The 144179-nt window shown below is 41.9% G+C and overlaps 1 protein-coding gene across 2 annotated transcripts; it reads right to left on the reverse strand.

Moving 5' to 3' along the window:
- Window positions 1-9341: 9341 nt before the first annotated feature.
- On the reverse strand, window positions 9342-62154 carry DIPK2B (divergent protein kinase domain 2B). Of its 2 annotated transcripts, XM_003317439.5 has the most exons (5): window positions 61723-62154; window positions 52851-53115; window positions 18550-18723; window positions 14878-15166; window positions 9342-12959 (listed from the first exon to the last, which is right to left on the reverse strand). In XM_003317439.5, exons 1-5 carry the CDS (start codon window positions 61953-61955, stop codon window positions 12619-12621), a joined length of 1302 nt encoding a protein of 433 aa, XP_003317487.1. In that variant the 5' UTR covers window positions 61956-62154; the 3' UTR covers window positions 9342-12618. The 2 variants fall into 2 exon arrangements, with proteins under 2 accessions (XP_003317487.1, XP_009437254.1); XM_009438979.4 differs by lacking the exon at window positions 18550-18723.
- Between the last annotated feature and the right edge of the window lie 82025 nt (window positions 62155-144179).

Consider the following 144179-nt stretch of genomic DNA (forward strand, 5'->3'; position numbering starts at 1 on the left):
TCTTGGTCTACTGCACACTTTTTTTAAAAATTTTTTTTTATTTTGAGACAGAGTTTCACTCTTGTTGCCTATGCTGGGGTGTAATGGTGTGATCTCGGCTCACTGCAACCTCCCCCTCCCGAGTTCAAGTGATTGCCTTGCCTCAGCCTCCTGAGTAGGTGGGATTACAGGCATGCACCACCACGCCCAGCTAATTTTGTATTTTTCGTAGAGATGGGGTTTTCTCCATGTTGGTCAGGTTGGTGTCGAACTCCCAACCTCAAGTGATCCACCTGCCTCGGCCTCCCAAAGTGTTGGGATTACAGGCATAAGTCACCGCACCTGGCCTACTGCACTCTTTTGATAAAGCATATCTTCCAATATCCTTAGCAATCCTTCCTAAGACAGGAGGCTTGAAAACAAAAATACTTGTGAACTTAGATGTCTGAAATTGATAGTTAGCATAGATGTAAAATTGATTGATAGTTTGCTTGGAAAAGTAAATTCAAGGTTGAAAATAATTTTCCTTCAGAATTTTGAAGTCATTGTCTTCTGGCTTCTGCTGTTTTTGACACCCCTCCAGTCCCTGCCATATCTTTTGTGATGGGCATTCCAAAAGTCCTTCCAATGGAAACACTAATGGCCCTTAATTATGGGAAATCAAATTTTCTTGTTGATTATTTCCTTCTGTGTGTGTGTCTGTACGTTTGTATCTCTGTGTTTATGTGTGTCTGTGCGTGTCTTTGATGTTTATGTGTCTTTGTGTGTGTGCCTCTGTCACTTTGTGGTGTCTGTGTTCATGTACACATCTGTGTCTGTGTGCGTCATTGTGTTTGTGTTTGTCACTGTGCGAGTGTGTTTGGAGCTCCTACTATTTGGACTAATTCTGTAATTATTTTTTTTCCTCTTGCTTTTAGACTGACTTTTTGCTCTACTTTCTGGGAGTTTTCCCACTGGTCAAACATGGGAAAATTTGGAGCATCGAAATAAATGGTAAGAATATATTATAATCCATCAAGTAAAATAAGAATCCGCTACTCCATACTTATATAAACGTATTAATAAATAACTAAGTAGGGGAAAGGAAAAGTTTTTTTTTTAAAAAAGAATGTCGACTAATAAATGTAGAAGGAGTAATAGAATTAGAAAAGCACCATTTTGCAACATCATAGTAATAATTGATTCAGGCAAGAATCATCAATGATGTTAAAATGAATGGGTAGAAGTTTGATGAATACAGGATATTTACAGAGTCTCAAAGTATTTTCTCTTCAGTTATGTATTAACTTTAACTGGAGAAACCTAGCAGACCTCAGCTTAACCAAGTGAACATCACCAAAAATGGGACAAACTGACCTCAAATATCTTCTGTTAGGACTGAGAAACTATTCTAGATTAAAGAGAGAGAGACTAGAGAGACACAATAATTAAATGCAATATGTGATCCTGGATTGGATCCTGGGCCAGGAAAAAACAATTTCTATGAAGGACATTATTGGTGAAATTGCCAAAATTTAAATAAGGGCTTGTTAAATTAAGTTTAGTCTAAAGCTGCCTCCTTACATAGTTTATGTTTGCTCTGTCGCCCAGGCTGGAGTGCAGTGGCACAATCTCGGCTCACTGCAACTTCCACCTCTAGGGATGAAGCCATCCTCCTGCCTCAGCCTCCCAAGTAGCTGGGACTACAGGCATGTGCCACCACACCCGGCTAATTTTTGTATTTTTAGTAGAGATGGGGTTTTGCCCTGCTGGCCAAGCTGGTCTCGAACTCCTGGCCTCAAGTGATCTGCCTGCCTCGGCCTCCCAAAGTACTGGGATTACAGGCACGAGCCACCACACCTAGCAATTTAGGTTTTGCCTAAAGGTTTCTCTCTACACAGTGAACTGTAACCTAACTGGATGTGTAAACAGACTGTAAAGTACTCTTGTAACAAGTAGCCCGCGTTTCAACCAGTCACAGCAGCTGAGTTTCAGCCAATCACAGGTGGCCAACTGTTTAAGCCTATGCAAATAAGGAAAACACTGAGCTGTAACCAATCCAGTTGTTTCTGTATCTCACTTCCGTTTTCTCTACCACACTTTCCTTTTTCTGTCCATAAATGTTATCCAACCATATGGCCACCCTGGAGCTGCTCTGAACCTATTCTGGTTCTGGTGCTGCCTGATTCTCAAATTGTTGTTTGCTCAGTTAAACTCTATGAAATTTAATTTGTCTAAAATTTATCTTTCAACAGGCTGTAGTTAGATAATAGCATTGTATCGATATTCATCTCCTGATTCTGATAATCATACTGGTTAGGTAAGACTATATTTGGTTTTTAGGATATATACTCTGAAGTATTTAGGCGCACATCTGTCACTTCTCTAAAATGGCTCAGAAAAAAATGGGTGGGAGTTGGGCAGGGTGGTCGGGGGAGAGCATGAGGAGGAACATACATGGAGGGAGAGCGAGATGGAGGAGGGGAGGGAATGATAAAGCAAACACAAGAAAGAAGCAAACAATTGGGAATATGGATTTGTATTTTTCCTTCAACTTTTCTAAAGGCCTGAAATTATTTCGAAATAATGTTAGAGGGGGAAAAAAACCCCAGAAAATAAAAGGAGTGGGAAATTAAAAAGATGACTGGGTGCTCTGGACAGCCAGTGGGGTTTGCTAGCTGTGACCTTCCCCGTGAGGACCTGGCTGGGTAGGAGGGGTGGTTGAGGGGCTTCTGATGACAGGTCTTTTGCTCTTTACCCTGGGGGCTCTCTCTTCTGTTCTCCTGCCTGGAGGTGAAGGCCTGGCTGCCAGTGCAGGTGAAGATGGGGAGCCCACAGCCAATGTGCACACAAGTCCTTGATCCCCTAGTTTTCAGTGTGACTTGCCACCCCGATATCTCCTTATTATCCCTGAAGACCTTTGATTGACTCTCTCTAGGAAAGGAGCCTCCAATCTTTTGTTGGTCTTGGAGGACCATTACCTGGCTAGGGGGAGTAGGGAGATCGAACCGGATCCAACTGCTTAGAACAGCCTTTTGAATTTCATCCATATTTCAGCTACCTCTTCCCCCTCATTTCCTGAGGGATCTAGTGCCATTAATTCCTTAACCTTTTGAGGGATTTTGTGGTATAAATCAGGTTGGTTCTCAGCATTCTTTGCTGCCAGTTTAGGATTTAGTTTTTTTGGTCCTGCTAAGTTATTTGCTTTCCAGCTTTCAAAATTGTGTTTCTATTTTTCTCCTCTCTCATTTTCTCCTGTCTTGTAGTTTATGCCTATTAAAAATTCCACTTACTTTCATTTTAGTAGGGGTTACAAGTGTTCAATCCATGATTTTTAACAGCCAGTCTGTGCATAAATCTCTCTGCATTCTTGATGACTTCCTTTGGATAGCATCCCAGAAGTGGAATTACTGGGTAGAGTGTGCCATCCTTTTTGAGGCTCTTGATGAACTTTGCCAAGTTGCTTTTCAATAGGATTATATTCTCACCAAGTTTCCATGACTTGCCTCTTTTCCTGAATTTTTGCCTGCCTTGCATAGGATCCCTTACACAAATGAAATATTAAAATATTTGTTATTTTGACAAGAGGAATATGAACTCAGCTTGGCACAAGTCTCTTTAAAGGATGATTTTTTTAGAGAGAAGCTCCAGGTATGGGCAGGAGGCAGAAAGTCAGATTCTGCTAAATGGGCCGAGGTGGGGTGTGGGGTGAGTTTCAACTCATTCTCGGTGTCCTGTCTACAAGAGGCACTGTGGTCTGTGTGTAGAAGGGAAGGAATTGGAAGTGAGCATGTGGAAGGCCCAGGTCTCTGTTGCTTTCCAGGGTGGTAGGGGTAGTCCTGGTTCTAGCATGGGCATATTCACTTGGGCAAATTAAATAAAAGAAAGGGAGAGAAAGAGCAATAACAGTGAAAATGAGGCAGTGATGAATCTACTCAAGGAGCATTACCCTAGAATAAGACCTAAATGGGAGCCTGGAATCTTCCGTTTAATCCTACTCAATTTCTATGTGTTGTCGGGACCATCTTGTCACACAGGTAATGCTTTAGTGTTTTGAGATATGCATTTGGTTTTATACAGCATGGCCCAGATATACAAGTCAACCTCTTCCACTTCATACACTGATTTTTTTTTAATTTTTATTTTGGAATAATTTTAGACTTACAAAAAAGTTCCAGAATAGTATACAGAGTTCCTTTATACCCTTCACCCAACTTCTCCTCTTTTTTTTTTTTTTTTTTTTTTTGATTCAAATAGAGATGGGGTTTTGTTATGCTGTCCAGGCTGGTCTTGAATTTCTGGGCTCAGGGGATCCTCCTGCCTCGGCCTCTCAAAATGTTGGGATTACAGGCATGAGCCACTGCTCCCGGCCAACTTCCCTTCATCTTAACACCTTACATAATCATAGTACAATGATTGAAACTAAGAAATTAACACTGATAAAATGCTATTTACTAATCTATAGACTTTATTCAAATTTCACCAGTTGTCTCACTGAGAAAGAGAAAAGCAGCTCATGCCAGCTGGGAACTGACTTGGCATTATCAGTTAGGCCTTACCCTCGGTGTCACTCAGAGCTGGCTTGGCCCTTGTAGCTTGGCCTTTGTGGTGTCTTTGAACATAAACAATTTCTCAGAACGCCATCAAACAAAGCTGCTCTGTGACCAAGATAGATCAAGACAAAACAAGGCCACTCTGTACTCTTGTCTGAACACAAACAACAATGTGAACATTGTTCAAACAGAAATTACTGAAACATCCCCTTATCCTGGTTAGTATGAGAATAGGAGTGACTGCTGTGACTTTACTAATTAGAGCTTTAGCCATGCTTCATTTCCCCTGTCCTATAGATAAGATTTATTGATATATTCAAGCATAGAATTACCCGCACTCCCTGACAGCATCCAATCCAGAGCATTACAAATGAGCAGATATATAAATGATTTATTTATTTATTTATTTTTTGAGACGGGGTCTCACTGTCACCCAGGGTGGAGTGCAGTGGCATGATCTTGGCTCACTGCAACCTCTGCCTCCTGGGTTCAAACAATTCTCCTGCCTTAGCCTCCTGAGTAGCTGGGATTACAGGCTGGCGCCACCATGCCCGGGTACTTTTTGCATTTTCAGTAGAGATGGGGTTTCGTCTTATTGGGCAGCCTGGTCTTGAACTCCTAACCTCAAGTGATCCACCTGCCTCGGCCTCCCAAAGTGCTGGGATTACAGGTGTGAGCCACTGTACCTGGCCTAAATGATTTCTTATATCCCCTTCTTTTTTATATGAAAGGTAACATCCTGTAAATACGCTTTCGCGTTTTGCTTTTCTCCCCCTCACTTAGCACTGTATCCTGCAATTCATTCCCTATCAGGTCATAGAGCTTTTCCTCATTCATTTGTACAGCTGCACAGCCCTCCATTGTGTAGATGAACTGTAGTTTTTTCAACCACTCTCCTATGTACAGTCATATAGATTGGTCCCAATACTTTGCAGTTACAATGAATAACTTTGCTTATTCATTGCAAATATTTGCTAATTCATTACTCAATTGCAATGAACACCATGGTAATAAACAACTTTGAAGCACTGACTTTTGAAGAGGGACTGGTGCAGGATCTGAAGGCACACGTGTCTGCTTCCAGAGCCAATGCTCCCTCTGCAATGGCACACTCCCTCTAGAGTCATTGTCCAGGACTGACACTATTTCCTGGTCACTTGACTGGGACAGGAGTGTTCCTGTCTCCTTATTTGATTCTAAAAGAGCTGTAATGGGTGGGCCACTTGCACAGGCTGCCTAGCCTACCTTTGCTGGTCAATTACTTTGTTACCTTTTTTTCATTTTTTATTTTTAGAGACAAGGTCTTGTTCTGTCACCCAGGCTCCAGGCTGGAGTGCAGTGGTGCAGTCACAGCTCATTGCAGTGTCAGCCTCCCAGGCTCAAGGGATCCTCCTGCTTCAGCCTCCCTAGGAGCTGGAATTTCAGGCACATGCACCACCACGCCTTGCTAATTTTTTTTTTTTTTTTTTGGTAGAGCTAGGGTCTCACTATAGTACCCAGGCTGGTCTCGAACTCTGGGCTCAAGTGATTCCCCCGCCGTGGCCTCCCAAAGTGCTAGGATTATGGGTGTGAACCACCATGCCTGGCCTAAGCTGCCTTTTTTTTTTTTAAATTATACTTTAAGTTCTGGGATACATGTGCAGAATGTGCAGGTTTGTTACATAGGTATACATGTGCTGTGGTGGTTTGCTGCACCTAAGTTGCCTTTTTGAAGGGTCATTATATCTGCAAATGCCATGGCCCCTTCCTGTGTGTTGACCCTTCCACACAGCCCACGACCGTCTTTCAACAATGTCATAAAGAGAGGCAGACATGGGCAGGTGCTATGGCTCACGTCTGTAATTCCAATACTTAGGGAGGCCAAGGCAAGAAGATTGCTTCAGCCAAAGAATTTGAGACCAGTCTGGGCAATAGAGTGAGACCCTGTTGCCTCTACAAAAAAATTTTAAAAAATTAGCCAGGCATGGTGCCACCACTGCACTCCAGCCTGGACAAAGCCCTGTCTCAAAAAAAAAAAAAGAGTGTGGACAGAGCAGAGAGTATACTTGTGTGCATGTGAGCATGTGAGCTCATCTGTGCCAATATATGTGAGCAACAGGTCCCAAGGTGGGCAGAAAAGTCACATCATCATGAACTGGCAGTGAGGCTGTGGTTTTCAACGGGCCAAACTGCATTCCTCGTTTCTCTTCACGCACTGAGCATGGATGGACTTCTTCAGGCCCCCAACATTACCTGCTTAAAGAGGATCCCCTTCTGAGCCTGGCTGAGGGCTGGGCTGGGGAGCTAAGGTTAGTGGCTGCTCTGCTGCCATTCATGATCCACCCAGAATTTGGCTGAGGGAGGGAAGAAAAATGGCCCCAGTCAGACTGTCTAGCAGCCTGAGGCTTCCTGGTGGCTCCTCTGAGCGGAAGTAGAAGCTTGGGGTGGGGACCAGAGTCCCTCCCAAGATGCTGCTGCACTTGCCTTGGCTGGGCCAGGAACCCTTTCTGCCGCGGGAGACCCTCTGCTCTTTCCCTACATTTGCCTTCAAATATCGACCTCCCGTGTGTGCCGGGCTCTTGAGGGACATTATGTTATTTACACAGGATAATGACTCAGAAAGGATAAATCTTTTTCTCCACGTTTTATGGATGGGTAAATGGAGGCTCAGAAAGACTAAGTAACCTGCCCAAAATTACACAGTAACCAGCAAAGTCATGATTTGATACTAGGTCTGTCTGATTCCAGAGCTCTAGATCTTTCCAAAAAAGACCACACATCTAACGAAGTATTTATTTTAACTCCAGAAGAAATGTTCAGGCTCATGGAATCACTTATAGGCAGAAGTCAGATGCTACAGGGGAGGACTGGGAAAGCAGGAGACCTAAAAATTGTCATTTCGTGCAAATCACTGAAATCACTTTCCTTGTTTGAAAAGATCTTGCCTGCAGGGCTGTGGTTTGGCTCTCCTGATGGCTGCAGCTGGTGAAGTCTGTTTTCAAAGGTCAGTTCCTTTGCCCCATGGTGGTTGTTATTTTTATTTAATTTTAATTTTTTTTTTTTTTTTGAGAAGAAGTCTCACTCTGTCGCCCAGGCTGGAGTGCAGTGGCGCAATCTCACCATAGCCTCCGCCTCCCGGGTTCAAGCGATTCTCATGTCTCAGCCTCCTGAGTAGCTGGGATTACAGGCAGGTGCCACCACGCCTGGCTAATTTTTGTATTTTTAGTAGAGGCAGGGCTTCACCATGTTGGCCAGCCTGGTCATGAACTCCGGACCTCAGGTGATCCTCCTGCCTCAGCCTCCCAAAATGCTGGGATTACAGGCGTGAGCCACCATGCCCAGCCTAAATATTTTATATATTGCTGCTAGTCCCACACCTACTCCCCTGGGATGTGGAGGTCAAATGAGACCCCAGCAAATGCTGAGAACACTCTATGCCAAGAGTAGGGAGAATTAGTATTTACAGGCACCCAGGGTCAGCTTTGTGGACCTGCAACCAATGCAATCACAGGCGGCTTGAGCTTGGTTTAATGTTCTGCTGTCTTGTCTTGCGATTCTTAATAATTGTTGGACAAGGGACCTCACACTTTCATTTTGCACCAGGTGCCACAAATTACGTAGCCTGTCCTGCAGGCTTAAAGACAATGGCTGACATAATTCAGAAAAATACCCTAACGCCTTGAATCAAATTCCAGGGGACTGAGAATACACAACACATAATTTCGTTCTACCTGAAGTCACTGGAGTGTTGATTCTCCTGTCTCCTGGCTATTGAAGGGAAGGCACAGTTCCTGAGGAAGTGGTTCTATCCCATGTAAGGCCAGTATGGTGTATGAAGTACTCCAAGTGAAAATGGCTAAAGAACTCAGTCGTTATCCTCAGCAAGAAATTTCCCAGCATCTGCTCTGGTTGCTATGGGGAACACTTGAGGCCAGGAGTTTGAGACCAGCCTGGCCAACATGTTGAAACCCCATCTCTACTTAAAACAAAAAACAAAAAACACAAAAACAAAAATTAGCCAGGAGTGGTGGCACATACCTGTAACCCCAGCTACTCAGGAGGCTGAGGCATGAGAATCGCTTGAACCTAGGAGGCAGAGGCTACTATGAGCCGAGATCGTGCCACTGCACTCCAGCCTTAGCAACAGAGTGAGACCCTGTCTCACAAAAAAAAAAAAAAAAAAGAAAGAAAGAAAAAGAGAAAAGAAAGAAAGAAAGAAAGAAAAAAAGAATGCAGAGGAAGCAGGATGGGCAGAGGGACATTAAACTGTGAGGCAGGCTCATAAGTCTTGATCAGGTGGGTGGGGAGTTCTGGAAGGAGGATTGCCTATTAGAGTTGTTGCTCAATGGGCCAAAATTGCGGGGCCTTCACACCTCTCCATGCCTAGTCACTGGGTCTAGATATGCCCTAGGAAGGGTGTGACCTCGAGTGAAGGTGGCTGAGGCAGAGCCCGAAGGACCTGATGGTTTAATGCTGTGTGCCAACCACGCCACGCTGGGAAGAGCATTGTTTCTTGAAGGGAGAGCTGGGTGGCTCAGCTCTGTGTCCACCACAGGGTGGGTGGGGGAGGGTTAGCAGGTGGCTGGGGGGAGGCGGGAAAATGTTCCCTGAAGGCAGCTGAGTGGGGCCTGTGATCTTCAGGCATGTTGACAAGAGCATCTGCTCTGTCGTGAAGGTGTATGAGAAAAGGACTCTGTGATCTCCTGAACCTAGGAAAAGCCACTAGCTGGGGAACTATTTCTAGGCCACTCCTAAGCATATGTAGGGCCTGCCTGACATCTGCCTTGCTCCTTAGCACTCAGCTTGTATTAGCCCATTTTGTATTATTATAAAGAAATACTTGAGGCTGGGTAATTGATAAAGAAAAGAGCTTTATTTTGGTTTAGGGTTCTGCAGGCGGTACAGGAAGTGTGGGGCTGGCATCTGCTTCTGGTAAGGGCTTCAGGAAGCTTCCAATCATGGTGGAAGGTGAAGGGGGAGCAGGTGTGTCACATGGTGAGAGCGGGAGTGAGAGGGAGAGTTGGGGGAGGGACGTGCCACACTCTTTTAAACAACCACATCTTGAGTGAGCTCAGCGAGAACTCACTCATCACTTCCGGGAGGGCACCAAGTCATTCATGAGGCAACTTCCCCCATCACCCAATCACGTCCCACCAGGCCCCACCTCCAATGCTGGGGATCACATTTCAACATGAGATTTGGAGGGGACAAACATCCAAACCATATCACAGCTTACACTGTGGATGTGAACACAGCTGTACACATATACAAAATTTTATTGTAATTTATACTAAAAACCAATCTCCCTACAGCTCCTCGGGGGACAGCTCGCCGGTTTTCTCATTTGCTCCGTTCTGGGACTCGGACAAACGGGGCACAAGGCCTCTTTCTGCTGATACAGGTGGGTCCCAAGTCTGCATTTCCTGTCTGGACTCAGCATCACCAAGGGTTACATGATGGTTTTGAAGGAATGTTGCTCAGAATTTCAGGCGACTGGTCTGGAGGAGAGAAGGGGGCAAGTGCTCACCTTGAACCCGTGCAGGTGGACAGATGTGTGGTGGAGGCATTTGTGGGTTACCTCAGACCACATGCTGACCCACGCAGGGCCAAAGTCGTTCATTGTGTGGAGGCATTTTGCGGTGGAAACACACCTGGACGCAGGGAGAAGGGCTGGGGCCTGGCTCATGCATCAGAGGGTCTCTCTGGTAAGCCTTCTTCCTCCGTGGGACTCTGGAGGGTCTGGAGGCTGTGGCCTCTCTCCTGGTCTCTGGTCAGGTGGCCAGCTGGGAGGACAGCTGCAGTCAGGCCAGCAGGAGAGGGACTGTGACTGTGCAGGTGAGAAGGGTGGTCAGTCTTCACCCTCAAGACCAACTCAGAAGGCAGCCATTTCAAAGCGTCTCAGGCAGCCCAAGCTTGCTGGCCAGTCCACAAGCTTGGCCAGTCATCTTCACTGTCATGGTTGCCCTGGGGCAGTGCCCGTAGCAGTCAAGAGACAAACCCAAAAGGGAACCAGGTACTCCACAAAATAAGGCTTTTCTGGGGTCCATTTTTGAATGGGAGTGAAGGAACCAGAATTGGGTAGCACAGGTGAAAGTCAGAGGCTGAAGGGGAGGGCAATAGGAGCCTCCTAATAGCAATGGGGCTCCTCTGATGGCTGCCATTGCTTTGAGGTCACCCTGACAGTCTTGCTGAACCTTTCTTCGATTTTGAGCTTAGCAAGCTCCTACTGGACCTTCTCTCCTTCACTGGGGCTCAGCTTGCAGGGGTTCTGGAAATAGCTCCACAGATCGCTCTTCCTCCCTGGGCCTCAGTTTCCTTATCTGCACAGTGAGGCCTATTAAGCCAGGTGTTCTGACTTTATTTTTATTTATTTATTTTGAGATGGAGTCTTGCTGTGTCATCCAGGCTGGAGTACAGTGGCGTGATCTTGGCTGACTGCAAACTCTGCCTCCTGGGTTCAAGTGATTCTCCTGCCTCAGCCTCCCGAGTAGCTGGGATTACAGGTGCCCGCCACCACACCTGGCTAATTTTTGTATTTTTAGTAAGGATGGGGTTTCACCATGTTGGCCAGGCTGGTCTTGAACTACTGATGTCAAGTGATCCACCCACCTTAGCCTCCCAAAGTGCTGGGATTACAGGCGTGAGCCACCGGGCCTGGCCTGTTCTGACTTTAAAGGTAGGGATTCAGAGGTAGAAAAGAGGAGGTAGACTGAGAGGTTCCTGGGGTTAAAGGCTGGCAGGGAAGCTGGGCAAATGTACAGAAGAGCCCCCTGCTTATGTTTCAGGGGCCAGGGCAAGAGTGTACATGGAAGCCTACATACCATGTGGCTAAATATTTAAAAAGCAAACTAACAAACTGTTGAATAAAGTATGTTCTATTGGTTGACCTTGAAAAAAGTATTTTTCTGATGAGTGACCTGTAAGGCCAAGTTTGAATGAAAATTCCTAGACTCCTTAGAGTCCCAACTCGGAGCACGCGGTGTGGAGAGAGCTGGTCCAGGGCCTCAGCTGTGGCTACAAGAATGTTCTCCCACTCAAGATCTCCTGCTCTAGGGAGCGGGGCTGACCAGGGACCCCTGCTGCTGTGCTCTGAAATCTATCTTTGCTGTTTCCGCCAACCACTGAGTGCAGCAGGGATGCTAACGGGGTCTATTTGTGGGAGACACGGGGCTCTTCTGATGGCTGCCTTTGCCTTGAGGACACCCTGACAGCCTTGCTGAACCTTTCTTTAATTTTGAGCTTAGCAAGCTCCTGCCAGACATTCTCTCCTTCACCGGGGCTCAGCTTGCAGCTCGACTTACTGGTCCTCCCAATCTTCTCCGGCTCCCTCCTTCTTTCCTTACACACAAGCATTTCCCCTAACAAATCGTTGTTCCATTCACTCTATCTTGACACATATTCTTGGAGGACTTGGGCTAACACATTGGTCCCCCGCCGGCCCCCCTTTATCTTCTTACCCCTGGCTTCTTCCCACACCATGAGAAGCCCCATGCGCAGGTGTATGGAGCCTCAGGTACCAGGCTCTAGGTGGTGGTAGGCATGTCCCCTTGGCCTGCAGTCTCCTCATCCCGCGATGGTGTGGGGAGTGACGCAGGGCCATAGGGAGCAGGAAGGGGGCCCCTCTTGTCCGAGTCTAAAGTGGTAGTGGCAGGGAGCCTGTCCTTCCCCTGCCTTCCCTCCACTCCAGCCTCCTGACCTGAGTGGCTCTTTCTCATGCTCCCCGCCTCTGTGCTTTTCCAGAACACACTTTGTAACCACCTGGGATGGAGGTGGTGAGCATGTGTCCCCAAGACCCATGCTTGGGATATACGCTCAATGGTGGCTCCATCTGTGTCTTCTTTCACCCTCAGGAGAGTCTGGTGGAGAATAGAGGAAACTGAGGCTCAAAGACATTGAGTGAGCGTGCACACCCAGGTCTTCTGATGCCCACCGCGGGCTTTGCCAGGACGTCCCAGCCAGCAGAGACAGCCACGTGGTATCTCACAACTCCCCTCTCAGTCCCTAAGAAATGAGTGTGCCTTTCTTCTCATCTTTAAAAAAGAGCTGCTTCTTTCTACCTTGCAGCAACCCGACTGGGAGAATGGAGAGCCAAGCATGTTGTCCCCAAGGCCAGCTAGACACCAGCCCTTCAGAACTTATCGTTATATTTGCAATCTGGGTAACGATAGGCAAATCTGGAGTCACACGTTCTCAGGGGCCTCAAGATGTCTTTCAGCTGGCTGGCGGCCCCAAGGACTTCTGGGTCTGGGCGGATGCTGTCCCCACACTGAACAAGGATGGAGTCTATGTGGTCTTGCACTGGGGAGGGGAACCTCCCCTGGAGAAGTCGAGGCAGCAACTTCTGACACACCAGCACCAGGCTCTGCTTCTCAGAGATGCTTTCGCAGGAGGGCAGCTGGGCCTGGCAGCTGGAAACCAGGCAGCTAAAAATGTCTTTATTCTCTCCTGCCCTGTTGGCTTCTTGGCTGCCTAGAAAAGAAATGGGAACTATTACACACCTGCCACCTGTGCTCCTTGAGGGAGGGCACCACTAATTAGAATTCCTGGGTGGGGCCGGGCGCGGTGGCTCACGCCTGTAATCCCAGCACTTTGGGAGGCTGAGGCAGGCAGATCGCTTGAGGTCAGGAGTTCCAGACCAGCCTGGCCAATATGGTGAAACCATGTCTCTACTAAAAATACAAAAATTAGCCGGGTGTGGTGGCACGCATCTGTAGTCCCAGCTACTCAGGAGGCTGAGGCTGGAGAATCGCTTGAACCTGGGAGGCGGAGGTTGCAGGGAGCCAAGATTGCACCACTGCACTCCAGCCTGGGTGACAGAGCGAAACGCCGTCTAAAAAAAAAAAAATTACTGGGTGAACTAGTATAGTCTCCTAGCATTTCCCTGTCACCAGGAGATTTAGGACTCAGGGACACAGTGGCTCCTTTTGAGAACCACGTGGAAAGAATCCACTCTGCTACAATAGAGTGAGGCCTGGGCATGGAAAACCCACTTACCCCTACCAGAAGTTAGGCTGATAATTGTAGAGATCACATTCATATTGTTAGACTCTCATTATTACCAAATTAGGGAACTCAGGAAATTACTGGGACTGGTTTCATTTGCGCCTTTAAAATGCAAAGTGAGGGCCGGACACGGCAGCTCACACCTGTAATCCCAGCCCTTTGGGAGGCTGAGATGGGTGGATCACCTGAGGTCAGGAGTTCGAGACCAGCCTGGCCAACATGGCGAAACCCCGTCTCTACTAAAAATACAAAAATTAGCTGGGTGTGGTGACAGGCGTCTGTAATTCCAGCTACTCAGGGGGCTGAGGCAGGAGAATCGCTTGAACCCGGGAGGCAGAGGTTGCAGTGAGCCAAGAATGTACCACTGCACTCCAGCCTGGGCGACAGAGTGAGACTCTGTCTCAAAAAGAAAAACAAAAATGAAAAACAAAATAAAATGCAAAGTTAGGAGAAAAAACAAGTAATCCCAAATATGTATTCAATGAGTTGTAGTGTGACTGACGTTTCATGATTTACATCTCCGGAATATTCTGGAATCAGCCTCATTTCTTCTAATTTGATTCTTTTTAATAAAGGCAAATCAGGAAATAAATAAGTGTGGTTTAATTTGTCTATTTTTGTAGGCTTTTGCATACAAACAAAATCAGAAATTAGAAAATAAAATCCTTTGTCCTCTTATTGGGCTCAGAAAATTTGGTCAGCATTAGAGATTAGGGTGTTCAAAGGGTTCTAGATCACTGAATGAAACTTTACACATAGTGAGAAACACGATTCAGTCATCCACCTCATTCGGTTCCATGCTTTTTTACTTTGAAAACTTTATAAAGAGCAATTGTGCCAAAATGGATTGCAAAATATACCAGTGAATCAGCCTGATATTTAAGTTTTAGATAAAGGGTAAAAGCATCTGATGAGAAAGACTCTGAGTGGGAGATGGTCCCAAAAGTTGTGTGTGTGTGTGTGTGTGTGTGTGTGTGTGTGTGTGTGTGTGTCAGAGAGAGAGGGGAGAGAGAGAGAGAGAGAGTGAGAAAGAGAGAGAGAGAGAGAGAAAGAAGGGGCAAGGCAGGTCCCTGGGCCACATAGACCCAATTGCACAACAGCACTGCCCTGGGAGGGTGCGGCTGGGGCTGTGCCACTATGCACCATGCTTCTCATGGACAAGGCCAAATCCACTTCCCCTTTGGAGATGGAGTTAGAGTAGAAATTCAAATAGGAGTGAGGGACATTTTACATGAAATCTAACATTCTCCGAACTTGAGTGGCTCTCACTATGACATGCAGAGATGGGAAAGGCCCAATAGCGTGACCCCTGGCCACCCCTCCCTAGCTCCTGTCACCCTGACTTTCCCTCTGACAGCTGCTCAGCCAGGCCCATGCTGAGTACCTTCCTGCTTGTCGATGACGCCCACTGCACTGGCATCCCGGATGAACAGATGCCCGTTGTTAAAGACGCCGAACATGCCTGCATCAATGTGGGTGAAGTAGAAGAAATAGTTCAAATCGTTGCTTCTCAAAGACTCCAGGACACCCAGGAGCTGGTAGGCAAGGTCGGCTGCCTGATCTGGGGGTGCATCATAGAATTCCTGCAGCGGTCTGGTGCTGGTGCTGACGAGGAATCTGCCACAGGAGCCCAGGTACTTGGGCAGCGGCCATCCCTCAGCCCCAGGGAAGATCTGCCAAGCCAGAAGGAGGAGGATTAGAGAGAAAAATCTGGTGACAGCTCTCTATCTGTCTATTATCTCTATCTATCTCTCTATCTATCTGTCTATCTATCTATCTATCTATATCAATTATCTATATCTATCATCTATCTATCTCTATCATCTATGTATCTCTATCTCTATCTGTCTCTATCTACCTATATCTATCTATCATCTATCATCTCTCTATCTCTGTCCCTCACTGCAAGTACAGAAAGATCAGTATCTCAAAACACATCAGCGAAGTGTCTCTCAACCTTTTTTATACCTCTTGGAACATGGCAATGCCCCATCCCTCCCCTTCCCCATTTTTTAATTATATTACTGATGGGAAGATTCAGAAAAGGAGGCTGCTCTCATTTCTTTGTAGTAGAGTGCACTTCAACAGAGTTCCTCCAAGCAGGGTATGAGAATGTTAATTGACTTGCCACAATTTTAGATAGCATCGGGGATTCAGGGAAATATGTTTAAGAGTTGCATAGTTGAAACAAATAGGATTATTTGAGATTTCACAGATATCACTGCTTAGGAAGAGGCTATGGGAAAAATAATAGAGGATCAACTTAAGTCTGATTTAAAGCAAAACTTTTTTTTTTTTTAAGAGACAAGGTTTTGCTCTGCTGCCCAAGCTGGAGTGCAGTGGCATGATCATAGTTCACTGCAGCCTCAAACTCCTAGGCTCAAGCAATTCTCTCACCTCAGTCTCCTGAGTAGCTAGGACTTCAGGCACGTGCCACCATGCCTGGCTACTAAAGAAAAATATTTAAAAAAATAACAGTGGCTGGGTACAGTGGCTCACGCCTGTAATCCCAGCACTTTGGGAGGCCGACGCAGGTGGATCACTTGAGGACAGCAGTTTGAAGCCAGCCTGGCCAACATGGCATAACCTTGTCTCTACTAAAAGTGCAAAGATCAGCCAGGAGTGATGGCGCATGTCTGTAATCCCAGCTACTCTGGAGGCTGAGGCAGGAGAATCGCTTGAACCCAGGAGGTGGAGGCTGCAGTGAGCCGAGATCGTGCCACTGCATTCCAGCCTGGGCGACAGAGCGTGACTCTGTCTCAAAAAAAAAAAAAAAAATATATATATATATATATATATATATATATTTATATAAAAATAAAACAGTACAGGTACCTTGTTCTCGGACAGGGCAAAAATCATAAGGGTGGTCTGTGGGTGACTGAAGTTTTGGGAACTACTGTACTGGCTTTAAGCCCCTCTCCTGCCAGCCGTGGGTGAATCTGTCTGGCTGGGGTAGCTATATACATCATACAGATGTTCCCCAACTAACTGGAACCTTCCAGACAGCCTAAAACTGGCCTAGGGAAGCATGAAGCCCCGACCTGTCTCCTCTGCCTCCTTGTAAGAGGTCCAAACCTGTGGATTTGTAGATGAAAAGTGGGGAGGAATCCTGGCTAACCTTTTCTTGACTATTTCTTAAAGCAGCTATATCTAGAATGGTTATATCAGCACTTTATTCCTTGTTTTCCTTCTTTAAAAAATAAAGTCATCCCCATCTCTGATGGTTTTTTTCAGTCCTCTGCCCATTTTAACCCACATACTGCATTGTGAAGAACCCGCGCCCATTTGAGTTTCCCCTGCCTAAAGGGGACCTCTTTTTTTTTTTTTTTAGACAGCGTCTTGCTCTCTTGCCCAGGCTGGAGTGCAGTGGTGTGATCTTGGCTCACTGCAACCTCCACCTCCCGGGTTCAAGCGATTCTCCTGCCTCAGCCTCCTGAGTAGCTGAGATTACAGGTGCGTCCCACTGTGCCTGGCTAATTTTTTTTGTATTTTTTAGTAGAGACTGGGCTTCATCATGTTGGCCAGGCTGGTCTCGAACTCCTGACCTCAGGTGACCCGCCCACCTCAGCCTCCCAAAGTGTTGGGATTACAGGTGTGAGCCACAGCACCCGGCCCAGAGGGGACCTTTCTTACTGTGTACCGCGGAGGGAAGTCCTGGGCCTACTGTCGTTGTCTACAGGTGCGGCCACACAGCCATTCCCGGGTTCCATGCCTTGCCCTTCCTGGGCAGAGCCCAGGGCTGAGTCCCAGCCCCATGCTCTCATCCCACGCCTCTCAGGAGCCAGGCCTAAAAGTAGCCAAGGTCTTTTCTGGGAGAAAAGATCTGTGAGAGTGCAGGACAACCCGCAATTCCTTTTCCTCCTCTAGTATTTCAAAGGCCAATGTCGCCAGGCAGGTTTTAGTGGGAGGAGTGTGGCCTTTGAGGGCAGGCAGATGGCTCTGCATTTGGGTTCTATTGCTGACGTTGGCTAAAAGTGACTTGGGCCAAGTCACTTCACATCTCAGAACTCCACTGAATCTCATCTGGAAAAGGGGACAATAATAATATTCTCAGGGGGTGGCTGTGAGCATTAAATGAGGTAATATCAAACCTTCAGCCAAATGCCTGGCACATAGCAGGTGCTCAGTGAATAAGAGCTGTTATTATGTATTCAATCATCATGCCTTCGGCCGGTGTTTATTAACTGTCTTTGCTGTGGCTTCTTCCTCCTCTACCTGCACCTTTTCCCCCTCCTATTCCTTCTCTTCTCCTCCTTCCTTTCCCTCTCCTCCTCTCCCGCCTTCCTTCCTCTTCCTTTTCTTAGTCCTCTTCTTCTTCCTTCTCCTCCTCACCTTCCTCTTCTTCCCTCTTTCTCACTCTACTCCCCCTCCTTTTCCAGCTCCTCTCTCCCAATTTCTAGTTCCCTTTGTGTCCTTTATGTGACCCCTGTGTCCTTACCCTTGAGGTCAGGGGTCAGTCGGAGTGATTGGGCTCCACATATTTTATGGGTGTTTGTTTCCATGTTAAGTGTCTGTCTCTACCACTGGACTGGAAGCTGCATGAAGGCAGGAGACACCATACTTGTTGACCAGTGTATCTCCAGGCCCTTAATGCATCTTCATTTATTTGACCATTCCCCTGTGTATGGACATTTAGGAGTTACTTCCTTTGTTTTCCTCTCCTTTCCAAGCATAGATGCAAGGTACCTCTCTGGGTGGGTCATTCTTTGGCTATTTCTCCACTTCCTGAGCTCGGCCCCATCTGACTAATCTTTGAGGCACAGGTCAAAGTCGGCCTCCTTCACAAAGCCCTTCAGGGCTACTCAGGCAGTGAAGGTGGCTACTGTTCCCTCCTATCCCCATCCCCCTCCCAGCTCTGGGCTCCCACACCTGTTTCCTCTACAGCAGCCACAGCACTTTCACACTGCAGAAGCCAACACATGCCAGAAAGATCCTAACACGGGCTAGTGGCCCAAGACATGCAGTAAAAGGAGGGAGAGAGCTCAATCCAGGGCGGCTTCTGGGAGTCCAAGATTGACCCCCAACCTAGAGGGCTTGCCAGGTCGCTGCGTACCTGTAGGAGGATGGGGTGCGAGTTGACAGCCAGCGTGTAGAGCAGGCGCAGCTTGTCACGGTCGGTGAAGTGGTCCATGAAGATGCTGCCGGCGTCGGCCACCTCTGCATAGCGCCTGACCACGCGATCCAGCAGTCGCTGCGAAGGGCAGCGCAGGAGCGGGCTGGCCAGGCCCTACGCGCAGGTGGGAGAGAGGCGGGAGAAGACGGGGGGCGGGGCGCTAAGCTCTTGTGGGGGGTTAGCAGGAGGGGGAATGGGCAGATCCTGCTGTTGGGGGTGAGGGAGATCTTGAGGTTGGGGGGCCAGGTGGGGCGTGGGGAAAAGACCTGCAGGAGTGGGGATTGGGGGGTGGGAGGTGTTGGGTAGCTCTGCCCAGGCGGAGCAGGGGGCAGACCCCTGTGGCTGGGAAGAGGGGCCAGAGCACTTTTTGGGGGCGGGGTGGGAGGCCCCCTCCCCCACCACAGGCTACACTCGGGGCGGGGCCACAGAGACCCGGGAACAGAGAAGGGAATGAGCTCTCTTGGGCAGCACGGCAGGAGGGCACTGGGCAGGCTGAGGGCAGGGCAGGGGAGAGGAAGAAGGGGAGAGAAGGCGGACTCCACCTTTCTCCACCCCTCAGCTGGCCATCTGAGTTTTGCATTACCTGTGTCTCTACCCACCATTGCACCCCCACCCTGCCCTTGGAAAGAAGGCTGATCCCAGGCTGAATTCATTCCCTGCCATGGGCTCTTTCGATTCCTTCTGCCATCTGACTTGGATATCACAACTATGAGGCTACAATTGAGCGTGTTTATATGCACCACTGTGTTCTTGGGATAAGACTTGGAGATACGAACCTAGGCTTTTTTTTTTCTCTCGTGACTTTCTAGCCAGCCCCTACACCTTTTCCCCCATGCTGAACAAAGAAGAGAATGAACCTCCTGATAAAAAAAAAATAGAGTTAAGAACAAGGCCCTGAGGCCAGCCTGCCAGAATTTTACCCGCTTCCACAACTACCAATTGTGTGACCTTGGACAAGTTACTTAGTCTCTCTGTACCTCCGGTTCCAGTTTAAAGTGAGGAGGACACTAAGAGGTCATGAGGATCAAGTAAATTAATAGATGTTAATTCACATTTGGTACCTCATTGAATCCTCTCAGACCCTCCACGAAGTAGGTGCTATTATGAACCTCATTGTGCAGCCAAGGAATTGGAATGCAGAGTGTAGGTAATGGTTGGAAAAATTGGATTCAGGATTTGAACCCAGTGGGTTAGACTCTAATATCTGTGCCTTTTCCCCGTAATAGGCCCTGCCCTGCCCTCCTCTCCATAAACTACCCAGGTGGAGGCCATAGAAAATGATTGGAGGCTACGAGAAGGCCTCTGCTTCTGATCATCTTCTCCTACACAGCCTGAAATTCCACCATTAGAGATGATCACTGGGGAGCAGGGGGCGGGGGTGGGGATAAGTAATTTTTTCTCTTCTCCAAGAGCCAGTTCTTAAATGAAGGTATCTCTGGGAGAGATAGGACACTAATTGACCAGAGCAACAACAACAATAATACGTAATAATTATTGAGTGCTTACTACACAACAGGAGCTGCTCTAAGCCCTTCATAGGTAGTGTATTCTTTCATTTACTTCACAAGAACTTATTATTGCTCCACTTTTCAGATGGTAATACTGAGATGTAGAGAGATTAAGTCAGTTGCTCCAAGTCACATATACCTAGCATTAGAACCAAGACAGTACACCGGGTGAGAGGTAGGTAAGGATAGATAAAGGTAAATAAAGATAAGGGAGCCAGGCAGGACCTGCACCCTTATCTTTACTGGGAATGAGGGGATCACATCATATAACCCTGCAGTTAGCACCAGGCTGTATTCAGACTGTATTTGTGGACACAAAGGGAACAAAACAGGACCTGCCCTCCGGGGTGTCTCTCAGCTGGGAGAGACCATCAGGTGCCCAGCAGTTAGGATGTGGCGCAGGAAGGGCTACGACTGCAATGAGCTATTGGAGACAACAGGAGGAGGGCGACATTACAACTTTCATGGGCCCTTAGTACCCTTGCTTTCACAGGCCCCTTCCTCCATGAAAAATATTACAAATTATATTTTACAACTGCATTGATATGAAGACAAATATATTAAAATTATACATTCAAACATTTTCTTGGAATTAAAAGTTTGCTTTTTTCTTCTGATTTTGAAAGAAATCAAAACATTTTTGTGGGACCCTGATATGGTTTGGATCTGTGTCCCTGCCCAAATCTCATGTGGAATTATAATCCCCAGTGTTGGAGGCGGGGCCTGGTGGGAGGTGATTGGATCAAGGGAGCAGATTTCCCCCTTATTGTTCTTGTGATAAGCAGTGAGTTTTCATCCTTCCTCTTCGCCTTCTGCCATGATTGTAAGTTTCCTGAGGCCTCCCCAGCCATGCTTCCTGTACAACCTGAAGAACTGTGAGCCAATTAAACTTCTTTTCTTCATAAATTACCCAGTCTCAGGTAGATCTTTTTTTTTTTTTTTGAGACAAAGTTTCACTCTTGTCCCCCAGGCTGGAATGTAATGGTGCAATATCAGCTCACTGCAACCTCCGGCTCCCAGGTTCAAGCCATTCTCTTGGTTCAGCCTCTCAAGTAGCTGGGATTACAGGCATGCACCACCATGCCTGGCTAATTTTTTTATATTTTTAGTAGAGACTGGATTTCACCATCTTGGCCAGACTGGTTTTGAACTCCTGACCTCAGGTGAACCACCCACCTCAACCTCCCAAAGTGCTGGGATTACAGGCATGAGCCTCAGGTAGTTCTTTACAGCAGTGTGAGAATAGACTAATACAGACCCTAAAAGATTTCTTGAAAGATAGTGAGGTTTAAGCTGAAGCCTGAACCTGCAAAGAGGGTGGAAGAGTATTTTATGCAGAGGGAACAGTATATGCAAAAATCTTGAGAGGAGAGAGAATGTACTAGAAACTACAGGGGGTTAGGGCTTTTTGAAGCTAGAAGTGAGAGTGAACAAGAGGAATCCCAGAATTGAAGACAGATGAAGTCATTTTAAGGAATTTTGATTTTATCTAGAAGGGATAGGGGACAACAGAAGGCTTTAAGCAGATACGCGTTTTATGCTCAGCTATACATTTTAGAAAAGTGATTCTGGGTTGTTATGTGGACAATAGATTCAGAGGAGTGTGGCCAATACCGCTAGTTATCAGCCCCTGCGTTTTAGGTAGGCATATGGCCACCCCAAATAAAGATTTCATTCCCAGCTTCCTTTGCAGCTAGGTGTGATAATGTGACTAGGTACCAGTCAATGAGATATAAGTAAAAATTTCTGGGAAGAGTCCTTAAAGGGAGAGGATGTAGCTTTCTTCACTCTTTTCTTCCTGACTGGAATATGGATGTGATGGGTGGTGCTCAGGCAGCCATCTTGGACCAGGGCACACTAAGGGCTGTGAAGCAGCAGAATAAAAGTAGCCTGGATCCCTGACAATCATGGAGCCACTATATTGGCCTTCGACGGCTATGTGTCAGTTTCTTTTATGTTTTTTAAAAAGTGTATTTTGGCCAGGCACGGTTGCCCATGCCTGTTATCCCAGCACTTTAGGAGGTCGAGGTAGGCAGATCCCTTGAGTACAGGAATTCGAGACCAGCCTGGGTGACATGGCAAAAGCCCACCTCTACAGAAAATACAAAAACTAGCCAGACATGGTGGTGCATGCCTGTAGTCCCAGCTACTTAGGAGGTTGAGGTAGGAGGATCACTTGAGAACAGAAGGAGGTGGAGGTTGCAGTGAGCCATGATCGTGATACTGTACTGCAGCCTGGGCAACAGAGTGAGAAAGTGTTGCAAAGAATAAAAGTGTATTTTGATCTTGTTTAAGCCACTGTTACTTGGATTTGTTGTCACATGCAACTGAACTTAATCCTAAATATCACAGGAAGAAAGAGTGGAGGCAGGAAGGCCAGTTAGGAAGACGCAGTGATTGACTGTGAGATGAGAGAATGCAAAGATTTGAAGATATTTGTTGGTAGCAGAATATACAAGTCTTGGTGATAAGCTGAATGGTTGGGGGCTGTTGGTGAGAAAAAAGGAGGTGTCAGAGATAGTACTCAATGTGAGAGTGGACAACAGGAATATTGTTTGCTGAGGTGATTTTAAAACACGTTTGTAAACTCTTTGTCACTTCTCCCATCAAGGGATACAGTCTCATTTCCCTCCCATGGAATATGGACTGGCTTTGGTGACTCACTTTTGGTGGATAGGACGGTGCAGGAGTGAAGATGCAAAAACATTAAGCCTAGGTCTTAAAAGGTGATACAGCTTCTACTTAATTCTGTCTTTGGATGCTTGCTTTTGTACCTAACCACCATGCTGTAAGGAAGCCCAGGCCACATGGAGAGCCATACGTGGAGAAAAAAACCAAGATCCCCCACTCACCACAGCTGGGTTCCTGACAGCCAGCCCAAATTTGACAGCCATGTGATTGAGCCATCTCGGAAGTGGAACCTCTATGCCCTATAGAACCACCCCAGCTGATGCCATGTGGAGCTTGGTGAGCCTTTCCCACCAAGCCCTGCTCAAGTTGCATATTCATAAGCAAAATAAATGATTGTTGTTTTAAGCCACTATGTATTGAAATGGTTTAATACACAACAATAGATAACTGCTATATTTGCTGAGAAGGTTCTGAGCCACCTCTATAACTATAGCAGGAACAGGCTTAAGAGACCATTTGTACTAACCCCTCCCTTTATGATGGAGGCAGCTCCTCCCCAAGGTCCCACTTACAGAGTGAGACCTTTGTCTACTTCTGTTTGGCATGTGCTGGCCATGTGCAAACCCACAATTATATTGGCCAATGGCAAACAGAATTGGGAAACCAACCATTTCCGATAAAATAAGGTTTCATTTCAAACCAGATACACCCATTTTGGGGATTACCAATTACTTTGGAGTTTCTAAATCACTTCTCCCATCTGCATACATGGGCAACAGGGCTAACTTACCACCTCCCAGTGAAAAATAAAAAGATAACCAAACCCTGGACCTCTGTTGCCCCTCTCCCTCCCGTGCCTGGTTTCCTCATCCTTGCATTTCTTGTCTGGTGCTATCCCTTGGGAAGCCAGCCAACCAGTCAATGTCTCTATTGACTGGAATTTTGCTTGGCTATATTGTTACTTGATAGGGGCCTTTGGTTCAGGGTGATGCTGAGAGTGGCTGTCACAGTTCTCTACCACAATCCTTAACAGTCTGAAGACAGTCGATAAAATTTAGCAGACATGTTGCTGTGATGGTTAATTTTATGTGTCAACTTGGCTAGGCTGTATTCCCCAGTTATTCAATTGAATGCTAATCTAGGTGTTGCTGTGAAGGCATTTCATAGATGTGATTAGCACCTACAATCAGTTTACTTTAAGTAAAAGAGATTATCTAGGTAATCTGGGTGGGCCTGATCCAATCATTCAAAGCCCTTAAGAACAAAACAGATTTTTTTAAGGAACAAGGAATTCTATCTGCAAACTACAGCATCAGCTCCTGCCCAAAGGTTTACAGATTGCAGGCCTACCATATGGATTTTGGACTTGCCAATCCCTACAATCATGTAAATCAATTCTTTGAAATAAATCTGGACATGTATATGTATCTCCTACTGGTTCTGTTTCTCTGGTAGAACCCTGCCTGATACACTAGCTAAAGGAAAAACACTCGTTCATGACAAAAATGGACAGCAACGAAGACCGAAATCTAGATTTGCTTTCATCTTGGAAGATTTTAGTGAAATCTGAATAGAGGAGAAGTAACTTCCCCAAGGGGTCATTTGACCTGCGATTGGCTTTCATCCATACCCCCGAGTGTTTGCTCAAAAAACATCACCAGCAATCAGCAGTGTCCTCATTTAAAGGGTTCTTACCAGAATGGAAACATAAAAGATAAATAGTCTTGACAGGTGATTTCATGACTCTGATGGAGGTACTTAAAAAGTAAAAGAGGTATGCTTTTTTTTCCCTCTAGAAGCTAGAGATAAGAGAGTTCATCCATCACTAGGGCAAGAACAGGTTTTCCTTCAGACCAGACCAAAATTTAGAAGTTATGTGGACCTTTGGTAATGTTGTCAGAATTGCCCTAGCTCCTTATCAGGTTCTATCTCATGGGGAACACCTGTCCAGACTGAGAATCTTGCCAGAAGTAGATCACAGGGGGATCACATCTGGATTGGGGTGGGCTCAGCAACAGCCCCATCTAGGGGACCACAGTGTGGTGGAAAGAGCCGGGGCTTTGGAGTTGTCATCAGAGAATATTGTGCAAAGGTAGCCTGTTGCTGGTGGGCCTGTGTGTTGGTGAATTCTGGAGGGTGGCATGGGAGCTGCATGTGAAGGTTTGATGCAGAAGCCTCTTTAGTGATTACTATTTGAAAATGTGGTTGGTATAACACAGTTGGAGAAGGCTAACACTTTCTGAAAGTTCTCAGTGCTGGGCCCCATGCCAGGCTTTTTCACTGGTGTTATCTCAGCATACACAGGAACTTTAGTTCTCTCTGGCCCTGGTGACAGTCCTGAAAATTTAAAATGATTGATTAAAAAAAGGCTTCAAAAAATTTGTGGAAAATGTGACATTAATTTTCGCAGCTCTGGCTGGTAAATGCAAATGGCAGATAGCATTATCCAGTGATCTAGTAAAATTCTCCCATGTTCCAGATGGGAATAAGGACCAGGAAGGAAGTGGCTTGTTAAAGATCATGCTCCTGGCCAGGTGTGGTGGCTCACATGGATGAAGCTGGAAACCATAATTCTCAGCAAACTAACACAAGAACAAAAAACCAAACAACACATGTTCTCACTCATAAGTGGGAGTTGAACAATGAGAATACATGGACACAGGGAGGGGAACATCACGCACATGGGCCAGGGGCCTGTCGGGGGTTGGGAGGCTAGGGGAGGGATAGCATTAGGAGAAATACCTAATGTAGGTGACAGGTTGATGGGTGCAGCAAACCAACATGGCACGCGTATAACTATGTAACAAAACTGCACCTTCTGCACATGTACCTCAGAACTTAAAGTATAATAATAACAGAAAAAAAATTAAAAGTTAGCTGGGTGTAGTGGCACATGCCTGTAGTCCCAGCTACTCAGGAGACTGGGGCAGAAGGGTCACTTGAGCCCAGGAATTCAAGACTGCAGTGAGCCACGGTCATTCCAATGCTCCTTATTGGTGTCCAAGCTTGCTTTCATACCCAGATTCCAGTAGGGTATTACATTGATTTAATCGGGAGAAAGATGGGGGGACAAGCCCTTGATTTCAGAATCGCACAGTGTGTCCCAAACTTGGCTGACAATCCTGGCCTTCAGAATGCTATAAACATACAGATTCCTAGGTCCCCACCTAGAAATTCTGGAAAGGTAGGTCTGATGGAGGCTTAGAACTCTGGATTTAGACAGATATCATGGGCTGTTCTTGTTATCAGCCAAGCCTAGGGAACAGAAGGGGAGCAAGGGACATAAGAAACTGAGATGCAATTCAGCATTTCCATCTCAGGAGCTTTGGGAGAAGTCCCTGGGCAGACTTCTTTCTTTAGTTTAGACACAAATAAAAATGACTGTGCATTCTTGATGGTAAAGACAGTTGGTAATGGCTTCCCCATCACTCCTCAGATGGCTATCATCTTTCCCCAGAAGGGTTTGGCTGGTAAAAGCCCAAAGTTAACCTTTAAAAAGGGGATGTGCACACTGTAATAGGGGTGCTCCAGAAAACCAGACAATCTTCAAAACCACTCGAATGAATCTCTCAGGAGGAAATCATAGCTGCTTGAAGGAGAGATGGGGTTGCTGACTCCTCACATCACATCACATCTCGGAGCCCACTCCAAGGAGGGATTGAGCAGAAAGAAGAATCAGGAGTGGCAGGTGGCAGTTGGAAAGTAATTGACTGTCTAAGGGCCATGTACTGACTCCCACTGGCCACTAGCCCCATGCTGCAGCATGGGGTGACAAGAACCAAAGGAGAGCTGGCATCCTAGACACCTCCATTTTTAGACGTCCTATATTGGGTCAGTGAAGATACTGTCAAGCTATCCATTGTGTGACAATACATAGCTATTTACCATGCTAAAATAGTCCGTTTTAGCATGGTAAAAAGAACCAGAGACACTGCTGGAGTTCTCTACTGCTGCTTCTCCAGCTCTCTGTTTGGAATTTTGGCACAAACTCGGTTTACAAGCCTCACAGAACACGCATGCAAAAGCCTTGGCCTGGTGAGAGGCACGTCCTCTGCATTCAGTACATTAGTACGTATCATTGTCACTGCCATGTGCTAGACGTGCCTTCCATAAAGAGCCATGGTACTCTCCATGCCCTATGTCCCCTTATAGCTGAAGCTTCCCCTTCCATGGCCACTTGCTTAGGGCAGCAGGGCAAGGCCATCTTTGATGGATAGGGGGTACCTGGTGTGAAAGGCTCTACCTAATGAGCTGTTGGTAAAGAGTTAAGCCAATTATTCTGATTCCCTTTTGGGATTTTGACTTGGGATCTATCTGAGAAAGAGAGGATGGGGCAATGCTATGGAAAGAAGCAGAGATGCCATGAGTGAGGGTGACTGGGGGCCCATGAAACAGTGACCGAAGCACCAGATGCATGGTCGCTGGATGCCAGGGCTGCTTCAGGTCTTAAAAGCTTCCGTGCCAAATTCTGGGCCAGGGATGGCCTTACCACAAACACCTTTTCCAGAGAGTGGGCTCATGGAGTCTTTGCTCTTTGTCTCCAGGAGAGCCAGGCAGCCCACCAACCCAGAGAAATGGGGTTTTATTGAGGCATGAGGGAAGGGCAGCGGGTTAGGATTGGATGTCCTGGGCCTACTGAGACTCAATTTCCGCCTCTGTAAGAGGGGGGATGACAGTGTCTTTTCTGAAACCTCATGGGAATGGCATGGAAGATAATGTGCGCGAACCTTGTCATAGCATTCACCATCCTGTGCCCCGGTATAACCACATTATCCTCAAGCCCATCTTCCATCTTAATTGTCCAACTTGCTTCTGCCTGACTTCTGGCAGTTTCCAAAAGCAAATGTTTCTCAAAAGACAAAGATTTGCCACTACTGAACATATTCAAATATTTGCTCAGATGGAAACAAGTGTGTGAAAAAAAGAACATGAACTCCTCTTAGAAAGAAAATCTAAGACCAGAAATGTGGCTTTTCCAAGATTAAAAGTCAGCCCGTCTCAGTAAGAAGGTTTTCCTTGCCAGCTACATTTGGAAGGCTGAGGGAAATCTTGAACAAATGAATTTTTACTTTGAGTGGACTTATTGTTCTCAAGCTCACCCAGGGAGAAGAAGAGAACGTGCTAATGCTAATAAACCTATGAGTTTCCTTTCTGGTTACACACCTGAACACCTTTCACATGATTTAGTTGTTAAATATGCATGTGAAATGGGACTCAGGTTAATCATGCATCATAAGTTAATCAATGCTTTATAATTAAAACAATGTTGATTCAATAACTGTCTCAGCTGTGGATAATTAAACCAAAAGTTACTGAACATTTCTCCAAGCTGTATTGTATTCAAAATAATGAAAACTCTTTTTTGGTTTGTGTCATTAAGAGAAACATCTTGGCTGGGTGCGGTGGCTCATGCCTATATTCCCAGCACTTTGGGAGGCCGAGGTGGGAGGATTGCATGAGCCTAGGAGTTCCAGACAAGTCTGGGCAACATAGGGAGACCATGTGTCTACAAAAAAATGAAAAATTAGCTGGGCATCGTGGTGCCACACCTGTAGTCCCAGCTACTTGGGAGGCTGAGGTGAGAGGATCGCTTGAGCCTGGGAGGTTGAGGCTGCGCTGAGCTGTGATTATGCCATATGCATGGCACTCCAGCCTGGGCAACAAAACAAGACTGTTTCAAAAAAAAAAAAAAAAAAAAAAGAGGAGAAACATCTCACAATTGTTTTCCTACTACAGTACATGAATTTTTTTTCTTTTACTAAAGGTCTTTCCGATTATTTTTTCCACTGAAACCCAGACACAGCACAAAGCTTTTTGGTGTGTTAACTTTGGATTCTACAAGTGTCTGGCCACCAGAGTGATTCTTTTTTTTTTCTTTTTTTTGAGATGGAGTCTCACTCAGTCACCCAGGCTGGAGTGCAGTGGTGTGATCCCAGTTCACTGCAACCTCGGCCTCCTGGGTTCAAGTGATTCTCCTGCCTCAGCCTCCCGACTAGCTAGGATTACAGGCATGTGCCACCACGCCTGGCTAAGTTTTGTATTTTTAGTAGAGTCAGGGTTTTGCCACTTTGGCCAGGCTGGTCTTGAACTCCTGACCTCAGGTGATCCACCTGCCTTGGCCTCCCAAACTGCTGGGATTATAGGCGTGAGCCACTGTGCCCGGCCCAGAGTGATTATTTTTGAGAAACCACTTGGATGATTTAAAAAGTTGACACCTCATAACTCTCAGTCATGTTTATAAGGCAAAGCTTACCCTCTTAGCTCACTGTCCCAGGTACTGAAGGAGGGAGGAAAATCTCTTAAGTAGATAGCTCCCAAATCGTTTCAATGTTGCTTTGAAATCCCTAAGATATGGCAGGTTTATGATAGGTCACTTCCTCCTTTTAGGAAGTTTCTCTCTGTTACCGTTGGCTTAGGCTGATCAGTTCAGGTTCCCTGAAACTCAATCACTAAAGGAAGAAAGTCAGGTGCAAAGGGTAGAAGCAGAGACAGGAAAGAGCCAAGAGTGGGCATAGAATTTGGAGTTTTCCTTGGATCATCAAAGAGTGAATAACATATCCAGGAGGGTTGAACAGATGTTAAAACCGCATAAAACAGAGTTGGTGGGGTGGGGTCAGGGATATGAAATGTTTTCCTTGCAACAGAAAGCCTGTCTCGTAGGCCTACAGTTTCTATGGAAGACAGGTCTCCTAACTCCGGGTGACATCCTTTCCTTGGGCGGAGCTTCTTTTTGCTTAGATTCTTGGTATTCTGCAGAGGTTCTGGGTTGAGCCCTGATGGAATGTTCTCTCAGGAGCAGAGAAGGCTTGAGAGAAGTTCTGTTTCATTCCCTGGGGAGGGTTTTCAGGAGAGGAGTCCCATATGTGGCTTTATCCACTCTCCTGTTTCCCAGCGCCTCCCGCATGTCTTCTCCGTGTCTCCCCTCTTCAGGCCAACTGCCTGTGTCCCTTCATTCTATCTTGTATTCCCATCGGCCTGCGGAGCGGTCTCTGCTGGATGGATGGACAGCCTTCACCCCAAACTTCAAAGGTGAAAAATGAGATTCAACATCCCCTTTGGGAGGCAGTCCAATCAAGTAGTTAACAACCATGTCACTGAAAGTCAAGCTGCCTGGGTTCAAATCCCAGTTCTGTCACTTAACGATTGCATGACCTGAGGCAAGTTCTTTAATTTAGCTATGCCTCAGTTTCCTCACCTATAACTGACGGATAGGATTCATGTTCTGAGCCAGGGGACCCATTAAGGGGACCCATAGGACTCATGTTCTGAGCCAGGATATTTTTGAGAGTGAATGGGGCTGGTTTTAAGAATTAAATCAGGACAACAGGCATCCTGTGGGACTGTCTCAGGCAAACCCAAAAAGATGGTTATCCTCATAATTACGGCACCCACCTCATGAGGGCGTTGAGAGGGTCAAGGTTGTGAGAACAGTGTCTGGTACATGGGAAGGCTCTAGAAGCATTTTCTATTATCATTTGTCCCAAACGCAACACCCTTTTCTAATTTTTCCATTTCTGTAAGTGACCCCACCATTCTCCCAGTCTTCCAGGTTAGAATATCTGAAGCTATTTTTGACTTCCTTATCTTATTGGCTGATCTCTTGGATCTTTGGTCCCCCGTATCAGTTTGCAGCATCATCATTGTGACCTGTAACATATGCATTGTGTCATGTTCACTTGTGACCTTAGTCACCTCTCCTCCAGCTGGCCCAGGCTGGTTTCTTCCCTTCCTGAGCCCCTGTTCCCTCATCTCTCAGGTGGGGACGATGGTATTTGCCACCAAGGACACCCCAATTGCCAGGCTCTGGCATGGTCTCTGGACATCATAGACACTGTTACTTCCTTCCTGAATGCATGATAAACATGTCACTGTGCTTTACAGGCTGTGGAGTGCTTTGTAAACACAAAAGGTAGTGTGGAGGGCCAAACAAACAACATCCACACCATGACTATAACTGACACAGGACAGTCTTGAAATGTGTGAAAAATATTTGGGAAACCCTAGTCAGGAAATCATTTCAGGCAGAAGGGTTGGGGAGTGAGTGTTATCAACTTTTCAGCCATTTGAAGAGGCCAAATGCACACCACACAAAGCATTAATCAGACTGGACATTCAGACAGGAAAACCCAAGGGTCAGAAGTTGGCCTTGGGAGGCCGGCGCGGTGGCTCATGTCTGTAATCCCAGAATTTTGGGAGGCTGAGGCGGGCAGATCACTTGAGGTCAGGAGTTTGAAACCAGCCTGGTCAACATGGCGAAACCCTGTCTCTACTAAAAATACAAAAATCAGCCAGGTGTGGTGGCAGGCGCCTGTAATCCTAGCTACTCAGGAGGCTGAGGCAGGAGAATCACTTGAACCTGGGAGGCAGAGGTTGCAGTGAGCCAAGATTGCACTACTGCACTCCAGCCTGGGCAACAGAGCAAGACTCCATCTCAAAAAAAAGAAAAAAAAAGGAAATTGGCCTTGGGATCCGGAAAGAGGATGCCCCAGCCCATGGCCTCCAGCACTGTGGCCCAGGGACAGGTGGCCAGGCCACTGGCACTCACCCACCGACTCCTGTCTTAGATCAGCACCCACTCACCAGCCTTCTGACTACTCAGAAGCTTGCCTTCGTGCAGAGAGAGGTGCATTCCACTCTATGGGAGGGTTATGCTTTGTAAATACCATTTCAATTGCTGGTTCTGTGACTTGGCCAGTGTGAATTGGCTTCTTTTAGAGTGTGCTGGTAAGACCACCAAATGTGAACTCCAAGAGAGCAGGAACTTTGTCTGTCTTGCTCACCTCTGTGTCCCTAGCACCTTGTAGGAAGTTCATACTCAATACAGTGTTGTTAAATCAGAGGAGGAACTATTGAAACCGCAACTCTGGACTGTGGTGAATTTACCAGGGTAAATGCCAGCCTGAGACACTCTTTGGGAGCCAAAAGAAAGGATGGCTTTTCTAGTGACACACCCATGTGTTATTGCATAGTACAACCTTTGAAATGATGGCAATTGAAAACTAGTTGCTAACATTATTGCATGCTTGCCTGCTCTGTTTCAGGCCCAGTGCTCTGCGCCTTGCATGTGGTACCTTGCTTAGTTCTCACACTTCCATGAGAGCAGGCGCTGTGCTCGCCTGCAATGAGAATTCTCTGTGCCTGGAAGTTGAGCAACACATCCAGGTCTTTGTACATAGGGGTGGAGCCAGGATTTGAACCCAGGTCTGCTTGAGTCCCAGCCCAGGCCATACTGTCTTCTGGGGCGTTGAACCTGCAGCCTCCTTGTTGGGTCTTCTCTCTCTGGCACTGTCAGGTGGTCTGTGCCTCAAGTGCAGGAAGCAGATCTCATGTGCTGTCACCTTTCCAGGAACCCTGGACATGATCGGGCTTACGGCAGGTGTCACGAGTCTTGGATGTGCCCTTCCTTTCCCTCTTTCTCCGGTAGCCTGTGTGAGCGTGACCCTGCCCTACTTTTGCCATGAAGATTCAACACCATTTCCCTGACCCCACTCTGAACCCTTGCCGGTCCCTGCAAACCATGTTTAGACCCATTTCTGAAAAGATCCACTGTCTTCGAGTCATTTTTCTTTAGAAATGCAAATTCTCAGACTCTGCCCCAGACCTGCTGAATTAGAACCTCTAGGGCAAGTGTGCCAATAAGCCTTACTGGGGATTCTGGTGCCTGCTCAAGTTTGAGAACCACTGTCCTACAGAATGAAGTTTAGCTCCCCACCCCCAGCACTCGCCCTACCCACTGCTCTCTGACACTCTAATGGAGGGCCGTGACACTTGCTCTACTTCCCACAGTCACGCCTTATTCTCACTTCCACGTCTTTGCCCTGCCTGTGGAAAATCTGTCATTGACATTTCCCTGTCCCATCCTTCCTTTCCCAGTTTAGGCCACACCCCCTCCAGGCAGCTTTCCTGGCCCTTCCAGCTCCCATTTTCTTCCTTCTTTTGCATTCTGTGCTATATAGGCCTTGTGCTATGCACATCGGGTCTCTCCTTAGCTGTTCGGTGCACAGGAACTTTGAATAATCATGCCTTGGTAATCATACCTCTGCCTCGGCAAATAATAGTGGGTGGGTACCTAAGAGATCTTTAATAAGCAAATCTTGTCCACACACTGATTGGTGTGCTGCAGTGGACTTACTTGGGGTGTGTACCCCAACCCACAATTCCTGAGAGGCTGACTTAGGCAGCTGGTGGTCAGTCCAGGAACAGTACATGAGGTAATGTTGGAGGAGCAGGGACCATGACTAACAGAGAGATCCAGTCTGCTGAGAGATAATGGAGCAGACACCCAAAAGGGAGCAGAGATGAGAAGCAAGGCAGGACTGGAGCCAGATAGGAACTTACAATTTCTTTCTTACCAGGAGGGCTGGATGGATGTACTTCTGGCACAATAAACCCCTTTTTCACTTTAATTTCTGAGGAGGTTTCTGATCCTTGCAACTACTGCTCCCTGATTAAGATACAAGCAAATGGTTGCTTTGGGGGACTTGTGTTGTCTTGGTTAAGTAAGTGACCATCTTAGCTGAATACCACACAGTGTCATGCATGGTATCTACGTAGCAGTAGCCCTGGTCAAGGCTACTTCCCTTGCCTACCTGTGCCCCTTGCTGTCAAACCTTTGGCAGCCAGAGGCTCACTTAGTAGTGATTATGGCCTCCTCTTCCGCTGGGTAGCCCACACCTTGGATGGAGGTGGGCTTGGATGACCCCTCTGGTGGAGGTGGTAGCTAACTTTCCCTTCCTATTAAAGACTCTTTCTTTCCTCTCGCCTCCCACTTTGTCCACCATCTTCCTCCATTCCAGGGCCCCTGGAACCTTGTCACTGAAGCATTTGTGGGTTGCTCAAAGATTTTCACTGTGGCAGATGAAATAATCATTCTGGCAGGCGATTCAGCTAATAGTTGGGGCGAGCAGGGCAGCTGACGCAGAGTAAAACACATTATTTCATGGTCTGTCATTTCGATTCAGGTGTGCTAAAGCTCGTCATAATTCTCCACTGGGCCATTTCTTTTTATATGGGCTGTTGGTTTTCTTTTTTCTTCTTCTTTCTTAAATCAAAAGACAGGAAACCAAGTGCTTCTGACAACTCATTCGTGCATCCAAGCTTGCAGAAATATCCATAGGAGGTCAGTGGCTTCTGCTGTGCAAAGCTCCTGTTGGCCCAGGAGGCTCAGGCAGAATTCTGATTGTCAGGAAAACCCTCACACTTGCCTGAGAGCAGGCGCTGCCAGGCTTCTAGTTCCCCCTAGCCCTTCTGTTGAGATTGCATCACCTGTATGAGTCAGGGTTCAATCAGAGGCAGAAGCACCAGGAGATTGTTTCCGTTTTATAGGGTTTTGACTTTATACAGTCGTGGGAGCTGGCTAAGCAGTCTCTGTAGGGCTGCTTGACACATTACAAAGCTGTCACATCACCTTTGGCTTTCTTTGCATATCCCTTGGTGACTTTTTCTTCAACTAGACTGAGCTAGCTCACTGGAGCCTAACTGCCCTGAGTCTATATTTGGGGTATGGAGGTTTACTGTCCTGAGAAAAGGCTGGATAGAGGAGCAGGCTTGGGTAGGCAGCTTCTGGGCCAGGTATTGGGTGAGGAGCTCTCCAGCAGATGGACATAGTGCAGACAGAGTTCATGGAGGAGCCGGTGATGCATTCTCTGGGTACCTGAGAGAAGCTCCTGGTACACTGAACATCCTCTTTCTTTCTTTCTTTCTTTCTTTCTTTCTTTCTTTCTTTCTTTCTTTCTTTCTTTCTTCCTTCCTTCCTTCCTTTCTTTCTTCTTTCTTTTTTCTTTCTTCTTTCATTCTTTCTTTCTTTCTCTTTCTCTTTCTTTCTTTTTTTTTTGGTGGAGGGGAGACAGGGTCTCATCATCTTGTCACGTGGGCTGGAGTGCAGTGGTGTGGGCTCAAATGATCCTCTCCCTCAGCCCTCTCTAAGTAGCTGGGACTACAGGCATACACTACCACACCCAGCTAAATTTTTGAATTTTTGTAGAGACAGGGTCTTGCTATGTTGCCCAGGCTGGTCTCGAACTCCTGAGCTCAAGCGATCCTCCCGCCTTGGCCTCCCAAAGTGCTGGGATAACAGGTGTGAGCCACTGTGCTGGGCCTGAACCTCCTTTCTATCTCCCATCCCAACCCCTATTTCCCCCTCTTCACCGCCCTCATTCCTCTGCACCCTGGGTGCCTTCATGAGGTACTGTCTACCAGGTCCTTTCTGCGGTAGAAGGAAGGGTCTGGGGAGAAAGAAAAGCAGGCAACTTCCTAGAGGCTGGGTGTAAGAAAGTAGCCACAGAGGCCCTAGAGAGAGAGGCCGCAAAGCCCGAAAAGGCCTGAGCTGAGAAGGAGGTGCTGGCAGTTCCAACCCAGGTCTGTCACTAGGCTCAATGGTCCTTCGGGACTGCATTGCAGGGAGACACAAAAAGAATTTGGGGACTCTTCCGTCAAACCAAATATACTGCTGTAACCATGCGTGTGTGTTAGGAAACGTGTAACAGCTCCTGTCTGAGGTTGTTGTAAGTGATTTATTCAACAAAAGTTTATCAGTGCTCTACTTTGTATAAGGTGTTGGACCTTATATAAAGTAGGACCTACTGAGGTCAGAGAGATAAATAAGAGAAGGCCCCTACACCAAAGAAACTGGTACCCTTGTGGGGCACAGAGACATATATACCACAAAGTTCAATGCGGGGCAGAATATGACAAATGCTATAAGAGATGTAAACAAGGTGCTATGGGAATACAGAAGAGAAAGCAGTAGGGAAATCCAGGTAGGCTTCACAGAAGAGGTGGTATGAGCATGGCCTTGAAGAATGAGTAGGATTTTGGCAGGTGGAGATCTAGTATCAATGCATTTTAACTGAAGGATCAGAATTGAGCAAAGGCAAGGAGCAGAGTTAAAGGCCATGTCTGGTCTATGGGATACAGACATGGTTCCTCAGGGGAGAAGATTGGAAAAGTAGGTTGGGAGAAAACTGTGGGGCTCTTGAACACCACATGTAGGAATTTAGATTTTATTCTATAGATAATACGCATAATGTTGTAGGCAAAGATGATTGTTCATGAAGATGCCATGTGTATCCCCCCAAAAAACTCTTTGGAGGGAGTTAAATTCAATATGGCAATATGTATTCAAAAGTGTAAAAACATTTATACCCCTTGACCCAGTGGTTTCACTACAGGGAAGTAGAGAAGCCACAAAGCATAGTATTTAAGGGTGTGACTTCTGCATTCAGGAGACAGGCCTGTGTTCAAATCTCAATTCCAAAATTTACTAGCTGGGTAACCTTGGGCAACGTATATAAATCTCTCTAAGCCTCAGATTCCCCATCTGTAAAATGGGAACAAGAATATCTTAGAGGGTTTGAAGATTAACTGTGACAAATGTATGTGAAGCATGCCGGGTCCATAGAAAGTAGCAGGTATGTGGTAGTTTTTAAAAGGAAATTTGTCTCAAAGACCTAACATGAAATTCAGACAAAGACTCTACAAAAAGATGTTCATCAAAGCATTATTTATGATAATAAAAATAAAAAATGTAAACAGTCAACAATAGTGAATAAAACTATGGTCCATACATGTGAGGAAATGATGTATGTGAAGAGTTTTAATGATATGGAGGCTATTATGAGATATAATATAAAGCCATAGAAGAATATGCAATATTACATATACAATTTACTTTTAACCATGTTAAATATGACTAGAAAAAAGACTAGAAGAAAAAACACCAATGTGTTAACAGTGGTTGCCTCTGTGGCAACCCAGTGGTGAGTTATATGTGATTTTTCCCACCTATTTTTTGTGTTTAAATATATATACGTATATATGTGTTTAAATATATACATATACATTTAAATATATATATACATACATATATGTGTATATATGTGTGTATATATACACATATATGTGTGTATATATATGTGTGTGTATATATACACATATATGTGTGTATATATATATGTGTGTATATATACACATATGTACTTAAAGTGATATGGACTCATTGTAAAAATGTATAAAGTATACATACATATATGTGTGTATATGTACATATATGTATGTATACTTCTTTATACATTTTTACAATGAGTCCATATCACTTTAATAATAACAAATAAAAGTAAAAAAAATTGAAGAAAAGAAAGTTTTTTAACTGGAAAGGGAAACGATCCATTTTTTGGGAGGGTAGCAGGTGGCCAGGTTAAGCATGCATTTGAGAAATGAAAGGTGAGAAGCAAGGAAATGGGTCACATTGCTCTTTGAAGCAGGCCTGAAGTGGTGCTTTTCCACCTCACAATGAATGGGGTGATTCTGAGGGTGCTGTAGGGGAGGAGCACTTTGTTGGAAGAATTCTCTGTACGTAGCCAGGAGGTCTATGCAGAAGGAAGGGGGTCTGTAATGGGGACCTCTTGCAGGAAAATATGCTTAGATAATCTGACGGCCCCCTGAGCTGTGAGAGGTTGAAGTATTAAGGTAAAACAGACAACAAAAAGGTAGGGGGCATAATTTTTTCACCACTGGGCTATGGACAGGACCTCAGGAAGCCAGAGAGATCAGATGGATCAAAGAACAATGAACGTCAAGAATGAAGTGAGCCTCATGAGTTTCCACACATTACTGCAGCCCTCCTGGCCATATAGAGAATTCTTTAGATCCAGAACCCTGAGGAAAGGACTATAGTTTTAGGATGAAAAGAAAGCATCAATCTCAATATGCTATAAGGTAGTTATATTTGTTGGTTAATTAGAGAGCCATTTATATTCTACAGTCCCTTCCCCAACCCTGGCATACATAGTGTCCACTGTCTTGTCCCTAGAATTGGCAAGTGCCACAGGTAAATGACTACCTGCTGAATCTAAAAACATGATGGTATGAAGAAAGTCTCCACCACAGTTAGCACATGTTGGGGCTCTAGATGCAGGGTAAGCCTTCCGAGAAGGTTATTGGTGGGGAGACAGTTTTGATCCTAGAGAAACAATGTTGGAAGGGAAATCGGTATTTGCCCCTTGCCTTTCTTTTTGGTGTCTTACCTTGCGTTTGAAGCACAATCCTTAGAAGCACTTGGGCCAGCTTACTAGGCAACCCCCTGGAGAAATCACCCTTTGTTCTCCTGAGCAAGAGGCTCCCCATCAACTTCATCTCCTGCCCTTGGTCAAAATACCTCAGTTGTCTCTTCTCCAAGATAACTATGGAGAGATCAATCTCTGAAGAATGCTAATGGATCATTGTGCCACCAACCCTTCTTGCCCAAATTGGGTAGACATTTCTGGTATCAAGAGTCATATTCCACGGAGTATGAACTGTGGGACTGATATGGTTTGGATATCTGTCCCTCCAAATCTCATGTTGAAATGTGATCCCTGCCAGGTGCAGTAATTCCAGCATTTTGGGAGGCCGAGGTGGGAGGATTGCTTGATCTCAGGAGTTCGAGATGAGCCTGGGCAACATGGCGAGACCCTGTCTCTACAAAAAAGTACAAAAATTTGCCAGGCATGGTGATGCACACCTGTAGTCCCAGCTACTTGGGAGGCTGAGGTGCTGAGGTGGGAGTATCTCTTGAGTCTAGGAGGTCGAGGCTGCAGTGAGCTGTGATTATGCCACTGCACTTCATCTTGGGTGACAGAGCAAGACTCTGTCTCAAAAAAAAAAAGAAAAAAGGAAAAGAAATGCAGTTTCCCCTGTTGGAGGTGGGGCCTCATGGGAGGTGTTTGGGTCATGGAGGTGGATCCTTCATGAATAGATTAATGCTCTCCCTCAGCAGTGAGTGAATTCTCACTCTATTAGTTCCCACGAGAGCTGGTTATTAAAAAGAGCCTGCCACCTCCTCCCTCCCTCTCTCTTGCTCCCTCTCTCACCATGTGATCCCTGCTACTGCTTCCCCTTCCACCATGAGTGGAAGCTTCCTGAGGCCCCACCAGAAGCAGATGCTGGCACCATGCTTCTACAGCTTGCAGAACTGTGATCCAAAATAAACCTCTTTTCTTTATAAAGTACCCAGCCTCAGGCATTCCTTCGTAGCAATGCAAGATGGACTAATACAGGGGTTTTCTGCTTGTTAATGCCTAAGATAAGCCAGTAAAAATTCTCACTTGGGGAAAGACAAAAATTTCAGGGACTCTAAAATCAGAAGGTCTCCAGTGAAACTGTATAGAGTTGGCTCTATCAGGAGTTAGAACAGGTATGGATCAAGGGTCACCTTTAAGTTATGAATAGTGAATAGTGAATGATGTCATATCCATTCATTTATTCTTTTCTTTATTTCCCAAACATTTATGAAGTGTTTACTTTATGTCAGACATGTGTGAGAAAAGACACTGATAAAAGATCCAATCCCTACCCTCAAGGAGCTGCCTATATGATTGGAAAGGCAAAAACAGAAAGAAAGCCATCATGTACTCTATATAAAGTGCTTTTCTCATCTGCTGTAAGTGTGTTATTTAAGTCAGATTCTCCTCTGGATCCCATGCCCAGCTGGGTCCTGGCCAAAGCAAGGAAGGCCTCAGTTCCCTTGGTATATGCTGGGCTGAAAAACCACAGGAGTTCCTCACACATTCTTCAGCCTTGAAATAGTATCCAAAATGCCAAAGCATTTTAGAATAAAGCCGGATTCTCAAAATTAAGAAAGGTGGCTTTAATAGCTATATTTAGGATTTTGATATGTGCATGCAGTAGCATTTTTTTTTTCTTTCTTTCCTGGAGAGTAGATAATTCTGGGATTTTTGGTTCTGGCCGTGACAGAATATACCTGGTATCAGACTTACCCTTCTGCTGTAAATAGCTCTAAAATCTGGGCAAAATACAAAACAACTCTTTGCAGGTATTGAACCATAACCAACATAGCACAGTGATCCTTGTGAGAAAGGATACACACGAGGTAAGCCCCATATTCACATTATCTTTTTCCCTGAGAGCATTTTCCAAGCTGCAGTGCAGGTTTGTGCTAGGTAAAGGAAACACAGATCAGCATTTGGGGCTGCCAAAATGGCTGGGATTTGGGAGACATAGTCCTGTAAAAGGGAAATTCACAGAGAAGGAGCCCCCATAAATTTGTAAAAATTTCCCTCAGGTCCTTGACCAGCTCCTAAGCAGCATGTGAGTAGGGTAGGCCTCTAGAGACCTATCAGAGAACCACATTAAAAGAATGTATTGCTAAGCAGATATTTCAGAGGCTGCATGGTGCTGGAGAGATGAAGGCTGAAGTTTGGCTAGACATCTTAGTGAATATCCTGGGCTTTCAATCGGACCTCAGAAAGTCCACATTCTAGTAGTAAGGATCATGCCTTATCAGCAGGGACCATGTCTTAGGAGTAAGGGCGAGACCAAGAAAACTACACAAACAAAGCCTAAACTCCATTCTCAACAGAATTAAGGCAGTGGCTCTCAACTGGAAGAAATTTTTCTCCCCAGGGGATATTTTTGACAACACCTGGAAACATTTTTAGTTGTCACAACTGGGGGGTTGTGGGTAGAGGCCAGGGAGGCTGCTAAACATTCTACAAGGTATAAGCCAGCCTCCTTCCCCCAACAAAGAATGATCCAGCTCAAAATGTCAATAGTCTTGAGATTGCAAAATCCAGGCTTTAAGTGATTTGAGAGCAATTTAGTTGGTTACTAGAACAAAACTCAACAATTTTTACAGGAAGATGACATAATTCAGAAACTTTATAAGGCATTACAGTTAAAATTTGGCATACAATAAAAAATTACCCAATTAAAAATTACCCCTAAAGTGTGAAGAAGCAAAAAAACGGAAAGCTATCAACACAAACAGAAGCAGAAGCAGAGATAATCCAGATATTATAGTAGAAACAAGGAATTAAAAGTAAGTCTGGTTAAGATTTTAAGAAAATAGAGGAAAAGAGACAAAACGAATGAAAAAGGGAGAATTTCAAGAAAGTTGGAATCTATAAAACATTAAATAGACATTCTAGAAATGCAAAATGCAATATCTGAAATTAAGAACTTCTTTACTGGGTTTAACAGAAAACTGGGCACAGCAGAACATATTAGTGAGCTAAAACAAGGCAAAACAAAATAAATCTAACAACAGAGAATGTCCAAACTAAGAACATAGAGAAAAAAATAATTGAAAAAATACTAGAATTCAAGGTTGGTTTAATATTTGGAAATAAATCAATGCAATTTACCACATTAATAGAATAAAGGAGAGAAAATACATGATCATCTTAATACATGCAGAAAAAGCATTTTATAAAATTTACGAAAAAAATTCTCAATAAACTAGAGTAGAAGGAAACATCTTTAATCATACTGAAGGTATACTAAAAAACTTATAGCTAACATTCCTGTGATACCTGTGAATTTAATCACAATGCTTGTTCATTGCCCAGAGTGTGTGAGCAAGTCCCCCCACAGCTCATGTTTTTCCTTTAAATTATGGAATAACTCAGTGTTGGAACCACTGGAACATCACCTCATCAGCATTTGTGTTAAGGGGGTTGTTTTGAATGGGACGAAGAATAACCTATCAATTTCCAGGTCTTCATCATATTATAAGATTATTTAAAAAGGGGGGAACAACAAATCATTTGGTTTGTCTGCAAAAATAGATACCTAATTATAATTCATAGACCTCATTAATGAAAAGGATTCCAGAAAAGGCTCACCCAGCCTTGAAGCAGATAAGTTGAGAATAAAAGATGAAGGCAAAAGAGGACTAGGGGAATACTAGACATGAGATAGGTCACCAGTGGATTCTTTCTTGATGAGTCTCAAATACAGAATTCTTTTTCTCTAAAGTTTGGAACAAAATGATTATGCTACTATCACCACTCTTATTTGTCAATGTATTGGAAGCCCTAGCCAGTACAATAAGGCAAGAAATAGAACATATCTTAACGTGAGAAAAAAAGAAAACTACAATTATTTGAAGATGGAGTGATATAATGGTATACATGGAAAAATTCAAAAAAAATCTATAGCAAGCTATTAGAAATAATAGGTAAATTTAACAAGATTGTTGGATATAGGATAAATACACAAAATCATTTGTACAGTAGTTCCCTCTTATCCATGGGGCATACGTTGCAAGACCTCCAGTGGATGCCTGAAGCCACAGATAAGTACCAGGCCCTATATATACTATGTTTTTTTCCTATTCATACATACTTATGATAAAGTTTAATTTAAAAATTAAGCACAGTAGGTGATTAACAATAGTAACTAATAATGAAACAAAGCAATTATAACAATATACTGTAATAAAAGTTATGTGAATGTGAATGTGGTCTCTTTCTCTCAAAATGTCTTATTGTATTATACTCACCTGTTTTCAGACTACAGTTGACCATGGGTGACTGAAACTGTGGAAAGCAAAACCAGGGATAGAGGGACTACTATATTTCTATATGTTAGCAACAGAGACTAGGAGAATAAAATTTGAAGCCATGCAAATTATAGTAACAGCAAAAATATCAAATATCCAGTGTACCTAACAATATCATTTACAGTAACATCAAAAAACATCAAATATCCAAGATAGCTAGCAAAACGTGTGCAAAATAGCTATGCTGAAAACCATGAAACAGTGAGATAAATTAAAGAAGACCTAAGGAAATAAAGACCTAGTCCATGTTCATGGATTGGGAGTCTCAATAATGTTAAGGTGTCACTTTTCTTCAAATTGCTCTATATATTTAATGAATCAAAATTAAAGCAGGTTTTGTGGAAACTGACTAAATGGCACTAAAATTTATTTGGAAATGCTAGAATTCTAATGCAATATTGAAGAAGGATAAATCTGAGAGGCGTACACTACAGGACATCAAGGCTCACTATACATCTACAGTAATTAATACAGTTTCATATTGGCACAAAGCTAGATAATACACCAATGGAATACAACAGAGATTCCAGAAACAGATTCACTCATATATAGTCATCTGATTTCTCACAAACACTCTACTGAAATTCAGTGAGGAAAGAATGGTTTTTCTAAAATATGCTTGGTCAATTGGATATTCATATGGGGAAAAAACCCTTAACACCTACTGTACATCACTCATAAAAAATAATTTGGGATGTATTATAGATCTCTATATGAGAGATAAAATATTAAAGCTTCTAGAAGTAAACGAGAGAATATCTTCATGACCACACGATAAACAGAACATTAAAAGTGCTAACCATAAAATAAAATATTTAAAAACTGGGCTTCATTAAAATAAAGAATTCCAATTCATCAAAAGAAACAATTATGGCAGCCTGGACAATACAGTGAGACCCTGTCTCTACAAAAAGATAAAAGTAGCTGAGCACGGTGTACACCTGTAGTCCCAGCTACTTGGGAGGCTGAAGGCAGGAGGACTGCTTGACCCCAGGAGTCTGAGGTTATAGTGAGCTATGATCATGCCACTGCACTCCAGCTTGGTGACAGAGACACCCTGTCTCAAAAAAAAAAAAAAATACCATTAAGAGGGTGAAAAGGCAAGCCCCAGCCTGGATGAAGATATTTGTAATACACAGCTCACAAAGAGCTTGTATCCAGAATATAAATATAACTTGTATAACTTGTACTAATTAATAAGAAAGACAATCCAGTAAAAATGGACAAACTAAACCCAGTACTTTACCAAAGATGAGATCAAAAAAGCCAGTAAATATATGAAAAAGAGTTCTATATCATTAGTTATTAGAAAAATGCAAATTCAAACCATACAATGATATACTGCCAAACTCCCACCAAAATGACTAAAATTAAAAACTAACAATAGTAAGTGTTGATGAAGATATGAAACAATGGAACTCTTTCTCCCATTGCTAATAGGAGGAAATCAGCACAACTACTTTGGAAAACTACTTAGCAGAATCAACTAAATCTTTCCATATGTACATGCTATGACTCAACAATTCCACTTTTGTGTGCTTATGTTCACCAATAGATATGTACAATAATGTCTGTAGCAACTTTAATTCACAATAGTGCAAACTAAATACAGCCCAAATGTTCATCAACAGCAGAATGCATACAGTGTGAAACCATCACAGAGCGGTGTTATTTCACACACTGCAGTGAAAAAGAACACCAACCACGGATTCACGCAACAACATGGATAAATAGCATGATGTGTTGTGTACATATTGTACGATTCCATTTAAATGAAGTTCAAAAACAGGTAAAACTAATCCATGGTGAGTTAAGTCAGAATAGCGGCTACCTTTGGGAAGGGTCAGGGTAACCAACTGTTCAGGTTGTCCTGCAACTGAGAGGTTTCAGTGTGAAAGCTGGGATAGTCCTAAGCAAACTGGGATGGTTGGTCACCCTAGAATGTGGTCTTTTTTGGGAAGGCACATGAAGGAGCCTTTTGAGGGGCCAGAAATGTTCAGTATCTTGATATGGATGGTGGCCACGAGTAAATACACGAGTGAAAATTTATCCAGCTATGCACTTAAGATATATGTGTTTATGTATGCAGTTTATACTTTAATTGAAAATCTTTAAAAATAGCTATATGTTACAAAGCACAGAGTATGAAGAAAGCAAAGACAATAGGGCCATTAGAATTTTGGTGGATAACAAAATGAAGGCCCGATTTTCATTTCTAATGTTTGCTTGTTTTCTCTTTCAGGTGTTGGGACTTTGATGGGAAAAAGGTGAAGCAAAATGTGGTAAACAGGAATGAAAAGCCAGAATGAATAAAGGAAGCCTTCACTGTTCTGAGTGAGTTCCCCAGCCTGAGAGATTCACAGAGACCTGGCAAATGATATTGTTGAACCATGGGCAGTGAATGCAGAGAACAGAAAAGGCATGAAAATCCATTTCTGATATTTAAAAAGAGCAAGAGGGTAGATTTCACAAATTAGTGATTAGTGGGCTGATCCTGGATCACAGGAAATATTCTAAAACAGGTTATTCATAGGATAATTTGTGAGCCTCCAGATGGGGAAATGATGATCTTAAGGAGTCACTGAGGATTCTTTTAATCAAATCATTCCAGACTAACAACTTTTTTTTTCTTTGACCTGGTAGTTTGATTTTTAATCAGAGAAATTCAATAGACAGAATATATGAACTTTAGTGAAGCATTCAACAGTGATTCTCATGAGACCCCTATAAAAGAAAAGGGGAAACAAGATTTGGGCTGCATAGAAAAATTAAGATGATTAGTAATTGGTTAACTGAGTTTACCTAACAACTAACGGATTAACCCCTATAGAGAAAGAAAGCTTTTTATTTGGCCCTGTTCTGGTTAACATTTTTATAGAGGACTAAGACATAGATAAAAATTGTGTTCATCAAAACTGAGAATAATATGTACTTGGGGTGATACGGGGTATGATAAGTATCAGAAACAAATTGACAGGCTAGAATAATGGATTTAATATAAGAAGATCATATATAACAGGATAAACAAAAGGTTCTGTCCTTGTGAACTAAAATCTAGCTACAGAAGGGGTTTCAGTTGACATAACATTTAAGAAGCTTCAATATGAGAGGAATGCCGAGATGAAAAAGAGAACTGGGGATGTTTACAATGGGGAAGCCAGGATTTAGGAGCTGCGTGTATGGGAGGGCATATGTCATGTATAATCTGTATGATTCCAGGGCGTAGAAATACTTTACACAAGTGAGAGCTACAAGAAGACAGATTTGAGATGAACTTTCCAAGTATCTGTTCTGTCCAAAGAAGGCATAAGCTGAAGGTAGTGAGTTTCCTGTCACTGTATGATACGGTAGATGACCCTTTGCCTTACAGAAAGGATGCAAATATGTTAGAGTTCAAATTGCTCAGCTTTCAAATTTATTTCAACCCCAAGAATCTATGACATATGTGTAATTCAGTAAGTAGAAATAGATTTTGATCTTTAACAAATTGATATATTGCTCTGTGGTTTGCTCTCATATATAAACCAGGAATAAATATATTTATTCCCTGCTTAACCCACACAAAAGGTTTATAAATTATGCCTTCCACAGACCTCTTGATAATCCTAAGAGAGAAGCGCTAACACAATTGTAAAAATTATTACTGCCATAAGTGGCCTTGAGTTAGGAACAAATTAATATGCGTTTTTAATATCTTTTTGTATTATTTCTCCACATTAATGACCGAACTTGTGTCGACAGCAGCCTAACAGAACCCTGGATTGATTTTCAATTTTCCTCTGAGCAGTGATTTGGCAAAGGCTAAATCATAGTTTGGGGAAATATAGAGTTTTCATCATTGTTATTATCCTGATATTATTACAATTTCAATTATTTGCTCTGTGGCTCAAAAGATAATGTTTTTACATTTCTGCTTTGGTATTTTTTTTTCCTATTATAGTTAATGTCTGATGTGATTCTCTTTTGATTAGATAAAATGATCTTTAATATTTCTACTTTTAAAAATGTATTGAGGGGTTTTGTGGCTTAATACACAGAACACAATCACGGTAGCACAATCAATTGATATAGTGATTAAGTTCTGCTTATTAGGCCACAAATATTGTGTTAGAACACAATCACTATATTAACTGATGTCTTCCAAGTGACTTTCTTTATAGATAAATACTATATATTATATAGTTTAACCTTTGATTACTTCATAGCATGTGGACATGCATAGAGGGACAGCCAATCCAGAGGCCTCTGGGCCAAGTCACACTTAACGGCAAAAGCATTTTTTTCTGAGTACATCAGAATAGAGGTAATGAGATATCAAAGGAAGAATTGCATAGAACAAAGGATGCCTTGATTTTTTAAAAAAGGGGCTTGATTGGTAACATCTAAGTTTAGGGAAAGCTTAAAGCCCTGTAAAAGCAAAGCTTGCTTTGTATTGTCTGTTCTGATGATTATTCAGCCTTCGGTTACGTTTTGGCTAGGGGCTGCCTGTATTCTGTATTTGAGCACATCTGGAAGGAGCCACTGGTGACTTGTCTCATGTCTATCTTTCCCCTAGTCTTCTCTTGCCTCCTTTTTCTTTCTCAACTTGTCTGTGTCAGGACTGGGGAAGCCTTTCACTGTCTCATTTTCTTTCTTTTCTTTTCTTTTCTTTTTTTTTTTTTTTGAGATGGAGTCTCGCTCTGTTGCCCAGGCTGGAGTGCAGTGGCGCAGTCTCGGCTCACTGCAACCTCCGCCCCCTGGGTTCACACCATTCTCCTGCCTCAGCCTCCCGAGTAGCTGAGACTACAGGTGCCTGCCACCACGCCTGGCTAATTTTTTGTATTTTTAGTAGAGACAGAGTTTCACCATGTTAGCCAGGATGGTCTCGATCTCCTGACCTCGTGATCCGCCCGCCTCGGCCTCCCAAAGTGCTGGGATTACAGGCGTGAGCCACCGCGCCCGGCCGACTGTCTCATTTTCATTCGTGAGCTCCATCAAGAATAATTTAGGGGTAATTTGAGTGGGCACAGTGGGTGATTATTAGTCCCTTTTCTATGAGACTGTGACACAATGGAATTTGGAAATGAGCAGGTTAGTCTCTGACCCATTCCAAATAACCTCTTTGCCACAAATGTTGAGATAGCAAAGTTTTCATGGTTGTAATCTTAAATAAATTAGATGATTCAAAATCTTAGTTGTTTCAACTCTGAACATTTCCAATTCCATGACTGGAAGGAGAAAATGGGCTGAGAGGGGACTTATCTATTCCATAATGTCTGTCCAGTTGGTTCCCCAAACTCCCACGGGCAACAAACACAGCACTCTGAATACCTCCCAAGGGTCACAGGAACGGGGTCTCATGATTTCAGTGTTGATGTACCTCTGAAGGGGCTCTGTTCCTCCAAGACCATTCAGCCAGAGGATGTGCGCTGATATCCAGGGAATATTGCCTTGTGTGATACTGTGGAGGCATTCTTAGCTGCTTAAATTTCCTTTTCCACTAATAGTCATTTCATCTTTGACTCCAATGTTAGATGTGTGTGAAAATAATACAGCCACCAGTCAGCCTATTTTTTCTTTTTCAGCACCAATATAGTCATGTTCTTTGTTAAAACAAACAAACAAGCAAATGGAAATTTTTTGAAGCATCCTTGACCTAGTAGCCTGTGAGGCATTAAAATATTTACAGTCTGAAAACCAGCTGTGAATCCAACATAAAATTTTCATTTTCATTAAAACACTTTATCACAGGGTGTCTTGTATCAGAACGAATCGAATATGGTCTATCTCCCTCACTGGGGTGTCATCTCCCAGAGTGCAAAGACCTTGTCTTGATACCCTTATGCCCTCCTAGCGCCTAGCAAAGGTCCTATAACCACCCCTTACATATTTTTGAGTTACATTTAAACAAAAGTGAATTTCACTTGTTTACTAGTTCATCGGAACCCACATTTAGATTATATAATGAACATGCATTTTGGTTAATTTGCTGATTTCCCTTATTCTATGCATTTTAAAAAATAATGGAGACATAGGAAGTAAAATAGCCAATCATCCTCGTTTAAACAAAGCTGACTGAACACTCTGTACTGCCATCTAGTGAGGGGAAAGGCTCTGCGGCCATCTAGTGTATTCCCGTTTGGAGGAACACACTGCTTAGAACAATGTCAGATCGGATCGTAGTTGAGGGGATGGGAGCGGGACACAGTGGAGGATATGTGTTTTCCCCTGATTAGCCTCCAGCTGCCTAGGGTGGTTGCCTCTTTGCCCTTGGCATAAAAGCAGAGGAAGCCTTCTTTGTGGTTTTGTGAACAAGCACCTTATCATAAACTCTGAGCGGTGTTCTTGGCTGTGTTTCTGTTTGTGGGCTAGTAATTTAGGCTGTGGGATATTCCCATCAGAACAATGCAGCTTTTAGAGGAGAAAAGTCACGATGTTATTAGCATAAGTGCTACACATGCTCGAGCGCGCGCGCGCGCACACACACACACACACACACACACACACACACTGCATCGTTTCACTTTCTTCCTAATTCTTGGTCCTGTCGTCCTCCTTAGCAGCCCTGCCGTAGCTGTACTGCACTGTGGCTCAAGATGCAGTGTCCTTAAACACAAAGCTGCATTTGGCCCTGCAGGAGGGGAGCCCGGGACTCCCTGGCTCAGCCTCTGATGATGACTGCTGGGGCTTTTCATCCAACTTGACTTTATTTATTCATAAGCAGGGCTGACAGTCAAAGTTCTGAGGCCCCTGAACCGGCCAGATCTCTCCTCCCTTTCGTTTACTTTTATTTCTTTGATTTTTTTTCTCCTCTCATCTCTGCCTTGTCAGTTCTCTGAGCAGAGCCCGTGAGCTCCTTGCGGCATCTTTTTCTTCCCCTAAACACACAGCAACACACACACAAGCAGATATGCACAATTGAAGGCTCTGGCTTAGATCCCAGTTGGAAAACGGCTCTTGAGGAAATCAGAGAAAAGCCACTTCAGTCACACACAGAGAGAATCCCAGGATACTGGCCTGACAGGTAGGCTGAGCCGACACTGGGCCATTTGGTGTGAGTTGAAGGATGAGGCAAATCTCCCAACCACGCATCCTATAATAGCTCCCCAGTTGGCTCTTGAAACTCCCATATAAATACAGAAAGATCATGATTTCCAAACAAGAAATTAGGACTCATGTCTGATGGGTTATCAGAAAAACGGGGTGGAGCTGTTTGGCCAAATCTGGGATGAATGATCACTCAGAGGTTTCATCTCTTATTCCAGCTGAGATCAAAGACAGAGGCTGCTAACTTAGAACACTATTGAGAAGAATTCTGGGGCCACATCTGGGTTTAGTAGGGGAAGAATGCAAGAATATATGAGGAAGACCTGAGATAGTCATGCATGAACTAGTGAAAGCATCGCAATATTGGCTTTACATGCAAGTGGCTTCTTAGAGGGCTAACAGTGAAATGCCATTAGCTGTTAACTTCCCGGCACAAATTAAATTATGACATTAGCTGCCCATCACAAGGCTCTAAGTGAATGGGTCACAGAATAGGGGAAGTTGTTTCTATGGCTTATTCTTTTTAAAATTGAAGTAAAATTCATATAACATAAAATTAACCATTTAAACCATTTTAAATTATACAATTCAGTGGCTTTTCATACATTCAGAAGACTGTGCAACCATCACCACTATCTAATTCCAGAATCATTTCATCACTCCAGAAAGAAATCCTGTACCCATTAAACAGTCACTCCCAATTCTCCCCTCCCCTCAGCCCTTGGCAACCACTGATTTCCTCTCTGTCTCTATGGATTTGCCTATTCTGGACATTGCCTATAAATTGAATCATATGTGTCTTTTTGTGTTTGGCTTTTTTTTTTCACTGAGCACAATGTTTTCAAGGTTTACCTATGTTGTAGTATGTATCAGCACTTAATTCCTCTTTATGGCTGAATAATATTCCACTGTATGGATAGAATATATTTTGTTTTTCCATTCATTGGTTGACGAACAACATTTGGGTTGTTTCTACCTTTTGGCTATTATGAATAGTGCTGCTATGAGCATTCATATACAAGTTTTTTTAAAAAAATAGATTTTGTCTCACCATGGTCCCCAGGCTCGTCTTGAACCCCTGGCCTCAAGCAATCCTCCTGCCTCAGCCTCCCAAAGTGCTTGGATTATGGGCGTGAGCCACTATGTCCAGCCCACATAGAAGTTTTTGTTTGAACACTTGTTTTCAATTCTCTTGGGTGAATAGGCGAGGGTATTTTTTGGCCACCTTTGGTGAAGACAGATCCATTTGAAACTGATAGGTGAGTTTTGCTACAAAGAAAAGAGCAGGTGTGGCTGGGCATGGTGGCTCACGCCTGTAATCCCAGCACTTTGGGAGGCCGAGGTGGGCGGATCACCTGAGGTCAGGAGTTTGAGACCAGCCTGGCCAATATGGTGAAACTCTGTCTCTACTAAAAATACAAAAATTACCCGGGCGTGGTGGCGGCACCTGTAATCCCAGCTACTCAGGAGGCTGAGACAGAAGAGTCACTTGAACCTGGGAGGCAGAGGTTGCACTGAGCCGAGATGGCGCCACTGCACTCCAGCCGGGGTGACAAGAGTGAAACTCTGTCTCAACAAACAAACAAACAAACAAACAAACAGACAAACAAAGAAAGCAGGTGCTTGGGTGCAGCCTGGATGAGGCATGAAAGTGGGAAAGAGTGTGGCAGAACACCCTGGGCCCGCTGTGGAATCCTAAGGGCAAAGGGTCTCTGGAAAGGAGGTGAGGAGAGATAGAGAAGATGGTGCCAAAATAAGATAGTAATGACCTTGAGCTTAATGGCTAGGAGAATGGGTTGGTGCAGAATTTACAAAATGGCTGCTAATATTTCCTTTTTTATAAGGAAGGGAAAAAATCTATGGTGGAGATGAAAAGGTGGGTTAGGGGAGGGCCAAAGTAAAGTAAAAATTTTTCTGGTTTTGGCTGTGTCTTACCAGCACGTTGTTAATAGATGCTGTTTTGGCAGAAAGAAGAAAAGCTTGTTTAGCTGCATGTAATGCAAGATGACAAAATTGGTAGAGAAAATTTTAGCATAACAAATTGAAGAAAGGGATTCACTTATTACGAGAATACTGCTGTGCATTTCTATAGTGATGGACTTCTAAAGCATATTCTTGTCTATAAGCTCATTAGGATAAATGAATCAGATAGAGCAGGTACTATTTTCTGTCATTTGAGAAATAAGAAAATGAAGGCACCCAGCACCGCTCCTGATGAGTAGTAGGTATTCAGTCAGTATTTGCTAAATAAATGAAGCAGAGTCATATCAAGTTAAAGAATATCAGAGCTTGGAGGGTCTTTGAGATCATCCAGAAGCCCTCTTCCCACCTCAGTTTTGGAGAAGGAATGTCAGAGCAGATTGGGGAAATTTTGGGCTTAAATTCAAGGTCAATTGGTCAGGGACTGAAGGACACAAGTCAGTAGTGTGTCCTTTGTCTCAGTACAGAGTGTCAGCATATCAACTATAATGCCGGGTGGTGATTTGTGCTCTTGTCTGTCTCTACCACTGAGCCATACGCTTCTGGGGGCAGAGCTTGTGTCTGATTCATCTTCGAATACCCAGGATGTTGTAGCACAGTTGATGAAACTTGTATGGATGAACAGGAATGGAAGCTCTGTGTTATTACTGTGTCTCTGCTCCTTCTTCTCACTTTGCCATAGCTTTTAGTGGCAGATACAAAACTCAACCATAATTTCCAGGCTCCAGGCATCTTTTCCCTATACCATAGTGTCTACATTCATCAAGGTAGGTGACACAAGATGTACTCATAGAGTGCAGACTGCAAAAGATGTACCTGGCAGGTTGCTTTGGACTTCTTAGGCCCCCTGGGATAATCTCTACTGTACTGTTATTACAGAAGTATCTAGAAGGTGAGAGAAAGAGGACATTTTCCTTAGTTCAAAGCCCAATGCCAATCTAGCTACCTTAGGTAGAATCTCAAGTGTGTCTTGCACACCAGAAAATTCCTTCCTGGACGGGCGTGGTGGCTCACGCCTCAGTCCTCTGAGGTGGCATCTTCTGCACAAAGGGGCTCAGCTAGATGTGTGTGGAGGGCCATGGCTGTGCTGGTTCGAATGAAGAAGGATTATACTTGAGATGATAGTACAGGAGGGAACCAATGCAGAATATGACGATGGCACCAGCAAGGTGCTGAAGTTCCCAGCACAGCATGCCCATGGGAGTGGGTGGGAGGCTCTCAGGTCGGAAGAGGATGCTGTATTGTCAAAGTTGGCTTCTGTAATGGCTGAGGTTTGGTTATTCTTTACAGTGGGAGATAGAAGAGGAACTTGGCTTTCAAAGTTGTCTCTCTGTATTTTGAAACAGGATATATATGGGAGCTTCTAAGAGAGAATACTCAGCTAGCCTGGCGGCTGGCAAAGAGCTGTCAGAGAATGATGCAGGTGAGTTGAGCCCTGGCAGGGGGGTGGACTGGCAAGGGTCATCCTGTCAGATCTTCAGGCCAGAGGTCGCAGCTAGGAACTTTCTCGAATCGTCACTGAGGATCACATCAGAGAGAATGAGAAATGACAGTGGGATGGAACCTTATAAGTAAACCTTGTTTAGTTCCTGTCTTACCGTAAGCCACTGTTTTATGACAGTGTTTTGTCACACTTCAGACAGACCACAGCTTCTCCTTTTTCTCAAACTGAGATATGAGATGGGAATGAATCTCTCTCTCTCTCTCTCTTTCTCATCATCCCCTTCACACCCCCTTCCCATGGCCTTCACACTCACCTGCACCAGGTCCGGCGTGAGGCGCTTGGCCTGCAGCCATTTCTGGAACCTCTCTGTTTTCCGCAGGACACGCTCAATGCTGCAGGTCTTTGCGGCTGATGCAGAGGCACAGATTCTCCTGTCTGAGATCTCGTTTTGATATTTGCTGACCAGTCTAAAGATCTCCACAGGGCGCCAGATTTTGGAATCATCTGAGTAATTTGCAGGATAAGAAAGCAAGAAATCGGGAGGCAGTCCAAGGTGGGAAGCCAGCCAGTTGTCAGACCTGTTGGAAGAATAGCCCTTTGAGGATTGGCCTGTGAGCTGGAGGCTCACAGAGCCCAGGGACAGGGAGACAGGGGACAATAGCCCAACTGATCCATTTCTCCTACTTAGACTGAGGTGTTCGAAATTCTTTTTGTGAGAGGACTATTTTTGCTTCTTCAAACTTACGGTAGTGTATATGTCATATCAGAAAAGGTGAGGGAGGTGTGAGTCACGCACAAACATTATCCTCTTCATACAACTGGCACAGAAAGACTAGCCATAGCTCTCTGAACTTTTACTCCCTGTAAAGATAGCAGCTTTACATACACTGACATTTTTGATTCCCCTAATCCCCAATTTCCACTTCACAAGGGTGGAAACTCAGGCTTATAGAGCTTAAGTACCTTGGCCAAGGTCAGACGGTATGTTGCCAATCAGAGGTGCGGACCCCGGGCTGTCAGTCAGCAAACCCCAGTATCTCTCCCTTTCCCTACACTGATTCCCCAAACTGCTTACCCTCTGACCAATGGCTGGGTCTTGGAACCACAGAGGTTCTTGAAGAGGCTCTTGGGCCTGCACTAGGGAGACCACTCTACCTCCATACCCAACCCTAAGCAGCCCCATTAGTCTAAAAATTTAAGTCTTCAGCACCAGCAAAGTCTCAGGCAAGAGTGACTACTAAATGGTCATCAACTTGGAAGCTACCTGGGCTCCAGGAGGTGTGTGATTCTACATGATGGCCTGGCCAGTCCTTAATCCTCCTGGGGGAGAGGCATTGGCTTATTTATTTATGTATTTTTGAGATGGAGACTCACTCTGTTGCCCAGGCTGGAGTGCTATGGCTCGATCTCAGCTCACTGGAATCTCTGTCTCCTGGATTCAAGCGATTCTCCTGCCTCAGCCTCCCCAGTAGCTGGGATTAGAGGAGTGCGCCACCACGCCCAGCTAATTTTTGTATTTTTAGTAGAGACAACGTTTTACCATGTTGGCCAGGCTGGTCTTGAACTCCTGGCCTCAGGTGATCCGCCCGCCTCTGCCTCCCAAAGTGTTGGGATTACAGGCGTGAGCCACTGTGCCTGGCAGGCATTGGCCTATTATCACCTGCCAATTTCCTAGGCCCCACAGTTATGTTTTCTCCATAGTCATTTATCCAGCTGTGTGCTGATATTTCCGTTAGGGAAGAATGTTAAATCTCTTTTTGATTTGTGTACGAAAAATTACTCAGAAAAAGTTTATCTTCATTGTTATTAACAATTGAAGGTCATACTGCAAATGAAAATCAGGTAGCATATGACATGTTATATATTTAATTTAAATAAGAATATTTAAATTCTTATTATTGGGCATTATTGGGCCACCCCATGATAATGAGTTTTGGATAATGCGTTTTGGAAGAATTAGCATTTTGATTAGACCCAAACCCTAGATTGTGTTGTTTTTTTCTCTTACCTGACACAACTTTACCCTAAGAGACTGCAAGCTTTTCCTACTGTTTTGATGGCAAAGAAAGTCACACAAAAAAATTACAAGGGCAAAGAGGTCAAGGGACCTGTCCAGGAAACTGGACAGCCCAGGCCTCTGAATCCTTGAGTTATGCACTAGAGCTCCAGCCTCTCACATCTGGGAAGGTGCGCCAGTGGAAACTGTCAGAGAGCAACTTCTGCAATGCAGGACAATGCAAATTGCAATGGAAGTAGGCACAAAGGATTCTGTACAAGAACACTGGCATCAATGTATTTAAAAAGATGAAACAGTGTAACATTGTAATGAGTCCATTTTACTGGAAGTTTCAGGACAACTATGGGAAAAGATCCTCCACTCTAGGTGGATAAGGAAGGGCCCAGGACCCAGAGACTGGCCTGTCTGCCTGTATCCTGCAGCTGCTCCTGCTCATGGAGTTTCAAACCCACCCCCACTCCCCACCCCCACCCCCCGGCCACTAAAGGAACTGGAGCTGGAAAGTTATCACTAGGTGGCTCTTTTAGATAACGATAAGAGAAACACGCATTTGTGAAACACTTAAGTGTGCCAGTCACTTTACTAAACACTTTATATGTACAGATTCATTTAATTGTTTCAATAAACCTATGAGGCTGATACTATTGTTAACATACAGATGAGGAAACTGAGGCACAGAGTGATTATGTCATTTGCCCAAGGTCACATGACCAAGAATTGGAGGAAGTGGCATTCAAGGCTCCAGGGCTTGCAGTGGGGACACCACTGGACCTCCATACCCAACCCCAAGGAACCCCATTAATTTTTTTTTTTTTTTTGAGACAGAGTCTTGCTCTGTCACCCAGACTAGAGTGCAGTGGCACAGTCTTGGTTCACTGCAACCTCCACCTCCTGGGTTTAAGCGATTCTTCTGCCTCAGCCTCCTGAGTAGCTGGGATTACAGGCACACGCCACCACGGATGGCTAATTTTTGTATTTTTAGTAGAGACGGGGTTTCACCATGTTGGCCAGGCTGGACTCAAACTCCTGTCTTCAAGTGATCCACCCGCCTCAGCCTCCCAAAGTGCTGGGATTACAGGAGTGAGCCACCGCACTTGGCCCCATTAATCTTAATTTTGTTTCCTTCACCACTTTGTAGTTGCTTATTCCTTTATCACCCATTTTATGAATTAGCTCATAGAAACAGATTGGTAACATTATTAGGGGTTATAGGTGGCAGGATCCTTGAAGATTATTTTGTCCCTTCCCCATCTTGTTTTGAGGATGAGAAAATTGAAAAGAGAGTTGAAAAGGATGAGAAAATTGAAAAGATAAAATTGAAAGCAGAATATATATGTGACCTTTCTGAAGACTCACAGACAATTAGTGGTAGAGGAGGGCAGGTCTCAGGGCTCCTGTTCTCCCAGTTGGTGGGGGTGGTGTGGGAAGAGATTTCTTGCCCTGTGAGACAAGTTCATTGTCCTTTTTTTCTGTCCCCACCTCCTAAGGAGGCTCCGCTGAGACGACAGCACTGCCTTGGCAGATGACTTGTAATGAGTGCCTGGGCAGGTTCAGTGATGGCTTGAGGCATTCCATAAGGACTAATTGAGACAAACAAGATTGCAGGCTGCACTTCTCCCCTTATTCAAAATGGTAATAAATTTATTGCATTGAATGGGAAAAATGTATATTCTTACAGTGTTGACTACCTACTTTATTGAATAGAAGAATGTCAGTGAGAAAATGTCAGTGCTTTTTATTCACTAAAATGTTACTATCCTGGAATTTGGACAACCACAAAACAGAGACAGCATTCTCATCTTCCTTCTAAATTGAGATCATGGGCCTGACTGAAGTGAGGCTGGCCAAGTTCCTGATTGTGTTGAAAGATGGACAAGCAGAATTACAGTTTCTCAGAGCTGGAAAAAAGCAACAAGGCCATGTGGTCCAATCCCCCCAAGTCCCTCAACATAGGGTGAGGGTGTAGGGGAGAGCGACAGCTTTGGAATTAGAATAAAATGCCCTCTTCTCGTGCATTCTTCTCATGCTTGCATCTGGTCAAACATAAAGCCTGTAGATATGTCTTTCTAAATAGTTTTTCCTCCCTTCCCTCTTCTCCATCCCATAGCTCTGCACTGAACCCTTAACCCATTTAGTACCTTTCCAAAGCTCTCAGGCTACAGTTCATGCTCCTTAATTTAACTTAGAGCTTAAACTTAGTTAAGCTTAAAGCTCCTTAGTTTAACTTAGAGCTTAAACTTAGTTAAGCTTAGAGCTCCTTAGTTAAGCTTAGAGCTTGGTTCACAATGCTCTGCCTGCTGCATTGCCTGCTGCTCTTCTTACAAGTTTGCTTTGGTCTCACCAAACCACTGACTATCCTTGGATAAGCCACATTCTTTCAGGCCTCTGAGGTTCCAATCACCTGTCATATGCTGACACCTTTGTCTGAGACAGTTTCTTCCTCTTTCTTGTCTGGAAAATCCCAGTGTAGCCCTTTAAAATCCAGATGGATAACACCTCTTTGGAACTCACTCCCTCATCCCCCAGTTGGGACCTTCCCACACACTCCCATGATACCCTGTGTAAGACATTTAAAAATATTTCCTATACTCTATTTTAACCACTGATTTACTTCTTTGTCTTCCTAATAGAAAGTAAACTCCTTCAGAGCAAAGATTTGACCTCTTTTAACTTTGTAACTCAGTGTTCAGCAGAGTACCAAGTTAGTGCTCAATACTTTACAGGTGGATGGATGGATGGGTATTTAGATGTATAGATAGATAAGTGAGTAGAGAGATGCATGGAGGGCTGGATGGTGGGATGCACAGTGTGATGGTTGGGTGGAAGAATGCATAGAGGGCCACCTGGATGAATGGGTGGATGGATGGTGGATGGATGGGTGCATGGATTCACATAAGGCTGACTGAACGTGTAGATGGATGCTTTTGTCATAAGCTCTTGAGCCCTGTATTTCCCAAGGCCCCTGAGTTGATGTGAAGAAGTGAGTTAAGACATTAATTATTGTCAACTTCTGAGGGCAAGGAGACAGACAAGAGACAAGGGAGAAGGGAAGGCAAAATCAGGCCTGACGATTTAGTTATTTTACTGTGAGCCCTCCACTGCTCAGTTGGAAGTGTTTAAACATTTTTTTTAGACTTTGATAGTGGAGGTGGTACATAAGACCAAGTGTGTCTAGTAAGGAAGGTGAGATTAAAGCATTAGCCCTGGTAAGAGCCTAGGAATTCCTAGGAATTATTGTGATTAGAGGTACTGCCACTATTTACTCCCCACCCCCACACCCTGCACGCACAATACTGACCAACCAGATCATGGGAGAATCTCACCAATTGATGTGACTTCTCAGGGTTTCGTATATAGGTATATTGTCAGTAAGAAGAGTATGGCAATCAGACTTACTCATTTCCCTAGCTTCCCTTAACTTTTCATTCAGGATTTAAAAGTCAACATGGAATGCATGGGAAAATTAGTAATGAAAACATTCATAATTTTAAAGGTCAGTGGTTGAGTATGGGCAGTATGTGATTCATCCTTAGCATTCTTGCCAAAGGAAAGATAAAGGAAAAAAGGAGAGGTGATGTCCATCTGCTAATCATGTGTGTTCAGCATATCCAGCCAGCCTGGGAAACCCATCTACGATTTGTTGCTGAACAGATGCAAGCATTGTCCCGTCCTTAGTGAGGACTAGGACCTGGCTGTAGCATTTCAGCCAAACAACTGAGAGTTTTGGATGGGCTTTCCCCTGAGATGTCATAGTAATCACTTTTTTTTTTTTTTTTGAGAGAGAGTCTTTCTCCTAAGGTGTCATGGTAATCACTTTTTTTTTTTTTTTGAGACAGAATCTTGCTCTTTCACCCAGGCTGGAGTACAGTGGCGTGATCTCGACTCACTGCAGCCTCCGCCTCCCGGGTTCAAGCAATTCTCCTGCCTCAGCTTCCCGAGTAGCTGGGACTATAGGCGTGCGCCGCCATGTCCGGCTAATTTTTGTATTTTTAGTAGAGACGGGGTTTCACATTGTTGGCCAGGATGGTCTTGATCTCCTGACCTCGTGATTTGCCCGCCTCGGCCTCCCAAAGTGCTGGGATTACAGGTGTGAGCGACCTCGCCCGGCTGGTAATCACTTTTTTAAAGTGGGAAAATGTTTGGAGATCCGAAAGAAGACGACGAACAAATACACCATTAGAAAGAGAGGCAAAGGATGTGAACCTGTAGACAGTTTAGCAAAGAAGAAATACAAATGGTCAATAAATCTGAAAAAGGGTTCAACTCAGAAGAAATTCAAACTAAAAAAACAGTACTAAATATTTGTAAGTGTGCAAGAAGTGAGCTTTATAAGTAGAAGCCTCCATTTAGATATATATATCTCCTTCAATTTTGTCTTTTTGACCCAGAAATTTCACTTTTAGGAGTTTGTCATAAGGAATTCATCACTCATGTGCACAAAACATAGCTACAGGGATGTTTGACATAGAACTGTTTATAATACCAAAAAATGAAATAAAAAACTCTAGTTTCACAGTGGTGGTTTTAATAAATTATAGTTAAATAATTAAATAAGTTATGCTTAAATAGTTGAATAAATTATGGTTGATTGATGCAATTGAATACCATGAACCTGTTAAAAATCAAAGTGTGTGGAAGATCATTTAATAATGTGGAAAGATGTTCCTGATATATTGTTAAATAGTAGTTTCCAAAAAGTATACACAGCATGTTCACATTTTTGTTAAAAAATGTCTTAATTCACACTTAGAAAAAGGGTGGCAAGGAAATGCAACAAAATGTTGACTAAGGGGTGATCTCTTGGTGGAAGAATTATATGTGATTTTATTTTGTGCTTTCTTTAATCAACCTTTCCTGAAAATACTAAAATAAACAGGCACGACTTTGATAATAAGAAAAAAGGTATTTATATTGTAGAGAAAAGGACTCTAAACAGGACCACCTCCCCAGACCCACTGACTGCCTCTCTCTGCCTCTTTGTGCTGAGGATGACCATTCTCAATGTGCAGAGTTATAAACCCCAATCTGCCCTGCCTGGTGTTTTCCTGCTTGTATCTGCACACTTCCCTTTCACAGGCACATGGAACATGAATTCTAAGGGAGATGAAGTAATATCCTGGACTCTAACGGAATGCAAACCTATTTAGGGAAATGCTTTCTGATTTTGGCTAGCATCTGCCAAATGCTAGTAAGAAAAACTTCATTTATTGCCCTTTGGTGAATATGCAGTCATCCTAGAGCTCTTCCTCAGTTGAATCCTTAAATTTCTCTCCCTCCTTTTAAAAAATATGTCTGCCTTCTTATTGCCTCTCTCCAAGGAATCAGCACCGCTTCACCTGTGTTCTCGGTCCTCTTTATCTCTTTTCCTAGGCGGAAAACCTTGAGTTCACATCCAACATCTGCATATTTATTTCCTCTCGCATGGTGTTGGTCAACAGAATGACTCTATAGCTGAACTGACCTGTATCCTTCCTGTTCTACTTTGTTCCCAGTGACTTGTGTCCTGGACTATGGCAACTGGTCTCACAGCCCCTGCCAACACCACCAGTCCGTCCTGTCCACTTTGCACGAGCTCTTCCCAAATCACAGGTCTCATGTTGCCCCTCCCCAGCCTAACACTCTCACCATGGCCTGCAGTAGAGATTCCTCAATCAGTGGTCTTTCAAAAATGCCTTTAAAAACGCTTAATATGCCTTTAAAAAGGCTTAATAGGAAAAGTCCACACCAACTCCATAAAATACCTCACAAAAGAAGTTTAACATTTTTGATTGGTATTTTCTATCTATTATTTCTATTTAGTAATTTGGTTGAGTAAGCAAAGATGTCTTTGATTAATACAGATTGCAAATAAAATCATTGTTAATTAATGCCTTTTGTTTGGTCACCAAATCTTAACAGCGTAAGTTAGGTCCTTTGAGGAAGATGGAGGAGAAAGGGCATATATATGACAAAGGGTCTTTGGTACTAAAAAGACTGGAAACCACTGGTCCACAGGATTAAGGCCCCAATTCCTCGGCATGGCAATTAAAGACCCCCTGCCCCATATATCCCTTCAACCTCCTCCTCTGTCATGCCCCCACATACACCCCATGCTCTAGCTAAGCACCTCTCACTTCTTCCCACACCTTTGCTTAAGATGTTACTTCCACCTTAAGCCCTTCACTTCCCGTTACTTTTCAGCTCATCCTTTAAAAGGCTTTGCTCAGAATACCTTCTCCTGGGGAAGCCCTTCCCCAGTTCCCATTTGGAATTAATGGAGCTCCTGGAGGTCCTTTACACTGCCCTGCATCAGACAAAGCCTTATTATTATTATTTATAACATGACCCCCTTGTCCTGACCTCCAGGAAGGCAATGACCAGAGTTATAGTTGCTGTCACCCCAGTACCTGCTAGAGTTTGGCTGTGGTAAAGGCTCATGGACTGTGTGTTGATAGGCTTAAATTCCAAGTGTGATGCCATTCTTTGCTGAGAGCCATGTGCATTGCAATTTACTAAACTCCAGTTTTCCTCTGATCAAGGCAATCTCTCACAACAGAAAGCTGGCTCAGAAACTTTGGAGCAAACCGTCCTGGTTTAAATTCCACATCTGCTACTTATTCGGTGGTGACCTTGTGCAAGTTACTTAATCTTTTTTAAAAAATAAATTTTATTGTGTATATTTAAAGTATACAACACGATGTTGTAAGATACATATATATAGTGAAATGGGTCCCATCATCTCACAGAGTTACCCATTTCCCCCCACTGAAGTCACTTTATCTGGCTATGTCTCAGCTTACCACCTCAATAATGGGGGAACACCATTAACTCTCACAATGATTTAAAATAGGTGTCACATTGTAGGCTTTCTATAAATTTTATTTCCCGCCCACTGTGAGAAATGAACTTGATAAACTCAACAGTCCCAGGCTACTCCATTCATAGGAAAGAAAACTTCAAGCTTTCAGTTCAAAAGGAAATGTTGGATTTAGCATTTAGGGCTGGAATTTGGCTTCACATCTTGCCCTCTTACCCACCCCAACTTCAGACCATTACCACTCTGATTAAATGGATTTGTTTCAGCTCCCACCCATATTACATCCTGATTCCTTTTCAACAAATTCCTGGACATCTTCACAAGAAGGGAACAGAATTTTGTGATTCAGAGTTATTTGATTGATATTCTGACCTTATTTCTTCTTTAAAGAACTTCTTGCAAATAGATGTCCCGATGCAGGCATTGCATTTATCAAGACCGAGGAAAGTCCTTCCAAAATTGTAGCTGGTTCTGACTTGGGGCACCAGAGAAGAAAGGGAAGAAGCTGGCAAGGAGAAAGAACAGCTCAGGGCTGAGACCCACAGCAGCAGGGCCAGCCAGCCAGGGCGGAGGGCGGCAGCCTCAGGCCCCAGCTGGGGCTCCATCTTGGGCTCTGGGCTCCAGCTGCAGCCTCTGGCTGCCCACTCGAGGCTGTACAGAGGCAGGGCTTGGCCAAAGAGGAAGCTGTCAGAGGGGGCTGGCTTCTGGGTGCTGACCCCATCCCAGCCTCCCAGGTTTCTCTTTGAGGATGCTGAGGAGCTTGGGGCTAATGAGGCTGGGGAGGAGGTGAGGAAGTCAGTGGAGGATGCTGATAACGCTGTTTCCAGAGTTACTCTTCCTTTGCCGGGGTCGGCTGCTTCAGGCTGGGGAGGGGCTCGCTGGCAGATTTCGGGAAGGACAATTGTCAGGGCTTCCCTGTGTGGTCCTTTTGACAAACACAGGATATCCCGGCAGGGCAGGAAAGGTCCATGCAGGATGTGTGTCCAACCTGCGTTCCACCTGGGAGTTTCAAAGGATCCTGAAAGCCTCCACCCTCCACTGTTTTAATTCCAGGTTTATCTGTCCCTATGGATTACACGTGCACCCCAATTTTTGACCCCTCTGTGCTAGGTCATTTGTCCTGCCCCTTAATCAGCCCTCCTTCCCCCACTTTTACCATATTTGCCTGTGAAATAACTAGAGGTTAACTTGCTTGCCATTAACTGGCACATTTAGCACTGATTTGAAAGCTTTTTGCTGCTTAGGGAAGAGAAAACCTCAGGTTAGTCCATCTTCTCTTGCTGGTCTGAGAACAAGAGACCAGAAAGAACCCGGTGGCCTCTGTGGCATGATGAGGGGAGCACCAGAAAGAGCCCTCTGACAGCACACAGCTGTGTCTATCCCTCTCCCACAGACCTGAAAGCTTCTCTTCCTTTACCAACTTGCTTCACTTCTCGGTGGCTTGGCCGGATTTGGTAGGATTTAACTGCCCCAGGATTGCCTTCCTCAGGATACCAAGATAAGGTCCACAGCATGGAGTAGATGGAAGTGCTAATTTGGGAGTAGAGAGAACCTCTGAGAACCAAATCAGGGAAGTCAGGCTGCCTCACATTCTGTGAGAGGGTGGAGGTGGGGAGCGGGGCACGGTTTGAAAATATGAGAAAGTGCATAGGAAGATGGGGCTGGGGGTGAGGAAAAGGGAGGTAAGAGGGAGTGGGGATTGCCTCTGGACAATTGACAAGTTTTGCTAAAGACTGGTGGGAAGAGCAGGTAAAGGCAATTCTCTGATGATGAAGCACGTGCTTATTAGCATTTGTATAGCTTCCTCAGTAAAATGTCCGGTCATGTTTGCTTTTTATTGGTGAGTTTTGACACTTGTTTATATATTCTAGATCCGAGTCCTCTGTTGGATATGTGGCTTGCAAATATTTTCTCCCCAGAGCTAGCTTGTCTTTTATTCTTTTAACAGAGTCTTCTGCAGAGTGAAAGTTTTGATTTTGAAGTCCAATTTGTTAATTTTTTCTTTTTGAATCATGCTTTTGGTGTCAGGTGTGATAAAAGAAAAACGTAAGCACATTTAAATTTTAAAGAGTTTATTTGAATATTCAGCGATTCATGAATCAGGGCAGTATCAGACTGCAAACATTCTGCTGGCAGGGGCAAGAAAGGAAACTTTTATAGTGTTTGCAGAAGCAGGACAAAGAAAACAATTTTTATTGGTTAGAGTGGAAAGTCCCTAGTTAGAGATTAATTGGTGATTTTTTTGATTGGTACATTTTCTAGTTGAAATTTACTATTTACATTAGGCTTTGGTTTGTTCACACAGGAATTTAAAGTGCCAGAGCCACCTCAGTCTAATGGCCTTCCAATTAGAATTTTAAAACATAATTCATCCTTTTTGATCAGCCTCTCATTTAAGAGATATTGACTAAAACTTGGGCATAAGCTCCACTCTCTGTGACCATCATGGCTAAGTTGTCCTTGTCTCAGTGTGAAACTCATAAGTCACAACATCAAGCTCATTGAGGAAAGATTCCTTTTGTTGTTCATCTCATTTTTGTTGCTCTAATTACAGTGAGATCATCTGGCATACCGTTGATGACTGTGAACACACATTTAAGACCCTCAAGTGAATGTAGTTCACCAGGGAGATTATGATGACTACCAGGAGGATAATACTGAAAGACTGCAGTATGTTCCTTAGCCAAGGTCCTCACAAACCAACCCAACTAACATTTCTAGAGAAACAAAAGAAAACCAAAGGTCAATGACTAGAGCAAACTATGAATACAGTCTGAGTCCAGAGGAAATTTAGTTAACAAGATTGCTAGATTTGAGCTTGAAGCATATTTTTCTGGTTTGCAGTTTGAATGTCTCTGGTTATGGTACTGAGGGTTTCAATGATCTCCCTGAGTGGTCCACATATCAGGCATAAGGGTTGTCCTCAGAAGTCACATCAAGTTGTCTATAACTGCCTGGCAGGGTTTCGGGAACAGAGCACATCTTGTTCTGAGTGATTTCAAGTCTGAAAAATGGGAAAAAATTGGATTGGAGGAATAAAGATGAATTCAGAATTCAGTCCAGTCTACAAATAGACAATAAAACTCAAAAACAACAAATATGGCTACAATCTACTATCAAAAATTATGCACAGATCTTTCCAGACATTACAGGGGTCCTCTGGAATGTCCCAAAGTTAGTTCTAGGTCAAAAAGGCTTAATTTAGAAGCTTATTTTGGGAAGTTTGTAAAAAATATCAAAAAGTCTAAAACACTTGATTAAATAGGATCATTGGTCATTATGAAACAATGAGAGGCAAATACAGAAAGGTTATATAGCTGTAAAAAAACTTAGCTCTTTTAATGTTGAGAATACTCATTTTTATATATATGTACATAAACAAAGACCTAGTAAAAGACAACACGAAGCACAAGAAATTATCCTGATAAAACACAAATCTTTGTAAGGTAGATCACTTAAAAGATAAGAAAAACCTTTCACCAAGAAAACTTTGTTCTTTCAACAGAAAAAAAGCCAGTGTCTAGCTTTGTATCAATGTACTTTTGGTATTAAAGCTAATTTTTAAAAACCCTTCTAATAAATTTCATTCAGTTTTAGCGAGCTTGACAACACATGAAATTCCTTTTTCAAATTTTAAACTGTCTTATATCAATTTAGTTTTTCCTATACTCTTCCTCTCTTCCTCTCTCCCATTGTGGAACAATTAATCACTCTAATTTAGGACAAAAATTATTCTTTTTTTTCTCTTAACAAAAATACACCCTTATACTTAAACTTCCTTGATAAAACATGCCTTACTTCCTTCACATATACAGTTGTTGCCCTTATTATTTCTAGAAGTTTTAATTACATATATTAATTAGAATTTTAAATTCTTAGTGACCTTAATTTCTAGTGAAAACTAGTAAGCATTATAAACAGTTTCATATCAGCATTTTGTAAATAAACGTCATGTCATATATAATATTTCATGTTTATTAGCAGACCCAAATATATTTAGCTTCTCTATACTGTATAAAAACAAGACGCCAAAGTATATATACTTTAATCTTATGTTCAGCAATCAATGTTTTAATGTTTTAACTTACTCAGAAATGGCTTCAATATTTATTGAATGTTTATTACTTAATTGAACATAGCATAACTTTAAGATTTCAAGTTACCGGCCAGGTGTGGTGGCTCATGCCTGTAATCTCAGCACTTTGGGAAGCCGAGGCAGGTGGATCACCTGAGGTCAGGAGTTTGAGACCAGCCCATTATGGTGAAACCCCGTCTCTACTAAAAATACAAAAATTAGCCAGGCATGGTGGCATGCACCTGTAGTCCCATCTACTTAGGAGGCTGAGACGGGAGAATTGCTTGAACCCCGGAGGTGGTGGAGGTTGCAGTGAGCTGAGGTCACGCCACTGCACTCCAGCCTGGGAGACAGAGCAAGACTCCATCTCAAAATAAAAAAAAAAAAATTAAAAAAAAAGATTTCAAGTTACAAAAAAAGATTTTTGGAACAATTTTTAGTAGACATATTTCATAAAACATAATTATTTTTGAAGTTTATAGACTTTTATTTCATTTACATTTACCCAATTCATTTTTTTTAATTTTTAATTTTTGTGGGCACATAGTAGGTATATATATTTATGGGGTATATGGGATATTTTGATACAGGCATATAATGTGTAATAATCATATAAGGGTGAATGGGGTATCCATCCCTTCAAGCATGTATTCTTTGTGTTACAATCTAATTATACTTTTTCAGTTATTTAAAAATGTGCAATTACATTATTATTGACTGTAGTCACCCTGTTGTGCTACCAAATACTAGATCTTATTCATTCTTTGTAACTATTTTTTGTACCCATTAACCATCCCCACTTCTCCTCCCCCGACACCCTCACTACCCTTTCCGTCCTTCTACTTTCCATCCTTCCTTTCCATACTTCTACCCTTTCTATCTGGTAACCATCCTTCTACTCTCTATCTCCATGAATTCAACTGATTTTATTTTTAGATTCCCACAAATAAGTGAGAACAAGTGAATTTTGTCTTTCTATGCCTGGCTTATTTCACTTAACATAATGATCTCCAGTTCCATCTGTGTTGATGCAAATGACAGGATCTCATTATTTTTAATGGCTGAATAGTATTCCACTGTGTGCATGTACCACATTTTCTTTATCCATTTGTCTGTTGATGGACACTTAGGTTGCTTCCAAATCTTGGCTATTGTGAATAGTGCTACAGTAAACCTGAGAGTACAGATACCGCTCTGATATACTGATTTCCTTTCTTTTGAGTATATACCCTGTTAGGGTATATAGTGCAATTGCTGAACCACATGGTAACTCAATTTTTAGTTTTTTGAGGAACCTCCAAACTGTTCTCCATAGTGGTTGTACTAATTTACCTTCCCACCAACAGTGTATGTGGGTTCCCTTTTCTCCACATTTTCTCTAGCATTTGTTATTGCCTGACTTTTGGATAAAAGCCATTTTAACTGGGGTGAGAAAATACCTCACTGTAGTTGAGCACCTTTTCATAAACCTGTTTTCCATCTCTACATTTTTTTTTTGAGAAATGTCTGCTCAAATCTTTTGCCCATTTAAATAATCAGATTATTAGAATTTTTTCCTATAGAGTTGTTTGAACTCCTTATATATTCTGATTATTAATTCTTTGTCAGATAAATAGTTTGCAAATATTTTCTCCCATTCTGTGGGTTGTCTCTTCACTTTGTTAATAGTTTCCTTTGCTGTGCAAAAGCTTTTTAACTTGATGTGATCCCATTTGCCCATTTTTTGCTTTGGTTGCCTGTGCTTGTGGGGTATTATACAAGAAATCTTTGCCCAGTCCAATGTCCTGGAGATTTTCCCCAATGTTTTCTTGTAGTAGCTTCATGGTTTGAGGTCTTAGATTTAAGTCTTTAATCCATTTTGATTTGATTTTGACATACAACGAGAGATAGGGGTCTAGTTTCATTCTTCTGCATATGGATATCCAATTTTCACAGCACCATTTATTGAAGAGATTGTCCTTTCTCCAATGTATGATTTTGGCACCTTTGTCTAAAGTGAGTTTACTGTAGATGTGTGGATTTGTTTCTGCATTCTCTGTTGTGTTCCATTGTTCTATGTGTCTGTTTTTCTGCCGGTACCGTGCTGTTTTGGTTACTATAGCTCTGTAGTATAATTTGAAGTCAGGTAATATGATTCCTCCGGTTTTATTCTTTTTGCCCAGGATAGCTTTGGCTATTATTTGCTTTCTATATCTGGGTGCTCTAGTGTTGGGTGCACATATATTTAAAATTGCTAAATTGACCCCTTTATCATTATATAATGACCTTCTTTGTCTTTTCTTATTGTGTTTGACCTGAAATCTATTTTGTCTGATATAAGTATAGGTACTCTTGCTCTTGTTTGTCTTCCATTTGCATGGAATATCTGTTTCCATCCCTTTATTTTCAGTCTATGTGTCTTTATAGGTGAAGTGTGTTTCTTGTGGGCAATAGATCATTGGGTCTTGTTTTTCTATTCATTCACCTGCCCTATAACTTTCGATTGTAGAATTTACACTATTTACATTCAGTGTTATTATTGATAAGTAAGGACTTACTCCTGTCATTTTATTAATTTTTTTCTGATTGTTTTGTGGTCTTCTCTTCCTTCTTTCTTTCCTCCCTGTCTTCCTTTTAGTGAAGGTAATTTTCTCCGGTGGTATGTTTTAATTTCTTGCTTTTTATTTTTTGTGTATTTGTTGTGTGTTTTTTGGTTTGGGGTTACCATGAGGGTTGCAAAGAACATCTTATAACCCGTTATTTTAAACCAATGACAACTTAACACTGATAGCATAAACAAACAAACAAAAACAAAACTAATAAAAACTCTACACAACTCTGTCTCCCTGCTTTTTAACTTTTTGTTGTTTCAATTTATATCTTATTGTACTACATCTTGAAAAATTGTTGTAGTTATTATTTTTGATCAGTTTATGTTTTTGCCTTTCTACTTAAAATATGAGTAGTTTACACACCACAATTACAGTGTTATAATATTCTGTGTTTTTCTATGTACTTATTATTACCAGTGAGTTTCATACCTTCAGATGATTTCTTATTGCTCATTAATGTTCTTTTCTTTTGCTTGAAGAACTCCCTTTAGCATTTCTTGTAGGATAGGCTTGGTGTTGATGAAATCTTTTAGCTTTTGTTTGTCTGGGAAAATCTTTATTTCTCCTTTATGTTTGAAGGACATTTTCACCGGATATTACTATTCTAGGATAAAAGATTTTTCCTTCAGCACTTTAAATATGTCATGCCACTCCCTTCTGGCCTGCAAGGTTTCCACTGAAAAGTCTGCTTCCAGATGTATTGGAGTTCCATTGTATGTCATTTGTTGCTTTTCCCTTGCTGCTTTTAGGATCCTTTCTTTATCCTTTACCTTTAAGAGTTTAATTATTGAATGACTTGAGGTAGTCTTCTTTGTATTAAAATTTCTTGATGTTCTATAAGCTTCTTGTATTTGAATATTGATGTATTTCTCTAGGTTTGGGAAGTTCTCTGTTATTATCTGTTTGAATAAACTTTCTATTTCCATCTTTCTCTCTACTTCCTCTTTAAGGGCAGTATCTCTTGGATGTGCTCTTTTGAGGCTAATTTCTATATTTGTAGTCATGCTTTTTTTAAATTCTTTTTTTCTGTTGTCTCCTCTGACTGTGTATCTTCAAATAGCCTGACTTCAGGCTCACTAATTCTTTGTTCTGCTTGATCAAGTCTGCTGTTGAGAGACTCTGATGCATTCTTCAGCATGTCAATTTCACTTTTCAACTCTAGAATATCTGCGTGATTCTTTTTTAATTATTTCAGTTTTTTTGTTGAGTTTATCTGATAGGATTCTGATTTCCTTCCCTAAAAAGAAATGTTCCCTCCCCCAAGGACACAGATTCTCTCTCCACATGATGTGGCTGCTGCCATGGGGATAGGGGTGGTGGTGTAAGCCATTCAAGGCTGATTTTCCTACCCCCTTCAGTGCCTCTTTCAGCAATGTGAAGTTAAAACCAGGTACTTTGAAAAGAAATGTTCAAGAATGTTATCTTGAATTTCTTTGAGTTTCCTCAACACAGCTATTTTGATTTCTTTGTCTAAAAGGTCACATATCTCTGTCTCTCCCAAATTGGCCCCTGGCGCCTAATTTAGTTCACTTGATGAAGTAATGTTTTCCTGAATGGTACTGGTGCTTATAGATGTTCTTTGGCATCTGGGAATTGAAGAGTTAGGTATTTATTGTAGTCTTCACAGTCTGGGCTTATTTTTACCTGAAGTTCTTGGGAAGGTTTTCCAGGTTTTTGAAGGGACTTGGGTGTTGTGATCTAAGTTTTTGGTCACTGCAGCCATATCTGCATTAGGGGGCACCCCAAGCCCAGTAATGCTGTAGTTCTTGTGGACTCATAGAGTTACTGCCTTGGTGGTCTTGGATAAGATCTGGATGAATTCTCTACATTACCAGAGACTCTTGTCCTTTTTCCTTACTTTCTCCCAAACAGAGTTTCTCTGTCTGTGCTGAGCTGCCTGGAGCTGAGGGATGTGTAACACAAGCACTCCTGTGACTATACAACTGGGACTGTGCCAGGTCAGACCTGAAGCCAGCTCAGCACTGGGTCTTGCCCAAGGCCCACTATAACCACTACCTGGTTACCATCTATATTTGCTCAAGGTCCTAGGTCTCTACAATCAGCAGTTCGTGAAGCCATTCAGTCTTGTGTCCTTTCCTTCACGGTGGCAAGTTTCCCAGGGCCCTAGGATGATCTAGAGATGCTGGAGTCAGAGTCAGAAACCTTAAAAATCTACCTGGTGCTCTACTATACTGCAGCTAAACTGGCACCAAAAACCACAAGATGAAGTCCTTCCTACTCTTTCTTCCCCTTTCCTAAGGCAGAGGAGTCTATCCCTATGTCCACCACTATCACAGGCCCACAGAAAGTACTGCCAGGGTACCACTGATATTCAGTTAAGGCCAAGGGCTCTTCAATCAGCTTGTGCTGAATGCTGCCTGGCCTGGGACTCACTCTTCAGGGCAGTGGGCTTCTCTCTTGTCCAGGGTCAGTCCAGACATACCATCTAAGAGCCAAGACCTGGATTAGTGACCCTAAAAAGCCTGCTTGGTGCTCTACTTCTCTGTGGCTGAGCTGGTTCCTAAGATGCAAGACAAAGTCTCCTTACTCTTCTCTCCACTTTTCTCAAACAGAAGGAGTTTTGCCCCTTAACCACCTCAGATGAGAATGTGCTAAGTCTCACCTGAAGCCAGCACGTCTGAGTCTCACCCAAGGGCCATGGCGTATACTACCTGGTTACCACTACTACCACTACCACTCAGTTATTCCGAGCCCAAGGGCTCTTTAGTCATATGGTGATGAATCTTGCCTGGACTGGGTTCTTCCTTTCAAGGCAGTGGGTTCCTTTCTGGCCCAGGGTGTGTACAGAAATATCTGGGAGCTAGGGTCTGGAATGAGTCTCACAGCTCTGCTTGGTGCTCTATTCTACTGTGGCTGAGGTGGTATCCAAGTTGCAAAGCAAAGTCTCATTTACTCTTCCCTATTCTCTCCTCAAGTGGAAGGAAGGGGTCTCTTTTGGAACTACAAGCTGCACTGCCTTGAGGTGGAGGAGGGGTGACGAAAGCACTCCCTTAGCCACCTCAACCTGTGTCTCATCAGGTTGCATGCCCCCCACATTCACTGGCTTCGAGCCCAGCACAGCACTAGGATTCGCCTAGGAGTCGCAGTTCTTGTGGCCTAGATAGCATTTCAGGTTAATTTAGGATCCCATAGCACTTTAGCCCACGGTGGTGAGGCTTGCCAAAATTCATATTTTGAGCACTAGGATGGGTGGTTCCCCTCTGCATAGAGCTGATCTAACTGTTTCCTCTGTGGGCATTGGCTGAGTTCTGCCTGATGTTGGCAGGACTGAGTTCCAATGCGAAGTCCCACAGTCACTGATTTTCCCTCCCCTAAGCACACAGATTCTCTCTCCACACCATGTGGCTGCTGCCATGGGGATGGGGGTGGTGGTGTCAGCAATTCAAGACGGGTTTTCCTACCCCCTTCAGTGCCTCTTTCAGCAATATGAAGTTAAAACCAGGTACTTTGATCATACACCTGATTTTTTGCTCTTATGAAGGTACTTTTTTGTGTACATAGTTGTCAGATTTGGTGTTACTGTGGGGAGGATGATTGATGGAGGCTTCTATTTGGCCACCTTGCTCCACCTCCTCCTTATCACTTGTTCTTAACAATTATGCTTGAATTGCTCATGAAAAATTTCATGAGACATTAAACAAAGCTAGCTACTGAAGGACTTCAAGGAAGGCCACCGCGAAATATGCCACTTTGGTATATAATCACTTCAGGCTGAAGGTACTTAAAAAATAGCAAATGCAGGGAGAGCTTTTCTCTGGATTCCCCTTATCTGCCTAAATAGAGATCCACCACCCAGAGAAGACCAACTCCTATCAAAGGAGAGAAAACTAGAAGTTGACACTATATCCAGACAAACTATCACAAACTGTCATCTATTCCTCTTGGGGCCTATTTATCTTTCCCTCAAATCATTTAATCTCCCCTAAATTGTCTACATTCTCCCTCCTCTCCTCCCTATGAAGAGGACATACAAGCTCCTAAATCTCACTGCTTTTTGGTGCGGGGTGGGTGGATTTGTTTTCTTTCCTGTGATAACTGCCACCCCCATCCCAATAAATCTGTATACCTTTTCTTCTGTTAATTTGCCTGCTGTCAGTTATCAAAGCCTCAGAGGAAAAAGTCTTCTCTCCTCTACACTATCATCTTATTTATTATATTTTTGTCGACAAATCAGGCAAGTATGAAAAATATCACAGAAGCGAAGAAACTTAAAAAGTTAAACATCACTGTTCCCTTTTTAAAATTTTTTATGTCTGTGATTGATGTGCATTCATTTTTACTGCATGTTTTGCTCTTAGTTTGGATTTATGGTTTTGCGTCTTAAACATCTAGCAGACACAAACCTGTCTGACCAGCAACCCAGGAAAAACAAACAATTTTGAAAACATTCCTATTTTTATTTTATCAACAATTTTAAAACAAGCTTTATTTACCAATGATCTACCTAAATCATGTGAACTTAGAAAAAAATACTTTTGGGTTAGTTTTATATTTCTGAGATTTTTGAAATAGTTAACTTACATGAGCCCTCATTTATGCCCCAGCCAATTTGAATGGAACACCCTTAAAAGATTTTATAAAATGGTTTAGTAATACCATAAAATAGAACATATATGTAATGTTCAGACGTACATACATTCATACAAAGACATATATAAACATATGAACAGAAGCAGATAAGCAGCCAATTTAAAAGTGGCTTATTAGGGAAAGTCCAAAGGTCATTCTAGGCTGCTGGTTGACCTGGAGTTGTTATTGTTATTGCAAGGCAATTAATTTGAAAGCCTTTTGTTTCATATCTTTTCCTTTGAAATGTTCAGCTAATTTAGCTAAACCTGTAGCTTCCTTCTCTATTATTTGTCGTTGTTGTTTTTTTAGGCAAAGCATTTTCTATGTTGAACAGGGATACGTTTCATTATTGTTCTGAGCTTAAGATTCTGTCCAAGGCATAAGAGTGGTTAAAAAGCATATCTGGTTGTTCTAACTTTTGTAAGTGCTTATCTAGGTTTTTTTTTTTTTTTTTTTTTTATGAAGGATGTGTAGGTAACCAAGTAAAAAAGTCAGAGGATTCAGAGTACACAGAGGAGAACAGAGAGAAAGACACCTTAGAAGCCTCTATGTGCCAATTCAAAATACATCCAGTTGTTTCTGAAGTATTCAGGATCTCTCCCCCTTTTTTTGTGCCCAGTAGATAAGCAATTTTGTTTAGGTTAAAACTTCCACACTGCAGCCATCAAAATTCTAAATTATTTTTGATAATAGTCACCCATTTCTCTAGAAAGGCACAGGTTCTGAGATGAAGTCTCAGACTCTCCGTATTTAAATAAATTCATTATTTTCTGTCTTCTTGGAACCTTTCCTACCAGAGTCCTTTACTAAACCCAATTCAGTTTCTGTTTGACCCAATCAGACACCTGAAGCCTCTCTACAGGACACAGTCTAGTTTCTATCATGACTTCTGAAACCAATCTGGATTAAAAAAATGCTCAAATAAGCTCTGTGAACTTGACACAAGTTGTAGAGCTAGTGCATCTGAGAGGTCTTACTGGTGATGACCTCCAACTACAAAGCAAGAGGCAATGAGCACCAGGAGTTCAGTGGGGTACCTATATCTGTTTGCTTGTTCCTCCTAGAGATCATCATCAGGCAGTCTCCCTGGGATCCAACTTCTGACACCAGATCTAATAAAAGAAAAACTTTGGTACATTTCCATTTTAAAGAGTTTATTTGAGCATTCAGTGATTCATGAATTGGAGCAGCATCAGACTGCAAACAGCTAGCACTCTGCCAGGAGGGGCAAGAGGGGAAACGTCTATAAAGTTTGAGAATAGAGAGGAAGATAGATACCTTAGAAGCCTCTATTGGCACATAGGTTATACAGTTTGAGAACAGAAAGATAGATCTTTCTATTCCCCTCTGTATACTCTGATTCTCTGACTTTTTTACCTGCTTGTTTGCAGAAGCAAGACAAATAAACAATTTTGATTGGTTAGAGTGAAAATCCCTAGTTAGAGGTTAGTTGGTGATTTCTGATTGATACAATTTCTAGTTTTAATTTACTGTGTACCTTGGGCCTTGGTTTGTTCATGTAAAAATTTAAAGTGCCAAAGCCGTAGTCTAATGGTCTCCTAATTAGACCCAGTCTAATGGTCTCCCAATTAGAAATATTTAACAAGTGTAAGAACTCTTCACCTAACCCTAGATCCCAAAGATTTTCTCCTATGATTTCTTATGAAATTTTTATAGCTTAAAGTTTTATATTTAAATCTATGATCCATTTTGAGTCAATTTTTGTATCAGGTATAAGGTTAAGTCAAGGTTTATATATTTGCTGATAGATGTCTAATTGTTCCAGCACCATTTTTTGAAAAGGGTATTCATCCATTGAAATGCTTTTGCATCTTTGTCAAAAATTACTTATCTGTACTTGTATGTTGCTATGTCTGGGTTCTCTAGGTTCTCTACTCTATTCCATTGATCTATGTGTCTACTCCTCTGTCAATACCACACAATCTTGATTACAGTAGCTATATGAAATCTTAAAATTGGGTAGAGTGATTTCTTTCACTTTATTCTTCTTTTTCAAGATTATATTAGCTCTTCTAGTTTATTTGACTTTCCATATATACATTTTAGACTAATCTTGTATATATCTGTAGAAAATCTTCTGGAATTTTTACAGGAATTTAGATAAATCTGTGTATCAGTTTGGGGAGAATTGACATCTTGATTATGTTGAGTCTTCAAATCCATGAACACCTTTTGTCTCTCATCTTATATCTTCTTTTATTTTTTTTCCATCAGTTATTTGTAGCTTTCAGCATCCAAATCCTATAAATAATTGTACTGAAAAAAATTATTTGGTGGGACTGGCCAAGATGGCTGACTAGAAATAGCTAGGGTGCCTGGCTGTCATGGAGAGGAGTGAAAGGGGTGAGTAAATACAACACCTTTGACTGAAACATCCAGGTACTCACACTGGGACTAATAAAGGAAAAACTTGACCCATAGAGAATGGAGAAAAGTCAGGCAATACAACAACCCACTTAGGAGCAACATGGAGCCAAGGGAACCCCTCCCACCCAGGGAAGCAGTGAGTGAATGTGCAACCTCGGGAAACCACACTTTTCCCATGGATCTTTGTAATCCTTAGGTCAAGAGATCCCCTTGTAAACCCACTCCACCAGGGCCGTCAGTCTGACACACAGAGCTACATAGAGTCTTGGCAGAGCAGCCACTCAGGCACACACAGAGACCCAGGAGCTTTTCATACTCCAGCTCTGGGCTTCCCAGCAAAAGTAACTGCAACTCCAATGGAGCAGAAGGTTAGACCTCCACACATACCCCCTAGGAAATAAGGTGAATCCAAAGGGCTGAGCAGCGATGGTCTATGGGCCTCACTTCCATGGCACCTCACAGGATAAGACCCACTGGCTTGCAATTCCAGCCAGCTACCAGCAACAGTGTTGTGCCTACCTGGGATGGAGTTTCCAGAGGGGAGGGGCAGGCCACCATCTTTGCTGCTTGGATGACTCAGCCATTCCAGCCTGTGGGCTTTGGAGAGTCCAAACAGATGGAAGGCAGAAGGGGTCTCCCAGCATAGCACGGTTGCTCTACCAAAATATGGCCAGACTGCTTTGGTAAGTGGGTGCCCAATCTGTTCCTCCCATCTGGGGCCTCCAGTCACCCCCACTGGTGTTTTTTGGCTGACAGAGATTTGAAAACTTCCTGGGACAGAGCTCCCAGAGGGAGGGGCAGCCCACCATCTTTGCTATTTGAGTGACTTCGCTGTTTCAACCTCCAGGCTTTAGAAAGCCCAAGCCAACTTGGGGTGGAAGTGGTGCCCCAGCACAGCAGAGCTGCTCAACAAAAGTGTGGCCAGATTGCTTATTTATTTATTTATTTTGGAGGCAGAGTTTCACTCTTGTCACCCAGGCTGGAGTGCAATGGTGTGATCTTGGCTTACTGCAAACTCCACCTCCCGGGTTCAAGTGATTCTCCTGCCTCAGCCTCCCGAGTAGCTGGGATTAGAGGCATGTCCCACCATGCCTGGCTAATTTTTGTGTTAGTAGAGATGGGGTTTCACCATATTAGCAGGGCTGGTCTCAAACTCCTGACCTCAGGTGATCCACCTGCCTTGGCCTCCCAAAGTGTGGGCATGAGCCACCGCACCCAGCCCAGATTGGTTCTTTAAGCAGATGCCTGATCCTGTTCCTCCTGCTGGATGAGAACTCTCAATTGGGGTCTCCAGCCACCTCCTACAGGTGCATTCAGGCCAGCAACAGTTCCTTACCTTCCTGGGACAGAGCTCCCAGAGGAAGGGGCAGGCTACCATCTTTGCTGTTTTGAAGTCTTTACTGGTGGTACCTCCAGGTACTGGAAAATCTGAGGTGACTAGGGACTGGAGTGGACCCCCAGCAAACTACAGCAGCCCTGTGGAAAAGTGATGAGACTTAAAAAAAAAAAAAAACCATCCAAAGCAACCTTGAAGATTGAAGGTAGATAAGACCACAAAGATGAGAAAGAATCAGCATAAGAACACTGAAAACTCAAAAAGCTAGAGTGCACTCTTTCCTCCAAATGACCACATCACCTCTCCAGCAAGGATTTGGAACTGGGCTGAAGCTGAGATGGCTGAAATGACAGAAGTAGAATTTAGCATATAGATAAAAACAAACTTCACTGAGCTAAAGGAGTACATTACAACCCAATGCAAGGAAGCTAAAAATCTTGATAAAACATTACAAGAGCTGACAGACAAAATAGCCAGTATAGAGAAGAATGTAACCAACCTGATAGAGCTGAAAAACACACTACAAGTATTGCATAATGCAATCACAAGTATTAATAGCAGAATAGACCAAGTGGAGGAAAGAATCTGAGATCTTGAAGACAAGCAGACAAGAATAGAGAAGAAATATTGAAAAGGAATGAACAAAACCTCTGAGAAATGTGGGATTATGTAAAGAGACTGTCTATGACTGATTGGTGTACCTGAAAGAGACGGGGAGAATGGAACCAATTTTAAAAACATATTTCAGGATATCATCCATGAGAACTTCCCCCACATAGCTAGACAGGCCAACATTCAAATTCAGGAAATGCAGAGAACCTCAGTAAGATACTCCATGAGAATATCATTCCCAAGACACATAATCATCAGTTTCACCAAGGTTGAAATGAAAGAAAAAATTTTAAGGGTAGCTAGAGAGAAAGGCCAGGTCACCTACAAAGGGAAACCCATTAGACTAACAGTAGACCTCTCAGTGGAAACCCTAAAAGCCAGAAGAGATTGAGGGCCAATATTCAACATTCTTAAAGAGAAGAAATTCCAACCCAGAATTTCATATCTGGCCAAACTAAGCTTCATAAGTGAAGGAGAAATAAGATCCTTTTTAGACAAGCAAATGCTGAGGGAATTCATTACCATCAGACCTGCCTTGCAAGAGCTCCTGAAAGAAGCACTAAATATGGAAAGGAAAGACTGTTACCAGCCACTACAAAAACACACTGAAGTACACAGATAAGTGACACTATAAAGCAACCACATGTAGAAGTCTGCAAAATAGCCAGCTAACATCATGATGACAGGATCAAATCCACACATATCAATACTAACCTTAAATGTAAATGGGCTAAAGGCCCCAATTAAAAGACACAGAGTGGAAAGCTGGATAAAGAACCAAGACCTATTGGTATGCTGTCTTAAGAGACCCATCTCACATGCAATGACACACATAAGCTAGAAATAAAGGGGTGGAGGAAAATCTACCAAGCACTAGAAAACAGAAAAAAAAAAAAAAAAACAGGGGTTGCAATTATAGGCTCTGAAAAAATAGACTTTAAATCAACAAAGGTCAAAAAAGACAAGGACATTTTTACATAATGGTAAAGGGGTTCAATTCAACAAGAAGATCTAACTATCCTAAATATATATGCACTCAACACAGGAGCACCCAGATTCATAAAGCAAGTTCTTAGAGACCTTCAAAAAGACTTAGACCCCACACAGTAGTAGCTGGAGACTTTAAAACCCCACTGACAATATTAGACAGATCATTGAGACAGAAAATTAACAAAGATATTCAGGATTTGAACTCAGCACTGTATCAAATGGACCTGATTGATAGCTACAAAACTGTCCACTCCAAAACAACAGAATATACATTCTTCTCATCACCACATGGCACTTATTCTAAAATTGATCACATAATTGGAAGTAAAACACTCCTCAGAAAATGCAAAAGAACTGAAATCATAACAAATAGTCTCTTGGACCACAGCACGATCAAATTAGAAATCAAGACTAAAAAATTCACTCAAAACCATACAATTACATGAAAATTGAATAACCTTCTCCTGAATGACTTTTGGGTAAATAATGAAATTAAGGCAGAAATCAAGAAGTTCTTTGAAACTAATGAGAACAAACATACAATATACCAGAATCTCTGGAACACAGCTAAGGTATTGTTAAGAGGGAAATTTATAGCACTAAATGCCCACATCAAAAACTTAGAAAGACCTCAAGTTAACAACTTAACATCACAACTAAAAGAACTAGAGAACCAAGAACAAACAAATCCCAAAGCTAGCAGAAGACAAAAAATAACCAAAATCAGAGCTGAAATGAAGGAGATAGAGACACAAAAAAACATTCAAAAGATCAACAAATCCAGAAGCAGTTTTTTTTTTGAAAAATAAAACCAATAAAATAGACCACGAGCTAGACTAATAAGGAAGAAAAAAGAGAAGATTCAAGTAAACACAACCAGAAACAATATGGGAGAGTTTACCACTGACCCCACAGAAATACAAACAACCATCAGAGAATACTATAAACATCTCTATGCACATAAACTAGAAAATCTAGAAGAAATGGAAAGATTCCTGGACACATACGCCCTCCCAAGACTGAACCAGGAAGAAATTAAATCCCTGAACAGACCAATAATGAGTCCTGAAATTGAGGCAGTAACAAATAGCCTACAAAGCAAAAAAAGTTCAGGACCAGACAGATTCACAGCTGAATTCTACCAGATGGACAAAGAAGAGTTGGTACCATTCCTACCGAAACTACTCCAAAAAATTGAAAGGGAGAGACTCCTCCCTAACTCATTCTATGAGGCCAGCATTATCCTGATACCAAAACCTGGTAGAGATACAACAAATAAAGAAAACTTCAGACCAATAACCTTGATGAACATGGATACAAAAATCCTCAAGGAAATAGGGGCAAACTGAATCCAGTAGCACATCCAAAAGCTTATCCACTACCATCAAGTAGGCTTCATCCTCAGGATGCAAGTTTGGTTCAACATATGCAAATCAATAAATGTGATTCATCACATAAACAAAACTAAAGACAAAAATCACATGATTATCTCAATAGATGCAGAAAAGGCTTTCAATAAAATTCAACACCCTTTTATGTTAAAAACTTTCAATAAACTAGGTATTAAAGGAACATACCCCAAAATAATAGAAACCAAATATGACAAACCCACAGCCAACATCATACTGAATGGGCAAAAGCTGGAAGCATTTTCCTTGAAATACTGGCACAAGAGAAGTGTGTTCTGTCTCACCACTGCTATTCAACATAGTATTGGAAGTTCTGGCCAGGTCAATCAGGCAAGAGAAAGAAACAAAGTGCATTAAAATAGGAAGAGAGGAAGTCAAACTATGCACATGACATAATACTGTATCTAGGAAAACCCATAGTCTCAGCCCAAAAACTTTTTAAGCTGATAAGCACCTTCAGCAAAGTCTCAGGATACGAAATCAATGTGCAAAAATCACTAGCATTCCTATACATCAACAACAGTCAAGCCAAGAGCCAAATCGTGAATGAACTCCCATTCACAATTGTCACAAAAAGAATAAAATACCTAGAAATACAACTACCTAGGGAGGTGAAAGATTTCTACAAGGAGAACTGCAAAACACTGCTTAAAGAAATCAGAGAGGACACGAGTAAATGGAAAAACATTCCATGCTCATGGACACGAAGAATCAACATCATTAAAATGGCCATACAGCCCAAAGCAATTTATAGATTCAATGCTATTCTCACTAAACTACCACTGACATTCTTCACAGAATTAGAAAAAATTATTTTAAAATTCATATGGAAGCAAAAAGAGCCTGAATAGCCAAGGCAATCCTAAGCAAAAAGAACAAAGCTGGAGGCATCACCCTATTCGACTTCAAGCTGTACTACAAGGCTGCAGTAACCAAAGCATGGTATTGGTACAAGAACAGACATATAGACTAATGGAATAGAATAGGGAACCCAGAAATAAGACTGCACACCTACAACAATCTGATCTTCAACAAACCTGATAAAAACAAGTAATGGGGAAAGGATCCCCTATTCAATAAATGGTTCTGGGATAACCGGCTAGCCATATGATTGAAACTGGACCCTTTCCTTATACCATATACAAAAATTAACTTAAGATGGATTAAAGACTTAAATGTGAAACCCAAAAGTATAAAAACTCTGGAAGACAACCTAGGCAATACCATTCAGGATTCTGGCACAGGCAAAGATTTCATGATGAAGATGCTGAAAGCAATTGCAACAAAAGCAAAAATTGACAAATGGGATCTAATTAAACTTAAGAGCTTCTGCACAGCAAAAGAAACTATCAACAGAATAAACAGACAACCTATAGAATGTGAGAACATTTTTACAAATTATGCATCCAACAAAGGTCTAATATTCAGCATCTATAAGGAACTTAAACAAATTTACAAGAAAAAAGATCCCCATTAAAAAGTGGGCAAAAGACATGAGCACTTTTCAAAAGCAGACACATGTGGCCAACAAGCATATGAAAAAAAAGCTTAACATCATTGATTACTAGAGAAATGCAAATCAAAACCACAATGAGATACCATCTAACACCAGTCAGGAATGGCTACTATTAAGAAGTAAAAAAAAAACCAGATGCTGGCAAGATTGTGGAAAAAAAGAAATGTTTATACACTGTTGGTGGGAGTGTAAATTAGTTCAGCCATTGTGGGAGGACAGTGTGATGATTCCTCAAAGACCTAAAGACAGAAATATGATTTGACCCAGCAATTCCATTACTGGGAGGAATAGAAATCATTCTGTTATAAAGACACATGCACGTGTATGTTCGTTGCAGCACTATTCACAATAGCAAAGACATAGAATTAACCTAAATGTCCATCAATGATAGATCGGATAAAGAAAATGTGATATATATGTACACCACAGAATACTATGCAACCATAAGAAAGAATGAGATCATGTCCTTTGCAGGAACATGGATGGAGCTAGAGGCCATTTTCCTTAGCAAACTAACAGAAGAACAGAAAACCAAATACCACATGTTCTCACTTATAAGTGGGAGCTAGATGATGAGAACACACGGATGCAAAGAGGGGAACAAGACACACTGGTGCCTTTCAGAGGGTGGAGTGTGGGAGGAGGGAGAGGATCAGGAAAAACATCTAATGGGTACTAGGCTTAATACCTGAGTGACGAAATGATCTGTACAACAAAGCTCCATGACACAAGCTTACCTGTGTAACAAACCTGCACTTGTACCCCTAAACTTAAAATAAAAGTTAAAAAAACTATTTAACTATTTAAATTGACAAAATTATACATATTTATCACTTAAAACATGATGTTTTGAAATATGTATACATTGTGAAATGGCTAAATAAAGCTAATTGTTATATGCATTATCTCATATACTTATCATTTTTGTGGTGAGAACACTTAAAGTCTCTCTTAGCAATTTTCAAGAATACGTTTTTATTAACAATAGTTACTGTGTTGTGCAATAGATTCCTTGAACTTATTCCTTTTATTTAACTGAAATTTTTTATTCTTTATCTCTCCAATACCCTCACCACCACCCACAACCCCTGGTAACTACCATTTTACTCTGCTTTTATGAGTTCAACTTTTTTAGATTCCACATATAAGTGAGATAATGTAGTATTTGTCTTTCTGTGCCTGGTTTATTTAAGTTAGCAGTGACATCAAGTTTCATCCATGTTGATGCAAATGACAGAATTTCCTTCTTTTTAAAGGCTATGTAGTATTTCCTTGTGTATATATACTAACTTTTCTTTATCCATGCATCCGTTGATGGACAATTAGATTGCCACATGGGAGGGCAGATATCTTTTTGACATATTGATTTCATTTCCTTTGCACATATACCCAGAAGTGGGATTACTGCCTCAAACAGTAATTCTCCTTTTAGATTTTTGAAGAATCACTATATGGTTTTTGAAATGGCCATTCCAATCTACATTCCCACCAGCAGTGTACCAGGGTTCCATTTTGTCTACATTCTCACCAATACTTGTTATCTTTAGTTTTTTTGATAATAGCCATTCTAACAGGTGCAAGCTATTATCTCATCATAGGTTTTTTTTAATTTTAATTTTTACTTTTTCTGGGTACATAGTAGGTGTATATATTTATGGTTTACATAAGATGTATTGGAGTTGCACTAAATGTTATTTGTTTTTTTTCTTACTGCTTTTAGGATCCTTTCTTTATCCATGACTTTTGGGAGATTGATTATTGAATGCCTTGAGGTAGTCTTTTTAGTGCTAAATCTGCTTGGTATTCTGTAATTTTTTTGGTATTTTAATATTGATATATTTCTCTAGGCTTGGGAAGTTCTCCGTTATTATCTCTTTGAATAATTTTTCTATCCCCATCTCTCTCTGTACTTTCTCTTTAAGGACAATATCTCTTAGATTTGCCCTTTGGAGGCTATTTTCTAGATTTGTAGGCTTAAAAAAATCTTTTTTTTCTGTTGTCTCCTCTGACTGTGTATTTTCAAATAACCTGTCTTCAAGATCACTAGTTCTTTGTTCTGCTAGATCACTTGTGCTGTTGAGAGACTCTGATGCATTCTTCAAAATGCCAATTGCATTTTTCAGCTCCAGAATTTCTGCTTGATTTTAAAAAATTATTTCAGTCTTTTTGTTGAATTTATCTGATAGAATTCTGACTTCCTTTTCTGTGTTCTCTTGAACTTCTTTGAGTTTCCTCAACACAGCTATTTTGAAATCGCTGCCTGAAAGGTCACATATCTCTCTTTCTCCAGGATGGGTCTCTGGTGCTTTATTTATTTAGTTTGTTGAAGTCGTGTTTTCCTGGATGGCGTTGGTGCTTGTAGATGTTCTTCGGTGTCTGGGCAGTGAAAATTTAAGTATTTATTGTAGTCTTCTCAGTCTGGGCTTGTCTGTACCTGTTCTTCTTTTGAAGGCTTTCCAGATATCCAAAAGGACTTGGATGTTGTGATCTAAGTTGTGTTTGCTTGAAGTTACTACCATGTATTATGAGTGTTCATCTGATTTTTGGTTCTTATAAAGGTGCTTTTTTGTGTAGATACTTGTTAAATTGGAGTCCTTTTGAGGGGGATGATTAGAGGAGTCTTCTATTGCTCCATCTTGCTCTGCCCCAAATCTTCATCATAGTTTAATTTACATTTCCCCCAATGATTAGAGATGTTGAACATTTTAACATATACCTGTTGGCTACTCATATGCCTTCTTTTAAGAAATGTTTTTTCAGGTCCTTTGCCCACTTGTTAATTGAGTTATTTGATTTCTTGCTCTTGTTGTTTGAGTTCCTTATGTATTTTGGATATTACCCCTTATCAGACGTATGGTTGCAAATATATTCTCCCATACCATAGATTGTCTCTTTACTTTGCTGTGCAGAGGCTTTTTAGTTTGATGCAATCCCATTTGTCTATTTTTGTGCTCGTTGCCTGTGCTTTTGGGGTCATATTAAAAAAATATTGACCAGACCAATGTCATAGAGTTTTTCCCAATGTTTTCCTCCAGTAGTTTTATAGTTTCGGGTCTTACATTTAAGTCTCATTCTTCTGCATGTGGATATCAACACCATTGTTGCCTCAATACCATTTATTGAAGACACTGTCCTTTCTTGATTGTGTGCTCTTAGCACCTTTGTCAAAAATCAATTGACCATAAATGTGTTAATTTATTTCAGGACTCTCTATTGAGTTCCACTGATCTATGTATCTGTTTTTATGCCAGGAGGGCTGAAGTCTGTATAACAAGGGCCAGTTTGGAGGCTGAGTCCATGAGTGGTGGCCTAATGACTAGAGCTGTGGGGACCAGCCTAGTTCTGGGGTTGGCCTGAAGTGTCAGGGCCATTGGTGTTAGCTTGGTGGTGGAGTGAGCTGGTGGCTCAGTCTGTGGGTACTGGCATAGAGTGTGGGACTACTGGGGCCTGCCCAGCACTGGGCTTTATTGAGGCAGACCCAGTGTTGGGGTCCAAGGCAAAGTCCAGTGCTCACTTCCCTCTCCTTTTTTCCAAGTGAAGGGTATCCTTTTCTACCATTCCCCTGCAGTATCAGTGGAGGTCACCGACACTGCAAGGGGATGGTGATCTTGTTACTGCTGGGCAGTAATGTAAGTTCTGACTCTTCACTAAGCCTACTCTGATACAACCCTAGCAGGGAGATAGAGTGAGCACTCCATTACCACTGGGTGGAGGCTGAAGTCCAGGCTCCCTACATGGACTCCACTAATGATGCGGGAAGAATGGTATTCCTTGCACTGCCTTTGGGGCAAAGAAGATCTTAGCTTCCCAGTAACCTCTCTGACACCACCCCAGTGGGTGGGGGGTTGCGGGGAGGTTGGGGTGCCTCGTTATGGCCTGGCAAAAATGGAAATCTGGGCCCTCCTCTTGGCCTTGCTGGTGTGAGTAAGGCCACAGTTTTTTCTGTCGTTCTAGGCTATCCCCTTTCCTAGTCCTTTGGCAAGAGAGATATGGCCTTTGTTGTGGTTTAAAAAAAATCTCCATCCATTGGCATTTCCAAATTGCCAGCTTCTCCAGCACTTATTCAAGACTCTCCAAGTCTTGGATATATGAAACAAAAAGAAAACAAGGAACTCACAATCATGTCATTCCTTGGATCCCAAGGTCCCTAGCCCATCTGTCCTATTTTCACTTTTCAGTGTCTTCCTTTTTTTAAAAAAAAAAATATTGATACATATTTGTACATATTTAAGGGGAACATGTGATATTTTATTACAATGATCAAATCAGGGTATTCAGGGTGTCCATTGCCTTGAGTATTTATCATTTTTATGTGTTGGGACCATTTTAAGTCCCCCCTTTTTAAAATTTGAGACAGAGTGTCACTCTATTGCCCAGGCTAAAGTGCAATGGCGTGATTATAGCTCACTGCAGCCTCGAATTCCTGGGCTTATGTGATCCTCTCACCTCAGCCTCCTGAGTAACTGGGACTATAGGCATGCTCCACCACTTCTGGCTAATTTTTTAATTTTTGTAGAGATGGGGGTCTCACCATGTTGCCCAGGCTGGTCTTGAACTCCTGGACTCAAGCAATCTGCCTGCCTCAGCCTCCTAAAGGGATGGGATTATAGGCATGAGCCACCATGCCTAGCCTTCAAGTCCTTTCTTCTAACTATTTTGACATATGCAATATATTGTTAACTGTAGTCACCCCACTCTACTATTGAACATTAGAACTAATTCCTTCTATTTAACTGTATATTTGTACCCACTAATCAACCTCCAGTATCTTCTTATGTTTGGTTTACATATACAGTCATCCCTCCATATCCATGAGTTCTGTATCCTTGGATTCAACCAACCTCAGATCAAAAACATTTAGAAAAAAAATTAGGGATGAGTAAGAGGAATAAAAAATTAAAAAATTAAACAAAGGAAATAAACTAAGAATAATACAAAATAAAAAATAATACAAATAAAAAATACAGTATAATAACCATTTACATAGCATTTACATTATATTAGGTATTATAAATAATCTAGAGATAATTTAAGACATACTGCAGGATGTCTGTAGGTTTCATGCAAATACTATGACATTTTATTTAGGGAACTTTAGCATCTGCATATTTTGGTACCTGTGGGGGTCCTAGTAGATACTGAGGGTTGACTGTAATGTACAGGATTTTTAGTTGTACTTAGCAGAAAGAATAGGAAAAAGTACTTCTACTTCATCTTTAAAGTACTTCTACTTCATCTTTCTGCAAGCAGAAGTCCCTCACAGTCTTTTACAGCCCAATCTTAGTAGCAACATCCCATCACTTTTGTTGCATTTTATTTGCTAGAAGCAAGTCAATAGGTCCAACTCACACACAAGAGAACAGGGTTATATAAGGGCATGAATACCAGGAGGTGAGAATCACTAGGAGCCATTTTAGAAATATACCTACCACACCAGAGCTACTCAAATTGTGACCCCTGGTTCAGCAGCATCAGCATCACTTGAAACTTGTTAGAAATGCAAATCCTTGGGTCTCACTTGAGACCCACGGAATCAGAAACTCTGGGGCTAGGACCGGCACTATGTATTTTTAACAAGCCCTCCAGGGAATTCAAATGCACACTAAAGTTTGAGAATCACATCTCTAAGCAATTTACTAAGCCTTTTTTTCTAGCTTGTGTTTGATTACTTCAGGTGACAGGAAAAACCCACCTATCCTGCAAGGCAGTCCGTTTCATTTTTTTGCTCTCAGTATTTTATTGTATAAATAATCTATATTTATTTTAGTAAAATCAGATAGTACAGAAAAAATCTGCCTTACCATTACCACCAAAAGATAACCACCACTGAACTTCTGGTATATATTATGATTCTAGATTTTTAAAAAATATAGCCTTTTCTTTTTTTTTTTTTTTTAAGAGTTGAGTCTCTCTCTGTCACCCAGGCTGGAGTGTAGTGGTGTGATCATGGCTCACTGCAGCCTCAAACTCCTAGGCTCAAGTGATCCTTCTGCTTCAACCTCCTGAGTATCTAGGACTACAGGCACACATCATCACACCTGGTTAATTAAAATAATTTTTTTTTGTAGGGATGGGATCTCCTTATGTTGCTCAGGCTGGTTTCAGACTCCTGGCTTCAAGCAATCCTTCTGCCTCAGCCTCCCAAAGTGCTGAGGTTACAGGTGTGAACCACCATACCAGGCCAACATATCCTTTTAAAAAAGGGATTACACCATAAATACAAGTTTATAATTGATTTTTTTACATAACCTATTCTGTTTTTGAGTGGTTTTAACAGAAAGTGTGTCCCTATACTGAGTTCAATTTTGCCTCTTTGTAATTTCCAATCATTGGCTTTAATTTTGCCTCTAGCACTACAAAACCCATTTGTTTTGCCACAAAAGTCTTCAAATATGAGTGTGAAGTTACCATGTAATTCTTATTCAAGATAAATATATACAGATCTTTTAAAATTTCCTCCTGTCACGGCTTCTAGAACATTCACCATTGTATGGTGTTTTTTCTGACAACATTCTTAGTGGTTCTCAAAATGTGGTCCCCGGGCTATTTTCATCTGAGAACTTGTTAGAAATACACATTCCTGGGCCTCACCCCGATCTACTGAATCAGAAACTGGTGGGGCCCAGCAATCTGTGATTTAACAAGTCTTCTGGATGATTATGATGCATAATGAGAACCAAAGACATAACTCATTGATTCCTATCTTAGGGAGTAAATGTGGATTTTACTCCTAATTCAGGCACTATATTTCTATTGATGTATTGAAAGATTGTATTTCCTTTTCTGGACAGCTGCAGATCATCTTGTTTCATATGAGCTTTCAGCAATTAAAATCCCAGGTTATTTTCCATATGAATGGCTTCATCAGGTGTCCTTAGCCTATACATGTATTATTGACTTTTTTTAAGAAAGCCTTAACTTGTGATCTTGATATTTTCCCCTGTTTAATAATATCTTGTGTTTGGCTTTAGTTTCAACTGTTGGAGATATTTTGGACTTTTGAGTCTGTTAATTCCAATTTCTGGCATCTGTGACTCTTACAGGCATGTCTTTTTTTTGAGTCATTGATAAAAAGAACAAAAGTACTGAAAAGGTACAGGCCCAAGTTCAGAGCCCCAGGCAAAGTGCTGGAAATGGTGCTCCAGGTTCAATGTGGTGTAATAAAATATGTATTGGTACTTACTATGACTTTAAGGCTTTGTTTTAGGCCCTGAAGTTCGACTCTGCAGCAGAGGAGCCAAGGGCTCAGGGAAAGCAGCAAGGACTGACTCAGTATATGATACATTGGACAGGGCACCAGCTAGGATGAATAACTGTCCCAATTTGCCCAGGACTACTCATGTTTTAGCCTTGAAGATCTTGCATCCCAGGAAAACCTGAATGGTTGATCACTCTAGCATTGGTGGACCTTCTGTATGAAGTGTATGAGATGGGACCTCAGGTGTGCCATTTGGCGATTAGATGAACGAACAATCTTTGAGGTTAGACAGCTTGGGAGACACCTTGGAGGCAGATCTGTAGATTACACACATGCACGTTTACACATACACACACACACAACACACACACGTTTTCTTTTAAATGTAGTTAACTTTAGCATTTTCTTATGTCATTAAACATTGTTCTATAGGTCCATTTATAAGTACTATACTCCATTATATAGATGTAGCACAATTTATTTAATAGATCCCTTATTGCTGAACATTTTGGTTGCTGATGGGTAAGATTTTGACAGCTGAAAGTCCTGAAAAAGATGAAAACCAGCATTTTTACTCAGTTCTAAAATGCTACCAATTGTAAGATGCACCATTAATTTAAATAAAAGCTTTTAAGGAGAAAGTATAAGAAATTCTGTATCAAATATACATTTAAAAGTGACAGCATAAATTTATTCATATGATTTTAAATAGACTGCTTTCCCTTTTAGAATCATGACCAAATTTTGAATTTTTTTCATAGACTGTTAATATTTTCCTGAATTGCTTTTCTCCTCAAACATTCCAAGTGACTTGCTGCTTTCCATAATGTTCTCATTGTTACAGGATCTTTGGGGTGTCACTTTTCTGGCTGGAAACCTGTGGCAGTGGCACGTTTGCCCAAGTTTTGCTTGGGCCCACTGGGTTTGTTCTGCCCACTCAGCCTGGCAGCTTGCACTCAGCTCATGCTACTGGCATAGATCCCATGCCTCCACAAGAGACTGTGATTCAGGGGTGGAGTGGCAAGGGGTGTGTGAGTGGGCATGGGGTCTGGCCACTGTGCAGTCAGACACAACAGCTGTTGCAGCAGGGTGGGCAGCTCCAAATACCGGCATGGGTGCCAGCTCTCTGCAAGGCTGTGTGGGTGGACCAGGCGCACTGCAAGCAGCTTCCCTGGCTGGCACCAGGGAATGCGGTGGTGCCTGGAAGCTTGGAGACACTGGAAACTGGAGGGCCCCAAAGAGGAAGTCACAGCCCTGGCTCGGGGAGCTCCCAGGTCTGGGCTCCCCGAAGGGCCACAGCTCTTCTCTCCTTCTCTTTACCTGCAACATGTCAAGCAAGGGGCATGTTTCAGCCCTGTTTGTGTTACAGTTCTTTTAGCCTCATCATTTGGCAGGTCCTGAGTTCTTGTCCTGTGACCGTGAAGAATGAGGTATGCAGACAAGTGAAGGGTGAGCAAGATGAAGTGGAGCTTTATTGAGTGATAGAACAGCTCAGTCTCCCACAAGGGGCAGCTCATTTCTGCAACCAGGGTGTCCCATTGAGTGTTCAGCTCCTAGCAGAGAGGGTAGCTCCTCTCTACAGCTTGTCACCCCATCATCTGTTCCAGCTCTCAGCCAGAGGGTAGCTCCTCTCTGCAGCTGGTTGCCCCATCATCTGTTCAGCTCCGGCTGAGCCCGGGGCTTTTATGCGGCCTTAGAGGAGAGGAAGCATGTGTGCCAGTTGGCTCATGGGCAGCCACTGAGGGGCCTGAAAAAGGCTCCACAAGTTCCCACTTTGTCCATGGGACTAGCAGCTCCAATCCGCAGCCTTCAGGCCCTCTCTGACTTGAGGGTGGGGCCTCACTGGGGACCCACCCACTTCCACCCAGAAGCCTGTCTGCCTTCCACTGCCGTTCATGGCACCCAGGATGTTTGTGCCAAGGGGTGCCTTCAGGTCAGCACCAAGCTGCCCTCAACACCCTCTTGGCTTCCCTCCCATGCTCTTCGGTGCCCAAAGTCCAGAAGGGGCCAAGGTGGCAGGGACCTGGCATGTCAGCACTGCCTTGAGCCTGCACACACCTGGCCAGGCTGTGGCAGCACCTGGGATCACTCCAACCAAGATTAGAGTGGCTGCCAGGAGCGGGAAGGGGCCAGGCAGTGGGAGTGGACACCTCTGAGCTTGTGGGGTCAGAGAGAGCCACCCCGGGTCCCCGAGAGTGCAGAGATGCCTGGCTCTGCAGCTGTGGCTTGGGTGGCTGTAGCTGCACACAGGAGGGCTGGGCTCCTGCCTGCTCCATGGAGCAGGAGGCCCACATCTGCACCCGTGACTTGGGTGGTTGCAGCTGCACTCAGGAGTGTGGGGATCCTGCCTGCTCCCACTACCCCAAAAGCACAGGGAGGCCTGGGTCCCAGCCATGACTTTGGGCAGCTGTAACTGCACCTGGTAGGGCAGGGCTCCTGCCTGCTCTGTGGAGTGGGAGGCACAGATCTGCAGCCACGACTTGGGTGGCTGCAACTCTGTGCAGGAGGGCAAGGCTCCTTAGTGGAGCAGGGGCCCAGGTTCTCAGCTGTGACTTGGGTGGCTGCAGCTGTGCCTGGGAGGGCCAGGCTTCCACCCACTCCCAGCCCACGAGCACAGGGATGCCCAGGTCCACAGCTGTGGTTTGGGTGGCTGCAGTGGCACTCTGGGAGCTCCCACCTCAACTTGGAAGGGGCAGGTTGTCCCTAGCTCCCACCAGCTCCATGGAGCATGTGGCCCTGGAAGGGCCTTCCTGCTGCAGCCGGCGTGATGGCAGAAGCCACTCCAGATGGCCTGCTGCTGCCATAATCATGATTCTTGACCTCTTTGACGACTTTAATTTCATGACATGGCAAATATAGCAGATTTTCAGTGTACAAGTTCAGATGTGTAAGACATATAACTTTACAGTTTATAACTTAATTTCCATTTTAAGCCTCCTATTTTGGATTGGTCTGCAATACTAGCATGGCTTTTTCTTGAGTTCCTTCTCTGAAGGAATTTTATTGAGGTTCTGGGGGGATTTACTCAAGGTGCAGCCACTGGGTAGGGCTGTTTGATATCTGAGTCCTTGCTGCATAAAGGTGCTCAGGGAGGAAACCCTACTGTGCCCCTTCCACGTGCCCTGTCATGTCCAGTTTCAAGTTACTCCTAAATCCCTTTGAGCTCCACTTGGGACACGGGCTTTGGCTTTCCTTTTCTTTTCTGGAGGGTCCTGCCACTTCCTTCCCCCTGTGTTCCTCTTATGGCCAAGACATAGGGCCTAGATCCCCTCTCTCTAAGGTTATAGCTGTTTTCTGACTTGCCACATTCTTCCCTGGAGGAAGTGAGAAAGGGAACAACTCTTTGCTTGAATTGGTGGTGGGGTATGGGGTGGCAGAAAGAAGAAGTACAGAAGTAACTAATGCCCAGGTTATTGTCTCCAAATGCTTTTCTGCCACACAAAGTATAACAGGTTTTATCTGCATGTCTATAAGGTTGGAACCAGAGTTTCATTTTTTCCCCCTTATTGAATTACTTGTCACTAGAAGTTAAAGAGTTTCTCTTAACAGTCAACCAGATCCTGTGACAGATAGATTTTTCAGAACCTGGCAACGGTTCTTCATGATATATACTCCACCAGGGCAAGGATTTATGTCTGCTTTGCTTCAAGCATCCAGAGCAGTTTCTAGCATATGCTGCCTCATTTTAAGTAAAAATTAAGGATCCAAAGTTAATATACAGCTTTAACGGCAATTAGATGAACTGATTCTTTCCAAACATTACAAAATTTTTATAGTCACAGATAGCAAGGACCCTTTTATAACTTCTTCTTCAGTCCTGAGACTAACAGTTTTCTTCTGGCCTTGATCACAAAGTACTTCCTGATTTCAGAAACATTGGAAGATTCTAAAAATATGTGTCTCAGCATGGAGGAAATCTGCAGTGCAGCCAACAGCCAGGAAGAGGCACAGTGAGGGCAGCAGTTTGATTTGTCTGATCCCAGGGGTGGAGCATCTGGGCAAGTGGTGGTCGGGGTGCATAAATGGAGGGCCCCATTGTGGGGCCATTGGCTAGCATGCTGATTATTTGGAGAGGCAGAGAAGACCAATGTGAACAGAGTGTGGGATAGACTAATGTATTAAGAGCATCTGACAGACCATGCATGGGGTCAGTTTGGAAGAATGGTGCCTAGGGCCAGAGACATGGCAGTGGGAATAAAAGTGAAGGAATGAACATGAGAAGTTAATAAGAAGCCTACTATGCCTGACTCAAGTCAACAAAGGGAATAAAGGAGAAACAAGAATCCATGAACCTTAGAGCTTTCAAATCTAGAAGTCTAGGAAAATATAGTACCATTGCCTGAAGCTAAAATGAGGAAGAGGAGCTTGTAGGGGGAGAAGACTTTAGCTACTAATATAGATCTTATTAATTAGTCTTCATAAATATGATTACCCAAGAATATAAAAGTTTTCCCAATTAATTGTTACCCGGCTCCAATGTTTTCATCTTGATGATAACGATTTTGATAAATATCTTACTGAAATCCAATTATACTGTATCATCTGCCTTTTTTTGGTGTGCCAATTGGTAATGCTAAAAACAGGAAATGAGATGAGCCATCATGGCATTTTCTTGCTGAACCCTTCCTGGTCCCTGGTGATCTTCAGTGCCTGTTGTAAGAGCTCACAAGCAGTCCATTCAATAATCCAGTTTAGACTTTCTAGAGGCCACTTGAAAAAATCCACAGTATGTCTGAACATCTTCAGACTCCTGGCACCTCCCTTATTCCACATTGTGGCAGTCATGGAGGTGCACTCTATGTAGGTCAAGAAAGAACCGCAGGTCAACCATGAGAAGTACGGTTAGCTGATGGTCTCCAACTGTTAGCACTTCAGAATCCATCTTGGCTTTTGAGCTGAGAACACACTCTTCCTGGGCATTTCCCAGCCAATGACTGGGCATGATGGTGGTGTTAAGGTTTGGCCATCTCTCCCCAGCATGGGATTCCTTTAATGGGTAATCTTTGCTTCTGAGCTGCCTGGCTTGGCTGAGGCTTTGTCAGATCTGCATGTGGTTTGACGCTGTCCCTGCCCCAGACTGCTTCCTTCCCCTTTATCTTTCATAAGCATCTCCTACCAATAAACCTCTTGCACTTTTAACTGCATCACAGTGTCTGCTTCCTGGAAGACCCAACAAACACAAGCATTATTCTTTTATGCTCTCCTGACATTGGTCTCGGGATCAAATGTCTAAGTTTTTTCAGGGACTCAAAAATAATTTGTTAAGCATGGAATCCCAAGGCAGAGGTCTCATATAGCTCTCTCAGATTGCTTGGGCTTTAATTCTTTCCCAACAATATTGGTCCTACTCTTTAATATTTGAAAATTATTCTCCTTGATGTAAAAGATGGCAATCCAATAGGATTCAACTTTCTCTCTGCCAGCACTATCTACTCCAAGGGGTTCTGGTGGAATTTGAATTCCCAGATGTGCAGAAGTGACATTGGGCTCTCAGAAGGCTTTCCACATATTCTGGCAACACATCCAAGAAGACAGCATACTTCTGAATTGGCCACATAAGGCTGACCTGTGGCCTCTCTACTCTACCTAGCAGAGATCACTGTATGAGCTACTGGTGCCTACAAAGACTTCTGTATTGCTGTTTGTCAGAAACTTCAAATGTCCAGTCTCACCCTTCAGAGGCAGCCAGAGATCTGGCTTCTTGGTACTATTTCTCCTTCTTCTTTTTAACTATGGATTATTTTTTTCCATTCAACCCTCACGACCTTGGTTTTAATTGCTCTCTACTCCCTGATTCTGGCTTTACTTTTGGATATTTTTCTTCCATCCTGCAAAAAAATCTCTACTTTCTTTCCAGTAAGTTAGCTCACGTAAGATTCCTCAACCCCTGCCACCTCTCCTGATGCCAGGAGACCAGCTTGTATCTACAGCATCCCCAGTGGTGAGTGTCTTGGGCAGGAAGACAAACATAGATATGTACGTTAGGTTGTTGGAAACCTTCTCACATTGTCCATAACTCTTGAGTAGCAAGATAAATGGCTATCTTAATAATTCTGCCCTGAATATTTGTCCCACTCAAATCTCATGTTGAATTGTAATCCCCAGTGTTAGAGGTGGGAACTGCTGGGAGGTGACTGGGTCATGGGAGTGGATCCGTCATCACTTGGTGCTGTCCTCCTGATAGTGAGTGAGTTTTCACAAGATCTGGTCATTTAAAAGTGGTGTGATACCCCTACCCGCTGACCGCCTCTTGTTCCTGTTTCTACCATGTGGGACACTTGCCCCTCCTTTGCCTTCCACCATGATTGTAAGCTTTCTGAGGCCTCCCCAGAAGCAGATGCAGGTGTTACGCTTCCTGTACAGCCCGCAGAACCATGAGCCATTTAAACCACGTTTCTTATAAACTACCCACTCTCAGTTATTTCTTTATGGCAATGCAAGAATGGCCTAACACAATGAGTCACTTTTTCCTCTGAGATGGCTTCCCTAGGCACAAGTTAGTAGCTGCAGTTCTGGGCATTATATTGAGACATGTCAACTTCCAGTGGAAGAATAGGGGGTGTCTCTGTCTTTGTGTTTCTTATTTTGGAGCAAGGAACTATTTCCCAGAATTCTTCCTTCAGGTTTCATTGGCTAGAATTGGATCAAATCCTACCCAATCACTGGGAAGAGGACTAAGATTAGTGTGGTTGGCTTGGCTCTGTCCTTAGAGTTAGGGATATAATTATATATTTTTTGCAGAGTGGGTAGCTAAACCAGAACAAGGTGTGGATGCAGAGGAAGAAAGTGAGGAGGGTCAGGTGGAGGAATGAATACTGGCTAGTATGTTGGTTTGGGTTCCCTAGAAACAAAATCTGAAACAAGAATTTGAGTGCAAGTAGATTATTTGGGCAATGATCCCAGAAATACTGGTAGGGGAGAGGACAGCTGAGATAGGGTAGTAAAAGAAACCAATAAAGATGCATTATCCAGCCAACTACCACTGCAGACAACTAGGGTTCTATCCTTCTGGGGAATTTTTGGAGACAGTGTGTAGCACACACCTCAGAGTTATCCTGACTGAGGGGTAAAGCGCTGGGGTATTTAAAGACCAACTCTCACCAGTCGTTGGTTGAGGGCAGTACTAAAGAATATGAACTCTGGGGCAGTTCCAGGCTGCTCCACCTAGGCTGAATGAGCTCTGACGGTCAGAAGAAGACTTCAGACAAAGTGTTGCAGTGTCTGAAGTTGGAAGCCATCAGTTAGGTGGAAAGTATGGGAATGAAGGAAGTTCCAGGGGTATGTGGGTGGGCATCCACAGTGCCTACTTAGATGAGAAGCCGACAGTGTGTACTACAGTTGGCTCCTGGGAAGTCCTCCAATGTCATGTTGAATACCAAGGACTAGTTAATGCAACAGGAGGAATCACAGAACTTTAGAGCTGGAAATCATATCAATAATTTTCTAGCCTAGTTTAATCTATGCCATTTTAACTGAGGCCAAAAAAAGTGAATTGATAAGCTTGGGGTCAATGAATAGCAGATGCTGGGATAGAAATAATGGCAATATTAGTAACCCAACACAGACTAAACATGTGCTTAGGGCACCAGCAAAGCAGGTGTATTAATGTTTTGAAAATAATTTGATATTTAAATGTTGAAGCTGTCATTATGGAACCATTCAGAATTCTGTTAAGCTTGCTTATTTTACAAATTAGAGTTGAATTTATTTGGAATTATTTTATATATATATGTATGTGTGTATGTATGTGAGTATATGAGTATATATATGTATATGTATATGTGTGTGTGTGTGTGTGTGTATATATATATATATGTATGTATGTGTATATATATATATATATATATATATATATATATATATATATATATGGTGGAACTTTTAATGTTTTTAGGGCTTTGGGCTTCTTGTGAAATTCCTGATCTGGACCTAGTGAGCACTGCACGACATCAGGCTGACTCTTCCCAGGGAAGAACTTTCATTACTCTCCTCATGGCTGGTGTCAACACCAGGCTCATATGAGTGGGCCTGGAGCGACCTTGCTCTTTTGGGAGTATTGCCCTCCAGATTGACTCAGCATCTAGATCTGCGCTATTTAGTGGGAAGATACATGTAGAGGAGTTTCAGTATTTCTTAAAGTGTGTTCTATGGAAAAACAAATCTGTAAGAATGTGCATAGGTCTTACAATAAAGCCTTTCATGGTTGCATAAGTATGGTTTTTGTTATTGTGTGTAACTGATGAGCTTTTTAGAATCCTTGGAATGTCAAAATGTTCTACCAAATTCCAAGAAGGGGAGTAGTATGCAGTATTTTCCACAATTTTTTGAACAAGGAACACTTTCTAGCAGAAACTCCCACAGGCTAGTATTCCTCATACCACCTCACCCCTTACAAATGTTAATGTGGTCTTTACCTGACCAGTTCTCACGGTCTGAATATGTCCTCCAAAACTCATATGCCAAAACTTAATGCCCAGTATGACAGTATTTATTAAGAGGCAGGGACTTTAAGAGGTGATTATGTTATCAGGAGGGCTTTGCCCTCATGGATGGGATTAGGACTCTTATAAAAGGGCTCAAGGGATTGGATTTTCTCTCTTCTGTACTTCGGTCATGTGAGGACACAGCATTCATCCCCTCCATAGGATGCAGCAGTAGGGTACCATCTTGAAGCAGACATCAGCCCTCACAAGACACTGTACCTGCCAGCCCCTTCATAGTGGACTTCTCAGCCTCAAGAACTATAATACATTTCTGTTGTTTATAAATTACCCAGTCTTGAGTATTTTGTTATAGCAGCACAATGGACTAAGACAACAGTCTTCCTGTGAACATTTTAGGTTGCCTGATTTCATCTTGTAATAGAAAAAGCCCTGAATAAGGAATTGAGGCTTGGGTTATGCCATCTTTCCCATAGGGGCATAATATTATTGATGCTATCATAGAGAATGTTTTTGCTTAGTTTTCCAGGAATGGTTGAGGGTATGTGTCAATCCAGTTATACTCACTTATTCTTCTTACCTTGTGATCAAAACCAGTTGACTTGAACCAGGCAAAATGTGCAATCAGATGAGCTACAGAGGTTGTGTTTGAACCAGTAAAATAAATGTCAATAGCCCCTGAGATCTGAATACTGGGGACGGCTCTTCTGGCTTCTTTTTAGTTATGTTTCCTAAGTGTCTTCCCTTAGAAAAGGCTTCTGTGGTCTACGTGAGATCGATCAATTAATCCCTTCTATCTGCAAGGCTCTTTGCTGGCCATAGATGAGAGCCAACAGGCACACTCCCTGCAGAGTTGCCAAGGATGGTTGAAATGTGGTCCTTCGTGGCAGGTTGTCAGACTCAGATGAACACCCTCAGTGCTTTCTTTAGAAGTCTTTTCATTCCCAAAGCATTTTTTAAACTGCAGTTTCCTTTCCTTGCTTGCGAAGTAGTCGAGGGAGGCACCTTTTTGTTGTGGAGGAGCAAAGCTGGTTTCTGTGCTTTGACCCTTTGTTGGAAGAGGAAGAGTTGAGTGAATTAGGCCATCTCAGCCAGCTCCTCACAGGCTCAAACTATGAGATACACAAACAACGTGAGGGTCTCCTGGCAAATGGTCACAAGTACACATTCCCAATATGGCCTATTATCACCTGTAAATTTGACCAATATTGTAATTGGAAAAACTTTTACACCTTATAGCATTTCCATTAGTCATGGTCCATGAACTTGGCAAAGATTCTACTGTGTGAGAGAAGGAAATGCAGCATTTCACAAGGCAGCCATTAGTTCTTGACGTAAAACATCAGATCCCATTGGTAACAAGCCCAAGTTCAGACATCCTTGGCTCACATTAAATCAATGCAGGATGAAGAAGAAGAACCAAATGGTTCTTTGAAAAGGAAGTACTTTGGGGGCCAGGAATGAACAGGCTCTTAAAGTTTTCCCCAAAGCAACTGTGGTCAATGAGAGGGGAATATGTGTCTTTAGGAAGAAATAAGATACACTTCACACACCTGCAGAATTAAAATGCAGGTAGATTTCATCAAGGAGTAGTAATTTTTCAGATTTAGAATTGTCTAGAGACTCATTGACTTGACCGATGAGGCTTTGGAGGATAAACAGCAGTGATTTCAATGGCACCTGGAGATGGTCTGTGTTTTTTGTCTCTCTGACTCCTCTACCTACCTTTTAAAGGCGTTTATAAAACAGGATGAGTCCCAGACAACCTCCAATAGTCCTTTGAAAGTGTGTTTTTTTCTAAGAAGTGGATTAAATGCAAATGTTTTATGCTGGTGAGAACCTAATGAAAAGCATACCAACTAAAACAGAGTGTGGGATTGGCAGCAAATGAGAAAAGCAAGTAAAAATCCCTTCTGTCTTGTCCCTCTGGAAATTATTGGAACTTTTAACCAAAATTCTCCAAACTCAGCTGGTGAGTTTTAAGCAGACTCCTTCTGGGTGCAATGGGGTGGGGGAATAGGGGTCTTCAGAGGCCCTATGAGAACATTTAATAAGCGGGCAATACATTTTCCTAAGTTCCTGTGTTCTCCTCCACTCCCAATCCAGTCAGCTCAGATTCTCCCTGAGGAGGTTTTATTCCCTGTCTTGGGGATCCTCTTGGACAGGATTTAAATGATTCCAGGTCAATTGTATCTCCAACACCATCCTCTGTTCCCACAAACTCTGGGAGTGTGGACTACCCCAACACAGCAAGCTCTTCCAGCTAGCAAATTTCTCTCCTGTGAAAATTCTTTGGAATGAATTGGACACTGGACCATTGTTTTCTCCCCCAGGTTCCAGGGAACATACTCCAAGTGGACATATTAAAAGCCTTTCATAGGCTTGACGTGAGAAACAGGAAACCTTACCGTCTCTTTTGGGGGCAAGGTTCGGGGAGGGGCTATGCAGAACACAGTTATCTCTAGAATAAGTCTGTATAAATTACTTCTTCTCTTAGTCTCCAACAACCAAACTGTTTTATGCACTCACTCAATGAAGGTGAGTCATCTAATTGGTTTTCAGAATCTATCTTGAAATCTCACAATTCACTTTGAGTGTGATATCTATCACCTTATGGTCTTGGAAGACATTTCCATTTAACATCCTGCTCTGGTAGATTATTTTGAACTTGGGGGAAATATTTTCTTCTCTAAAACTGTTGCAATTTGCTTTCTCCAGGAAGCAGATGCTGAGACAGAGGTAGGAGTCAAGAGGTTCCATTGAGGAGTAGCAGCTGTGCCAGGAAAAGAGAGGAAACAGAACGGGGCAGGGGGAGCCATCAGATTGTGACGAGACCTCTGCCAGTTCAGGGGGGATCTCTGGGGCAGAGATTGCACACTCAAGGAGTCCTGCATTATGTGGAGATGGCCAAGCCCTTTTAGCACTGCTTTGCTCAATCTGTTTCTGGAAGCTGCCCCAAGAAGAGTGTGTCCTCAGATATCACCTCCTTACTCAGTCATTGGCCAGGCACAATGACTGTCATACCTTGAGAAAGATATGACCTCAGCTTGAAAGCTGAGTGAACCCTGACAAAGCTAATAGGTGGAAGCTGCCACTTAACCATACTCCTCATAGTTGGATAGCAAGTTCTTTCTAGAGGGAGGGTCTGAGAGTCACATTCCTGTATCTGACACATAACCCAATATATTTACTCTAAGAATGAATAGCGATCTTTTGGCTTTCTCTCTCTCTCTCTCTCCATGTGCTAGGATGCTTTCCTATGACCCTTACATGGCTCCCTCCCTCACTTCATTCAGATTTCTCTCAAAGTCACCTCCTCAGAGAAGCTTCCTCTCACCATTCTGTTTTAAATATTACCCCTTCCTTACTCTATTTCCCCTTTATTTGTTTTTTTTACATTGGCATTTGATGACTTACAATTATACTATATATTAATTTCATCATTGTCTCTCCCTTCTACTGCAATGTAGGGCAGGGACCTTGTCTGTTTTGTTTCTTAAATATCCCGATAACCGAGTACACTGTGTTACACATGACAGGTGTTCAATAAGTATTTTTGACAAAACAAATACATGAATCTGGATCACTTGAACCCCTTCCTTTCTCATTTCCTTGCTGTGGCACATAGTGGGGAGGGGGCTTGGGTTATGTGGTTGAGTGTGCTGCTCTGGCAGTCCTGCCTCTGCCTACTATGGCTGTCAGCTCTTCCAAGAGAGGATCTCTTTGTCCAACTGCGCTGGTCCAAGCACTGGCTCTTCAACATGGTCTCCTTTATAATCTGCTACTTTTCCGCTACTCAGAGTCAGCAAAAGGGTGAATGTGGTAAAAATCACACTTTTTTTGCTTTTCTTTCCTTCTTTTTTTTTGAGACAGAATCTCACTCTGTCACTGAGTCTGAAGTGCAGTGACATGATCTTGGCTCACTGCAACCTCTGCCTCCTGAGTTCAAGCGATTCTCCTGCCTCAGCCTCCTGCATGGCTGGGATTACAGGCGTGCACCACTACACCTGGCTAATTAATTGTATTTTTAGTAGAGATGAGGTTTCATCATGTTAGTCAGGCTGGTCTCGAACTCCTGACCTCAGGTGATCCGCCCACCTCAGCCTTCCAAGATGCTGGGATTACAGGCGTGAACCACCGCGCCCAGCCCACAGTTCTTTTTCAACAATACCAATGCTAATTACAATTTTCTGAAGGCTCAGGGGTAAAGAAGAAAAATAAGAACATAAATATTTCAAGTATCTGTCCTTGTGCTTCAAAGAAAAATACATTAACTCTTTCGTTATGGGCTGAATTTTGTCCCTTCAAAATTCATATATTGAAGCCGTAACCCTCAGTATCTGAGAATGTGACTGTATTTGGAGATAGGGCCTTTACAGAGGCTATTAAGGTAAAATGAGGTCATTATTGAGGGGTCCTAATTCAGTATGACTAGTGTCCATAGAAGAAGAAGAAGAGGTGAGAACACAGACAGGCACAGAGGGAAGACCACATGAGCACACAGGGAGAATATGGCCATCTACAAACCAAGGAGAGAGGCCTCAGACAAAACCCTGTTGACACCTGGATCTCAAATTTCTGGCCTTCAGAACTGTGAGAAAATATATTTCTGTGTTGAAGCTGCTCAGTCTGTGGTATTTTGTTATGGCAGCTTTAGCAGATTAATATACCTTTCAAGTAGGGAGATACCCTGATTCCTGGCCTTGTACCCTCAGGGGCATATTCCACTTCCTGACCATGCTTCCCTATTCTTAGATCTGCCCTTCTGAAAGGAAAGCTTTTTTTCAGAAGTACACTATGAATCTTCATCTCCTTCACAGAGGCCCTGCCAGAAGTTGATCTGGTCTTTAGATTCATCCTCTGGCGCCATCATGTGCTCTCTAGGACATGGTAGTATGCAATGGTACGTTTCTTTAAGTCAAGAAGTATTCTCGACACAACAATTTGGAACATTGCGGGGTGCTCCAAATCCTATTTCCATTGGGACCTCCCAGTTTGTATGAGACACACAGTGAGGATTCTTCCAGGTCATCCGGAAGGATACTATGGAGTCAGTCACATTTACCCATACCTGTGGCAAAAGGAATATCCAATGCAAAGACCCTGAGGGAGCAATAATCTTGACGCATTCAAGAAACAGCAAGAAAGCCAGTGTGGTTGGAGCATAGTGACCCTGGGTAGGGAGTTATATAGAAGATGAACTCAGAGAGTTATCAGTGGTCAGAGGAGTTTGGGTTTTGTAAGAAATGTAGGAAGTCATAGGTCTACTCTGGCCTCAGAGTACATACATGTTTCTGAGATCACTCTGTTTGCTGGAGGAGGGAAGACTGTAAGAGGGCTAGAGTAGAAATTGGGAGATAGAAAGAAGACAATCATAGCAGTCCAGATAATAAGTGATCATGGCCTGGATCAGGATGCAATGGAGAATTCAAAGGAGAGAAATATAGCAAGAATGTGTGCAAAAGAGAGGATTCAGGTTATCCTGAGCAGCTGGGTGAATGGCGATGCCATGTACTAAGATGGGAAAGCCCTGGGGAGGACTGGGCTTTGGAGGGAAATTAAGGCTTTGGCTCTGGACGTGTTAACACATTGCACTATCAATTTGATATCCAATTGGTTATGTCAAATAAGCAGTTGGATATCCTAGTCAAGGTCAGGAAGGGAGTCCAGGCTGGTGACTGGTGATGGTATTTAAAGCCAAGATTATTTATGAGATCAACTAGGGAACAGATGTAGAATGACTGCTAGGACACTCCAAAATGTAAAGACCAGGAAGAGGAGGAGAATCCAGCAATTAAGAGGAGCAGCTAGTGAGGTAAGAGGAAGGACAGGAGGTGGGCTATCTAGAGTTAAATGGGGAAAATGTTTCCAGAAAGAGGGAGTGATTGGTTGTGTCAAATGCTGCAACAGATGGTTTTCATTTTTCACTATTTCAAACATTGGTGCAGTGAACATTCTCATTTCTCTGTTTTCATGCACATGTGTGACAGTTTCTCTAGTGTAGATATCTGGAAGAGAAATTATTGGTGATGGGGTAGGAGCATCTTCAGTTTTAATAGGCAATGCCAGACTGTTTTCCAAAGTGATTGGTCCAATTTACCCTACCACCAGTACTGTGTTCTCCCTTCCTTGAAATCCTCACAACCCTTGGTGTTATCAGGGACTGATTTTTCCAATCTGATGAGTGCAAAACGCTGTCTCCTTATTCTTTTTAACTTTCATTGTCTTCAAGACTATTGTCTTGGGAATCTTTTAAAATGTTTTTTGGCCATTTGACCTTCCTCTTCTTAGAGTTCTGTATTTATAGCCTGCGCCCATTTTTCTATTTGACTGGTTGGTTGGTTTAGGAGTTCTTTATATATATTCTGGGCACCAATCCTTTGTTAGATATGTGAGCTGCAAATATCTTCTACCAAACTGGGGCTTATATTTTCGCTGTATTTATGGTGACTTTTATAATTTTTTTTCTTTCTGGTTTCTCCTTTTTACATTATTATTAAGAATGCCTTCCTTGCTCCAAAGTTATAAATATATTCTCTTCTAAAAGTTAAAAGATTCATTTTTCATATTTAGGTATTTAATCTATTAGGAATTAATGTTTGTATTGGCATCTATTTCTGTCTTTTATAAGAATAACAGATTATCCCAGTATCATTTATTGAATCCTTACTCCATACACCTATATGACCCTAACCCCTATCAAAATACAGAATATTATAACTCCAGAAAGCTTTCTCATGTCTCTTCCCAGTTAATCCCCACTCTCCAAAACCTCTTCTGATTGTTTTCTTTATGAATTAGTTTTTTCTATTTTAGACTTCATTTACATGGCATCAAGCAGTATATATTCTTTCGTGTAAAATTATATTTAGCATGATGTTTTTAATACAATTACTTTAACTGTTTATCATCTTTTGTAAATTAAAAAAGCATAAGAAGATAGCAAGAGGAGAGATATAAAATTATTAACAAAAATTTCTGGGCCAAGATTAATGAAATTAAGATATACACTTTGGGTTTTGCATATTGTTATTTATTTAGTTTAATTGTTAATACATATTCTTTATTAAACTTAACTTTTATTTTAAGTTCAGGGGGACTTGTGCAGGTTTGTTTTATAGGTAAACTCGTGTCATGGGGGTTTGTTGCACAGCTTATTTCATCACCCTTATATTAAGCCTCGTACCCATCAGTTATTTTTTCTGATCCTCTCCTTCCTCCCATCCTCCATCCTCCAGTAGGCCTCAGTGTGTGTTGTTTCCCTCTATGTGTCCATGAGTTCTCATTATTTAGCTGCCACGTGTGTGAAGAGGCGGTATTTGGTTTTCTGTTCCTGTATTATCTTGCTAAGGATAATAGCCTCCAGTTCCATCCATGCTCCTGTAAAGGACATGCTCTATTTTTTATGGCTAGCATGATGTTTTTGAGATTCATCCATATCATTGTGTGCATCAGTTCATTCTGTTTTATTACTGAGTAGTATTCCATTATATGGATATACCACAGTTTTTTAAAATGATTTCCAAGTGTTTTTTAGAACCTTGAATTTTTTAATTTAATTTAATTTTACTTTAAGTTCTGGTATACATATACAGAACGTGCAGGTTTGTTACATAGGTATATATGTGCCATGGTGGTTTGCTGCACCTATCAACCCATCATGTAGATTTTAAGCCCCGCATGCATTAGGTATTTGTCCTAATGCTCTTCCACTCCTTGCCCCACACCACCCCCAACAGTCCCTGGTGTGTGTTGTTCTCCCTGTGTCCATGTTAGAACCATTTTTTTAAAAAAATTTTGTGGGTACATAGTAGGTGTATATATTTATGGGGTACATGTAATGTTTTGATACAGGCATGCAATGAATAATAATCACATCATGAAAATGGAGTATCCATTCCATCAAGCATTTATCCTTTGAGTTGTGAACAATCCAATTACCTTCGTTAAGTTATTTAAAAATGTACAGTTAAATTACTATTGACTATAGTCTCCCTATTGTGATATCAAATAGTAGGTCTTATTTATTCTTTCTATTATTTTTGTACCCATTAACCATCCCCACTTCCTCCCAGCCCCCCACCACCCTTCCCAGCTTCTGGTAAACATCATTCTACTTTCTATCTCCATGAGTTCAATTGTTTTAATTTTTAGATCCCACAAATAAGTGAGAAAATGCAATGTTTGTCTTTGTGTGCCTGGCTTATTTCACTTAACATAATGATCTCCATTTCCATTCATGTTGCTGCAAATGAGTGGATCTCTTTCTTTTTAATGGCTGAATAGTACTCCATTGTGTGCATGTACCACATTTTCTTTATCCATTCATGTGTTGTTAGACACGTAGTTTGCTTCCAAATCTTAGCTATTGTAAACAGTGCTGCAACAAACATAGGAGTGCAGATATCTATTTCGTATACTGATTTCCTTTCTATTGGGTATATACCCTGCAATGGGATTGCTGGATAATATGGTAGCTCTATTTTTAATTTTTGAGGAATCTTCAAACTGTTCTCCGTAGTGATCGTACTAATTTACTTTCCTACCAACAGTGTACAAGTGTTCCCTTTTCTCCACATCCTCGCCAGGATTTATTGTCTGTCTTTTGGATATAAGCCATTTTAACTGGGGTCAGATGATATCTCATTGTAGTTTTTGCATTTCTGCATTTCTCTGATGATCAATGATGTTGAGCACCTTTTCATATGCTTGTTTGCCATTTGTGTGTCTTCTTTTGAGAAATATCTATTCAAATCTTTTGCCCATCTTTTTATTGGATTATTAGATTTTTTCCTATAGAGTTGTTTGAGCTCCTTATATATTCTGGTTATTAATCCCTTGTCAGATAAGTAGCTTGCAAATATTTATCCCATTCTGTGGGTTGTCATTTTACTTTGTTGATTGTATCCTTTGCTGTGCAGAAACTTTTTAACCTGATGTGATCCCCTTTATCCATTTCTGCTTTGCCTGTGCTTGTAGGGTATTACTCAAGAAATTTTCGCTCAGACCAATGTCCTGGAGATTTTCTCCAACGTTTTCTTGTCATAGTTTCATGGTTTGAGGTCTTAGATTTAAGTATTTAATCCATTTTGATTTGGTTTTTGTATATGATGAGAGATAGAGGTCTAGTTCCATTCTTCTGCATATGGATATCCAGTTTTCCCAGCATCTACTGAAGAGACTGTCTTTTCCCCAGTGTATGTTCTTGGCACCTTTGTCTAAAATGAGTTCACTGTAGATGTGTGGATTTGTTTCTGGATTGTCTATTTTGTTCCATTGGTCTATGTGTCTGTTTTTATGCCAGTACCATGCTGTTTTGGTTACGATAGCTGTGTGGCATTATTTTCAGTCAGGTAATGTGATTCCTCTAGTTTTGTTCCTTTTGCTTGGGATAGCTTTCGCTATTCTGGGTCTTTTCTGGTTCCATATAAATCTTATGATTTTTTTTATTTCTGTGAAGAATGTCATTGGTATTTTGGTAGGGATTATAATGAATCTGTAGATTGCTTTGAGCAGTATGGACATTTTCACAGTATTGATTCTTCCAATGCACGAACATAGAATATTCTTCCATTTTCTGATATCCTCTTCAATTTTGTTCATCAGTGTTTTATAGTTTTCACTACAGAGCTCTTTCGCTTCTCTGGTTAATTCCTAGGTATTTAATTTTATGTGTGGCTGTTGTAAATGGGCTTACTTTTTTATTATTTTTTCACATTTTTCACTATTGGCATATAGAAATGCTACTGATTTTGTATGTTGATTTTGTCCTATGACATTACTGAATTTGTTGATCAGTTCTGATAGTTTTCTGGTGGATACTTTAGGTTTTTCCAAATATAAGATCATATAATCTACAAACAAGGATAATTTGACTTATTTCTTTTCATTTGGATGCCCTTTATATCTTTCTCTTATCTGATTGCTTTAGCTAGAACTTCCATTACTATGTGGAATAACTGTGGTGACAGTGGGCATCCTTGTCATCTTCCAGATCTTAGAGAGAAGTCTTTCAGTTTTTCCCCACTCAGTATGATACTAGCTGTGGGTCTGTCATATACGGCTTTTATTATGTTGAGGTATGTTCCTTCAATATCCAGTTTTTTGGGGGTTTTTATCATGAAGTGATGTTGAATTTTATCAAATGCTTTTTCAGCACCAATTGAAATGACCATATGGTTTCTGGCCTGTTGACATGATGAATCACACTGATTGATTTGAATATCTTGAACCATCCTTGCATCCCAGGGATAAATCTGACTTGGCCACGATGAATGGTCTTTCTAATGTATTATTGAATTCGATTTGCTAGTATTTTGTTAAGGGTTTTTGCATCAGTATTCATTAGAGACGTTGGTCTGTAGTTTTCTTTTTTTGATGTGCCTTTTTCTGGTTTTGGTATCAGGGTAATACTGGCCTCGTAGAAAGAATTTGGAAGTATTTCTTTTTCCTCTATTTTTTGGAATAGTTTGAGTAAAATTGGTGTTAGTTCGTTTTAACCATTTGGTAGAATTCAGCAGTGAAGCCATCAAGTCCTGGGCTTTTCTTTACTGGGAGACTTTTTATTACAACTTTGATCTTGTTACTTATTATTGGTCTGTTCAGGTTTTGGATCTCTTCTTGGTTCAATCTTGGTAGGTTGGATGTATCTAGGAATTTGTCCATTTCTTCTAGATTTTCCAATTTATTGGCATATTGTTGCTCATAGTAGCCACTACTGATCCTTTTAATTTCTGCAGTATCAGTTGTAATGTCTCCTTTATTTCTGATTTTTAAAATTTGGATCTTCTTTCCTTTTGTCTTAGTCTGGCTGAAGGTTTGTTTGTTTCATTTAACTTTTCAAAAAACCAACTTTTTGTTTCGTTGATATTTTGTAATTTTGTATTTAAATTTCATTTATTTCTGCTCTGATCCTTATTATTTATTTTATTTTACTAATATTGGATTTGGTTTGCTCTTGCTTTCCTAGTTCTTTAAGATGCATCATTAGATTGTTCATTTGAAATTGTTCTTCTTTTTCGTTGTAGGCACTTATAGCTATAAACTTCCCTATTAGTACTACCTTTGCTGCCTTATTTAGATCATTTGGTGAAGTCATGTTTTCCCAGATGGTGCTGATATTAGTAGATGTTCTTCAGTGTCTGGGCATTGAAGAGTCGGGTATTTATTGTAGTCTTCACTGTCTGGGCTTATTTGTAGCCATCCTTCTTGGGAAGACTTTTCAGATATTTTAAAGGATTCGGGTGTTGTATTCTAAGCTATTTCTGCTTTAGAGGGCACTCCAAGCCCAGTAATGCTGTGGCTCTTGTAGACTCTTAGAGGTACCACCTTGATGGTCTTGGAGAAGACACAGAAGAATTCTTTGGATTACCAGGCAGAGACTGTTGTTCTCTTCCCTTACTTTCTTTCAAACATACAGAGACTCTCTCTCTATTCTGAGCCACCTAAAGCTGAGGCTGGAGTGACAAAAGCACTCCTGTGGCCACCACCATTATGACTGCACTGTGTCCGACCTGGAGCCAGCACAGTAGTGAGTCTCGCCTAAGGCTTGATGTAACCACTCCCTGGCTACTGCTGTGTTCGCTCAACCTTCTGGGGCTCTGCAATCAGAAGGTGGCAAAGTTAGCCAGGCCAATGTCCTTCCTATCAGGGCAGTGAGGTTCTCTAGGTCCTGAGTGGTTCCAGAAGTGCCATCTGGGAATCAGGAACTAGAGTCAAAAACCTTAGAAAGTCTACCTTGTATTCTATTGTATTGTGACTGAGCTGGCACTCAAACCACAAGTTGCATTCCTTCCCACTCTTCCTTCCCCTTTCCAAAGGCAGAGAAGCCTCATCTCATAGCCACCACCACCCCTGGCCATGAGTAGTACTGCCAAAGTACCACTGATGTTCCCTTAAGGGACAAGGTCTCTTAAGTCAACTTATGTGAATGCTCTCTGGCCTGGGACTAACCCTTCAGGGCAGTGGGCTCCTCTTTGGCCTAGGGCAGGTCCAGAAATGCCATTCAAGAGTCAAGTCCTGGGATCAGGACCCTAAGAGCCCACTGGGTGCTCTACCCTTTTGTGACAGTGTTGGTACCTAAGGTGCAAGACAACGTCCCCTTTACTTTTCCCTCTGCTTTTCTCAATTATTATAGAAGGAGTGTTGCCCCATAGCCACCTCAGCTGGTAATGTGCTGAGTCTCACCTGAAGCCAGCAAGTCTCAGAGGCTCACCAAGGCCCTTGACATAGTACCTGGGTATTGCTGCTGGTAGGACTCTTCAATTAACAGGTGATGAATGCTGGCAGGCCTGGGTCCTTTCCTTCAAGGCAGCAGGTTCCCTCCTGGCCCAGGTTGTGTCTAGAAATGTCATCTAGGAGCTAGGGCCTGGAATGGCAGCCTCACTGTTCTGACTGGTGCCCTATCCTGCTGTGGCTGAGCTGGTGTCCAAGATCCAAGACAACGTCCTCCCCACTCTTCCCTCTCCTTTCCTCAAGCAGAAAAAAAGGGTCTCTTTTGGAGCCATGAGCTGTGCAGCCTGGGGTTACAGGAGGGGAGATGCCAGCAATCCCCTGGTTTCCCCAGCTGGTGTCTCAGTATGTCATGTGGCGCCCCCCCCAACCCAGTCCACTATCTCTGGGCCTAGTTCAGCCCTAAGACTCTCCTAAGAGTTGCAGTCCTTGTGGCCTAGACTGCCTTTCAAGCTTACTTAAAGACCTAGGGCACTTTGGCCCTCAGTGACGAGTTTTTTAGACACTCGAGTTTGGACTACTGGGATTGGAGATTCCCCTCTGGCTAGGGCTGCTTTAAATTCTCCCTCTGCGGACAGGCATCAGCTGAATTTGGTCTGTTTTTCCTTTCTGCTCTAACAGGACAGCACTGAGTTCAGTGCCTCACAATTGCTGTGTTCTGCCTCCCCTAGCACCCAGAGATACTCTCTCCGCCACGCCACCACTGCCAGGGACGGGAAAGGGATGGCATCAGCGATTCATGACTGTTTTTTCTATCTCTTCAGTGCCTCTTTCAGCAATATGAAGTTAAAACAGGTACTATGAGGGCTCATCCGATTTTTGGTTCTTATGGAAGTATTTTTGTGTGTGTGTTTATAGGAAGTTGTTAACTTGGTGTCTTTAGTGGGGCGAGGGGATGATTGGTGGAGCTTTTTTTTCCCCACCATCTTGCTCTACCTGCTCTATTTAGAACATTTTTACACATTTTAAATTAATTATAGGTTCACAAGAAGTTACAAAGTGGGTATAGAGAGGTCCTGTGTACCCTTCACCCAGTTTCCCACAATAATTACATTTTACATAACTACAGTACAATATCAAAACCAGGAAATTGGCATGGCACAAGCTATGTGTAGAAATCTATGTGATTTCATTATATGCGTAGATTTGTGTTACTACCATCATAATCAAGATACAGAACTATCCCATCACCAAAAAGATCTCCCTCTTCCTACCCTTTTATAGTTACACCACCATCCTTAAACCCTAGTAACTACTTATTTGTTTCTCTAGAAGTCTTTCATTTTGAGAATGTAACATAAATGAAATCATACAGTATGGGACTTTTTGAGACTGACTTTTTTCACACTCAGCACAAAGCTCTGATATCTAGCCAAGTTGTTGTGTGTATCAATAGTTTGTTCCTTTTTATTGCTGAGTAGTGTTCCATGGTGTAGATGTACTACAGTTTGTTTAACCACTCCCTGTTGAAGGATATTTGGGTTTTGTTTAACCACTCCCTGTTGAAGGATATTTGGGTTATTTACAGTTTTTGGCTTTGTGAATAAAATGGCTGTAAACCTTTGTGTACAGGTTTTTGTGTGAATACAATTTTCATTTCATTCATCTCTAGGATAAATGCCCTCGAGTGCAGTTCCTGGGTTATACTGTAATTGCATATCAGGATTTTTGTTTGTTTTAAGAAATTGCCAAACTGTTTTCCAGAGAGGCTGTACCATTTTGCATTCCCATTAGCAATGTGTGAGAGATTCAGTTTCTCTATATTCTTGCCATTATTTGGTATTTTCATTATTTTTTATTTTAGATGTTCTAATTGGTATGTAGTAACATCTCATTTTGGTATAAATTTGCGTTTAGCAAATGGATAGTAATGTTGAACATCTTTTCACGTGCCTATTTGCCATCTGTATATGCTCTTCAGTGAACTTTCCCTTCATGCCTTCTGCCCATTTTAAATAAGATTTGTTTTTCTTTTTGAGAGCTTTGAGAATTCCTTATATATTCTAGACGTGAGTTCTTTGTCAGATATGTGGTTTGCAAATATTTCCTTAGAGGCTGTATCTTGTCTTTTAATCTTCTTAACAAGGTCTTTCAAAGCGCAAACATTTTTAATTTTAATGAAATCTAACATCAATTTTTTTTCTTTTATGAATCATACTCTTGGTGTTATGTCTAAAAATTCTTCATCAAGTTTCAGGTTCTGAAGATTTTCTCTTATGTTGTCTTTTAAAAATTTTATAGTTTATGGTTTACATTTAATGAGTTTACTTTTGTATAAAATGTGAGGTTTAGGAAATGTATGTGTTTTTGCCTGTGAATATCCAATTGCTCCAGCATTATTTGTTGACAGGACTATCCTTCCTTCATTGAATTGCTTTTGCATCTCTGTCAAAAATCAGTTGTCTGTACTTGTATTTGGCTGAGTTCTCTCTTTTGTTCCATTGATCTATATGTTGATCCCTCTGCCAATACCACACAAGCCTTTATTGTAGCTCTATAATACGTATGACAATTAGGTAGAGTAATTCCTTCCATTTTATTCTTCTTTTTCTAAGTTGTCTTAAGCTATTCTATATCCTTTATATTTCCATATAAATTTTAGACTATTATCTATATCTATAAAACCTTGTTGGGATTTTGACAGAAATTACATTAAATCTGCATATTAATTTGGGGGAGAATTGACCTTTTTATTATGTAATGTCTTCCAATCCATAAACACAGTATGTCTTTCCATTTATCTTTGATTTATTTCAAAAGCATTTTGTAGTTTTCAGCAACCAAGTCCTGTACATGTTTCGTTAGATTTATACTGTCTTAGTGTGTTTAATGCTGCTATAAAGGAATACCTGAAGCTGAGTAGTTTATAAAAAAAAAAGAGGTTTATTTGGTTCATGGTTCTGCAGGCTGTACAAGAAGTATGCTGCCAGCATCTGCTTCTGATGAGGGCTTCAGGCTGCTTCCACTCATGGTAGAAGGTGAAAGGGAGCTTGTCTGCAGAGATAACATGGTGATAGAGGAAGCGAGAGAGAGAGAGGAAGCAAAAGAAAGACAGAGAGAGAAAGAGAGAAATCCAGAGAGAGGGGAGAGGTGCCAGGCTGTTTTTAACAACCAGGTTTCATGGGAACTGATAAAGTGATAATTCACTCACTCCCTCCCCACCCAAGCATTAATCTATTTATGAGGGATCTGCCCCCGATGTCCCAAACACCTCCCATTAGGCTCCACCTCCAACATTGGGGATAAAATTACAACATGAAATTTGGAGTGGACAAGCATCCAAGCTATAACGTTCTGTCCATGGCCCCTGAATCTTGTGTTTTTCCCACATTGCAAAATACAATCATCCCTTCTCAATAGTCCCTAAAAGTCTTAACTTGTTCTAGCATCAATTCAAATGTCCAAAGTCCAAAGTCTCATCTGAGACTCAAAGCAAGTTCCTTGCAGCAATGATTCTGTAAAATAAAAAACAAGTTATTTACTTTCAAGACACAATGGTTGTACGGGCATTTGGTAAACATTTCCATTCCAAAAGGGAGAAATTGGCCCAAAGAAAGGGGTAAGAGGCCCCATGCAAGCCTAAAACACAGCAGGAATGACATTAAATCTTAAAGCTCCAAAGTAATCTCCCTTGACTCCATGTCCAACATCCTGGGCACAGTGGTGCAAGGGATGGGCTCTTGAGGTCTCAGGCAACCCTGCCCTCAGGTGTGGCTGGGTGAAGCCCATGTGACTGCTCTCACGAGTTGGAATCTGATGCCTGCAGCTTTTCCAGACTTAGAGGCTGTATCTTGTCTTTTAATCTTCTTAACAAGGTCTTTCAAAGAGCAAACATTTTTAATTTTAATGAAATCTAACATCAATTTTTTTTCTTTTATGAGATGCATGCTGCCAGTGGCTCTATGATTCTGGGATCTGGAGGGAAGTGGTCCTGCTCCCACAGCTCCACTGGATACTTCCCTAGTAGAGGTTGTCTGTGGTACTCAACTCTTGTAGCAAGCTTCTGCCTGGGCATGCAAACTTTCCCATATTCTCTGAAATTTAAATGGAAGCTGCCAAACTTCCACTATTTTTGAGTTCTCAATGCCTACAGACTTAACACCACATGGAAGTCACCAAGGCTTATTTCTTGAAGTCTCTGGAGTGGGGGCCTGACCAGTACCTGAGGCTGTTTGAGCCATGAATGGAGACTGAACAACCAGAATGTGAGGAGCAGCATCTCTAGGAGTCTCAAGATAGTGGTGCCCTGGGCCAGTCCCTCAAGTCATTCTGTAATCCTAGGCCTCTGAGCCTGTGATGGGAGGGGTGCCCTCAAAGATATCTAAAATGCCTTTGGGGACATTTTCCCATTGGCTTGGCTATTAGCACCTGGCTTCCTTTTAGTCTTGCTAATCTCTTTAGCAAGTGGTTTCTCTATAGCACTCCTAGATTCCTCTCCTGAAAATGCCCTTTCCTCCTCTGCCACATGGTCAGCCTGCAAATTTTCTGAATTTTTATGCTCTGCTTCCCTTTTGATTATAAATTCCAGCTTTATATCATTCCTTTGCCACTGTATCTGATTGTAAGCTGTTAAAAACAGCCAAGATGATCAAACTTCTCTTATCAAATGCTTTGTTGTCTAGAAATTTCTTCTGCCAGATACCGTAGGTTGTTAAGTTTGGCCTTCCACAAAACCCTAGGGCATGGACACTATGCAGCCAAGTTCTTTGCCATGGGATACCAAGGGGGAGGGCAGTGCCAGTGGGTGGAGACTGCATGAACTACTTACACCTCAGCCCCAGAGGTGTGCATTTCTCAGGCCTTGGCCCCATAAGCAGCAGCCAGTGCTTCTCTTGTGCTTCAGCCTCAGTGCTGCTGGGCCCCAGGACAGTGCATTTTCTTTTGGGGGTGGGTCTCTAAAATGGTACCTTTCTGAACCTGTTTAGTTCTCAGGGAGCGTGTGGGACCAAGCATGAGCTCCCTCCTTGTGTGACAGAGTAGTGCTGGTACACAGTCTCTTGTGGCACCTCCGTTTGTTAGTCTCTGGCCCTGCAAGGGTCGAGAAGCTCTCCTGTCGTTAGGATTACAAGAGGCCACAGTGGAAATGTGGACCATTGGGGGTCTCTCACTTCCATTTTCTCCACATTGGGAAGTCTCTCTTGGATCTCAGCCAATCCTGGCTGAGCAGGCTGCTTCACTTCCCTCTCCTTTGCTTTAGGTGTTTCCTGTCACTTTTCTGTTGCATTCTCATGTTCTTTCTTGGGTGATCTATTCAAAGTGTGATGATCTATTCACTATTTTGGTTCTTCTTAGTGGAGGAGGTGAGTATGAAATGCATCTATTCAGCCATCTTGAACTTCTTTCTAAAATGTATGTCATGTCCAGGGGTTTTCAGTTTACATAGCAGGAAAATAGGGAAAAGGGTGTCCACTTCATTGTCCTGAACATGGAAGTGCCTCTGGTTTTAAAGGTAATAATAAAAGTCTTTAATGTATATAAAATGTATTTGGACTTGCATTGGAGTTAGACCAACATGGATTTGAAACTTCACTTGACCATTGACTAGAGGTGTAACTTAGTCTAATATCTTAACCTCTATGTGCCTCAATTTCATAAACAATAAAATGAGAATAACAGTATCTACTTGATAAGAATTTTGTAAGGGTTAAGTCATAAATGTATGTAAAATACTTATCACAGGGCCTAGCACAGTGTAAGCATTCCATAAGTGGTAACAAAATTGTGATTATTTCAAAATAACTAGATAATTTGTTGCGTTCTTCAATAAATAGTCCCTTCCTCACTGATATGTGATCCTACCCTCGTCATGGATCTTTTTTTTTTTTTCCTTGAGACAGAATCTGGCCCTGTTATTTAGGCTGGAGTGCAGTGGCACAATCTCAGCTCATGCAACCTATGCCTCCATGGTTCAAGCGATTCTCCTGCCTCAGCCTCCTGAGTAGCTGGGATGACAGGCACTCACTACCATGCCTGGCTAATTTTTGTATTTTTAGTAGAGATGAGGTTTCACCATGTTGCCCAGGCTGGTCTCGAACTCCTGATCTCAAATGATCCACCTGCCTTGCCCCCTGCAAAGTGCTAGGATTACAGGCGTGAACCACTGTGCCCAGCTGCATCATGGATTTTATACTAGGAAGTTTTTGGATCAGCTATATATTTTTGGTGATAAGCATGTCTATACTTGCATCACTATAACACTGTTCTAATTATTAGAGTTTTATAATATGTTTTAATATCTGGAAGTGTAAGTAACCCATCATTACTTTTCTCTATGTTTTTTATTAGCTTTTTAAAGTCTTTTTTACATTTTCCCCAATGGTTTTTATATATTTTTCTTGGTGTTTATTCTCTTAGATATTCTTTAATAATCTTTTGGAAAAATTTGAAAGTAAATCCCATTGGGACTTTAATTGGAATATTTTTTGACCTTTGAAATAATTGGGATAAAATTGTTATCTATATTCTACAAAAGTATTGTTGTATAAGAAAATAGTATGTTTTCAAACACCACATGTTCTCACTCATAAGTGGGAGTTGAACAATGAGAACACATGGACACAGGGAGGGGAACATCAAACACCGGGGCCTGTTGTGGGGTGGGGGGCAAGGGGAGGGAGAGCATTGGGACAAATACCTAATGCATGCGGGGCTTAAAACCTAGATGATGGGTTAATAGGTGCAGCAAACCACCATGGCACATGTATACCCATGTAATGAACCTGCACATTCTGCACATGTATCCCAGAATTTAAAGTAAAATTAAAAAAAAAAGAATTTTGGAGATAGGAACATATTGAAGGAGTAAAATGGAGTAATAAATTTGTATTATGTTTCAAAATATCCAATCAAATTTTTTTCTAAAAAAAAAAAGAAAATGGTATGTTTTTCTGGCCATAAAAATACTATTTCAGCAATGTTTTGAAATTTTTCATAGAATTTTATGGATTTATGTTGTTTATTCCTAATTTTTTTAAGTTTTAATGATTATTTTTGGATTTCCTATTGTACTATGAAATTTATAACTGTATATATATATATTTTTGTAATGGGCTATGCTGCATAATTTGTTGATTAGTTTGAACAGTATATTTTATTGATTTCTTAGAATTTCCAGCTATACCACCATATTGTGATAAATTGATCTACTGCTTTCTAGTAGTTATAGCTCTTTTTTTTTTTTTTTAATTGAGACAGGGTCTCACTCTGTTGCCCAGGCTGGAGTGCAGTGGTGCAATCCTAGCTCACCATAACCTTGAACCCCTGGGCTCAAGTGATGCTCCTGCCTTAGCCTCTCAAGTAGCTGGGACTACAGAAGCTTTTTTCTTTTTAAAAATTATTTACTTATTTATTTTTGTAGAGACAAGATCTTGCTATGTTGCCCAGGCTGGTCTTGAACTCCTGGCCTCAAGCAATCCTCCTGCCTCAGCCTTCAAGTTGCCGGGATTATAGGCATGAGCCACCACACCTGGCTATAGCTCTTATTTCTGTTTTACATATTATTGCCTTGGTCAGAACTTCTAGAGTCATGTTAAAGTTAACAATAGACAGGGACTATCATTGTCTTATTTCTCCTATTTATAGGAATGCTTCCTATTTTTTCAGTTGAGTATAAAGTTAATTAGGTTAAGGTAAAAAGCATTTATCCTATAGAGTAAAGGCTATTAGATTTTTTGGATGATAGACTCCTTTGAGAATCTGATGATAGTTTTATTCATTTTATTTCTAGAAAACACTTGCTGACACACATACTCAATTTTTCATACAATTTCATGGGATCACAGCCCCCCTAACTATTATCCATGGACTCCTAAAACCCTTAGTTAATAACTTTTAATATCAAGGAAATATCCTTTTATTCTTAATTTAAAAGAGTTTTGATATTTTAAATCATGAGTTAGGTTTGAATTTAATTAAAATGCTCTTAAAGCATTCTTAGTGGTGATGAGTTTTTTATTTAATCTATTGATGTGACATATGCTATTTATAGATTTCCTACTATAAATTAAATCTTGCAAGACTTGGAATCAACTCCGATTAGGTGTGGATGTGGTAGGTTATTATTGTACTATTCTGTTGCATTCGATTTTATGTGTTTTTAATGCATTCTAGCTATTTTATTTTATAAGCACTAATGGTCTATGTCTATAGAATTTTAGCTGTACTTTTCAGATTTAGTGTCAAACTTATTTTAGTTAAATATGACAAATTTAGTAGGTTTCTGGGTTTTTTTTTTTCTGGAGCAATTTATGGAACATTAGAAATTAGCTTACTGAAAGTTTGAAAAGACTCACTGGTAAGACTATTTGGTCCTCCAGCCTTCCTTTGAAGGTACTTCCTTGCAAATGCTTTTCTTTTTTTATTGTTATTGATCTGTTTGAGTTTTCTCCTTCTTCATTATATTTTCCAGAAAATTCTTCATGTTATCAAGATGGTCAAACCCACACATCTGTTTGCTCTCTTTTACCCATTGTGTCTATTTATTTGTGTTTTTTTCTCTCTTTAAAATTGTATTTGACAAAATTCAATTTTTAAAGAAAAATTTTATTTTCCTTTTTTAAATTTATGATTTTCAATTATTTCTATCATCCTGATTTTCCTTGAGTTGTTTTATTATCTTCTGATACGTGTCTTGAATAGACTCTTTAATTAATATTTTAAAATTTATGTTTTAAAACAATAAAATCTATTAAAGTTATGGCTTTTTATCTGAGAGTAATTTTGACCCCATTTTGTAAAATCAAAGATACAGTTTTGTTGTTTTTACTCTTTTAAAATATCCACATATCAGGGGTGTATTTTCTCTTGACCCAATAAATACCTAGGAAGGATTATATGCTAATGGTTGATAAAGATTGGATAATCTATTTCTTTCCACTATAGGGTTTCTCAGAGATAGTAATATGGTAATGTGCATTGTGAATATCTACGACGGTAATGCATATGCAGCATTTGCTATATTTATTCCCTGTGGAACCCTTTCTCTGTGGAACACTTAATCACATTTTGCATGATATTAGGGGCAGAGGTAGGGGAGCATTACTCCAGAAGACTGTATTTCAAATAATAGAAAGTGACCCATTAATTGAGTATTGTGAAATCAGTTTAGGCTGTGATCAGCTTAAAATAAAAAACTAGTCTAAAAACAGGTTCAACAGTGTTCTAGTTATACATGTATCCTTGCTCCTTTATGATCTAGGCTGTCGAGCTTCATCAAAAACATTTTCTTCCAAGTTTTGTTTTTTATACTATTTATTGGGGAGTTTTTAATATTGTATTTAAGTTTTCATAAAATCACACGTGCTATTAACTTTATGTCTTTACTTTATCATATGTTACAGTGGTATTATTTAGTGAAACAGTTGTTTAATTTATATGTAGGAGCCATGATGTAAAATAGATTTGTTACTCAAAGTCATGGTTGAAAAAGTTGAAAAACGCAATTCAAGGATATCAGTCCAAAAGCATGGGAAATAGTTGTGAGGATGAAATGAGATGATGCAGGGAACATGCCAAGAGCTCAACATATTCAGCTGTTGTCAGGGTTGGCTACAAAATTTTCGAGGCTCAGTTCAAACAGAAAATGTGGGAGCCCCTTGTTCAAAAAGCAGGAAAAATGTGCCATTAAAGGTACCAAAATATAAAGCTTGTTCTTTTCTTTCACAGATAATCTCTCTCTCCACCTGTCTGTCATGTTATTTTTACCTGCTGTTTAATGCTGTGCTTCGTTGGGCATATATCCTGTGTGTTAAATGCAGACCCTCACAGGCACCTGGGGGCTCTGTCCTGACACTGGGATGCTACCAGCTGCCAGACTGATATGCAATGTGACAGGAACAGGGAAGCCTTCAGGCATCTCTCCTTCCAGTGGGCCCACTGCCTCAAACCATGAAAAAGGGCCCCCACCTGCAAAAGGCACTGCAACCTCTGTACCTGGACCTGCTGAGTACATGGATGGAGGTGGACAAGAGCCTTGGCCTCTGCCAAGTCACTCCAGTGTCTAATCTTTCTAATCTCCACAATATGCTATTGACTCACTGGACTCCATTATAAGAAACAAAAATCAATAGCAACTGGTATAACTTTTAAATTGGATTCTAATCCATTGTAGGGTTGGGTGTTCATTTATTCCTTTAGGAAAACTTAGTCTTTTTTTTTTTTTTTTTTGAGACGGAGTCTCGCTCTGTCGCCCAGGCTGGAGTGCAGTGGCATGATCTTGGCTCATTGCAACCTTCGCCTCCCAGGTTCAAGCAATTCTCCTGCCTCAGCCTCCTGAGTAGCTGGGACTACAGGCACACGCTGCCACGGCCAGCTAATTTTTTGTATTTTAGTAGAGACAGGTTTTCACCGTGTTGCCCAGGCTGGTCGCGAACTCCCGAGCTCAGGCAATCGGCCCGCCACGGCTTCCCAAAGTGCTGGGATTACAGGCGTGAGCCACCGCGGCCAACCCAACTTCGTCATTTTAAGGAAGACTGAATTGAATATAAGAACGCACAATGGAGTTGCTAGCCTTGGCAAGGGCCGTGGCCACCATGCCCCACCCAGAGACCCTCAGGGCAAACGTGCTCAACCCCATTTTTTTGCCTAGGGACATGCTGGTGGCAGAGTGCAGCAGCAATCCTGGGTGGTGAGGTGATATGGGGGTGGGAATCATTCCTGGGAGATGGGGAGAGGTGAGGGTGAAAGATTTAAAGTCTCTGGAGCAAGCTCTGTTGTTCATAATACTAATGTACCATTGGCCAAAGGAAGTTACATGGCCAACCCAGATTCAACAGATGACTTCACTTAGTAAGCACAAATTCAAAGATAAAAATGAAGAATGTAAAAATGGTGACTGCAGAGCATTAAACTCCAAATGTGGGTCTGGGTCTGGGTCTGGGATCCCCAAGACCATCTGTGGGTTCAATGATTCACTACGAGGGCTCACAGGACTCAGCATATAGTCACACTCATGGCTATTACAACGAAAGGATACAAAACAAAGTCAGCAGAGGCAAAAGGCTCATGGGACAAAGTCCGGGGCAGGCCAGGTGCAGTTTTCTAAGAGTTCTCTCCCCGTGAAGTCACAATCAAGTTGTGACAACACATGTGAAATGTTGCCAACTGTGGAATACTCATTACAGATTCAGTGCCTGGGGTTTTGATTGGGGGCTGGTCACATAGGCACCCCTTGCTTGGCATGTACCCAAATTCCAGATTCCCAGGAGAAAAGCTGCTGTTCAACATAAACCTCATTATTTGTATGAACAATATAGGGGCAATGAACCATCTTATCAGTTAGGGAAGGGTGGGAACCCTCCTAAAATCCAACTTCCCAGACATCAGCCAACGGCCAACCTTGTAAGCAGATCTTTTCAAGGCTAAGCAGTCAGGCCTGCTTTGTTAACTCTTTCCACCACAGGGGCCTTTCTGTCTAAATGTGAGGCCCTGTACAACTGCACTGATTGCATGGCAATTGGCTGTTGTACTTCTGTTCCTGTAATAAACCCTTATGGAAAGAGGCCCATGGGGGCAGGGAGTGCAAATTGCACCCCGAGGACTGAGGACACAGAAAGGAGCCTTGAAGTCTTCAAGGTCAATGGCTGAGGGCAGGGAGCTTTGGCCACTTGGCTGCTATGCCCTCCAGTATTGGGTCAAAAACTGAGGCTGAAAGTACCCAGCTTCACGTTCTGCCCTTCAACAGCCGGCCACACCCTTGATTTAACCTAAACCCTACCAACTCACACTGTTGCCATGGGGAGATGCAAGAGGAAATATGTTTTAAAAATCAAAAATTCTCTTTCCAGAGGGAAGAAAATAAAGAAAAAAAATCAAAAATGGTAACAATTCCAAGTATCATGAGATTAAATGGACACTGATATTATTTGATACATGTGCCCTTTGTTACCTCTTTTATTAAGAAATTCATCAGGGAAATAAACACCTGTGAGTCCACGTGTGTTAGTTAACCACTGCTGCATAACAAACCACTCCAAAATATAATGGCTTAACATATCGACCATTTACTTAGTTCACCAGCCTGTGGGTTGGGAACTTTGGCTGGGCTCAGTTGAATAGTTCTTCTGTTGGTCTCAGCTTGGGTCACTCACTCATCTGCAGTTGGCTTCCCATCAGTTAGTGGCTCTGCTTCCAAGGGTTGGCTGGTGCTTTTGGTGGCTGTGGTGACAGGCGTGATTGAGTCACATGTCTCTCAGGCCTGGGATTGTTTAACACAATTGCAAGTAAGTTTTCAAGAGAAGCTCCAGTGTGCAAATATTTTGGAAATCTCTCCTTGTGTCATAATACTAACATCTCATTGGCCAAAAGAAGTTACATGGCTAACTCAGATTCAACAGATGAAAAAATAAACCCCACTTCTGAATACAAAATCTGCAATGCGCCTTTCAGTGGCATGGATACTGAGAGGGGAAAAATTTGTAGTCCTCTTTCTAATCTGCACAATATGTTATTGACTCACTGGACCCCATTATAGGAAACAAAAATCAATAGCAACTGGTGTAACCTTTAAATTAGATTCTAATCCATTGTAGGGTTGGGTGTTCATTTATTTCTTTATGAAAACTTAGTCATTTTAAGGAAGTCTGAATCAAATATAAGAAGAGCAAACAGCTCATTATTAGGAGGCCTAAACAGATAGCCTGATGATGACAACAACAATAACAAAATGCATGCACACCACCATTGATTTAGTTTTGAATATAGGAAAAAACATGAAAATAAAAATTTTGCTTGAAAATTGACTGGCAGATGTACCCGCAAACCACCCTGGAACTCTTTTAACTTTTTCTGACTTGCCTACTTTGTGGAAACCATTAATAAGGCCTATTTGTCAGTTTCGTATCCTTCTCTTTTAGTTGCTATTCTTATACTATATTGTGGGTTGTTCTCTCCGCTCACTACTCAGGCTTGAAATACAGAGCTAAAAGGTGGCTTTCTTCTTTTTTTTTTTTTTTCCACAGCTTTAACAAAAGAATCAAAGTCACACAGGAGTGTGCTGTCCCCTGAGTATTTAAGTTTTAAAAGAGACAGAGCTTCATATCTCTAAATTTCCCTCAGGGATCTTAATTTGGCCTTGAAAACCCCCACACAAAGGGATTTTGATGCTTTTACTGTCACTGAACTTTAAAAATATATCTTCCAATTTTGTATTTAAAGCCTCTGATTGCTTTTCTTCTTGCAAATTATGTTTGTACAATGGCATGTGGGCTAGCTCTCACACACATTTGGAAGTCAGGTGCATTTAGGGCCTTGACCTAAAGAGCTCTTGGCCTCTGCCCCTTCCAAGACAAAAGCACCCTAGGAGGGAATGCTTCACCAGGGATCTGAGCAAACAAGCCTGAAGTTTCTGTGGCCAGTAACTGGAGGCTCTGGAGTCCTTCCCAGGGATTGGTGGCCACCTTAGATAGTGATCAGAGGGAAGGCACCCCCTCCCAGTGCACGCACTACTGTGGGCACGTGAGGGGTTTCACAAATACTTTTACTTCTTTTCTTTGGGCATGATCTCTATGGGAGAAGTTGTCTTAGTCTGTTCAGGCTGCCATAACAAAATACTACACAGACTGGATGGCTTTAAATAACAGACACTTATTTTTTCATACTTCTGGAGGCTGGAGGTTCAAGATCAAAGTGCCAGTGTAGTTGGATTCTGGTGAGGGCCCTCTTCCTGGCTTGTAGGTGACCACCTTCTCACTGTGTCTTCACATGGTGAGAGGAGGGCAAACCTCTTCCTTTTCTTAAAAGGAGGCTATTCCCATCATGAGGGCCCCACCCTCATGACCTCATCTAAATCTAGTCATCTCCCAAAGGCCCCGCCTCTAAATACCATCCCACTGGGGTTAGGGCTTCAATATGTAAATTTTGGGAGGACATAAACATTCAGTCTATAACAGAAGTGTTGATCAGGGGAAGGAGGTAGGGAGGAATCAGAGCTCCTGGGGGATGAAAATCCTCACTCCATAGAAAAACAGCTTGTTTCTGGTCCCCATTGTCCAGTCATTGTTCGGGTGCCCAAGATCATCCTAAGGGCCCTCAGGACTTTGGGTCCCTCTTCTTGCCCAGAATTTCTATCCCCGTGCCTCTTCACAGCATCACAGGGCAAGCACCTAGGAATCTTGAGGGGGCTGGAGATCATGCTGAGGCGTGGGAGGTTCTCCAAATTTCTTCTCACCTCCTCTGGAGACATCCTGTTGCTTGTGTGACTGTGGCAGACCATATTTTCCAAAGATGCCTGAAACAAGGTCTTCATTCTACATGCTCTTCTACACCTGTGTTAGTCACCATTAAGAGGTGGAGTCTCAGTCCCTTTGCCTTGAACCTGGTGGGCCTGACTGCCTCAACCAACAGAATATGGTCAAAGTGATGGCGTATGCTTGTATTAGTCTGTTTGCATTGCTATAATGGAATACCTGAGGCTGGACAATTTTTAAAGAAAAGAGATTTATTTGGCTCACAGTTCTGCAGGCTGTACAAGCATGGCACCAGCATCTGCTCGGCTTTTGATTAGGCCTCAGGAAGCTTACAATCATAGTAGAAGGCAAAGTGGGAGCCAGCAGGTCACATGGCAAGAGGGAGCAAGAGAGAGAAGAGAGCAAGAGAGAGGGGAGGAGGTACCAAGATCTTTTAAACAATCAGCTCTCATGTGAACTCATAGAGTGAGAACTCATTCGTTACCTTGAGGACAGCATCAAGCTATTCATGAGGGATCTGCCCCTGTGACCCAAACACCTCCCACTAGACTCCGTCTCCAACACTGGAGGTCACATTTCAACATGAGATTTGAAGGGGACAAAGCATCCAAACCATATCAGTGACTTCTGAGGCTAGATCATAGATGCTCCACACTTCCATCTTAGTCTCTTGAGATGCTCGCTTTTGGAACCAGCTGTCATGCTCTTAGGAAACCCTAACTAGCTCATGCAGACAGATCACATGGAAAGACCATGGAGAGGTATTCTGGCTGACAGCCCAGCTGAGGTTCCAACCAACAGCCAAGTCACCCTAGCCTTTGAGTCTTCCCAGCTGAGAGTCCAGATATCTTCTGCATAAATTCCTGACCCATGAATTCCAAAGACATATTAAATGGTGGTTGTTTTACATCACCATTTTGGAGAGGTTTGCTATGCAGCCATAGTAACTGGAATAGGGACACTGCCCTGGGGTCCAGAATCCAAAGAAATGGCACAGTCCTCTTCTAGAGAAGCAACATTACAAGTAGGTTGACCAACTATCCTGGTTGGCTGGAACTGAGAGGTTTCTGGGGATGTGTGGCTTTCAGTGCTAAAATCAGGAAAGTTTGAGGCAAGCAGAGATGATTTGGTCACTTTAATTGAAGGCATGATCAGCGTAGCAGGCGGGTCTTCCTGGGAGCTGGAAGATTTTAAGATGTACAAAAATGTATTTATTTGGTTAATGGAAAACAACTTTTAAAAACATCTTGGCTGGGCGTGGTGGCTCATGCCTGTAATCCCAGCATTTTGGGAGGCTGAGGCGGGTGGATCACCTGAGGTCAGTAGTTCAAGACCAGCCTGGCCAACATGGTGAAACCCCATCACTACTAAAAAATACAAAAATTAGCCAGGCATGATGGCGTGCACCTGTAATCCAAGCTACTTGGGAGGCTGAGGCAGGAGAATTGCTGGAACCCGGGAAGCTGAGGTTGTAGTGAGCCAGGATCTTGCCACTGCACTCCAGCCTGGGCGACAGAGCAAGACTCCGTCTCAAAAAAAAAAAAAAAATCTTAATCTCTAATGATTGACAATTGGGGTTGGAGATTGGGAAAGGAAAGGGATTTAAGGATGTATCTGTGTGTATGTTGAGGGGGTAGTTGTCACAGGAAAGAAATCCTTGCATGCTGCCCACTTCTCAGGAAGTTGTTACTCCCCTGAGCAGGGCTGGGACTAAGGTGAAGTGAGTGAGGAACTTGCCTCTAGTGAAAAATTTATGGGAGCACCAAAATTCTTAGCAATTAAGACACATAATATTTTAAAGCACTATTAAAAAAATCAAAGTGGCAAACTACAGCCCACAGGCCAGCCTCCTGTTTTTGTCACTAAAGGACCAGGCTGGGCTAGGATTAGGGTGAGCTGAATGGGGCAGGGGAGGGCCGATTCTTTATTTAAAATATTGATATTTTTTCATCATGAATTTTTTCTGTAATTTTATTTTAAAAAGTAATTAATTAAAATATTATTTGTCTTAATTCTTGAGATTTTTGGTGCTCCCTTAAATTTTGTGCAAGAGGTGAGTGTCTTCCTTGTCTCACTCTGGTCCTGGCCCTGCTACCTGAGAAAGACCTTAAGGAAATTGATGTCTTTGAGAGGGTGGATGGTCAAATGGTAGTTTTCACGTTGTTTAGCAAGTAGCTTGGCCATATTTAAAGAGGACACTGTGATGCCCCCTTGAATTCCCTTGGACCTCCTTTATTAGTGCATTATGTCTCTTCCCACCTCCTGTGGGCTTTGTTGCTAATGGCCTGCACCTGTAGTTCCTCTGCAGAGGTTTCCCCTGGGGCTACTGGTGCCAGAAGTGGCTGAAGGTTTACATTCCTGGGGTGACCCTTAGCCAACAGCTACAGAATTATAAAATTCGAGTTCGCTTGCCTTCAGACCTACCAAACTCTGAAGAGCAATTTTTTTCCTTAGAGCTCCCTGCAGGATCAGCTGATGCTGGGATATCACCTAAACCTGCTTGGTTTTTTCCCCATTCCCTTACCACTTTCTCTGGGAGCACTTCCTTCATAAATCACTTGTACCCAAATCTTCATTCCAGAGGCTGCTCCTGGAAAAAACCCACTACTCAGTAGAACTTAAGGCCCCAAACATAAGAGCCCCGCAGAACTTTTTTTTTTTTTAGTCTCTGTCTATAAAATCAGATTTCCTATGCAACCGTACTCATCACTATGGCAACTATGAGTTATGGTTACCAAGGCAAACTCGACTTTCTGAAAAGAGAGATTGGCACTGGTCGCTTCTTTTGGTGTCTTTTTTTCCCCTCAATTCTACTTTTTCTCTCTATGGCAGTTGTGTGTGGGCTATAGGGTTCTTTGCTTCTCTTAAAATGGTTGCTTTCCATGAAGCTTGCACAAAGCAAATCACGCATGTTATCAGAGATACTGTTTCTCGGCTTCCCCTTGGCTTGGTCAAGAGGCTGAGCTCCGTGTTCCCGGGCTAGATGCCAAGGGGCAGAGCGCCCACAGACGCTTTTGATTTCCGGAGTGCGGCCAAGATGTAAAACAGAATTCAGTGCCCCAAGGGTCAGTTTGCTCTGACCATCTCTCCCAAAGTGCCCAGGATAGGGGGTGATGGAAGGCTAGTACATTTGCGGCACTTCAACCTGTGAAGCTTTATCGTAATTTCAAAATGTTGCTTCACTGAAGGATGTAGTTTTTTCTCTAAGGCACATACATACTTTTTTTTTTTTTTTTAAGTCAAAAAGACATGTAAAAAGCAGCTAGCTCTTTGCATAAGGCTTTGTTCTCCTTGGAAGTAACTGTTCTTGTTTTCTTCCGAAGTCACCCCCTCTTCAGGGTGGCTGCCATTGTGTGGTGCCCCGCCAGGTCAGGCTGCCTTGGCTGGTGGGGAGGCTTAGTGGGTGGGCAGGTACCCTCTTGCCATTCTGTTCTACTGCCTACTGGTTGCTCTGGAGAGCAATGTAGGGGTCACGGCTGAGAAAACGGAGGCGCCTTGCTGGCTTTATTTTATAAAAAGCAACTCAAAACACAAAAAATAATTCTGAAAGGCCTTTCTTTTTCCTGTTCTGCTTTCTGTTTCCATGGAAATGGAGCTAGTCACCAGCCAGTAGGTCAATGGCTGTAATGGCTGGATATTGTTCTTTGTTCTCTTCTCCATGGAAGAAACACCTTGATTCCTATTTGTCCTCTTTGTTAATAACAAGGTGCTGTCATTGTGAAGACTCCCTGGTCAGACACTGAGTTATGAATGGGGCCAAGTAGGGAAGAATGCACTGGCTTTCAGAAGAAGGACCTTCTTCTTCCTCATTGCCACCCAGCCTGTGAGTAAATGCATCTGCGGGCACAGACCTGAGTGGCAGGTATAATTTATCCAGTTCTCCTATCTTCCAAGTAAGTGATGGAGGTACTCCCCAGGTTCACATCAAGTCTTGCATGTTCAGCTGTTTTTTTCCTCAAAGATGAAAGAACTCATCTTTGAGTTCTTTATGGTGGGTCCATATTTAAGCAGAGTAGATTTGTGCTGGTGTAGTAGACACTACTGGCACCCCACCCAAACCACCTCTATTCCTTTTACTAATTCTGTGTGTCCATCCTCCAGCTTCTGCAGGCTTTGCAGCTAATGGCTGGCACCTGTGACCTTCAAAGGATTGTCCCTAGGCACAAATATCACCTCAGCTGTACAGAGTTGGAAGCAGTGGTGTGCTGGTAAATATTTAACAACTATTTCTCTCTCTCTAAAAAAACCCCTGACATCCTGGTTTGTAGTATTGATAATTTTTTATGGCATAAATATGCGTACTATGACTGATTTCAACCTACCAATGAGACTTTATTGAATTCAGAATTGGGAATAATTACCTCTGGAAAGCCAGTACAAACTGGCTCTAGCACACTATTGTTTGGAAATGCCTGGAACTTACATCCCCACTCCTGCCCCTTGCTCAGTAGCCGATGACAGACTGGGGTGGGAATACAAGACCCAGCTTCCCTGTCTCCAGGCAAAACAAATTCTGACATGTAATTTACCCACCAGACCTCAGGCTGAGTCTGGAATATCACATGAAATTATACCCTTGACTGATTTCCTCCCTTTTCTCACCCTGTTTCCTCTATTCCCTTAATGGTTTCTTCTGGGAGCACTTCCTTGGTAAGTCACTTGCACACAAATTCTCTTCTCAGTGTCTGCTTTTAGGATAAACTGGTCTAAGACAGCTGGCTACAGAGAGAGACCCTTCTTTTAACAGTTTTGCTTAAAAGGTGGTCAGTGATGGAGAGGAATATTATGGTTATTTTGGGTTTATATTTGTTAAATTTGGGGTTCTGTGGATTAGGAATGGGAGGATACAAAGTACAATAAAATAATTATAATCCTTCCTTGATAATTCTCTGAATGAATCCTGCCATCTTTTACAAAATTTTGATTATTTTCCAGCTATATTGAGATATAATTGATGGATAAAAAATATATATATATTTAAGGTGTCCAATGTAATGCCCTTTTTAAAAAAAGTTTTAATTCTATTTTTGTGGGTACATAGTAGGTGTATATATTTATGGGGTATATGAGATATTTTGATACAGACATACAATGTACAATCATCACATGAGAGTAATTGGAGTATCCATTACGTCATGCATTTATCCTTTGTGTTACAAACAATCCAATTATACTCTTTTAGTTTTTTTAAATCTACAATTAAATTATTATTGACAATAGTCACCCTGCTATGCTATCAAATACTAGGTCTTATTCATTCTTTCTGTATTTCACACCCATTAACCATAACCACCTCTCCCCACCACCCCACTACTTTTTCTAGCCTCTGGTAACCATCATTCTACTCTCTGTCTCCATGAGTTCAATTGCTTTGATTTATAGCTCCCACAAATAAGTGAGAACATGTGATGTTTGTCTTTCTGTGCCTGGCTCATTTCACTTAGCATAGTGACCTCCAGTCCCATCTATGTTGTTGCAAATGACAGGATCTCATTCTTTTTGTGTGGCTGAATAGTACTCCATTGTGTATAAGTACCACATTTTCTTTATTCATACATCTGTTCATGGACACTTATGTTGCTTCTAAATCTTGGCTGTTTTCAGCAGTGCTGCAACAAACATGTGAGTGCAGATATCTCTTCAATATACTGATTTCCTTTCCTTTGGGTGTATACTGAGCAGTGGGATTGCTGGATCATATGTTACTTCTACTTTTAGTTTTTTTCAGGAACCTCCAGATTGTTCTCTATAGTGGTTGTACTAATTTATATTTCCACTGACAGTGAACAAAGGATCCCTTTTCGCCACATCCTCACCAGTATTTGCAATTGCCTGTCTTTTGGATACAAGCCAATAAGGCATTCTAATTGAGGTGAGATGACATCTCATTGTAGTTTTGACCTGCATTTCTCTGATGATCAATGATGTTGAGCACCTTTTCATATGCCTATTTGCCATTTGTATGTCTCCTTTTGAAAAATGTCTGTTCATATCTTTTGCCCAGTTTTTGATTGGATTATTAGATTTTTTTTCTGTAGAGTTGTTTGAGCTCCTTAGAACTCTGGTTATTAACCTTTTGTCAGAGGGGTAGTTTGCAAACATTTTCTCTCCCATTCTGTGGGTTGGCTCTTCACTTTGTTGATTGTTTCCCTTGCTGTGCAGAAGCTTTTTAACTTGATGTGATCCCATGTGTCCAGTTGTGCTTTGGTTGCCTGTGCTGTGCTGGAGAGTTTCCCAAAAGTTTTCTTGTAGTAGCTTTATAATGTGGGAAGTCTTTAATCCATTTTGATTTGATTTTTGTATATGGTGAGAGATGGGGGTCTAGTTTCATTCCTCTGCATATGGATATCCAGGTTTCCCAGCATTTATCAGAGATTGTCTTTTCCCCATTGTATGTTCTTGGCACCTTTGTAGAAAATGGATTTTCTGTAGGTGTCTGGATTTGCTTCTGGATTGTCTCTTCTGTTTTATTGGTCTGTGTGTGTATTTTTATGTAAGTACCATGCTATTTTGGTTACAATAGCTGTGTAGTATAATTTGAAGTTAGGTAATGTGATTCCCTCAGTGTCGTTCTTTTTTCTTCGGATAGCTTTGGGTATACTGGGTCTCTTGTTGCTCCATATAAATTTTAGGATTGTTTTTTAATGTAATGTTTTGACATACGTGGACATTGTCAAATGATTACCACTCTTAAGCTAATTAACATATCCATCACCTCACGTAGTTACCATTTTTTGTGTGTGGTGAGAACATTTAAGATCTACTGTCTAAGCAAATTTCAGGTATACAATACAGTGTTACGAACTATAGTCCCCAGGCTACATTAGATCTCCAGAACTTATTCATCCTGCAGAACTAAAAATTATACCCTTTGACCAACATCCCTTTTCCCTGACTCTCCAGCCCTTGGCAACCACCATTTTACTCTCTGCTTTCACAAGTTTGACATTTTTAGATTCTACATATAAATGAGATCATGCAGTAATTTGACATTCCAGGCCTGGTTTATTTCACTTAGCATAATGTCTTCTAAGTTCATTCATGTTGTTGTTAATGGCAGAATTTTCTTCTTGTTGAAAAGCTGAATAATTTTTCATTGTCTAGGTGTGTGTATACTCTCTTAGCAATTTTTAAGAATGCAATACATTGTCAATTATATTCCCCATGTTGTACAAAAGGTCTCTTGAACTTATTCCTCCTGTGTAACCTAGAATTTTGTAGCTTTTGACCATCATCTTCCCAAGCACCTAACTCCCACCCTGGTAACCATGATTTTACTCTCTACTTCTATGAGTTTAACTTTTTTGCAGTCCACGTATAAGTGAGATCATACAGTAATTTGTTTCTGTGCCTGGCTTATTTAACTTAGCATAATGTGCTCTGGTTTCATTCACGTTGATGCAAATTAGAGAATTGCCTTCTTTTTAAAAGCTGTATAGTATTCCATTGTGTATGCCACATTTTCTCTATTCATTGATCCATTGATCAACACCTAGGTTGATTCCATATCATGGCTATTGTGAATAATGTTGCAATAAACGTGAGAGTGCAGATATCTCTTTGACATACTAATTTTTTTCCTTTTGATATATGCCTAGAAATGGGATTGCTGGATCATATGGTAATTGTCTTTTTTGACTTTTAAGAAACCTCTATAGTGTTTTCCGATTGGCTGTACTAATCTATATTGCAACCCACAGTGTACCAGGGTTTCATTTTCTTCACATCCTCACAAACATTTATGTTTCATCTTTTTGATAATAGCCATTCACACAGGTGTGAAGTGATATCTCATTGTGATTTTAATTTGTATTTCCCTGATGACTAGTGATGTTGAGCTTTTTTTTTTTTTTTTTTTTTGTACATTTGTTGGCCATTCCTATGTCTTCTTTTGGGAAATATCTGTTCAGGTCTTTTGCCCACTTGTTAATGGGTTATTTGTTTCTTGCTATCAAGTTTTTTGAGTTCCTTATAATTTTGGATATTACCCCTTATCAGATGTATGGTTTGCAAATATATTCTCCCATACCATAGGTTGCCTCTTTACTCTGTTGATGGTTTCATTGGCTGTGTAGAAGTTTTTTAGTTTGAGGCAATCTCATTTATCTATTTTTGCTTTTGTTGCCCGTGCTTTCCGGGTCATATCCAAAAAATTATTGTCCATCAGACTAGCAGCAGATCTGTTAGGAGAAACCCTACAAACCAGAAGAGACTGGGGTCCTATATTCTGCATTTTCAAAGAAAAGAAATTCCAAGATGTTCTCAGCAGTCAGATTTGATTAGCTTGCTGCCACCTATGAGGGAGTGAGGTCTGCATAAGACTGTGCAACGGGATAATGTGGTAGTTAGAAAATATGCCTACAAATTCTTTAATCCTCCTCCCATCAAGAGGTAAAGTCTAACTGCCTTCCCCTAGAATTTAGGCTGGTGTTAATGACTTGCTTCTAAGGAATAGGTTGCAGTATTACTTTTCAGTCTAAGTCACAAAACTGTATACAGTTCCTGTTTGATTCTTTCTCCTTTAGGGCATACACCTTTGGATCTCTGAGCCATCATGTAAGAAGTTCAGCTACGCTGAAGCCACCATGTTGGATTTGCCACTTAGAGACAGAGATATTTGAGGAGCCCCAACTGTTCTGGGCTCCAACTGTTTGAGTCTTTCCAGTCCAGGTACAGATCTGTTAGTCAGGAGGCTTTGGGAATGGCCTCACCTCCAGCTGCTGACTGCAACTATATTGAAGACCCTAACTGAGAAACCACCAAACTAAGCTAAGCTAACCACCAGACAGGGAGAGATCAAAACCAATGATTGTTACTGTTCTGCACCATTAAATTTGAGATAGTTTGTTATGCGGCAATAGATAACTGCAACAGATGAGTGTATTTTTTTGGTGACTGGGGCAGTGGAAAAGGAAGGAAAATGAATGGACTATGTTCGGGTAGTGGAGGTGTGATGGGATGTAGTGCGCTGAGAGATTTTGCAGCTGGAGAGCTCTGAATGGCTAGCAAAATAAGCCATGTTTGGTATTCATTCATCATTCATTCTTCATTCATTCATGTTTATTGAGGCCCTACTTTGTAAGGCACTGGGAATATAGAAATAGACAAGACACTGCACCTCCTCTTAAGAAGCTTACAAACTATTAAGGTAAACCAGGGTAGCAAACACAATATTACAAATGTACATGTATAGAAGTAACACAGGAGTGAATAATCATTTTTATCTGGGAGTAGGAAAGGGACATCGGGGAGTCAGGAAAGCTTCTTTGAAGGTCAGAGTTTGAAAGATGAATAGAAGTAGAGGTAGATTTACTATGAAGCTAATGAATCTTAAGCTCCAGGGACCCTCATATGCATGGACACTTTCTAAGGTCCTAGTAATGTACTCATATGGCTTTACATTTTTGTAAAATTTGAAAAAGTAAGATATTTTGACTGCGATGGATTAAGACCTTATATTAGTCAGAGTTCTCCAGAGAAACAGAACCAATAGGATATATAAAGAAAGTGACAGACAGAGAGGGAAAGGGAAAAGGAGAGAGAGAGAAAGATATATATATATAAAATAAGGAATTGGTTCATGTGATTATTGAGGACCCCAAAGAGGTTGTTTGCTGTTGTTTTCCTGAGTGTCATAACTATTGATACTTATCATGTTGGAAATTGAAAGTTTGAAATTGTTTAAATATGTAAATACTTACAGATTCATTTGAAGACAACATTGATGAACATGTTGCATGTTAACGACATCTTAGTTTTTTTTTTTTTTTTTTTTTTTTTTGAGACGGAGTCTTGCTCTGTCACCCAGGCTGGAGTGCAGTGGTGCGATCTTGGCTCACTGCAACCTCTGCCTCCCGGGTTCACGCCATTCTCCTGCCTCAGCCTCCCGAGTAGCTGGGACTACAGGCGCGCGCCACCACGACCAGCTAATTTTTTGTGTTCTTAGTAGAGATGGGGTTTCACCGTGTTAGCCAGGAAGGTCTCGATCTCCTGACCTCGTGATCCGCCCGCCTCGGCCTCCCAAAGTGCTGGGATTACAGGCGTGAGCCACCGTGCCTGGCCAGTATTGTTTTTAAATTAGTTCTAACCTTGCAAGAGATTTGCCCTGAAGTGTCAGCTTATTCCAGAATATAAGCTATCCTAACAAAGGACAAAACTTGGAAAGTGAATTTTAATTACTTTGGTTTAATTTATAGTACTCGAGTCTGAAAAGCTATGATATTTGTTAAAATCTTAGCAAAGTTTGCTCAGTTATGATGGGCTTATGGCTTTAGTTTACTGTTTGCCTATAGTGTGAACTGTTCCTTTCCTCTGTAATTTGCCTAAATGACAGTTTTCTATGCTGGATGTTGACATTTTGTGCTTTTGAGCACTTAAGAAAATGAACAAAATCTTCCTCACGTATTAAAGAGCCAAAATTTTTTACAGCCTTGCTAAAATCTATATATTTAGAAAATGTTTTGTTCTCACTTTGGTTAAATGGGTAATGAGGTATGGTTTCTCAGTTACCCATTATCCCATCCGAATCGTGTCCAAATCTTCTCTAAAAAAACTTTTTTGATTTTTGCCTTCTCTAAACCAAATCTAATAAAATAAAATAAAACTTTCAGAATATCTTTTTACACATAAAATGATCTTTGAGATTTCCTAGAGAGCTCTAGGAAAATTACAAAGATTTGCTCTTTCACCCTACAAAAAAGATATGTTCAAAATAATTAGGTTTATTTGATAAGTTACAACTGATGAGTTGGATTGGAAGAGCTGTCAAATCAGAAAAGATGCTTAGCTTTGCCTAGATTAAATTTTCATAGGTAAAATGTGTTCAATAAAAATATTTCAGAAATTGGTTGCTGCTTGGGAAGTTCCTAGAAATTTGTCAATGCCCTTGCTCTTTAGAATATGATTCTATTTACCAGAGCCCTGATGTTGCTTTGTGTGATGATATTAGGCAACAATAACAACAAAAACAGCATAGTATTGTCAGATACAATTTAGCTTGTAATTTAAAAATGCTTACTTTGCCACAGCCCTTTTGAATCTAGTCCAGTGATTTTCGATTGATTTACTTATGGAATTTAATAAAAATACAGATGTCTAGGACCTACTCCATGAAGTCTCTTTACTTGTTATTCTTGGTATATTCTTAATATATGCTTGGTATATTAATGATATATTGTGTTTTATTATATTACATTATATTATCATTGTATTATATTAATATTGTATTATATTATTCTATGGATAGAAAGGTGTGGTGCCTTTCCTTACCCAGCATTAGGGTCATGGCCGACACCCCTATAACAAGGGAAAGGTTAGCAAGAGAAAAGCATAACAAATTTATTTGATCAAAGTTTTATGTGACACGGGAGACTTCAGAAATGAAGACCCAAAGGCCCAGGTCAAATGATTATTTTTGTGCTTAGGTTTGATGAAGAATGGGCAGGTATATGGAAATGGGATTGGACAAAAGGGTGTGATCTGTTGGTAATAAACTGAGGGAGAAACCCAACAAGTCCTGTCTGTTCAGATTCTCCTTGGCATCTCTGTGTAGCATTCCTTCCTCCTAGGTATGGGGCAGGATCTTTCTGGAATGAGGGTCTTCAAGGGAGAAGGGAGAAGACTAGAGAGTGATCTTTCCAAGTTTTATAGCTTGCTTTGCGGAAGAGGAGTCATAGTTTCTATGACTCGCCATGAGGAAGAGGAATTCTGGTTTCTATGACTTGCTTTGGGAGAGAAAGAAGGATGAGACAGGAGGGCAGGAGGAGGTCAGAGAGAGACTTTACTTCTGAGGACTTCTAATCTGTCAGTTCGAACTACTCAGCATACTAAGGTGCCGTATTTTGGGGTATTGTGTTCTAAGCCCCAGTGTTATATTATGGCTGAAGATTTTTTTCTCTGCAAAAATATGTTTATCTATTTTTATAAATCAGATGTGATGTTTCTTCTTTTCTTTGAAAGTAGTTTTAATTATTATGCTTACAGACACTTTATCTAAAACTTTTTGGATTGGCTTTATTATCTTGTTTTTCATGCCACAGAAATAAACAAATTTATTTGTCGTTTGTGTCATTCTTGTTATGAATTCTTGTCAGATCTTTCACTTTTAAAAGTTATTAGCAGCCAATTAAACACAGCTATTTTAAGTCTCTGTCACCTACAGATAGTTTCATTGTTGTTGTTATTTTATTCTGATGCTCCACTGAAGGCTTTCCAATTAGCACAGTGCCAAAGCTCTTGTCGTCAACAAAGAAGGAATGTCTCACAGCCCCATGGACAAGGGCTGTCCCAGGTATTTCAAAGGATAGGATTGGGTTGACACAGAATTTCTCTTTGACTAAATTTTAGTCAGGCTCTTCTGAATTCTCTTCCCAACCAGGTCTTGACCTTTGGACTTCCTTTTTCATCTTTGTGTAGCACAATTTTAGCAGGGATCCATTAAGTCAGTTTAGTGAGAATCTTCTACCTTCAATATCAGATCCCCCTTGATTTCTGATCAAATTCTTCACTCCTCACTATCTTCCAGGTGATATTTGATCACCATGGCCTGGCTTCAGCAAGAATTCTGTCAAGTGGTTTAGCCAGAATACCCCTTACCTCTGATGTTTCTTCTCAGTAATTTTTCATTCATTGACTCACTACACTGCTCCATGGCTGTAAATTCCCACTTGCTCATGCTGTATTTGGAATAGAGCCCACTTCTACACTGATGTCTCTTTTCCTCTATTGCAATATTTGTCTGCTGTTAGTCTGATGGCTTTCCCTTTGTAGGTGACCTGGCTTTTCTCTGGATGCCCTTAACATTTTTTTCTTTCATTTCAACCTTGGAGAATCTGATGATTATGTGTTTTGGGGTTGATCTTCTAATGGAGTATCTTACTGGGGTTCCCTGCATTTCCTGAATTTGAATGTTGGCCTGTCCTGCTAGGTTGGGGAAGTTCTCCTGGATAATATCCTGAAGTGTGTTTTCCAACTTGGTTCCATTCTCCCTGTCTCTTTCAGGTACCCCAATCAGTCATGGGTTTGGTCTTTTTACATAGTCCCATATTTCTTGGGGGTTTTGTTCATTCCTTTTTATTCTTTTTTCCTCTATTCTTGTCTGCCTGTCTTATTTCAGGAAGACAGTCTTCAAGCTCTGAGATTCTTTGCTCGGCTTGATTTATTCTGCTATTGATACTTGTGATTGCATTGTGAATTTCTTGTGTTGTGTTTTTCAGCTCCATCAGGTCAGTTATGCTCCTCTCTAACCTGGCTATTCTGGTTATCAGCTCCTGTATTGTTTTATCATGATTCTTAGCTTCTTTGAATTGGGTTACAACAGGCTCCTTTAGCTCAGTGAAGTTCATTATTACCCACCTTCTGAAGCCTACTTCTCTCAATTCAGCCATGTCAGTCTCAGCCCAATTCTGTGCCCTTGCTGGAGAGGTATTGTGGTCATTTGGAGGAGAAGAGGCACTCTAGTTTTTTGAGTTTTCAGCATTTTTGTGTTGATTCTTTCTAATCTTTGTGGGCTTATCTACCTTTGATCTTTGAGGTTGCTGACCTTTGAATGGGATTTTTGTGGGGCCTTTTTTGTTGATGCTGTTGTTGTTGTTTTCTGTTTTGTTTTTTTGTTTGTTTGTTTTTAACAGTCAGGCCACTCTACCTAGGGCTGCTGCGGTTTGCTGGGGTCCCACTCCAGACCTCAGTTGCCTCAGTTTTTCCTGTACCCGGAGGTAGCACCAGTGAAGGGCATGAAACAGCAAAGTTGGCAGCCAGCTCCTTCCTCTGTAAGCTCCATCCCAGGGGAGTGCTGACCTGTTGCTGGCCCGCATGCACCTTTTGGGATATCTCACCTAGTCAAGAGGAATGGGATCAGGGACCCACCCAAATTAGCAGTCTGGCTGCTTTTTGGTAGGCCAGTTGTGCTGCATTGGGGCTGGGGAGACTCTTCTCTGAACTGCCTGTGTTTTCCACAGCCGGTAGGCTGGAGCGGCTGAGTCAACTGAACTACAGAGATGGCAGCCACACCTCCCGTCCAGAGCTCCTTCCCAGGGAGAGATCAGAGCTCTATCTCTAGAACCCTCGCTGGAGTGGCTGAAGCCCCTGCAGGGAGGTCCCACCCAGTGAGAAGGAATGGATCGGGGTCTCGCTTAAAGAAGCAGTCTGGCCATGATTTGTCAAGGCAGCTGTGCTGTATTGTGGGGGGATTCTTCCTCTTCTGGACTGTCTGTATTCTCCACAGTTGGCAGGCTGGAGTGGCTGAGTTGACCAAACCAAAGAGATGGCAGCCACTTCTCCCACTGGAAACTCGGACCCATTTCAGGTGGATTCCAACCTGCTGCTTTGGCTGGCTGGGATTCCAAGCCAGCGGGTCTTAACTTGTGAGGTGCCATGGAAGTGGGGCCCACAGAATAACACTGCTTGGCTCCCTGGATGCAAACCCCTTCCTAGGGATATGTACAGATGGATTTCCTGCCTTGCCAGGGATCCTGGGGCCAGAGTATGTGAAACCCCTGAGTATGTGTGCCTGAGTGGCTGCTCTGCCTGGACTCCACACAGCTGTGTATATCAGACCCAAGACCCTGGTGGCATGGGCTCATGAGGAGATCTCCTGATCCATGGAAGAAGTGTGGTTTCCTGGGCAGGGTTGTACAATCACTTACCACTTCCCTTGGCTGAGGGTGGGAGTTCCTTTGGCTTTGTGCCACTCCCAGGTGGGCTGTCACTCCCCACTGCTTCATTCTCAGTGGGTCAGGTTGTTTGCTTAGTCAGTCCCAATGTAAGAACATGGATATTTCAGTTGAAGGTGCTGAATTCACTTGCCCCTTTTCATTCCTCTCTCTGAGTGCTGTGGACTGCAGCTGCTTCTAATCAGCCATCTTGGATTGATCAATAGTTTCTTTTGCTGTGCAGAAGCTCTTAAGTTTAATTAGATCCCACTTGTGAATTTTTGTTTTTGTTGTAATTGCTTTTGGTGTCTTTATCATCAAACCTTTGCCAAGGCCTATGTCCAGAATAGTATTTCCTAGATTTTCATCTAGGGTTTTTATACTTTTAGATTTTACATTTAAGTCTTTAATCCATGTCGAGTTGATTTGTGTATATGGTGAAAGGTAGGGATCCAGTCTCAATATTCTACTTGTGGCTAGCGAGTTATCCCAGCATGATTTATTGAACAGGGAGTCCTTTCCCCAGTGCTTGTTGTTTTCAACTTTTTCAAAGATTAGTTGGTGGTAGGTGTGCACCTTTGTTTCTGAGTTTTCTGACTTGTTCTGTTGGTCTATGCAACAGTTTTTGTACCAGTACCATGCTGTTTTGGTTATTGTAGCCTTGTAGTATAGTTTGAAATCAGGTAGTGTGATGCCTCTGGCTTTGTTCTTTTTACTTAGGATTGCTTTGGTTATTCAGGCTCTTTTTTGGTCCCATATGAATTTTAGAATAGTTCTTTCTAATTCTGTGGAAAATGTCATTGGTAATTTGATAGGAATAACATTGATTCTGTAAATTGCTTTAGGTAGTTTGGCCAATTTAACACAATTGAGTCTTCCTATCCATGAATATGGAATGTTTTTCTATTTGTTTGTGTCATCTCTGATGTCTCTGAGTAGTGTTTTATAATTCTCATTGTAGAGATCTCTCACCTCCCTGGTTAGTTATATTTCTAGGTATTTTATTCTTTTGGGGGCTGTTGTGAATGGGATTGTGTTCTTGATTTGGCCCTCAGCTTGGATATTGTTGGTGAATATAAATGTTACTAATTTTTGTACATTGATTTTGTATCCTGAAACTTTGCTGAGTTGTTTATCAGATATAGGAGCCTGTGGGCAGAGACTCCGGGTGTGTTCTAGATACAGAATCATATCATCTGCAAAGAGAGATACTTTGACTTTCTCTCTTTCTATTTGGATCCCTTTTATTTCTTTCTTTTGCCTGATTGCTCTGGCAGAGACTTCCAGTACTGTTGAAGGAGTGGTGAGAGTGAGCATCCTTGTCTTGTTTTGTTTCTCAAGGGGAATGCTTTCAGCTTTTGCCTGTTCAGTATGATGTTGGCTGTGGGTTTGTCATAGGTGGCTCTTATTATTATGAGGTATGTTCCTCTGACACACAGTTTCTTGAGGGTTTTTAACATGAAGGGATGTTGACTTTTATCAGAAGCCTTTTCTATGTTTATTGAGATGATCATATTGTTTTTGGTTTTAGTTCTGTTAATGTGATGAATGACATTTATTGATTTGCATATGTTAAACCAACCTTGCATCCCAGGGACAAAGCCTACTTGATTGTGGTGGATTCACTTCTTGATGTACTGCTGGATTCAGTTTGCTAGTATGTTGTTGAGGACTTTGCATCTATGTCCATCAGGAAGTTTTCTGTTTTCATTATATCTCTGCCAGGTTTTGGTATCAGAATGATGTTGGCCCATAAAATGAGTTAGGAAGAATTCCCTCCTCTTCAATTTTTTGGAATAATTTTGATAGGATTAGTTCCAGGTATTCTTTATGTCTGGTAAAATTTGGCTGTGAACCTGGTCTAGGACTTTTACTGGTTTTAGGTTATTTATTACTGATTCAATTTTGGAGCTCATTATTGGTCTATTCAGAGATTCAATTTCTTCCTGGTTCAGTCTTGGGAGATTGTACATTTATAGGAATTTATCCCTTCTAAAATTTCTAGTTTTGTGCATAGAAGTATTTGTAGTAATCTCTCAGGTTTTTTTTTTAATTTCTGTGGGGTCAGTGGTAATGTTCCCTTTGTCATTTCTGATTGTGTTTATTTCAATTTTCTCTTTTTTATTTATTAATCTAGGTAAGAGTCTATTAATCTTATTTATTCTTTCAAAGAAACAACTTTTGGTTTTGTTGAACTTTTGTATAGTTTTATGTGTCTCAATTTTGTTCAGTTCAGATTTCGATTATTTCTTTCATTCTGCTAGCTTTGAGGTTGGTTTGTTCTTGCTCTTCTAGTTCCTCTAGGTGTGATGTTAGGTTGTTCATTTGAGATCTTTCTTTTTTTTTTTTTTTTTTGAGACGGAGTCTTGCTCTGTCGCCAGGCTGGAGTGCAGTGGCGTGATCTCGGCTCACTACAACTTCCGACTCCCTGTTTCAAGCGATTCTCCTGCCTCAGCCTCCCTAGTAGCTGGGATTACAGGCACCCACCACCATGCCCAGCTAATTTTGGATTTTTAGTAGAGATGGGGTTTCACCATGTTGGACAGGATGGTCTCGATCTCCTGACCTCGTGATCCACCCGCCTCGGCCTCCCAAAGTGCTGAGATTACAGGCATGAGCCACCATGCCTGGCTGTTAATTTGAGATCGTTCTAACTTTTTGGTGTGGGCCTTTAGCGCTATAAACTTTCCTCTTAGCACTGCTTTAGCCGTTTCCCAGAAATTCTGGTATTTTTTTAAAATTTTCAATAGAGTCAAACAATTTCTTGATTTCTGTCTTAATTTATTGTTTACCCAAAAGTCATTTAGGAAAAGATTGTTTAACTTCCATGCAATTGTATGGTTTTGAGCAATTTTCTTGGTATTGATATCTATTTTTATTGTGCTGTGGTCTGATAGTGTGGTTGTTATGATTTCTGTTTTTTTAAAATTTGTTGAGAATTGCTTTATGGCCAAGTATTTGGTCACCTTTAGAATATGTGCCATGTGCAGATGAGAAGAATGTATATTCTGTTGTTATTGGGTGGAATGTTCTGTAGATGTCTTTTAGGTCAATTTGATCAAGTGTTGAGCATAGGTCCCAAATATCTTTGTTAGTTTTCTGCATTGATGCCAGTGTGGTGTTGAAGTCTCCCACTATTATTTTGTGGTTATCTTAGTCTCTTCATAGGTCTCTAAGAACTTGTTTTATAAATCTTGGTGCTCCAGTGTTGGGTGCAAATACATTTAGGATACTTAAGTCTTTTTATTGAATTTAACTCTTTATCATTATGTAATGTCCTTCTTTGTCCTTTTGATCATTGTTGGTTTAAAGTCTGTTTTGTCTGAAATAAGAATAACAACCCATGCTCTTTTTTGTTTGTTTGTTTTCTGCTTACTGGATACATCTTTCTCCATCCCTTTACTTTGAACCAATAGGTGTCATTCCATGTGAGTTGGGTCTCTTGAAGAAAACAGCATACCATTGGGTCTTGTTTCTTTATTTAACTTGCCACTCTGTCTTTTAATTGGGGCATTTAGCCCATTTACATTCAAGCTTAATATTAATATGTGTGGATTTCATCTTGTCATTGTGTTGTTAGCTGGTTGTTAGGTAGACTTCATTGTGTAGTTGCTTTATAGTGTCAGTGGTCTATGTACTTAGGTGTGTTTTTGTGGTGGCCAGTAATGGCTTTTCATTTCCTTATTTAGCACTCCCTTAAATACCTCCTGTAAGGCTGATCTGGTGGTAATAATTTCCCTTAGCATTTTCTTGTTTGAAAAGGATCTCATATTTTTTCTTTGCTTATGAAGCTTATTTTGGCTGGATATGAAATTCTCTGTCAGAATTTCTTTTCTTTGAGAATGCTGAATATAGGCCCCTAGTCTCTTCTGGTTTGTAGGGTTTCTCCTAACAGGTCTGCTGTTAGCCTGATGGGGTTCCCTTTGTAGGTAACCTGCCTCTTCTCTCTAGCTGCCTTTAATATTTTTTCTTTCACACTGACATTGAAGAATCTGATGGCTATGTGTCTTGGGGATGGTTGTCTTGTATAGTACCTTGCAGGAATCCTGTGTGTTTTCTGAAGTTGAATGTTGGCCCCTCTAGTGAAATTGGGAAAATTTACCCTACAAACCAGAAGGGATGATATCCTGAAATATGTTTTTCAAGTTGATTGCTTCCCCTCCCTCTTTTTCAGGGATGCCAATGAGATGTAGATTTGGTCTCCTTACATAATCACACATTTCTTGGAAGTTTTATTCATTCTTTTAAAAAAATTTTATTTTAGGTTCAAGGTTACATGTGCAGGTTTGTTATGTAGGTAAATTGCATGTCATGGGGGTTTGCTGTACAGATTATTTCATCACCCAGGTAATAAGCATAGTACTTGATAGATAGTTTTTTCATTCTCTTCTTCTTCCCACCCTCCACCCTCAAGGACTCATGTGTCCGTGTGTACTTAATGTTTAGCTCCCTCTTATAAGTGAGAACATATGGTATTTGGTTTTCTGTTCTTGCATTGGTTTGCTTAGGATAATGGCCTCCAGTCACATCCACGTTGTGTAAAGGACATGATCTCATTCTTTTTATGGCTGTGTAGTATTCTGTGGTGTATATGTACCACATTTTCTTTATCCAACCTACTGTTGATGGACATTTAAGTTGATTCCAGGTCTTTGCTATTGTGAATAGTGTTGTGATGAACATATAAATGCATATGTCTTCATGGTAGTAGAATGATTTATATTCCTTTGGGTATATGCCCAATAATGGGATTGCTGAGTCTAATGGTAATTATGTTTTGCATTCTTTGAAAAATTGCCACACTGCTTTTCACAGTGGTCGAACTAATTTGCATTTCCACTAGCAGTGTATAAACATTCCCTTTTCTCCACAACCTTGTAAACATCTGTTATTACTTTTTTTTGACTTTTTAATAGTAGCCATTCTGACTGGTGTGAGATGGTATTTCATTGTGGTTTTGATTTGCACTTCTCCAATGATTGGTGATATTGATTTTTTTTCATATGCTTCTTGGCCTATATATGTTTTCTCTTGAAAATTGACTGTTGATGTTTCTCTTGAAAATTGACTATTGATGTCTTTTGCCCACTTAAAAAAATTTTTTACTTTAAGTTCTGGGATACATGTGCAGAACATGCAGGTTTGTTACATAGGTATACATGTGCCATGGTGGTTTGCTACACCTATTGACCCTTCCTCTAAGTTCCCTCCCCTCAGCCCTCACCCCCAACAGGCCCTGGTGTGTGTTGTTCCCCTCCCTGTGTCCATGTGTTCTAATTGTTCAACTCCCACTTATAAGTGAGAACATGTGGTGTTTGGTTTTCTGTTCCTGTGTTAGTTTACTGAGGATAATGGCTTCCAGCTTCATCCATGTCTCTGCAAAGGACGTGATCTCATTCCCTTTTATGGCTGCATAGTATTCCATTGTGTACCACATTTTCTTTATCCAGTCTGTCATTGATGGGCATTTGGGTTGATTCCATGACTTTGCTATTGTAAATAGTGCTGCAATAAGCATACATTGTGCATGTGCCTTTATAGTAGAATGACTTATATTCCTTTGGGTATACACCCAGTAATGGGATTGCTGGGTCAAATGGTATTTTTGGTTCCAGATCCTTGAGGAATTGCCATACTGTGTTCCACAATGATTGAACTAATTTACATTCCCACCAACAGTGTAAAAGCATTTCTATTTCTCCACAGCCTTACCAGCATCTATTGTTTTTTGACTTTTTAATAATTGCCATTCTGACTGGCCTGAGATGGTATCTCATTGTGGTTTTGATTTGCATTTCTCTAATGATGAGTGATGTTGAGCTTTTTTTCATGTTTCTTGGCCACATAAGTGTCTTATTTTGAGAAGTGTCTGTTCATATGCTTTGCCCACTTTTTGATGGGGTTGTTTGTTTGTTTGTTTTCTTGTAAATTTGTTTAAGTTCCTTGTAAATTCTGGATATTAGGCCATAACCTCCCTGTTTCTCTTCTAACCCACTTTTCCCCTTTAAGTATTGAAGCCTCAAAATCATCTTTGGAGAAAGGCACAGACCTCCTTCTCTGGCATGTTCTCAACCTTGGCAAAATAAACTTCTAAATTCATTGAGGCCTGTCTCAGATACTTTTTAGTTTATATTTATTTCTTGGCAATAAATCTATTAATTGCTATTTGTTTTTTAAAAACTCATGAAGTGAAAACTAGAATAGTGGTTACCAGAGGCCGGGAATGGTATGTAGGAGCAGAGAATAGGGAGAGGTTGGTTAATGGGTACAAAACTATAGTTAGATAGGAAAAATAAGTTCTGTTGTTCTGTTTCACGGTAAGGAGACTATAGTTAACAATAATGTATTATTTGTGAAACCAAAAGTATCTAAGACAAGTCTCAATCAATTTAGAAAATTTGCTTTGCCAAGGTTAAAGATGTACCCATGACGCAGCCTCAGGAGGTTTTGATGATATGTGCCCAAGGTGGTTGGGGCACAGCTTGGTTTTATACATTTTAGGGATACATAAGACATCAATCAGTATGTGTAAAATGTACATTGGTTCAGTCCAGAAAGGCAGGACAACTCAAAGTGGGGTCTTCCAGGTTCATCGGTAGATAAGAGACCAAAGGTTGAATT

The sequence above is a fragment of the Pan troglodytes genome, chromosome X (genome assembly GCF_028858775.2).
Source record: "Pan troglodytes isolate AG18354 chromosome X, NHGRI_mPanTro3-v2.0_pri, whole genome shotgun sequence".
In the NCBI taxonomy this organism is placed as follows: Eukaryota; Metazoa; Chordata; class Mammalia; order Primates; family Hominidae; genus Pan; species Pan troglodytes.

Bases quoted from the DNA above. Each gene is read 5' to 3' on its own strand.
- DIPK2B (XM_003317439.5), bottom strand. From the start codon at position 61,955: ATGGAGCCCCAGCTGGGGCCTGAGGCTGCCGCCCTCCGCCCTGGCTGG. The intron at 15,167-18,549 runs GTACGCAGCGAC...CTGGCTTGGCAG, and splicing joins CGCACCCCATCCTCCTACAG to ATCTTCCCTGGGGCTGAGGG. The intron at 12,960-14,877 runs GTACTCAGCATG...TTTCTTTTCTAG, and splicing joins CGTCATCGACAAGCAGGAAG to GCAGCCAAGAAGCCAACAGG.